The sequence below is a fragment of the Ruditapes philippinarum genome, unplaced genomic scaffold (assembly GCF_026571515.1).
Source record: "Ruditapes philippinarum isolate M1 unplaced genomic scaffold, ASM2657151v2 ctg1041_1_1_1_1, whole genome shotgun sequence".
Taxonomy (NCBI): domain Eukaryota; kingdom Metazoa; phylum Mollusca; class Bivalvia; order Venerida; family Veneridae; genus Ruditapes; species Ruditapes philippinarum.
In genome coordinates this window covers 190,032-311,927 of record NW_026859119.1, presented here as the reverse complement: position 1 = coordinate 311,927, position 121,896 = coordinate 190,032, and the positions used below count along the sequence as shown (strand labels likewise).

The 121,896-nt window shown below is 33.9% G+C and overlaps 4 protein-coding genes across 5 annotated transcripts; 3 read left to right on the top strand and 1 right to left on the bottom strand.

Moving 5' to 3' along the window:
* Nucleotides 1–1,992: 1,992 nt before the first annotated feature.
* Nucleotides 1,993–4,449, bottom strand: LOC132755303 (uncharacterized). Its single transcript, XM_060746157.1, has 3 exons — nt 4,328–4,449; nt 3,485–3,635; nt 1,993–2,411 (listed from the first exon to the last, which is right to left on the bottom strand). Exons 2-3 carry the CDS (start codon nt 3,618–3,620, stop codon nt 2,056–2,058), a joined length of 492 nt encoding a protein of 163 aa, XP_060602140.1. The 5' UTR covers nt 3,621–3,635; nt 4,328–4,449; the 3' UTR covers nt 1,993–2,055.
* Nucleotides 4,450–10,037: 5,588 nt separating this feature from the next.
* LOC132755290 (uncharacterized) lies at nt 10,038–21,287 on the top strand. Of its 2 annotated transcripts, none has more exons than XM_060746134.1 (6): nt 10,038–10,223; nt 13,539–13,691; nt 16,919–17,045; nt 17,820–17,977; nt 18,900–19,005; nt 20,448–21,287. In XM_060746134.1, the coding sequence occupies exons 1-6, from the start codon at nt 10,181–10,183 to the stop codon at nt 20,650–20,652; spliced, it is 792 nt and encodes a 263-aa protein (XP_060602117.1). In that variant the 5' UTR covers nt 10,038–10,180; the 3' UTR covers nt 20,653–21,287. The 2 variants fall into 2 exon arrangements, with proteins under 2 accessions (XP_060602117.1, XP_060602116.1); XM_060746133.1 differs by lacking the exons at nt 10,038–10,223; nt 13,539–13,691 and adding exons at nt 14,743–14,799; nt 15,314–15,465.
* A 5,275-nt stretch (nt 21,288–26,562) lies between these two features.
* LOC132755285 (uncharacterized) lies at nt 26,563–44,921 on the top strand. The gene is made up of 4 exons (XM_060746128.1): nt 26,563–26,957; nt 42,801–43,855; nt 44,033–44,208; nt 44,621–44,921. The coding sequence occupies exons 1-4, from the start codon at nt 26,563–26,565 to the stop codon at nt 44,771–44,773; spliced, it is 1,779 nt and encodes a 592-aa protein (XP_060602111.1). The 3' UTR covers nt 44,774–44,921.
* On the top strand, nt 44,922–57,323 carry LOC132755300 (uncharacterized). Its single transcript, XM_060746153.1, has 6 exons — nt 44,922–44,927; nt 45,215–45,357; nt 45,597–45,774; nt 45,970–46,115; nt 46,798–46,837; nt 56,765–57,323. Exons 1-6 carry the CDS (start codon nt 44,922–44,924, stop codon nt 57,044–57,046), a joined length of 795 nt encoding a protein of 264 aa, XP_060602136.1. The 3' UTR covers nt 57,047–57,323.
* The last annotated feature ends 64,573 nt before the right edge of the window (nt 57,324–121,896 follow it).

Below are 121,896 nucleotides of genomic sequence, written 5' to 3'. Positions count from 1 at the left end.
GAAACATCGTGTGCAATTATTAGATAATGGGAAAATGAATCACTATCTTTTTAACTGTTACCCAAGATTGCCATTGTACAGTTGTGCTCACCTATACCGAATTCTGATATATCGCACACTCCTTCTTTATCTTATGTCAAATTAGGGGATTCTAATAAGGTTGTTGACCGGAAATATTTTTCTGACATTTATATTCTATGATATAATTTAATGAAAGTGTAGGTGTAATATTTCAGACACTTCACTCAACCACACTTTGCCGGAATAATAAGTTTAAATTATTTGTGGCTGGTTGAAAGATACAAGTTTTTTATTGGCTAATAAACCTCGGGTATAACGTACTATTATCATGGTCCTGGGGAGTTCACCATAATCGGGTCTATCTGTATAACATTACTTTTGGTATTATCTAATCTTATTTGTTTGTTTTCATGTCTGTCTTTCTGTTCAACCTTGAACCATGTTCATCAGTACGTTTCATACGATGTTCTAATAATAGATTTTTATAACAGTACTTTCAAATGCGTGGTGATGAAATGACTTCCATTTTTTTATATTCATTTAATACAACAAAGATACACTGTATATAGTTGCCTGATTAAATGTACAGATAATTACGTCTGGAGGTCATTTACAATGAAAAACAGTACAGTCGCGTCAAACTTGATGAGTTAAAGGCACTGTATAAATTTTGAATCTTAAATAACACATTGATTGTTTTAAGGAATAACGCTAACGCTGAAATGTTTTCATTAGAAGACAAAACTTATAAACTGTTAATGAAACCCATTTATGAGAAAAAGTAGTTAATTACTTCATTTCAATTTTTATTCTGGAGAAGCCGACATCTAGATTTTTTTTGCTCAGAATATTAAAAAATTCTCAATTGACCATAATTAATGATTTGGGATCAACTATAACCTTTGAAGCCAGACTGTGTATAAGATTACTTCTATTAAGTTTATCCATAGGATAAACACAGGATTCATACCGACAGCGTCATAAAAACAGATGATAGAATTAATGTCTACGTGCCAATTAGATGAACATAATTATAAAGGCCATGAAAACAAAACAAAAAAAATAACAATAAGAACAGAAAAAAATCCTCGTCAATTTTATTTACTATCTACATTAAATGTACATGACTTGTCGGGTTTGAAATAACTTTGGTCATTGGTTGTAGATTGCTGTTGCAACATTTGTCCATCATTGAGATGTTTTGTCGCATTGGTATGAAGGTTAAAGTAATTTAGTACACATGATAAAGGACACTCCTACCGCAGTTATGATAACAATTTCATGCTACTGGTAATTAACAACAGATAATCAAAGCGTAGGGCGAGGAATGTTACTTAATAACAGAAAAATAAGCCATCAGTGTGCAAACTGTATCCGGTATAAACTGGCGGGCAAATGATCCGATGCTTATATTCAATGTAAAAATAAATTGTAACATAGTTTGGGGACCTTTCTGTTGAAAATGTGTCAAGAGTTAACTCATATAACATGCACAGTGCGTTAACTGGAGTGCAGGTATTAGTTACCCGCACTTCAGAGCATGCCCATTGAAAAGTTCATTTTGTCTGGGTTTTACATATTGTGACGACAGAGAGATAGAAATATCATATGCTCGTTCATTGGTTACATTTTTCTGGGGTTTCATATTGTGACATCAGGGAACGTGTTTTTTTTAATTTGACTATGATACAAAAGAGAAACAACACCAAAACACTCGGCAATCTGATTAATATTCGGGGGCTACGGCCCCTGAGGCTTGTACAAATCAGATAACCTCGTGTTTCGATGCTCTTTCCATTACATGTTCTTTACTCATTAAAAGTGTTGATAAATATGTGTGCACTATGTTTAGCTAGAATAGAAAAAGTTATATTTTAAGTAGAGGGATAATGTTTATGCACATAGTTTGAATTAATTAAATGGCACATTGGAAGCAATAATTAAAATAAAACACAAAAATACAAGTGAAGTAATTCTTGGTCTTTTATTTCTACTTTATACAATGAAGTAAAGAAGAAAAAACATGTAATGCCCTTATGTTTCTTGCCAAGGACATGTCCACTTTAATGAGGCGGAGCATACTCCAAAACTTCGTTCTTCATCGCTTTGTGGAATCTGTCTATTTATTCCAATTGTAATTTCATTCGGAGACATCCCGCCACTGCCCGGATCAAACTGTCCGTTCAAATGAAACAGATCGTTCATGCAAAAATTTTCATCCAGACGATTGTCATTGGTCATGCGCATAAATTGGTTTCCGATGTAAACAGTCATCTTATTAGTACGCGAGTTCGTCACGCCCATAATCATCACGTGACTTGATGAGTTTCCGGCAGAGTTATGAGGATAAATTTTAACATGTGGAAATACAGCATGCACGATTGCGCCATCTGAAACTTAGTAAATAATTTTGTTTGAGATTTATAATTTTGACACAAAGACATTACGATTGTCAAACAATAACTTTTGTCTTATTCTAACACGACCTGCACTCACATTAACCGAAATGTTGGAGCAATGTACCTTGACACATTAAAATCGAAATAATATATCCCCAACAGTGATTTAACGCTAAATAAAAATCACTGTTCGGAGTTCGGATGCGAGGAATTATATGCACGATTGCGCCATCTGAAACATCGTAAATAATTTTGTTTGAGGTTCATAATTTTGACACAAAGCCATTACGAATGTCATACAATAACTTTTGTCTTATTCTAACACGACCTGCACTCAGAAATGCTGGAGCAATGTTCCTTGACACGTTAGAATCGCAATAATATATCCCCAACAGTGATTTAACGCTAACTATAATCACTGTTCGGAGTTCGGATGCGAGGAATTGTATCATGAGGGCGTGATAAATTATTAATTAAACACAAACTTTAAGATTATTAGACAAATTTTCTTTGTGGCACTGATATAATTTCTGGCTAAAACTGTTGCAGAACTCGTGTATATATGATTATATTTAGGCCTGCAATTTTCAATTAATTAAATCATTAACGAAATGTGAAATATGTCTTCGATGACCTAAAATCACTAAATGAATGTGAAATATTTATAAACACAATGAAATATTGCCATAAAATGAAAATGGAATGAGGTTCAAGGTCCGTAATTTCCTTTCAATATAATTCATTACAAAATTATTATTAAATAATTTGCAATATATTTTATAATTTATTATTTTTATGTCGAAATATAACACGATATGCATAATAAACTAAAACTGTTCTTGATTCTTTAATTACACAAGGCGCCTCAATACATTGACAACTGTCAATTTTTAATACGAGAAATATCCTTAAATATGCACCGTCTAACTTGAGAAAAAATAGTCCGTATCCGGTTTGGATATAAATGTCATATCTGATTTACAGATATTTCGAATCTTATGTGATATAAACCAAATGGATTGTTATTAATTCTGTTTAAATATAGTGTTAAAATTAATACATACCATCTTTAGAATGCGAGTCCGTGATGTACAACAGTGTATCACGACGCCTGTTTCTAGACAGGTCAAGATCAAGTTGTAGCAGACGACGGCCACAGAAAGGTCCTTTAGTACACCCAAAACAACCTTCGTTCCCCATTGGATCAAATGTTACCTGAATTTGTCAATTAAACCACGCTTTGAAAACAATGTTCTTTATTTGAAAAAAAGTTTGCAATTTGAATTGATTTGAGTAAAGCCATATGACGTCATGAGAGCTTTTATTTTGCAAAAGTACACCAAAGACAATTTAGGCTTACTGTGAAAATATATGAACATTACATTCCTGTATTTTCCTTGCATATTGTTATTGCATGTAAATGAAGGTATACGTCCTTAAAGAGGCATTCTGTCACTTAAAGCGTAAATGGTGAATGGAAAGCTAAAAAGGCCATAATAAAAGGCAATATTTTATTTTATTAATGTTCACGTCTATCAAATGACTCCCGAAAAATGCTTTAGATATCCCTCAGAATGTAGCAGTAACGTTTATATGATAAAAAGATAGGGCAGTCTTTTTAACTTTAGGCAGTTCTTATCATTTTCCATTAGCAGTTATAGATCAGGGACCATTTACATAGTAAATCTTTTGAATATGTAGGTAAAGCGCCTGAACTTGACGGTGGTAAAAAAAAATTAGTATAATGTCACTTAAATGGTGAACCAGGACAAAATGTATTCATATTGCATTACCACTAGACAAAAGACCATATACACAACATTTTAATTTAAAAAATTCCTATATCTTTAAGTAAGAGTTGTCTTGATGAACTTACAATAAGCAGATAAGACATAGTTATATATAACCTTAATTACAGCGGAATTGCTACATCGTTTGTATGCTCTCTGTGGCTTTGTAGATACTGTTGCACTAACACCATCCAACTCGCCATTTACCCGTGCTTTATAATTAATTGTACCTAAATACACACACAAAAGATCATGTGACAGAATTGTTCAAAACATTGCACAAATAGATCTTTGATGAATTACTATAAAGAGATTATGGTGTAGATAATAATCAAAGGGTAAAGTGATGAAGACAATACTTAGCTTAGAAAGAATACCAAATCAGAAAATAGACGTCTAGTAAAATTTGATATACATCAAAATCTGTCTATAAAGCCGTAAATTGCATGGTTTGTAACAGAAATTTAAGCCTTGAGGATGTTTTTGTCTGTTTATTTGTCTCTTTCCTTGTTAATTTACAATCCAGTTGAATAATTGAATGGCCATTTGAGTTTAAAAATCAGCTGCATTTATGGTCGAGTTCGCGTAAAGCACTTAAATATCAAAAGAAAATCTTTATTCTTTTTACATAATACTCGTTAAGAAAAAACAATTGTACAATACAATAGATATTTTGATGCATTTACACATAAGCATAACTGACATGAGGGTTAAGAAAATTAAGTAGGGATATTGAAACGTCATCAGTTAAAATGGCGGTGGAAATTACCGATCGCGTTGAGAAAAAAACGACTTTCTAAATCATGTTTTTTTCATCATCAAAGAACATCGTAAAACACATTTTTATTGTATTTATCGAAATCTATTTAAAACTGAAAATCATGCCTATTCCTCACCACAGACCTTCAAACATTTATTTATGTAAATTTACGTTTGTGTGAACTACTTAACAAAAAAAAGAAACATTGCATAGAAGAAAAGCCAACATGACACTCACCAAGATTTATATCAACCTGACCGGGAACACAACAAGGAGGCGTTCTTTCAATGCACTTTTTACGACCAGTAAATGGCTGTTTTATTATTATTCCCGGTGCAGTATTTAATATGTCAACAGTTTCCTCTTTCTTATCTTGTCTTGCATTTATAACTCCTGTCGATGATATGCTTGGTTTGTTTGTTGTTGCTGTGGATAACATATTTGATAAAGAGGTCTGGTATTTTGTAGGACTTACGGTTGTGCTAAAAACGCTGTTTTCTGAGTACAAAACGTTATTATCATAATCAACATTATCATTTGGCGTTAAGACAATGGGTTCTGATATTTTAATATTATTGGTTTGGCTTCGGTCGTCTTTTGAATGCTTTCTCCTGATGCTCCACTGCTGTCTTCTGTCAATGTATGTTTCTGTTCCGAACTCCTGTCACCTTGATAGTTAAGATCCCCATTGGAATGTTTTGACATACTAATACTGCTCTTTTCATTGTATTCGTTTTCACTCCCGGTCTTATCTCTGCTATTTTCATTGTATTTGTTTTCACTCCCCGTCTTTTCTCTACTATTTCCATTGTATTCGTTTTCACTCCCGGTCTTTTCTCTACTATTTTCATTGTATTCGTTTTCACTCCCGGTCTTTTCTCTACTATTTTCATTGTATTCGTTTTCACTCCCGGTCTTTTCTCTACCATTTTCATTGTATTCGTTTTCACTCCCGGTCTTACCTCTACTATTTTCATTGTATTCGTTTTCACTCCCGGTCTTATCTCTGCTATTTTCATTGTATTCGTTTTCTCTCCCGGTCTTACCTCTACTATTTTCATAGTATTCGTTTTCACTCCCGGTCTTACCCATACTCCTTTCAGTTTTGTCTACATCGTTTTCATGATAGCTTGATTTTGAATCAGACGGCTCCGTTCTATCTTTTCCCTGTTTTTCTTGCTGCTCGCTTACTTTCAATTCATTAGTCTCTCGTTCTTTGTTTCTTGACGTTGCTTCACTTTCTTGGCTGGTGAAATCTTCCTCAGTTAGTGTTCTTCTGCTCTCAGTGCCAATATCATTTTTATTTTCTGGATTTGACGAATAAGATTTTCTTTCAAAGGTTTTGTAATCTTCTTCGTCTTCCAAATACTTTGGTTTGAATTGATTTCTTCTGACGCTCGAATCTTCTCTTAAAGTCGTTTCAGCGCTTTTGTCATTATCAGTATCTTTATCTTGAAGATAATTACTATTGGTATTTTCAGAACTTGAATCTGTTTCTTTGATGTTCCTTTGCTCTGATATTGTCGAATATATGCTTTCTGAACTTTCTTTTTTAGGCTTCGGATGCTTTTCGTTCACTCGTTCTTGGTTATTTTCATCTGACCAAAGTTGATCGCCATTTTTGTTGTTAGAAAATGAACTGCTATCTTCCTCTGAGAATTTTTTCTCAGCTTTTGAATGACGCTTACATTCCAAATCAGCTATTAGGATGCAGCATATTAAACTGATCAGTAACACCCAAGAGAAAATTGTGCGGTTCGAAATCATTTTCTGAAAAAAAAAATAAATTAATTATTGAAGTAAAATTATATGACATTTGATTGATTTAGATCATTAATCTTTATCGCACTTATTATTAAAAGAAACGGTTGTGACTTGTAATATATAATGCAAGTGATCCAAAAGGAATCATTTCATCATTAATTGCTGTTTCGGGTCAGTTCAACAGTACTTTTATTATATACCAATACGGAAGTACGTAACGGGTGTTCATTTCTTGGATTTTATATATTAAATAACTGGCAACCTATTCTAAGGATTCATTAATGAAAAAACTCTAAATCATCTCAGCGAAAACACTTGCCGAGGTAAAGTTTGTGTCCGTGATACCTTTACGATAAATGTTTAATTATACATGTAATTAGAAACTACTATTCCAAATTTTAAATATATTTTCATAAGTACTCTTATGTGTATAGAAACAATGATTATTTGCATACATTTCGTCAATATCCTTTTATTGAATTAATTAAAATAAAAAAAAATGTAAGTGTATATAGTGTATATATAATAAGTGCGACTTACCTTTGAAACCATGCTAAAAGGATTATGACAAAAAAAATCTCTTTTTTCTTCTTCTTTAGGAAATCGTTAATGATAAGGCTATAGTTTTATATAGTAAAGTTTCTTGTCCGTTGATTTTCGACATATATATCTTTTATAAAGTGTTTACTTAGGATTTGCATTATGATTAAGAAACCAACAGAAAAAAGGTGAAAAAATCCGCATGAAATTAAGTCAGTGGAAATCATCAACACGTAGCGTTGGCTTAAAGCGTTGGTACCACAAAGTGAGACGGTCGCAAATTCGATTTGCCGCCGAGTTAAATATACAAATGTAAAAACGTAACAATAATATTTGCAGTAGGCTTTTTGTTGGTGATCGTTTTGTGTGTTGTCAGCACATGATTAACCTTTTTTTCTGCTATAGGCTATTTGTCTATATCTTGACGACCGGTAAATCTACGTGCTATCCGCCATTCTATCTGTCCGGTATTTGCCAGACTCCAAGTACCAAGCCTGACAGCAATGAGATTCGATTCTGAACATAACGAAGCCAATAATTGAGAGAATTTGAAATAGAATTTCTGTGATATTTCCTTTCCATAATGTAATGATCATTCATGATATTTCAGCATGAGTAGGAAACACCGACCTCACCCAGGAGCAATTAAACCTGTAAATCTTGATGAAGATACTTCTTGATTGCCCTATTATATTCTCACTTATTCATTATTTTACCTTTTCCTTATTTTGAAAGGGACTGATAAACCGAGTGATTATTATGTATGTCTCTGTTTCATGAATTTTCAACAACTAGGGTATGTTGTGCCACGTACCCGGAGCACGCGTATGTATTACATGCTCTAAGTATATGATTTATTTCATACACAATGAACCTGAATGCATCTTTCTATTGTATAAAAATAGAATAAAACAAAAAACAACATAAAAAAATCATAAAAATGTATGTCTTTCCTTTTTTTATCAATTTTAGTACCAAGATGTTTTAGCAGTTAATATTGTCTGTAAAGGGCTATAATATTTTATTGTTCTGTGTTTTATTTCATATGAACTCGTGTATATGATTCATCAGTTATTATTCTTTTTCGATAATCTGATGTAATCGTCCCTGTGTGGGTCAGATATCTTTGCTATTCTTTTCAATATTTATGTATCGTTTTGTACATTTTTTACGTCATAAAGACTAACTGCATTTATATTTTATTTGTAAATAATGGTATAGCTAATATTTTATTTCTGTAGACATTTATGATTCATGTATCTTTCATAAAAATATGTTTATATATAACTAAACAAAACTCATTGTGTGCCTTTTATATTATTGCTAATTGTGCTATGCAATTCTTTCTTTCAATAATTCGCACATATGTCATTGGATGTTAACTAAAATCTCATTCAATCCTAGTTGAAACTTATCTTAGAGTAAATAATTAAATAGTTAATTATTTACATGAATTTGTAACAGAAGTAAGTAAATAAAAATATGAATATATGCATGACATGCTCGAATTCACTGAATAAACTTACATAGCTTGCATTAAATACAAGTTTTCTCATTAGAAGTGAAACAATTCATATTCTCGTTATTAATTCAATTTTAAAGCTAAATTCAAACTTATTGTGGCCGTGTAAATATACTATATCTAATTTGACATCATTTGCATTTCATGAAAAACTAAAAAAATAAGAACAAAAAACACGTGTTCCTGGGCTGAATTAAATATATCTAAGCACTTATTTATTATTTCAAAAAGTTATTAATGGTTTGTAAGGTTGTTATTGAATAAGATTTTCTTAACATTAAGATTTCAATATCACTAAAAAAGAACCTCTATTTAAGCATCAATAATTTCTTGATTTGAACAGTCCAGTTTCATACAATAATCTGCCGTATATATCTTCTTAGCTAACTTTATACTCATTTTGTGTTAAAACTATCATTTTATATATTAAAAGCCTATATCCTTCTCTTCTTTAGATATAGCGACCAAAGAAGTTAAGATTGCGAGTTTAAATTCCATATAATAGTATATAAAGTGTTTGACATTGTTTTTTTGTCCAATAGAACTGCAGTATTTCAAATGAATCGTAACACATTTACTTAAGTAAATCGGCTATATTTAATCAATCTTGTATATCGACAGTTTTATCAAAAATAATTTCAAATACTAAATTGGTCAGTGTTTTTAGTATGTATTTACTACATTAAATTGGTCAAAAGTGTGCTTCGTACTTGACAAATTTAATTTTGTAAATTACGAGATGATATATACTCTCAATTGTTTTACATGTATTGTCATCGAGAAATAAAAATAAATTGAGATAATGCAAACTTACACAGTCAGTTTAGTGATATTATATGTTGTTTTATTATTATTATTTATTTCATTTTATTTTATTATGATTTTTAATAGATCAAGATTGAGATGACAAAGCGCTTGCAAGTAATCAGCTGATTATGTATAGGTTTATAAAAAATGATGCACATGTTTAAGGAAAGTATGCACATGATACTGTATAGACGCGTGACCATTTCCTGGTTCGCAAATAATTTGTTTTTATATAAAGATTTATGGTTATGTTTTTGTATAGGTATGCACAACAAGTAGATATATGAGGTAAAATCACACATGTTTTATTTTTCATTTTAGTTAACAAACTATATATTAAGTAAATTATGTTTACAGTACATTGTATAAGTGCATCAATAACTATTTGCAGCCATCATTTGACGCATTAATTAAAGCACCTGTCAGAGTTAACATATCATTTAGGCATGTCACGGGACCGAGACGTTCGTTTATGGTAAAGTAAGTAAAATAAATCAGTCTGGATTGGTGTTATACAAGGAGATATACTGTGTCCTGTACTGTTTATGTAATTTGACTGTGTTTAAAACAAAAAATCATGGATACCAGAAACATTATTGCAGCTTTAATATGGGCAATAGGTAAGAATTTATCTTTTTTAATTTTCGTACATTTACATATTCGTATGTAAATGTTAAGTTTTTCATATAAATGGAAAAAAAAATTGATGATAGTACTCTCTTAACTACCAATCAGTCAAGATAAACATAGCTGAATGGTTGTAAAGCAACTATATAGGAAAAAATACTAGTCTAAGAGATTAAAATCTAAAAAAGTGTTACATAAAAGTAAAAAATAAAATTAAACAAGAGCCATGTCAACATGGCCATCCCCCGCCGAATGTGTTTGCTCATTGGAAGAATGTATATGTAGTAGAGCAGAATAATTCCATTTTATGAGGTCTTTTGGTAATGAAAACTGATGGCTATAGTGATTACAGATTTGAAACCTATGTGAATACTGATGGCTGAAAATAACAAAGGGCAATAACTGAAAAATAATGCAGGGTAGGTTATCATCCTTGTGTGCTGCATCCCTCCTCAGTAAAATCTATCCACCTATGAAGTTTCAAGTTGATACCTCAAATACTTTTTGAGAAAAAAATGAATTGAAAAATTAAGTATGAAAAATAACAAAGGGCAATAACTCAAAAATTATAAAAGGTACAGTTATCATTCTTGTGCAGTGCACACCTCCTGAGTGAGATCTATGCACCTGTGAAGTTTCATTTTGATATCTCAAAGGCTTTTTGAGTTATGCTCTGGACAAAAATTAATTTTGAAAAATAACAAAGGGCAATAACTCAAAAATAATGCAGGGCAGAGTTATCATTCTTTAGCACTGCATTCCTCCTCAATGAGATCCATCCACCTATGAAGTTTCAAGATGATACCTCAAATACTTTTTCAGATAAGCTCTGGACAAAATAGCATGAAAAAAACAACAAAGGGCAATAACTCAAAAATTGTATAGGGAAGAGTTATCATTCTTGCGCACAACATTTCTCCTCAATAAGATCTATCCTTCTATGACATTTCATGTTGATATCTCAAACACTTTTTGAGTTATGCTCCACTCAGGTGAAAAATTAGGTATGAAAAATAACAAAGGGCAATAACTCAAAAATTATGAAAGGAAGAGTTATCATTCTTGTGCACTGCACACCTCCTGAGTGAGATCTATGCACCTATGAAGTTTCATGTTAATATCTCATAGGCTTTTGGAGTTATGCTCTGGACAAAAATCAATATTGAAAAATAACAAAGGGCAATAACTCAAAAATCATGCAAGGTAGAGTTATCATTCTTGTGCACTGCACTCCTCCTCAATGAGGTCTATCCACCTATGAAGTTTCAAGTTGATAACTCAAATACTTTTAGAGATATGCTCCGGACAAAAATTTCGGACGGAAGGACGGACGGACGGAAGGACGGAAGGTCGGACGGACGGACGGACGGACGGACGGACGGAGACTATTACTATATCCTCCGCCGAAAATTTTCGGCGGGGGATAATCAAAGAATTCTAAGAACGAATGACAAAGGTTTTATCTAATGATATATTGGTAGATTTCCAAACAAGCATAAATAATAAAAATAGGATACATTTACTTTTTTATATGATTCGTAAAAAAATATCAATCATTATTTACCATGCATTGACAACTTGAACTGTAACACCTGTAAACACTGGTTACTAATTTTGACAATTTGTAAACATACACCATATAAAGTACATAGACATAAATGCGATCGTTATGACAGGTTGTCAATGAAACATGAGTTAATAAATGATCATACTAATATACTTATGTACTATTTTTATCATTACACCAATATTATAAATACAAAATGTATGCGAAAAAGAATGTGTCTGGGCCGAATTTCAACTTTTCGTAACATAATTAAAAGCACGTGATGAAACCAAGTAAAGTAAGAATAAATATGAATATGAATAAGAATAATAATGCTAAAATATATAGCGCGTAGTTGTAAATGTAAAATTAATTCAAAATAAGGTTAAATGCAGCTATATATTCGTGTAAATACTCTTAACAAGTCACGATGTATTACTGATACATCTGTTATCGCACGACAGACATTCTAAGGCACGTGCTATGTATAAAAGAAATGCTATTTTGCATTACGCAAAGTAAATATCAATTACAATATACTTGATCGAACTTAAAACATACCTATGGTTAATATTTTTATAATCTGTGATATTTATTCATTAAGTGAATATTATTTATTCATAATGCTTTAAGTTACAATCAAATACCCCTAAAGCTGCATGCCTCCAGATGAGTCAAAATAATTTAATAAAATCAAACTTGAGAAATATGTACTAAGATTTTAGGAAAAGTAAAAATGATTCAAGATTCAAGTATTATTTTACATGTTATGTGCGGTTTATGACTGAGTTTTTGGTATTTACAAGTATATTTCTACTGCGTTACTAACGCAGTAAGGGCTATTTATGCATATTTTGACAACTTTTTGGTAATTAACGTGGGTTGTATAAGTGCGCCATTAATAATGTGTAAATTGCTTCCTTTTTGGTTATTTCACAATATTATTCATTCAAATACATTTTCAAAATTTTCATGAAAATAAGCATGAAATCTGGAGGCGTGCTGCTTTAATGCGAAAAAGGTTTTTTTTTCTTATGCTAATAAATCTATCCATTCTCACGCTGTGCATATGTTTAGGGGCAAAATGATTTTTTTATTACCGTTGACATTCATTTTAAGAGGCCACACACTTAGTGAAACATTGTCAACATACGACACATAAATTAAGTCTTCCAATGGTTACACGACTGTAACTGTTCAGCCAAATCCATATCCCTTTATAAGTGTTAACATAATACAAGTACATTTGATATTTCTACAAAGATTTACGTCTAAATCTCCTTAATTAAATACGGAAATAAGCAAATAGGCATAACATAATGATTAGGTACAGTCAACGTTTCTCGTTCGTCGAAATTCCAAAGAAACACATGCTAATGTATTTAAGCATATTGTTCACATTACAATTACTGAAAATAAACCCTATTTATGCCGAAATAGATCTTTTTACAGATATAACTTTAAGTTCAAACGTGCGCATCTTGACACTCAGTCGGTGTTTCTGTAAATAAACATTCATGTCACATATGTAATTTTTGTAATGTATCAGTTATTACTTCATACATAACCCACATTCTTCGGACTCTATAACCGCCCGAAATAACAAATTTTCCAGTCTTAATTAAATGAAATTCTATTTAAAAAGAAGACCTCCTTTATTCGAACAATTGATATTTTCATTCGTGGCTCTAAGTAAAAAATCACACCATTTCAGGGATAAAAAGGAAAGCTATGTTAATCAATTTAAATAACTATCTTACAGTATGTGCTGGATCTAGCTACGGTCACATTACCGATTTCGAGCACACTCACTCGCAGTTTGAAGTTGGTCAGGCAGATGCAAACATGTCCACGTCAACAACAACTGAGCCAAAGACAGCGAAACCATTGTCCACAGATAATGTTCCTGATCCAGGTATGTCCAATAACACAGAAAGGAAAATTTTGCTGTAGTTAGCTTGATACTGCTTGAATGCAATTATGATTGATTTGTTAATATTTTTTTAGAGTTGAAAGCACCACAGAGCTACTTGCACTAGTTTGCTTTGCACTGATGAATTGACTTCACAGCATCATTTCAATGGGACAAAAACAAATCAAAGCCAGTTAAACCGCCTTGTTGCAACCGTAGAATTATCGAAAAAGCACCTTTTTAAGACAGTATGCATTCAAATTTAATGTATAAAATGTTAAAAAATATTACAACGCCATGGCTGTATTGATGTATATACATAATAATTATGATGTACGTAAAACTGAGTTCAGTTAAAGCTATACATGTAAAGTTTTTTTCGATACAAATATAAACAGATACATTAAAAGCACAAGTAGTATTTAGCATTTGAAGTCTTTAGTCCCAATACTATCTTACTTGTGTGTGTATAATGCGAATATTAATTAAAAGCTTTAGGTCTTTTGATCAAATCCCTTTCATACATGTAAAAAACAGTCGTAACTTCATCCATACTGTTTACCAGTACATTTGAAATGTGAATTCAGTACATAATACTAAATAAAAGTCGTGCCTATGTTCTTTCCAAATAACATAATTGAGCCAAAAGTAGTAACACGTGACAGTATTATGTGATTTTATTTTTCATTTTTCATTCCTAGAAATGTAGTGTATGTACAATTAAATAAATGTTTAAAAAAGATGTTAATCTAAACGTGGACATTTTAGATATAAAATTATCATAAACTTTATATCACTTAGTTTGAAATATATGCAAATATTCGTGTTAATTATGCAGATTATCCGATATGAATCATAGTTTGAATATTTTCAAATATAAATCTTCAAACACAACAATTCAAATAAGGGATATTTGATGATTTTCTTCACACAGAAACAACTTTCAAACAAAAACTGTCACTGTTTGCGGCTACGACGAAAAAAGCCAACAAATTGTATGGTCCCACGAAAAGACAATTTTTTGTAGGCCTGTTTTGAGGGACTGGGCAAGAATGCAATGGATTATGTCCTTGATCAAAAATCTAACCGGTTTTATTGATGATATTTGTGAGTAAGTGTTTGAAATTAGGCCACTTTTGAAAATAAGTTTAGTGTTCCAAATTAGGTCACTACTGAAAATAAAGTAAGTGTTCGAATTTAGGTCACTATTGAATATTAGTGAGTAGGCGTCCGTATTTAGGTCACTATATGATATCTGTGAGTACTAGTTCGAATTAAGATCTCTACTGAACATTAAAAATTGTGGTGAATGGAATGATTTATTTTTTGTTTTCATGAAATGAGTATATTTAATCAGACATAAAGCTTTCCTTGATTTTTGTTGTGGTATTAGAATGCCAATAAAAAACATATTAAGTAAAATGAGAAGGATTAGGGTATGATAGGTTTCAAATTGTTATCATCATTTTCTGGCATAATATTTTATCATTTTTTACTGCGCAATGTCGTGATGTCACAAGCCTTGTACTGGTATATTGTGAAACATGTTACATTCATCAGTGTCTATTGTTCTAAAAAGGTTCCCTTAGCTTTTTTCGTAGCTTTCTTTGTTCGTGTACTTGCAGTGTTAACCGATCAAAACCTTTGATTGAATGTATTCATCGGCATTTTATGGAATGTCCAGCGTTTCTGAACAGAGTAGAAGTTGAGGTGTTGGAATTTGGACCGTATCATATCAAAGACATTCAATACTTTAGCAGTATCGATCAAATGTGTTGTAAGTTGTCTAAATTAATTTCAACATTTTTATCACCTTAACTTAAAAATGCTTCCTTTTTATGATTAATTATCTTCTAACAACTAAGTTATATTTTTTCGAAATAGGGAATCGCAAAATCTTGCAAGACAGGCATATGGGGTGTGGTGTCTTGCAGGCTAAGCAGAAGATATACCTGACATTAAAAATATATCCACATATTTCGAAACCATGGCGGTGATAACTCTCCCAATAACAACATTCTGTTTTATAGCTATATAAGTAAGCCTTTTATCGTTATAATGTGAATGGGTAGCGACTTTTGTGGTCTGCAACCCAACACATTTTTCATTCACACATGACCAGTGAAAAGGCACAATATAGGCTGCTAAACAGGCACTGTGAAAAGAAAGAAGAAAGGAGAAGAAAAAGGAACGCAAAATGTGATCAGAATAGTGGGGGAATTAAACAAATAATACCTAGAGTTGTAATTCACAAATCCTTACTTGAAATAGAAAAGTAATTAGGATATTTCATGTTAAACCGTTATATTGGGAGATGACGATGTTGGAATTAATAGTATATATAAGGAACATGAGTTGCAACGATGATCAACGGCTAGATATTAGCAGCAAATGGCAAAACATAAGTTACTTTAGATATCATATTTCACCATGTGCAAATTAAACATCAATATTGTCAACTTCAGACGTCTTATAATATATGCGCCGCGTCACGACAAAACCAACATAGTGCGTTTGCGACCAGAATGGATCCAGACCAGCCTGCGCATCCACACAGTCTGATCAGGAACCATGCTGTTTGCTATCTGTTTCTCTACTTGTAATAGGGTTTGTAAGCGAACATCATGGATCCTGATCAGACTGCGCGGATGTGCAGGCTGGTCTGGATCCATGCTGGTCGCAAACGCATTACTTCGGTTTTGCCATGACGCGGCTCATATTTGATGCTATACCGTTTTGTTATCAGACCTTATTTAGTAAAACCTATTTATTAATCGTGATATTTGTACTTAATATGTTCACACATTTTTAATAACTAAATAACAGTTATCTGTTCCGACTGCTCAATTATTCAGTATTGCCTTATGTGCACAAGGGAGGTTATCACTGAATGAATTTGCAAAAAGAACGGACCTACATGTATTGTCTGTCCTTACATGACATCAAAAATAACAGGGTGATCACATAATCTGACAAGTCACTTTTACGAAGTCACGTGTCAAAAGTTTCATCCCTCGGGCAAATAGGTTTTTTTGACTGTTGACAGACACAAAATAACGTTTTATTTTACCTTTGTTTTATTTAAGTTCATTAAGCAAGGTACGAAATAAAACCAACAACTTTTTTATAGCTACCATCATAAAATCAATATATCAACAAAAGCGTCATTTATAAATGTTACACTTTTCAATTCGACTTTCAAATTAACTTTTTTAACATTTATTTTTCAGCGTGTGCAACAGGTTTAATTTGTATTCAAGAACTTTTGAAGGTGAAAAGAACTCAAAGACTTACAATCCAAGATTCGAATTCACCATGGTTAAACCTACCAAATTACAAAGTCATCTGTGATAAAGAGTAAGTCTGGCTCAAATTTTATTTTATTTTACAGACTTTTATCATTTTTTTATTCATACGAACAAGGTTCGAAGTATATAAACATTATATATAATGTATGTATAAACTTCCTGATTTTAAACAATAGGCCATGAAAAATGGACTATGAATAAGTGTTTGACATATAATACAAGATCGATGGCGAGTTTTATCAATAAAGTTTAATTTAGCTCCTAAAACTCGCTTTTTAAAGATGAAAATAACCATTTTTGACAATTGTTTTGTAGTATTTCCCTCGTGACATTAATCACAAGATCTCCTGACAGGTTATCATAATAGCTTCATCCTTCGTGTAACAGTTCCGTCGTCGTGACTTTACAATCTTAAAAAAAAGCTATAAAAATTGTTTGTTTATTTTTTTTGAAACCTTCTCTAAATACATTTTTTTATAAATACATTTTTTTTATCAATATCATTATATATTAATATTTTTATTAATATTTTTATTATTAACAGAACATGAAAAATGATTAAATACCTCGATGCATTTGCGCCTCTATAAACCCGAATGTGGATATATAGATGCACATGCAATTAAAAATAAATTTACATGAGTCATGTTATTAACATTCATTTATCTTGAAAATATTCCGTTTGAATAGAGAAGCATGACAATTTACAAATAAACCCATAAATTGTCACGGGAAGCCAGTTGGTATTACTTTCTGTCGTTACTTGTAACTTTTTATTTTTAGATTAAATGTTAAATATATACACGTAACTTTTTTGTTATAGTAACTTCCGGTATATCGGATGCGTGCGCAGCAATTTACGTCAATGCCAGTCCCCTTTGACGAAACGCTACGGTGACGACTTTACAAATGAAGATGCTGAAGATATAAAAGGATTGTATGATTTTTCAAAAGAACATTGCAATACAATTAACAACGAAGGTATGTCTATCCAAATTATGAAATATAAAAAAAATCGACAATTAAACGTCTACGACTTTTTAATTTAAAAAAAATTAACATTTTAATTAAAACATGCATGAAATGAAGTTGAGATTGTAATAATGTGAAACAATAATGTCATATTTGAGACTGATGGCTTTTTTACAGTTAAGCACTGCTAATTCTAAACAATTTACTCTATAATTTCAATCAATAAATGCAAAAATAATCAGTCGTTTAATAAGATAGTATTTTTTACGACTTTATGCTCAAGAATGTACTAAAACAGAAAAAAGAAAGATTTTAAAAAGGATAGCTTTAACATGTATTAGTATGCATTCACAAAATTAAATTGGTCAAGAACAGCCGACCAATTCAATATAGTAAATGCACACTAATAAACACTAACCAATTCTGTGTTTGAAATTATTTTAATAAATTAAAAACTGTCGATTTACCAGACTGATAAAATTTAGCCCATTTACTAAAGTAAATGTGTCATAACTCATTTGAAATAATGAAAATATATTGTACAAAAAATAATTTCAAACACTAAAGTATTGAAACAATTATATGTATGTGCTGTTAATTTGCAAATTTATCACGATTTGGGCCTCCGTGGTCGAGGTGTTAGAGTCGATGACTTCTAATCCAGTTACCTCTCTGGCGTTGGTTCGATCCCCGGGAGATGCTTTGGTAGTTTAGCACGGAGGAAGGTAGTCTAGTACTGGTGTAACTCTCCAGAAACGATGGTTAGGAAACTACCCGCCTATATGACTGAAAAACTGTTGGGAAAGGGCGTAAAATGAAACAAACAAACAAACAAACAAAAAGTATAAATAAATAAACTTTACATTTAAAGTTATTTTAATTGTCATTTAACTAATGGGTCATTATATTGTATAATTGACAAATATTTTAGATTTCACTGCCAAGTATAGGTGCATAGAAGAGAAATCCACCTCAAATCAGTTTAGACAATGTGTCAGAGAGGCAGATAACTTACCTAGTTCCAAACAGATTTGTCGGTAAGTTGCTAAATGCCATGGTATGCGGACGACATATTTTTTTCCGATGCCAGACAGCAGGTGGAATATTAAGTTTAAAGAAAGCTCCAGTCAAATTAAATAGATTTAAGTTCTTTTATCGTCACTACATGTAACATCCGAAAATATGGCAAATGACAAGTTAACTCTATTTCAATGATATAGTAAATAATTTCCAATTTCATTAAAGTTTAATGTTATTGTCTTTAATTTCTGACATTTTAGTTAGTTACTATTCTCTTATACAAATTAGCAGGCATTCAATAAACTAATTGAAACATTTTATTTGAAACTTATTAAAGACTGATTTCTATTTATTACTTGAGAAAATTTGATCATAGCAAATGCCCTAAAAATGGAAATAATGCACAGTTGAAAAAAGGAAAGTGACTCTTACAAGAGTTGTATTTAAGCATTTTACGAGTTATCTTGATTTGTCCAATATTTGAAAGACCTCTATCTACTTGTTGTATTATTTTATATTACGTTTTAACAACGACTTTAAATAATGCTACGTGTATCTAAAAAGACATTTTGACATGTTTAGTACATTAAAATACATAAGTATGTATAATAAATAATCATGTTATGTTCTGTATGATTATATAGGAGAATGACTTGTAAGGATATATATTTACTGACTTCTATATAAATCTTATATGTTTCTGGGGGTGGGATGGGGCGGTGGTAGGGCTTTCCTGGCCGTGTAGTTAAGGTCCTTGACTTAAAACCACTTGCTCCTTGCCGCTGTAGGTCCGAATCCCATTAGAAACTTTGGATTTTTTTTTCACACGAGGAAGCTTTCCAGATGTAGAAGGTCGGTGGTTCTACTCATGTGCCTGTTTGTGTCCTAAAATAATGCACAGAGGGCACAATATATTTTTCCACTACCATTAAAAGTTGGAAAGTCACCATATGACTTATACTGTATTGGTGCAACGTGAAACCCGACCAAGAAACAAATGTTTCGCTGGTGGTGAGTAATTAAGTTCGCTTACTTCGAACCACTTGCCCTTCTGTACTTCTTTGTTGTGGATTCATATTATGCTAGAAAGAGGGTAATTACTAGTGTGGGAGCTATCCAGGTTTGCAGTAATCTTCCAACAGCACAGCTTTAAGTCGTCCTATGACCTTCACGGTGTCAGTATGAATCACTAAAAAGACGGCTTAACATGGACTTATGGTGACCTATCTTACAATGCTCAATGAAAGCACTGAACGAAAGCCAAACATTTCAATAAAAATATTCCTAATGATGTGTTTAATGAAATAATGAAAAGCAATAATAAACAGTAAAAATTATTACATATGTACATTATCAAAACATTTTTGACAAACGTTTATGAATTAACGGCACTGCCATTTTTCGATATGTGATATAAATGAATAATTATTTTCATACCATTATTTTTTATTCTTTTCAGGATACGAGACTGTGTAGCCGACAATATAGAGGACAAATGTAACACCGACAGCTCCCTTCTATCGCTGTACATCGATGCTGTCAACATTTACCGCCGGGACTCGGTCCGGCTACTGAACAAACAATGTTCAAGTTCGTCTGCTACAGACATTGGGTTATCAATAGCTGCTATCATAATTTCTATTTTTATAGTGGTTGTAGTATGAAATTTCATCCGGGACATGATATTGGCACGTGCTCATCTCACATGAAAATGTCCTGTTGAATGAGATGAATAATTCCAAAGAATTTCAGACATTTTTTTTCAGTAAACACGCCTACTTTATTTCATTCACGTGTCCAAACTGACATATTTGTGATTCTTGTACTGAAACAATGTTACACTAGTAGTTTAGTTGGGAGACATGAGTCTCACGCAATCCTTTCATTCCATATAACAATATTTGTTAAAATATATTTTAAGATTATCCCTTGAAACCACTTGTATTTCAACAGATAGGCACTTCGTGAATATGACAAACCCCCATTTTACACATCAAACACGGTAAAAGACAATGCAACATGTAAACTGAATTTTTGTACTTTCATATAAGTTCAACAGTAGACGTGGGGCTGCATTGCTTTTAGCTTGAAATATCAACCGTACTAAATAAGGGACGCTAAGTTATTGCTTTTATTGTCAACCAAATTTGAGAATTAATTCCATTTGCTTTGTTTTTAGACGCAAAGAATGATTTGTCTTTTAGTGGATAAGGTTTATATAGCTAGTTTTATCATGTATTTGTTAATGACATGTTTTTTGTGTTTTGGAAAAAGGAATATTGAAAACCAAACCAACTTGTGTTCTTGCTTGTTTTATTTCGAACGCCGAAAATACTGTATATATGCTTTGTTTGCACTCTTTAATGATCGAAAACTACTTTGTAATATATCTAAAATTGCACTCTTTTCAAAATGTGGGTTTTCAGGATTTTGGTTCAACATAGTTCTATAGTCAGATATAAGGATACAAAAGTTCTTGCCTACGTCATAGATATAAACTTAAACGATAATCAAGTTATGAGGTTCGTGTCGGCACGATATATCTCATTTAGAAAGTTAATACCATCAGGGAAACAACAATCCTAACTTTGTCCATGCATTAGGCCATATTATTTGTTTTAAAGTGGCTTTAAACTCTTTGTTTTCGCTGTCGAGTTGCGTTAGCAATATATTTCGAAAGATTGACTAAAATGATGAAGATTAATCAATACTTGATAATGACAAAAATAAGGATAAGATATGAAAAAATACCTTATTTATAAAAAACGGTCCGAGTGCATTTTGTTTTTGAAAAAAAATTGACATAAGCGATACATTCCGAATGAGCTTTATAAAAATTTCCGTGGGTCAAGTGGATTAATAATATTTGTGCCTAGTAAAATTTCAAATTTAACACAATGACAAAATGAAGTTATTTTGACTTTTACTCGTGCACTATTTTGAATCGCCATAATGTCACTTTAAAATACAATTATGATTATTTGTGCTTAATCACCAATTTTTCCGTTAAAGTCCTACTGTAGGTCTATATATCATATTTATGATGAACTGATGTCATGTATTAACAATTTGCAAATGTTTGCCGATTCCAATCGGGAGACACACGCAAAATTTTCCTTTCTTCGTTATCAAGTTTTCATTCATTATTCTGTAAATGTCCTCAAAATGAACAAAGGAACAAAACTTTTCCCCTTAAAAAGAATGAAATGGTGGTTTCCTAACATGGGTCAAGTTAAACAATAGTTGTCACAGTTAACTCTGAGAACGTTAAGAACGTGTCAAATGAATGACTAGGACTACTTGTTTCAATCATACAATATCCACAATATCTATTATTGTAACTTCCTGGGTTTGTTTAAGTAAAAATCCTTGTTTTAAAACTACTCCGTGATACTGTCCGCTTCAAAATTTCATTCAATATACATAAATATTACTTCATATATTTCATATTCATATATTTACCTCAAACCCAAAATATACAGCATTTATACATAAATTCATGCTGGAACTTTTAAAAATGTCATTTTAGCGTGATTTGAGTACATAAGATCATTTAAATATTTTTGTCATTTTTTTGCCTGAGTATCCCTTTAACACTTTTATCTTTAAGAGTTAATTTCTTTAAAAGAATTCATCCGGCTTATGAATTAAATGTTACCCGTCTAGCACGCGAGGTTGATCTTTTGCTACTACAATCAAAATCACTTACTAGCTGAGACTATGGAAATCGAAGTCTTGAGTAAATTGTGAGTTTCGTCGTGCACGAAAAATAAAAATCCGTTGAACCAAGTTCCAAGAGTTATTATATAACATTCAATCTACTGGAATAAGACATGAATATGGTTTTCTGGAGGCGACTATAAATAAACGTTTATTCCATGCACACGTATACACGCATGCACGTACACAGAATTACAATCATATCAAGATGTGACACTTTAAGCACGAAAAATGGATAAATGTTAAAATATGCGTTTCATTTTTATTATATCTTTATTTACACCAATCGTATTTTTGTTCTCCTGATAAATTCACCAATATAAATCTTTTTGACACGACTTCCGTTTAAATATATTATACAGTCAAACATGGTAACTACTTTTAACTGTTGATGTATTTTCAAGGAAATAAATAAGGACATTAACATTTACACGATATTTGTTAATTTTTCTTATATTTTAGAGGAGCGGATTAAACTTATAAATGCAAAACGTTCAATCATCACGGCAATAATCGTCATGTGTGTCTTTATGCTTTTAAGTGCTATTCCAGGGAAATGGCAACATACCCATTATTTAACTCCGACCTAGCGAGAGACGATGACCTTTTGAGAATGACATACCATATAATTTACCACAACTCGTTTCTCCGAAATAAATTGATCGTCTAGCATAATTGTTGAAAGTCTTGCGAGAAGTTTAATTGCCAGAAAGCCAGAATATTTTCATTACATATATTTTCTTATATACAGATAAATGATTTCTCGACAAAAAAGATATATAAAGAAAAAGGAAAAAGAAAAAACAACAACAACAAAACAAAACAACAACAACTAACAAACAAAATTATTGATGTCATATTCTTCCATTTAATGACATTCTTAACGATTTTGTATAAATAGAGATAAACGGACTTTCTTATGAATGCTGAACACACCAAGTATATAGAAAAAGGCCTGGTTTGATTGAGTCTGCTCGCGGACAGTACTAAACAAGCTTCCATTCACGCAGGAGTAGAATTCAACATTTTAACTAAAATTTGAATTAAGAAAAATCCACAGTTGTGTTCATAATGCAGTTATCATAGAACTTTCAATGTGACATTTCTCGTGTCATTCCATTAAAAGCGTCATACTGCTACTCTGCGTCACGGTATTTTCGGATGTGACATTATTATGTTGATAGAACAGAATGAATGCCAAACGGTGCAACAACAATGACCACAATTCTAGAAGTGATGAAAGCAAAATCATTTAACAGTTTTATAAAGCTCTTTGAGTCCCATTTCGGGAAAAGTGCAATTGCTCAACTTATACAAAGGTTGGTTTGACGTTTTTCCAATTATTTTAACATCAGAAAATCTTCACCTGACTGTTATAATTTATTTGACAAGTATAAGAAGTATCTGATCACTTTCGGAGGAACAAATCTTACTATTCATTTATATGAAGCAAATATACTGTACGCACATACCAAATTGAAGTTGATATTAAGTGAACTTAATCTCAAAGTTGGTATGATGCCAGGGTGCATCAATAAATTCGTAAACTAATTCAATAGCGTCAAACTACTGGTCCGTTTAAAATGAAATTTGAATGCTGTTAAAACAGATTATTTCAAATTGATCCTACTATGTATACAACTTTGACGTCACCACTTATGACGTCATAAACTGTAAATGACATTTATTTATATTATTATAAAATTTTACACAAAACTCGGAAAGTCTTTTTCTGATATTCGTGAAGATTTGCAAAAAGTTTACGGAGAGGCAGCTCTGTCAAAACGTACCATTTCAAAGTGGATGAAGCGGTTTAAAGACGGCAGTCAGGCAACTGAAGACGACAGTCGTGCAGGAAGACCAGTGACTGTAACAGATGAAGAACTATTCAGGAGTACATACTCTGAGATACACGAATAAGTGTGGAGCACGTAGCAGATAAGTTCGCTATTTAATATGGTGCAGCTCAGGGCATTATGATAGATTAGGAATGCGCCGAGTTTCAGCAAGATGGGTGCCTCGTTTGATCGGAGCAGATTGGGATAAAGGTGAACATGTGTCAGCAGTACGATAGGAGATGTCGTGAAAAAGAAGATTACTTTCTAAATCGAGAGATAACATGTGATGAAACGTGGGCTCACTTTTTTTAACCGAAAAACAAACATCATTTTCTGTCTGGAAGTATCCTTCCTCCCTATCCCCTACAAAAGCGATAATTTCCAAGACAGCCGGGACGTTTATGGCCATTATATTCTGTTATACATACTGTGTAGTGTTAAACCACTTTGTTCCCCCGAAAACGACAGTCACTAAGAACTTTTATGCAAAATTACTTAGAACGGAACTCATTGCGGCCACATCTACTTACGTCTGGATTCATATTACATAACGACAACCCGCCGAGTCATTAAAGCCACGTTGTCATGGATACACTAAAAAAAACTCGACGTTGATCTGTCACCGCACTCGCCCTACAGCCCGGACCTAGCAATTTGACTTCTGTCTATTTCCAACTTTAAAAAACAGTTTTCGTGGTACGAAATTTGAGTCAAGAGAGAAACCGAGGTGTACCGTTGACAGACAGCTGCGGGAGATGTCATGTGACGGGCTACAACACGTGTTCGAGTCATGGGTTGAAAGATTTGACAAGTGCAAATCGTGCATGGGACGTTAACTTGTGAAGGAGTTATCATTTTAGGTACCTGAATTAAATCGTGTCGTCGCTATTGTATTACTTTACTAATACTACTTACTTTATTAATATACAAATATCAATTAATTAATTAAAAAATCTCTAAAATGAGTTAAATATAATCATAAAGCTGAAATAAAAAGCTTGTATAAATAAGCAGGTTGTGAGATAAATTATTATTGCCATTGTCTGTTCCAATGTTGTTTCAATTAGAATGACGTCGTGCAATCTATTTCTTTTCTCATTAATGACTTTAATGGGGCTCTCACTAAGTTCAAGGAACTTTTAACATGCGTTTTCTTTGAATAACACCAAGTTATTTTTTAGCACACAATTATGTAATATTTTTGTTAAAGGTTATTTAGATAAAAACAATTAATGTCAAATAAGTTATTTGCAATAAATAGGCTCTAATTACGACTTTTATGAAGATAAGTGGTTGGAATGTTATATAAAACATGATTTAAACAATTATTTTAAATAACCATTGCATAACATACTAATCAGAACACCTACAAACTTGTTTTGTCGCTATTTCTATCGATGGGGTATCTCATTTAGTAATAATTGCCCTAGGAGGCCCTTTAATTTATTTGTTTTGTTTCTACAAATTCAATTTACACCAAAACATAAATATTTTCGAATGAAATCAAATAATTGTAATATTCAAACTTGTGGAAATGTTATGACTAGATTGTGAACATACGGCTAGTGATTTTGCAAACTTTAGATGGAGGCCATTATTTTCGTTAACGACACCAAAGTACCATACTAATAAATCTAAATTTTAATACAATTAGTAATATCATGTAGGGAAGAGTGGTTTTTAAGTTATTGACATACGAAAGATTTTATTAACACTTATTTTATACGCAATTTTTATAACAGTTTATAAACTAGTCAACTTTCTGCAAGGCTCCCAACCGAAAGTAGCAGGTGCTTGTAATAGCAGAGATGGTACATATTGAATTGCACAGCAATGTATACAATTGACTTGTATATACATTTCCTGTTATCCGTATAAACAAGATGGCGCCATCCAAAGAGCAGTTAAGGAAGTTGTTAAACTTTATTATGAAAGTAAATCACCTATCACTGTAATAAGAGCAATAAAAAAAAGAAATACCGGTACCCTGATCTAAGGGATCTTAATAAGAAAAACATGCAGAGAATTATACAAAGATTTGATGAGGCTTCAGGTTTGATTGAAGACAGAAGGCATGCTAACCCTGGACGTCCTAGAACTGTAACAATTCCTGAAAATATTGGGCAAGTGCAATCAGTGATAAATGAAACACCACAAAGGTATGTAAGACAAGTACTGGGCGATATTACTAACTCTGCCAGTCATTCTAGTGTATATAGAATGCTTCTGTATGATTTGAAGCTCACTCCTTATACAATATCCATCATGCAGCATTTGAAACCAACCGACATTGAGCGCAGAGTGACCTTTGCAAGATGGATGATCGACAACAGTGGTATTGCTGACAAGATATGGTTCTCAGATGAGGCACATTTCTATCTTAATTCGCAGGTGAACAAGAAAAACTGCAGGTACTGCGGTTCTGAAAAGCCAGAATTTATTTAGAAAAAAAAAAAAAAAAAAAAAAAAAAACAACACCGCATTCAGAAAAGGTTATGGTGTGGGCCGCGTTAAGTGCAAATGAAATTATTGGTTCATTTTTCTACGAGGACAGGAAACAGTAAATGAAGATCGCTACTTGAATATTATTAAAAGAAAGTTTATGCAAGCATTGAGAAAGAAAGTTGTAAATGTAGGCGATATATGGTTTCAGCAGGATGGAGCTGACCCACATACAGCCACAGGTGTACTGGTATGGTTGGAAGAGACGTTCGGCCAAAACTTCATTTCGTTGAAGAATGCCATTGAATGGCCTCCCCACTCTCCTGATTTGAGTCCTCTGGACTTTTTTCTTTGGGGGTATCTTAAAGACCGTGTGTACATGTAAAAACCTTCGCGTAAAACCACTGATGACCTAAAAGCAGCCATAACAAGAGAAATCAGAAATATAAGTAGTGAGACTTGTGCCTCAGTGATTCGCATTTTTTTACACAGAGTAGACGCCGTTATTGAGCAAAAAGTACGTCATTTAGAGTATATCCTGTCAAAGTTCAAAGCATGAATATTTACATCAAAGGTAAGAAATCCTTATGAATTATACATTATGTAAAACTTTGTTCCATGTGTAAAACATTCTTAAAAACTGAATGTGTATCTAAATGAATTATATAAATGTTATAAGCATTTGAAATGGGGACACATATTATGAAACACCCGGTAGCCTCGCAAGGCATAATGCACAATGAATTGTCTAGACTTGCAAGACATTGTACACATACAATTGTAAAGGCTCGCAATACATTGTACGCAGATAATTGTATATGTTCACAATACACTGTACACATATAGTATATGATCACAAGATATGGTTACTATTTTGTTTATCCGTTGTTTTGATTATAGTAGTAGTAGCTGTAATGCGAGATGATAGTTGTCTGCCATTTTCTGATTATGGCTTTATAGTTAAACTCTTCTTAATTTCTTAACTGCCAAGTTACAATTTCATGTATTTTAAAGTAATTTGCAAAACAATTCAATTCTTTTATTCATTAAAAACACATGAATATAAAAAGCTAACAAAAACAATAACTTCACCAACCATAGGTTATAAACAATTACAAGTACAATAACAAGATTGACACAATTACAACATTAATAATGAATAATGCTATATGCAATTGTTGTTTTACCATTGCAAAAATAGAGAAAAACAAAAATAATTGAATGACAAGTTACAAAAAAAAAAAAAAAAAAAAAAAAAAAAAAAAAAAAAAAAAAAAAAAAAAAAATAAAATAAAATAAAAAAGAAACATGGCAATGCCACGAAACCAGGTTTTCAATTATCTCCATTGTAGATAAATATGTTGTATTTGAAATACAAATACAAGCAATAAACAATGTAACTATGTGCAATGTAAAACATGAATAATGTAGGAGGAATTGCCACAGAAGTGTTCACTATATATTCTGTATAAGGAAAAAATATATTCTGTATAAGGAAAAAAAAAACAAAGGGCCGTAATTAGGTCAAAAATTATCCAATCACAAAACCTCTACAATATGCGCCAGGGCACTTGATGATATGGCTTCTGTGAAAGTTTGAACAAAATCTGTTGAGAAATGTAGGACTAGTTCAGCACAGAAGAATTTGATCATTATATATTGAGGAAAAAAAAACAAAGGGGCATAATTAGGTCAAATATTATCAAATCACAAAACCCCGACAATATGCGCCAGGGCACTTGATAACAAAGCTTCTGTGAAAGTTTGGTCAAAATCTGTTGAGAAATGTAGGAGAAGTTGCGCACTGTAGAAATTGTTCACTATATATTCTATATAAGGAAAAAAAACATAGGGCCATAATTAGGTCAAATATTATCCAATCGCAAAACCCGAACAATATGCGCCAGGGCACTTGATAACAAAGCTTCTGTGAAAGTTTGGTCAAAATCTGTTGAGAAATGTAGGAGAAGTTGCGCACTGTAGAAATTGTTCACTATATATTCTATATAAGGAAAAAAAACAAAGGGTCATAATTACGTCAAATATTATCCAATCACAAAACCCCGATAATATGTGCCAGGGCACTTGATAACAAAGCTTCTGAGAAAGTTTGGTCAAAATCCGTTGAAAAATGTAAGAGGAGTCGCGCACAGAAGAAATTGTTCACTATATATTCTATATAAGGAAAAAAAAACAAAGGGCCATAATTAGGTCAAATATTATCCAATCGCAAAACCCGGACAATATGTGCCAGAGCACTTGATGACAAAGCTTCTGTGAAAGTTTGGTCAAAATCCGTTGAGAAATGTAGGAAGAGTTGCGCACAGAAGAAATTGTTCACTATATATTCTATATAAAAAAAAACATAGGGCCATAATTAGGTCAAATATTATCCAATCGCAAAACCCCGACAATATGTGCCAGGGCACTTGATGACAAAGCTTCTGTAAAAGTTTGGTCAAAATCTGTTGATAAATGTAGGAGGAGTTGCGCACAGAAGAAATTGTTCACTATATATTCTATATAAGAAAAAAACAACAAAGGGCCATAATTAGGTCAAATATTATCCAATGGCAAAACCCCGAAAACATGCGCCAGGGCACTTGATGACAAAGCTTCTGTGAAAGTTTGGTCAAAATCCGTTGAGAAATGTAGGAGGAGTTGCGCACAGAAGAAATTGTTTACGCCCGCCCGCACACCCGTCCGCCCATCCGCCCGCCGACATACCTCAATCTAATAACCAGTTTTTTCCTTCGGAAAACCTGGTTAAAAAAAGATAAATAAAACAAAAATCTCTTTTAACAACTAATAGGATTTTCTTACAAAGTAAAGCTAATTTTACATGATCTTTACTGGTCATTCAATTTATAGACATTTGAATGACAATAATAATATTTCCTCAACATTTTTGTTCTAATTTTTATAAAAGTATCACATTCAAGCAAATAATGAAATTCGTCTACTTTTATGTTTTTATTACAATGAGTACAGTTTCTAAAAAAAATTCAATGCCAAGATGGAGACCCTTTTCTTTAGGGAGATGGTGTTTTGTAGTTCTAAATTTGCTAAAATATTTCATAAAATCAACAGGTAGTTCGTCTAAATATATTTCAAACTTGCATTCCTTTTTAAACATACGATAAACTAAACATTTCGGAGATGTATCCACAGTGTTGTACCATTCAATCAAAAACAAATCATTTTATTTGGTTTAAACAACATTTTTGAAGTTAAATAAATTACTAACATTGAATTTATAAAATACTCAGAAAGTCCAAAATCATCAAGAGTGTCCTTGACAAAGTTTATCCACGGAAACTTAATATTGTTAGAATGTAATGCTAGAGCAGTATTGAATACTATTTTACATATTTTGTCACTTCTAAATGACAACTGTTTTGACCAGTAGCAAAGCACTCTTGAGTGAATTTGTATAGAAATAGGCTTTACCCCTAATTCAATAACTTGCTCGGGTAAAAATCTCCAAACAATTGTTGAAACAGTTCCCTAAATACAACAATCGATCTTTAGCTTTATGAGCCCAAGCAAAAGATACATAACATAATATGGGCAACCAAAGGAAGGTCAAAGACCTTGCATAACAAAACGCAGAAGGAGCGTCAAAAAGGTCATGTATGTTATTTTTTAGCAGTCAAGATCCTGCTATTCAAATTGCAGTACCAAAGGATAAATCTATGAATGCCAAGTCTTACAAAGGCAAGGTTCTAGTCTTCGTGGTGTAAGATCGTTACAAGACAATGCTACATCACACAAAGCGGTCATTATACGAGAATATCTAAAACAGGAAAGGGTTGTCGTGCATTTTCACCCTCCTTATCCTTCAGATGTTGCTTCTTGTGACTTTTTGCCTATTTCCGAGGCTCAAAAAACACATCGCTCGAAGAAATATCAAACGCGAAAAAATCTCGTTTCGGCTATTTTCCAGTGTCTGAACAGTATTACTTGTACATATCATGAAGTCGCATGAAAAACTTGGATTAAAAGACTTAGACATTGTATAATTTTGAAGGATTGAGATAATAATTTTGACACTGTTTGTTAAGCACTACTGAAAATAGATCCATTTGCATTCATATTAGCACACCCTTCGTATATTGGCAACATGCCAATTGAAAATAATATTTTCTATATCCTTATTGAGAACATTTCATTTAAATGATCAAATGTAGAACACAGTTTTCACGCTAGACATCTAATTCTAAAATGTAATTTCTTCTTTAATGGTTAAAAAATAGGTTAATGTCTTGTTACAGTGCTGTTTTCTGAATTTATTGCATTTGTTCTCGGAACATTATTGTCTCTAAAAGGTTTTCTATTTTCTGAAATAAATCAAGTAAACACCATCAAATGATAATGTTACTTCGCTCACGTAACTCAATCTGAAATCAAATTATTTTCACAGATTGAATTACATTAACAATCGTGCTGTCAGACCGATATGATAGTCACAAAGCTTTATAGTTTCGCCATGACCATTAAGTTTTCCTGCATAATATAATTCTTTTTTATCCATGTTAACAAGTTAATTTTTAAGAACAAATTGAAAGCGATTGTTATATGAAAGTAATGACAATACCAGAATAACTGTAAATTGCTATGGAGGGAATGGAATTGTTGGTGATAAAATAATGATAATTTTAATGTTTAAACCTTTGGTAAATGTTAAAAAGAATACATAAGAATGCCGTATTTACCGTCATTAAAGTAAATTATAATCTATGGAATCAATTTAGTTAGGAAGAGAGAGACTGGTTTAAAGGCACATTTAACATAAGAATTTTTTTATTCTGTAGAAAGGAACAACATTTATTTTATAATGTTAAAGTAAAATAGTAATGGCATCTGAGATACTTATCATCTGCAGAAAATAGTGCTAAATGTGAAATAATTTAGAATAAAAGTAGCGAGATGTAAACAAAGTGGTATTTTGACTTCCATTCAAAATACTTAATCGCTGTACACGTATTTATAACCGAAACGAAAAAGGAAGCCGGCTTAACTATAAGATCAATCATTGAGATTCATGCATTTTATGCTTAATTGGCCGTCAAGTATTAAGTATATTTAGTTTTTCCTTTGTGTTTAACGACAAATTGACACATTACTGGCAATACCGCATCAAACATTAGAATTGTTAACATAAAATTATTAAACGTAAAAAGAGATATTAAATAGTTATAAAACGAGTAAGTTAAATCTTAAATTATAGGGTGGGTTATTCCTTTGAAGTTGTCGCTCAATGTTCTGAGTCAAAACGTTCTGGAAGTGAATTCACTCGGTAATTTCATTTTAGAACCTGTACAAGATCAGGCACTCAAGGAGGACATGTTTGACTGTGAAAGAGCACCATCGTTCGTTAGAAGATGAAATGGTGTAACACTAGTGTGTCCAATTCGACGTTTAGAAGAATCATCTGATCATGACGGTTTACAAGACATAAGATAGCTACGGTTTATATCACGATATTTTCATTCTGCTGAGATTCGATTGCTTATGGAATGTATAAAATCACTGTTTGGAACAAATAACCTTAATGATTGAGTAGTTTAAGATTATCTAGCCAAAGAATCTTCTTGTATTGATTCATACATTGCCTGGGATCCAACATGATTTCACTGACTTGGTTTTAGGATACCATGAAACAAAAGTTTTGTTATCATTTTATTTACTGATTTTTGTTTTTAATTAGAAATTAAAGAGTGAATCTGAAAAAAAAATATTATCATTATGCTGTACAATTTATGGCAAGGTTAAAACAATATATTTTGCTTTAGCAGAAAATATCTGTATCAAAAAGTCTAATTCTAGATATAAACTGATTTTCAAAGGTGGCTGCACATTCTTTGCAACCTACTTTTGAAAAGAAAATTTAAATATGGATAACATTAAGTAGTTATATATAGTAAGATAGTTATTGTTTAAAGTGTTTTATATAATAAGTGAAGTATTTATTGGTGTGCGTTCAATATAGTTGTTAAGGTAGATATTGGTTTAAGATGTACGTATAGTTAGTAAGGTAAATATTGGTTTGCGTATTCCGTAGGGAAAATAAGAGAGATATTGGTTAACGTGTTCCGTATAGTTAGAATGATAAATATTGATTAAAGTGTTCCGTAGGGGAAGTAAGAGATATTGGTTTACGTGTTCCGTATAGTTAATAACATAGATATCGATTTAAGCGTTCCGTATTATAAGTTAAGTAAATATTTGTATATTTATAATCTAATGTTTTGTACATAGGAAGATATATATTGGCTTGTATCATTGGTGAGATAACTACAGTAACTTAGGTAAACAAAACATTTATACCATTTGTTCTGCACGGTATGTATATGTATTGTTGAAAATGCCAGATGATATTAACGATACAACACACAAATAAATGAAACGAGATCTGATTTTACTTACCCAGAAACAGTAAAGCATTAGGCTTAAATTATCTGAACGTTATATCTTCTGAAATGACGAAATAACTCATCCAATGGTAAAAACTCGGTATGATTTCATGTTCATCATTGTACTTGCGACATTTCATCAGCGTAGTTATATAGAAGTCTATGACAAAAGTGTTTGATAATTCTGTTTTCCTACTTCCTATCACGACAAAAGAGAAGTGTGAATATAAATTTCTTGTAGATCCGTTTTTATTATTATTCTTTTTTTTTACTTTCACGATATCTTAACCTTTTTGGAATGAAGATGTTCTTTACACGTTTAACAAATTATATAAAAGACATTTTAATGTAGAATTCTTAAATTTTCAAAAACTATGAAAACAAGATATGTTTGTAAAACATGTATGCCCCCTATCAGTAGCCAATTTGTCATGTGATCAGGTTATTATGCATGACTTCTGACCCAGTAAAAAGAAGCAATTAATAAGGGTTATCTAGTATCTACTGGTCATGACTAGTCACAAGGTAATAATGATTGTGACCCCATAGGTTGTGTGCAGCAATTAAAGTTATAAAAAATCTTACCAAATAATATATACATTAATGACAGCCAAGTGGTTATATTACATAAGACCTTCAAATGTGTATACCAAAAGCACATAAAAATATCAACCAAGGCAACTTGAGTTGTTGAGTTATTGGTCAGAAACGGTCATTAAGTACAAGGTCACTATGACATTGTCCCTTGACCCCAAAATCAATAGGGGTCATCTACTGGTCATGACCAATCATCATACCAAATTTGAAATTCCTAGGCCTGCGGGTTCTTTAGTTATTGATCGGAAACCGTTTTTACCTACAAGGTCAATGTGACCTTGACCTTTGACCCCTTGACCCCAAAATCAATAGGGGTCATCTGCTGGTCATGACCAATCATCATACCAGGTTTGAAGTACCTAGGCCTAAGCCTTTTTGTATTTTCTGATCGTAAGATCAGTAAATACATAGCTAACATCCACGGTCTAACACAAAATTTCCTGACAGTCCTAACAACGCAAAGTAGTTCTCACTCAAAACTGTTTAAAAACCAGCAATTAAAAGAAAGAATAATTTTAAATGTAGACATTTAACGAATTACAGTGCATTAAAAGTTTAGATTTGTCAAGTCAATAGAAATATGAGGTTACAATCACAAATTACGCGGATGAATATCTTTTTTTCCCAATGAAAAATGTTCGGCTATTTCCGTAAAGCTTCGGATTATCATGAATATCATTTTAATCAATGAAAATGCTATTTTTAGCTATGCCGATTACCGAATACCCCATAGCGTAGTACACAAATAAATCTGACTGTCGAGTAGTGGAATATATACATGTCGGACTGTTTTGGCGAGAAGATTTTCGATAAATTATTTTCATCAGTGTTAAACAACACGTTTATCGTGAACAAAATACCTCGAAATTTATAAGGATTACAAACACGAAATGGAAATTCTCAATTTAGAATTACATAATGTATTCGTTTTTATTCAAGGCTCATATGTATAGTGCAGAGGTAAGCGGTCTCGTTGAGGGCGTGACAGGCCTATGGTTCAAATCCTAGTCGAGGCAATTTTATTTTTTTTCATGCAAAATTCCATATGTAAATCTCAAACTGTTATAGAAGAAAATCAAAACGCTGTCGCTGCGAAAGATGAAATATATAGTATATAAAATTAAACTTATACAGGAAAGTACATACAGACAGTCAGTATGATTTAGATTGCAAAGATCAGAAAATAACATAGAGCTGCAGCCCTTTGATTTAGATATAGATCGGAAACCGTTTTTACCTAAAACGTCAATGTGACCTGGACCTTTGACCCCAAAATCAATAGGGGTCATATGCTGGTCATGACCAATCATCATACCAAGTTTGAAATTCCTAGGCCTAACCGTTCTTTAGTTATTGATCAGAAACCGTTTTTACCTACCAGGTCAATGTGACCTTGACCTTTGACCCCTAAATCAATAGGGGTCATCTGCTGGTCATGACCAATCATCATACCAAGTTTGAAGTTCCTAGGCCTAAGGGTTCTTTAGTTATTGATCGGATACCGTTTTTACCTACAATGTCAATGTGACTTTGACCTTGACCCCTTGACCCCAAAATCAATAGGGGTCATCTGCTGGTCATGACCAATCACCATACCAAGTTTGAAGTTCCTAGGCCTGCGGGTTCTTTAGTTATTGATCTGAAACCGTTTTTACCTACAAGGTCAATGTGACCTTGACCTTTGACCCCTTGACCCCAAAATAAATAGGAGTCATCTGCTGGTCATGACCAATTACCATACCAAGTTTGAAGTTCCTAGGCCTGCGGGTTATTTAGTTATTGATCGGAAACCGTTTTTACCTACAAGGTCAATGTGACCTTGACCTTTGACCCCAAAATCAATAGGGGTCATCTGCTGGTCATGACCAATCACCATATCAAGTTTGAAGATCCTAGGCCTAAGCGTTTTTTAGTTATTTATCGGAAACCGTTTTAACATACAAGGTCAATGTGACCTTCACCTTTAACCCCTTGACCCCAAAATCAATAGGGGTCATCTGCTGGTCATGACCAATCACCACATCAAGTTTGAAGATCCTTGGCCTAAGCGTTCTTTAGTTATTGATCGGAAACCGTTTTAACATACAAGGTCAATGTGACCTTGACCTTTGACCCCTTGATCCCAAAATCAATAGGGGTCATCTACTGGTCATGACCAATCACCATACCAAGTTTGAAGTTCCTAGGCCTAAGGGTTCTTTAGTTATCACTCGGAAACCATTTGGTCTACGGACCGACGGACCGGACGGACCGACAAGTGCAAAGCAATATACCCCCTCTTCTTCGAAGTGGGGGCATAATAAATCACTTTAAACTTGGAGTACTTGTTCATCTTGATAAATATCATGTCCAAATTGCACTTTTACGGGGCAGACAATCCTTAAAGTTTTTTTGCTAAAGTATTTCCTCTTTTCTTTCAAAGAATATTTGCCTTTTCAGAAAAAAAAACAACAAAAAAACATCAGAGGTATTCACATTAAACCTGAAATATTTGTTCACTTTCATTGACAGGCAGGTGTGCCGAGGACTATATACTATCAGGCACTGAGAAAAGAGGAGTGTGCTGCAGGGGGACAATCAATATTAGTATTTTAAATCAAGATATATATTATGCTCAAATTTGATATTTGAATACTGAAAATTTCTACACAGTTCCTGTTAAATGTTTAATCTGGAAAAAATGTAATTTTTGTCCCAGGTTAAATAAACATCTTCTGAGTACACACACATAAGATATGTTAATATATCTTTTACCACTACATACTATAGGTAAACATCATATGAAAACACAGTGTCATTAAAAAACACTGTTTATAAGATTTTTGTTTGTTTGTTAGTTTCATTTTACGCCTTTTCCCAACAGTATTTCAGTCATATAGGCGGATAGTTTCCTAACCATCGTTCCTGGACAGTTACACCACCACAAGACTACCTTCATCCGCGCTAAACTACCAAAGCATCTCCCGGGGATGGGACCCACGCCAGAGAGGTAACTGGATTAGAAGTCATCGACACTAACCCCTCGACCACGGAAGCGGTCTGTTTATAAGACTAGACCAAATTAAAGGAAATGTAGCTTTCCAAACATAGTTAGTGCATTCCCATATTCAAATTAGATATATTCAGTAAGAAATACATTTCTGTAATGAAAGCATTTTACATAAAAATAAAGACAGTATATCTTCAACAATATCTAAGTACATTTGTAGTAAAATCTCAACGTTCATAGACATGATACGCACTTTTCTATAGCTTAAAGCATTTCAAATTTTACTTTTGTCATGGCTTGATAATTAAAAAGTAGGCTATTCCAAATACAAAAATCATGAAGTATGTTGTTTCGTCATTCCTGGGAATAGTTTAGCGAAACTTTATTCTCTCGACGTAGTCAGAGACAAGCCCTTGTAATAGTGAACGTATGTAATTTACTACAATTTGTCTCGAAATAAGCCATTCCCGACATAGCGTTTTCACCATCGTGCCACCACGTTTTCACCATAGTACCATCGCGATCTCATCATGCCGGCTCGCTGTATTACGTTCGGATTTTACTGAGAAACAACCTAAAACTCCGAATCCATCCAAAAATTTAATCGAAGCTTAGCTTCCAGCTTACTACAAAATTTATCTATCAGGGCTAGGATCCAAAATTATTTAGCCAATCAAATTTGATATTATATAGCGTCAAAAAACCTTCAATTTTCACGCCATATTTAAATAGCAGCAAGTATTGTTTTGAGCGCAAAGATATAATGATGATTAAAATGTTTGTTTTCATGGATTCTTTTCAGTAAATCATATTTACACTGACTTTTGATTTAGCGATTTCACCAGTCCTGTTTACTCTGTAGTAAGTTTTCGTTTGGTTAATTAACATAAACGACATCTGGTTCTGTGCATTTTTTTCTTTTTCTTTTTTCCGGTCATTTTATCCTTTCCGGTATTAAGTGCATGTATTTACTGGCCGGGATCCGGGACGCCCGGGATCCGGGATCGTATAAGATAATAGAGGAAAAAACTAATAAACTATATTTGTGTTGATCAAACCAGACTTGCTGACAGATCTATTTCTGTTATGGGACCTAAATGGTGGAACGCCCTACCAAAAGAATTAAAGTGCATTGCATCGGAAATTGCATTCAGAAAAAGACTGAAAGCACACCTCTTTGAACAATTTTATGGATAAAAAGTTTCGTCAAATGTGTATATAGTTTTAAACTGTGGAAATGACTTTGACATTATAGGATCTTGTGAAGCGCAACAGAATATAACTGTATAAAGTGTCGCGCTATAAAAATACCTATGATTGATTGATTGATTGATTGATTGATTGATTATTGTCGTAATGAAAGGCCATTGAACGTTAAGTTTTTTTTATTGTATGTAATGAAAGTTAAATTGATTTAACTTAAGATACAGATATATTTAGAGCTATTTATTAACAAAATCACAATACTTATAATTACATGCCTAATTAATTGGAAAAATCAAAGACTATATTCTTGAATTGGTCAAATCCCGGGATCCCCATATGTTTTAATACGATCCCAGCTTTTCTGAAAACAATATTTTTGAACTGTCCAATTCCTGGGATCTCTTTATTTTGTAATATGATCCCGGCTTTTCTAAAAACTATATTCTTGAACTGGTCAATTTCCGGGATCCTATTTTTTAATAGGAGCCCGGCTTTTCTGGCTGAATTGATTGACAACTTGTGTTTACTTTAGGACTTGTATCTGCAATTTATTCCAATACTAAATAACATACTACAACTTAACTTCGTATAAAGAGACATTTTTATGAATTCTACTTATCTATTTTTTTTCTGGTCAAGGTCAACAGGCCATATGGTAAATGTGCATAGACATAGGGACTTCACTCTATCTGTTTACATGCATCTTCATATATACTCATATTCCTCTTTGTTAAAGTGAGAGAGCTGGCTTCCTTAACTTTATATGTAACTTTTATTTTGATGTTCGCTGAAGTCTTTTCAGCTAACAGAACTGTCATTTTTACATAAAAACACGCCCCTGGAAAGAAATTACGAAGCGAGTCGCTACTAGCTTTTTTAAAAGCTAACCTTGTCATTGTTTTATCAACAATGTATGCCTTTTCATTATTTAAAACCGCACCCTTTCTATTTTCGTATTTGTGAGATCACGAAAAATAACAAAACGCAATCGCTAAAAAATGTATAAAAATAAAGATGTCATCCTTGCGCACACAATTTTCAAGTTTTAAATACAGCAAAAGAAAAACGCAACATTATATCCAGCATATTTAAGCAGGTATGGCGAAAAACAATCCTATGAAGTTTCACTGGAATCCCCAAGCGGTTTTTGGTGGCGAAGCACGGACAAACTTACTTTACTCTAAAATTGACAATTCGGGACCATAACAGTACAATAAAAAATCAATTGCAAAATCTAGAGAGTATGCACAATTAGGCTTTGTGACAAACAATCCTTTGAACTTTTAAATTCTTTCATACAAACAATTTTCAGCAACAATAAATCATATTGAATGAAATGATGACTTTTATTCTTGTTAATTCATTGGTAATGACCTTGACATGATCCTTTATTGTTAAACCAAAGCTATCACTATCCCAAAGTTTTTATTTGTAAACATTCTTTAATATTTTTTTAAAATTAGGATGACTGATACAATGATTTTCCGTTTGCTTATTTTTTTCACGGCCTTTTAAGTTTATATTGTTTATCTTGTATAACGTTACAGATTAGTATAACAAACAACACAACCTGTGTACTTATATTTTCATTTGCTTTGTTTATCAACCTAAAAGTAATTGGCAATATGTCGTCAGTTCTATTAACAATGTCTGATGTCAAAAATTCCTTCTTTACTAATATACGCATTTCTTATGTCCTGTCTGCACGAGAATTTTCAATTAATAGTAAAGTTAATGACACGGAAGTTTGTGTCTACACGAAACCTTTTTATGCCAATTGAAACGGAAAACGCTGTTCTCTACAATTATGTCTCTTGAGCGTTTGTACGTTAATGTCATCTGGGTAGCTTGTCCTGACCCCGTTGTTCTACCGATATGTACTATCAAATATCAATTACCATAATTGCCAATTTCGATCATTTTGTAACATTGACTTATTTCCCTTATTGTTTAAGTGATCCATTTATCATGCTGTGTACATAAAGACATCTATGCAGAAACTATAAAAAAGGTGAAGAAAAAAAAAAGAGAAAACAAGAGCGATCAGTGATCACATGTGTCGCCTAAGGATGGCAAATTTCATGTTGAGACAAGTTTTGTGACAGACGGACAGACAGTGCACAACTAGACTTGGTACTGATCATTCCTGTAAAGTTTGGATAAAATTGCACAAGTAGTTTATGAGGAGTTGTCCGGACAAGCTTTTGTGTTCCTGGCAACACAGAAAAAAACACCTTATTATCAAACTCGTCTATAACTCGGCCAAAAATCATTCAACCGGAAAAACCGTGCAATATGCGTAAAGACTCGAGCTACAGATTAATCCTGTAAAGTTTCATTGAAATTGCATTAATGGTACAAGAGAAGTACTTGTAAGATACTGTAAAATGACGATCTAAGTGCTTGTATCTGTAAGTTTAGAAAAGAAACAAAATACAATACTATATATTTGCCAATTTACTTTTTGGAAATATTTTCAGAAAATGTTTGGCTATTATTACTTTTTATTGACTACAATAAATGAGGCATCAATCTTGCAAGGATCTATATTTCAAGATATTCTTTTTAGATTAAAGAGTACACTCGATCGTGAAATACCAACAATGTGTGCAATATCGTGAAGTGAATATCTAGCACCTCTTCTAACAATATCTTTAACTTATAATAAATTTCGGCACAAGATGCACACTGTCGACTTCCTAATGTTGGTGCATTTTCAATTTCTCAGACTTGTGTTTCATCTGCAAACTGTGTTAGCTGTGTCACATTCAAGGTTGTGTAAATATCAGAAAGGTCTGCAAATATCAAATATTGACAAAGCTTTGTACAAAAAATTATGTAGGTCCGCATTTCTTCTTTTAAGTCAACACTTTTACCAACCATTGTTACTACAGTACTCAACGATTGTGTACATTAGAACAACAAAATGCCTATTGTTCACTATCAGGGCACTCGTTTTTCCATTTTTGGGGCCGAATATCGGCCCCATTCCCCTCTCAAGATCATATGTTTTTTTCCCCTATTTCAGAAAAAAATTCCCCTCAAAAAAAACAAAACAAAAAACGAAAATGTTAGTAATTACTTTGGTTACAAACAATTTTGAGTACGAAGCCATATTATATTTCTTCACTAGTTACCTCCCCTTATTTTCTCATGTCCAATGAAATTAATCGTAACTGATCAGGTAGGAATACATTTGGAATTTTCGGCTTTTACCTTTGCGATAGTTATACGTTTGGAGTTTTCGGATATTACCGTGGCGAAGTAAAATGTCGCACAATCAAAACCACTACTAAATAAAGTTTCGTTTTAAAAGGAAAGGCTTGCACAGTTGTGCCTTCATAAAGTGTTTGTTTAGTTTTTTTGTTTTTTTTGTAAAAACGAATATTTTTTGTCAAAACAATTTGAAATCTATTCTCTATTGTATAAAACTTGTAAAGAAAATAAAAATACTAACTATTCTATCATACTGAAAAGGAAACAAGTGTGAACATTTCATTTCCAGAGAAATCATTCGTTTTGGCAGTTGCTAATTTCATTTATATAGCATCTTTATGGACAAGTAAATGCACTAAAATACTTCGTTACGTGGTACCAATTAATAAGCATGTATCAACTATGTTACACAACCACAGATACGGTAAGGTTATTGATATGCATGGGCTATTTTTAGATTGTATCATAGTTTGGGGACCTTTCTGTTGAAAAAGTCTCAGAGTTAAATCGTATACATATACATGCACAGTGCGGTAACTGGAGTGCGGGTATCAGTTACCCGCACTCCAGATAATGCCCGTTGATTGGTTCCTTTTTGCTGGGGTTTACTTATTGTGACGTCAGAGAAAGGGAAATGGGCAGAAATATCATTATTCAAATGCTCGTTAATTGGTTCATTTTTTCTGGGGTTTCATATTATGACAACAGGGAACGTGCTGTCATGTTTGACTATGATACAAAAGAGAAAGAACACCAAAACACTCGGCAATCTGATTTATACTCCGGGGCTACGCCCCCTCGTACAAATCAGATAGCCTCGTGTTTCGGTGCTCTTTCTATTACTTACCTCACTGCGTTCATTAGATCTAAATATAACTCGATCATGCACTAATATTCTCTGTGATTTGGTAAGCAAGACCACCCTTTGGAGACGTAACCATCCTCTATTGTATAAGGTATTTATGTTAATTAATATACAAAACTAATACAGACAAAAACAATTATAAAAGAAACTAACTTTTGCGTCTTGAAAAAGAATTGAAACGTAACAATTTCGTTTATAATTTATTACGGTTTAAACCGATAAATCAAGTAAAAATAGAAATCCTATTTATATAAACAAACTGGGATTACCGAAGTAACTAAAATAGCTTAGATTTCCGTAATATTACTTCGTCTGATTCCGCAGTATGACGGAATCGCCCGAATTGTCACGATTGCAATCGGAACTACATCGGCTATAATCATTAAACCGAAGAGTGACGGAAAGGGCCAAAAAGTTGCGATTGGCACGATTGCAGTTGGTTTCTCGTTCAATCATGCACTAACAAATGTAAGCAGGAAACCACCTAACCGGAACAAGTTTTCCAAAACAAATGGGCTTGCAGCCGTGGCTGCAAGCCAAAAAGAATAACGTCAAAAACATCAGAAAAGTGTAAGAAAATTGACAATTTATTTAAGCAGCATGCATTATCTTTGTCTGAAATCACAACATCAACTACAGTCTCTAAAAAAGAATCACCAAAACGTAAAGCAGTATTAGTTGACTCCCATTCTCATGATTCTACTTCTAGTGCTGATGATTCAGACAATGGGTCCGATATATGTACAAGTAAAAAAGCATGTGTAATGGTGCCTGACAATCGACTGTTTGATACCAATAAATATGAAAAGACTTTCAAATGGCTTTACTACAGCGCATCCAAAGAAGGTTATTGCTGCAAGTACTGTGAATTCATGTATAGTAGTTCATTGGCTGATGAGACAACTGCTTATATTTCACGTGGAGTTAAGTTAGGCACTCATCCAGCAAGACGTCTAAAAACTCATGACCAGTCTGAGAAGCACTTAAAGGCTTCAGAAAGCTACCTTTCCAAATCAATTAAAGGTACACAGAAGATTTTTCCATTATTGGCAAAACAAGTTGAAAGTAAAAAGGCATTGAACAAAACATATTTGGAGACCTTGTTCCGTACTTCACATTTCATGCTTAGGAAAAGATGGGCACTCACTGACAACCTTGAGGATTTTATCAAGAACTTCTTGGCTTCTGATATAAAAAATGAAATGGTAAAACAGTATGTGAATGAAAATCCTAAGTTGACTTACACTTCTCCATCTTCTATCCAGGACATTGTCAAATCAATTGCATTTGCATTTGAAGATGAGATCCTTAAACAAATCCGTGATGCCAAATGCTATGCTCTAATGGCTGACGAATCAACCGATGAGTCTAATCGAGAACAATTTGCAGTAATAATCAAACTTCTAAAGGGAAAGCAAGTGGCAGATGTTTTTGTTGGGATCATTCAAGTGGTGTCTACTGATGCAGCAAGTTTGATGGAAGCCATTGAACGGTTTCTTCAAGGCAAGGGAATCGATATCAAAAAAGCCATTTTTGTAGGCTTTGATGGCTGTAATGTTATGAGTGGGGTCAACAAAGGTAAGAGGACATCATTAAACTATCAGATTTTTTATCATAACACTATTTTATTTTAATAAAAATATAAAGGCATTAATGTAAATACATTCATTATTACAGTAATGAAAGTAATTAAATAAATAAAGACATTGGTATTTATACTGTATTTTAGAATATTATTTTATAATTTATCCACAGGATTACAGCGCAGATTCAGACATGTGGTCCCATTTCAACTCTACATTAACTGCAGAAATCATAGACTTGCCTTGTGTGTAAGTCATCTTGTCAAGCAATACCCAGTTCTTTCAGACCTAGATGCCGTGCTGATTGCCATCTGGAAATTGTTCAAATTTTCGGCCCAAAGATTTGCTGTAAGTAGACTTAGTAGTGTCCTACCAACAATCAGGCTCACCCATTAATTAAATTTGAATGTTAAATCTACTGTTTGCTTGTGTAATAACCGAAAAAAATAAATTGTAAAATCAGATGCAATTATAATTTAAGGTGACTGGTCACTAAATGACATGTTTTGAATACAAGATGAAATTATAATAATAAATTGTCGGATATTTCAAACAAAAAAAAACTTTTTCAGGCAAAATATGTTATATATTGTACTTGAAATATGAAAAAAAAGGAAGTTAATGTCATTATGATGACATTGATTAAATTCTAAAAAATTCAAGCTGCCAATTGTATTCATGTGAAATCATTTAGATCTATTAACTAAATCAATACCTGCATGATCCATCAGTGAATTTTTACAAAAAATAAAATTTTCAGGTCTTTATGGAAGTCCAGGAGGCCTACAACATGACAAAGCTGACGTTTTTGAGAGCTGCAGCTACAAGGTGGTTATCCCATGGAAGGGCTTGCAGCCGCCTCCTTGATAGATATGAACCCATAATTGATGCGATAGATTCCATATTGACTTAATCAAGAAGCCCTGAAGTAGTCGGATTAAGGGAGATGCTACTTAACAAACATACAATAGCAGCAGCAGCAGCTTCCCTATGTGATATGCTGAAGCCCATTGTCATATTCAGTGACTACTTACAAGGTGATGTTCACTTTTCACGTGAAAATGAGAGTAAGTATTTCAACAAAAATATGCCTGTCTTTGTTAAGCACTACTGTCAAATCTTCACACAAATTTAATTATCATTCTGACTTGGCTATTGATGTACATATATACATATCACATAACTAAATGCCAACAAAGAAATGTACAGTTACAAATTACGATTGAATCAAGTTATGTTTGACAATTACTCCATTAAAACATTTTTTTTAATTGAATAGATATAAATGGATATGCATTCTCTTATAGACTTTACATTTTCAGTTACATTATCAACCTTAAGTTTATAACTTCAGAACCTCATAGATGAACTTGAAAATCTGAGTAATAGATTAACTCAAGTTGGTGATTGTGTGCATGATGAAGAACTTTATTTCTCCAAACTGCCAATGATATGGGATCTGATAGATGAGAGGAGAGAACTTGCAAGAAGGCTAAGGTAAAAAAGTTCATTATATAACATAATTTCTTTAGAGACTTAAGGTTTATAACTGTACCAAAAAATTAAAAACTTATAGTTATTATTTCAGACAGTCTTGTTAGACATGATTTTATTTATTACAATTGAAGTGACTGTCAGAATTAAAACTAAGTAATTTGTAATTTAATGAAACTAAACTGTTTATGAACAAGTTATATTTGTCTTTTCATCATAAGCATGATCTTTGGATTTTTCAGGGATGAAGGGCCAATCACTATTCAACAGTTCGCAGAAGAAGTTGCCAGGCCGATGGTGTACAGTTTGATACAGGAGCTCGAAGATGCATTTCATTGTAGTCCAGCTTTAGGTGCTTTCTCTGTGTTTGATATGAGACATGTACCTTCAAATCCCCTTGAATTGGGCGACTATGGACAGGTATAAATAAATAGATAACATGTTTTACTTAATTGTAAAGTTGTTGTTTTCCAAATAATATATATTTTAATATAATCAAGAATATTCAGTTTTCATACTAATAGTAATTTTTTCAACTTTTATTTATAGAGTTTAGAACCCATTTATTCAATCACAAAGCAATACAATTATTTCACATAATTTCATTTGATATAGACCTCTATTAGCCACATTGCTGATCACTATGGTGAGGCGAAACAGGACACTTTCATGGGACATCATGTTGTTGCTCAGCCAGAATTTCCAGCAGAGATCATCAGAAGAGAGTTCAGTGCTTTTAAGCATCAGATGTTTATAATGAAGTAAGTGGTCTGGTCAGTTTCATTTGAAGCAATATCAAAGTTTAAATAGTTATTTTGTGTTATTTATTGTTAGCCAGTTAATTTTCTACAGTGTTCTTTTATATACTTTTCACTCTGAATAAACATACAGAAGCAAAGGATTTTCACATTTTCTTGTTTGGTAAGTTTTTATTTTCTATTGAAATGTTGCATTTTTGTTTATTCTTTTTTTGTTATTTCAGAAGTTTATGTTGATCAGTTCTTATGTTAGAACTTTTTGCTAGTCATAGGAACTTAGGTGAAATGGCCACTGGCCCTTATCAAGGTGAGTGTTACTGAGTGTATTTGTATTCATATCATGCATAATAATTGTATGGCCATTGGTTTCCTGGCTCATAGATGATGAGCAGTGTAAATATCCTTTTTATGATTAGAGAACAAGTCTTTGCATATATAGTATGTTAATATAGATCTTAAGCTTCTAGTGATAATATTATAAAATTAATTATTATGTTTAAATACAATGATGAATCCAGAAATTTTTGCATTAACATTTTAGTTTTATAACATTTCTAGTATAATTTTTATATAATATGGGGGTATATTTTGTATGTTATCATTAATATTGATAGAATTTCAAGTTAAAAAAAAGCTATTCTGCAACTTTCTCTCTGACCAACTGTTTTAATCTATATCTTTTTAGGCAGAGGGCATCTGAAACAGATTTATCAGACCCACAGTTCACTAACAAAGTTTGCACTCTTACCCTATGCTACGACCGGATGTAAACAATACGTTCGCACAGGGCATGCGCGGTGGTTAAATCCCACCCATTTTACTCGATTAAATTTTAGAACAACCGCTACTTTCGGTTTCAATTTTGCTGACAAGCAACGTAAGTGTTAATTTTAAGATATTATTAATTTGTATGTAGAAATATGCACACCATTTGCAGGGGTAATATTTCGGGACCTAAGAACGTGTATATCTTCTATCAAGATTGATTTCCTTTTAGTCTTAATTATATGAAAGATACGTAGTTAAGCGATAAAGAAATTGTTACTTTCCGTATACGAGTATATCCTTCTGGGAAGTTGCATAACAGACTATATATGCGCAATAAACAGGATTATAAATTTGGAGATCATTTCAGCAGTAGTTGAAATTATATGTTTGTTTAATAGTCTAAGCCCAATTAATCTAGATGTAGTACAAAAATTCCCTGTAACTTTGGTGATTATACATGGAGTACTGGTTAAAACCACATAACTTGGGTCAACATACCCCGGAAAGTGCATGAAATATTTTTAACATGTGTTTGATCGCAAAAATAGCCATGTGTTCTAAAGAAAGACATAACAATATCGATAATTAAACGTTGCCTCCTATCTTTTTTCGAGGTTGATTCTATGTGGAACGAGTCTTAACAGCGATTAATAAAAGTTGTACGAATCATTTCGAAATTGAGAATAAATAAATTTGTATGAATTAAGGAACTTGTGTCACAATAAATAATCTAATAAATGTAAACTTTTTACAATTTTAGAGAAACATGGCATTTGCAGATTCCGATTGGAGGTTTGTTTGTTTGTTTGGATTATACGGCACGTCAACACATAACTGGCCATATCGTGCCGAATGCTATAATAGGCTTAGAATATTATGTAAAACATTGTAAATGACAATAAAAATGAGCCCATTAGATCCTAGAATACAAGTTTATCTCTTTTAAATAATCAATTATGTTTTTTGATGGAATTGTATTAAAAAGTTCTTTGAGTGAATTTACAGAATAATATCTATTACGGGCCTGTGAAAAATCATGACATTCAAGAAGAAAATGCTTGACAGTAAAATTTTCATTACAACCTACACAGAAAGGGGCATTTTCATTTGTGAGAAGATAAGAGTGGGTAATTTTAGTGTGTCCAATTCGGCATCGAAGAAGAACTGTTTGATCACGGCGGTTTGACAGAGATAGAGATGGTGACATATCAAGAGATGGGTTTATATCGTGAAGTTTATTAAAAACGGCACTGTCCCAATTTGCTTTCCATTCAGATGATACGAGTTTATTTATAGCCGGTCTAAAATCACAAGCAGGTAACAATAAGTCAGTTTTTTGAAAATTTAATGATTGTTTAACTAAAGCATCTACTTTTTCATTTCCTCGTATTCCTACATGGCTTGGAATCCAATATAATTTAACATATTTTGTTTTTAGTATATCATGAAATCGCAAAAGAAGTTTCTTTACCATGATATTGTCAGATTTTTTATTTTTAATGGATATTAAAACAGAAAGCGAGTCAGAAAATATCACAAATTTATCGTGGGTATGCTGTGCTATGTATGACAATGCTAAATCGATAGCTTTTGCTTCAGCAGTAAAAATTGATGCATTATCTGGTAACCTCATACTAGATGTAAAGTTATTTTCAAACACAGCCGCACCTACTTTGCAACCTTCTTTTGAACCGTCCGTATAAATATGTATAAAATCTTCATGTTCTTCCTTAATTGCTAGAAACTTCTCTTTGAAATATTCAGGTGAATTTGATGCCTTTTTTATATTTGAAAGGTTAATAATTATTTCCGGGGAATTAGATTCTCCCATTTAAATCAAAATCTTCTACAAAAGGTAAAGCAATTAGAAAGAGAATCGAACTAAATTTACAAAATAATGACTACTTTCCCCCTGAAGGACACTGTTGCATAAAACTAAAGTCTAATGACAGTGAATCCACTTTCCTATATTTTGGTGGTGCTCGTAAAGTTCAGGAAACCGAATGGAAATTTGGACACGATTTATTTCATATGACATTCAACCATGACCCTGATGATGCGTATATCAGCAGTATACAGCGATTCGATAACATAATGGGGGCCCATTTTCCAAGCTTACAGTCTGTTAGTGCATGGTATGACACACGCACCGTTTTTGTATGGGTGGATTAAATACAGACACATTTGAAACCAGCAATGAACTTATCAAGTTGGATTTTATTAGGAACAAATATCAGTGTACAATTTGTCAACCTGCCGGAAAAACTTCATTAAGTAAATTAGTACAGAATGGAGATATACCAGTTGGCAGAACTGGACATACCGTTACACAGTTGAGTGAAAATGTTATAGTGATGCATGGCGGATTATCTCTTCCCAACCGACATAAACCTGGTCTTGCCAGTCCGTTTTCTCAAGTTTGCAACGACGGTTCATTCTATGAGTTTGATTCAAGAACACTCCGCTGGACAAAAATCAGAGATATTCCGGATGTAATGCCTAGAGCCTACCATACTGCCAACATTGCTACAATTTCAGGGACACGATGTGTGATCATAACAGGAGGTGTGTCATTCAAAGGGGTAGAGTCTTCACCGTCGGAAAGACTAAGACTTCCATTAAGTGAACTTGTCATATTGAAACTTCATGGTGTAGCTGAGCGTAGATACAGTCTAGATAAGATATCTGCTTCAATTCCAGAAGACATATTTATTTCGTATCAAAGTGTCGTTTCATTTAATAACATACTCTATATCACAGGTGGGTTTGTTCAAAAGGAAGCAGAGATTACGGATCCCCCAACAGCCAGCAACAAATTATATGCTATTGACTTACAGTCGTTGAGTATTGAGAGTACAGAGTTAGATATTATGTACTGTACTGCTGGGAATTCAAGTTTTACTTTGTCAGATGACTGCATTATGGTTGTTGGAGGAGTTCTGGAGACAATATTTGCATATACAACCAAACCATTGAGACCTAGCCCATGTGACTTAAATGATGAATGTTGTATATCTGACTCTCCAGAAATTTCACCTATAGCATGGGTTCAGTGTGAAAGCAAATGTAAACGATGGTTACACCAGTTTTGTGTTGGTCTCCTGGAAAAAGGTGTCCCTAAAGGGAAATATGTATGCTCTACTTGCAAAAGTCAAGGTAGAAAAAGGAAAACATTGAAATAGGACAACAAAGAAATGAAATGAACCATAACAATTTATTTAATATATACAGTGATTATACGGTAGCACATGCATATAAGTAATTACTGGTATATAGAAGTAGCATGCATGATGCAATATTATTTTTTTTGCACATGTTACAGCATTATGTGCACATAAATTGAGTGCGCACACAACATTTACTTCTTTTTTAATACTTGTATACTATCTGCACCACCGTTATGCTATTGTTAGGTTGAAAACATTTACTTTGATAAACGAAGCTGAACTACTTAGTATGGTATATTTATGATAAACCAGTAAATGAATGAACCAAATATTTTGCTTATTTTTAACATCTGAATTTATCAGCAATTTCGCAGAAAAGGCGACACAAAAAGTAGTTTTTACAATTTGTTTCAGCTTATTTCAACAGAATAACAGATATCAACCTAGACCACGCGTATCATCTCGTAAGAAATTAGCCAACTGAACAAGGGTACATACATGTTTTATAGTGATTACACAAAATATTTAGCGAATACATATTACTGAAACAAGACATGCATTATATGATATTGATGATATAGTGGAATAATTATAAGAAAAACGAGATAAAGAAAAACGTCTGCTTATTCCTCCTGGGATATAAGCATATTAGCTAGCTTTCATGCAAGCCACACCAAACCACCACAAGTGTTAATATTAAGGTTACTATGGCTACATAGTTAAATAAAATGAGTACTAGACATGTTTTACTTACTTTTTCAATATCCCCTATATTTAAACTAAGTACACAGTTTCCAGTTATTGGTAATGTCATTTTTAATGAAAATATGCTTAAAATTTTACACATTACTTTCGATACCTCTTTTAATATTTTTGACAACTAATAGCAGTTCACAAATAGCCACTCAAATTTGAACAGTAACATCAGGAAAGACTGTGTTCATCGCGCAAGTACGTCTGTTATGACCAACCTCCAAACACAAACTACATCTAGACTGTTTCAATGTTACTAAAGCAAGACTTGTAAGTTCTGGACTACTGTAAAGCCAGTGACACCACAACACGTCCCTTAGACCACCTTGAGTGTTTCCCTTTCTTGCCATGTTTTTCCGCATATGTCTGAAAATCTTGTTCCCACACTCATTCCCTTCGCTGCTTATACCACCTACTGTACCTGGACCATCTGTGCTTTCAATTATTTCTTGAACATGTTCGATTACTTTGTGTAGGTAATTAGGCCAAGAAGCATATTCAAAATGTGCCAGAAGTAGTCTGCCCATTTCTATAGCTGTAACTTTGTATGAGGATACATCCCCAGGACATTCCTTCTTTGGGTCTTTAGCCCGGTACACTTTCCTCATGAGTCTAAATTTCTGCAGCACGCTTGACAAATGTTTCCTTCTTTCTCCATCTGTGATATAAGCAAGTATTTTTGATTCATTTTTTTCATCAAACAATACCCTGGCATAATTACCTGGCATCATTAACTCTGGGTTTATGCCAATAGTATTTTTTTAAATGCATATCAAATTTAACCTCACTGTCTTTAATTATTGGCTTTACGTCCGCAGTAGCTTCCCACTGGGTGATGCATGCAACTTCCCTTACCAAAACCTTTTTGAAAAAGACCCTAGGTTTATGTCAGCATGAGTTGCATCTAAACACTTTTCAATCGCTTCAGCTTTTAAAAGAGGGGCCCTTTTTTACTCCTTGGAAATCTTGTCAATTGCCGCGTGCGAAAGGTTATCAGGATTTACCCTCATATATTCCGCGATTTCTTTAGTTTCATCGTACGTTCTTGTAATTTTGAAAGTGCCAAGGTCCTTAACCGCGCTTAATGTGGTGGCTTCACAAAGTGTGCAAAGGTATCTTGAACAACTTTCTGCTAAACCGCTCTCTTTCCTGTCCAACTTTTCGTCAATCATACTATTGAAAAATTTTAGACAATGTCTTCGCCATCCATTAGTATGTTGTACTCTCATTATTTTATCTTTCATGAAGGACCTTTCATTTTCAATCGGCAAAAGACACGCCAAGCTTGAAGCTCTATTGCTTTCGTCGCATATTGCTTCTAACAGAGGCCGATTAGTTCTAAACAGAATTTGGCTTTTCCTCTAGGAAAATTTCAACTGGTTCATTGTCGCCAACCGCAGCCTCAATTTTAAAAATACAGAAAGAAAATCTAAATGCTTTGTCAGGCAAGAACCGGTCGGATAATTCCTTATGAATTGACACGTCACCGAGACCATCACCACCATCTTTAATGTTTGTTATCAATAAAATTTTAGGATCGTTTGGGTCAATATTATTTTTCTTCAGACCAGATACAATTTTCGGTTCAAGCTCTTTCAAAGTACCAGCTATCGCATCAGGGTAGCACCATCGAACACCTTTTATGTTAGGCGATGCAAATTCTGGCAGTAATCGATCAAAGTCTTGCAAAACATCAAGTGGCTCAAATGAAGTATATTTACATGCGTAGTCTGTTTTATATACTGCCTTTGCTGGTGTGTGATAGTAGTTGTCCGTGAAATCGAACCCTTCGATGCTATAACGCGTTGAACTTGGTGTGTATAACAGTTCTACATCGTCGATAACACTTGGAGGTTGTAAAGGATTGCGAACATTTTTCTTCAAGAAATTGTATTGGGCTTTATATTGAGTTTTACTTTGAAGCGTATCGACTCTCAAAGCAAGGCACTGGCTTGGGGTCAGTTTCGAATCAGTTGATTTACATATATCATTTATGTCATTAAATCGGACGTCATTACTGTCTTTCAAATGCTGTTGTAACATGAAAAACAGTGCGTCGCCTTTATCCTCTTTATTTGTTTGACAAAATGTTGTTACCAAATCATTTAAACCTTTAAGGCGTCTCTGTTTTAAATACTTATTAGAACAGTCATTGACTTCAAACCACTTGCCCTTCACCGCTGTGGGTTCGAATCCCGACAGGGACTTTGGATTCTTTCATGTGAGGAAGCTATCCAGCTAGCTTACGGAACGTCGGTGGTTCTACTCAGGTGCCCGTTCGTGCCTGAAATAATGCACGGAAGGGCACCTGAGGTCTTCCTCCACCAGTTAAAACCCAAAACAAACAAACAAAAAAAAGAACAGTCATAAATGGGTATTTTCGGAACAGCAGTCGCACTTTTAGAAGAGCTGGGGAAAAGAGCTGGGTATTTACCAAAACCTACACACTTCTTCGTGGTTTTTGAAATGTGTTTATGTTTGAAATACAGGAACAGCCGGTATATTTACATGTCACTGTCATGGTTTCATATAGTAATAGCAGTTGACCTGTCAAAGGTACAACATCCTCCGCTGTTATGTAACACCCTACATACTGGACAGACATTAGCAGTTGTCAAACCATTGCAAGAATGCACGAACCTGCAAAAAATATCTTGGGAGCAACGTGATAAAAGTTTGCTTTTAGATTTACTTTTACAGAAAGTACATTTTTTCACTGTGCATACAAAAAATTATACACTGTTGGAAAGGTGGAAGAAAAATTCTCTCTTTTTTTGCACCATTTGCCTAAATTTGTAAAATCTAATTCTACAGCTCGAACAGAGTGACTTTGGATGAATCTCATCTTTATCTTCACGTACATTCATTGTGTAGAACTTTGTGTATCACTTTGCAAATTTAGTATAAATGTTAGTTCTTCCACCTTTTCTTTCAATTTTAAGTTTTCTTCTCTACCAAATCTGCATTGCATTTTTTCTCCAATTTTTTTTATTTCGGTTTTAAGATTTACATTTTCTGTTTTAAGTTTCTCATTTTCGCGGCGAAGATCTTCATTGCAAATTTCTAACTGTTTACACTTTTCAACTAGTTCGTTATCTTGAACGACTGTGTTAGTTGACGAGTGAACTGGAGATTCTATGTAATTAAAATCTCCCTTATTGGGATCTATATAGTTTTGCCACATAGGATCAGAGGGTTCAGGCAAAGGCTCTTCTAAACTTGATTCAAAAAAGTCTTGGGAAGAATGAAGAGGCTCAGACTCTGGTGGGCTACTGGCAAATAAATCTTGAGATGAACGAAGACACTCTTGCTCGGGGGAGTCTTGTTAAACAGCCAGCTATGAAAAATAAATTTTTGGATAACCTCTAGAACTAGCAAAGCACTAAATAGTTCAAATGACCTGATCAGTTTAAGTCTAGAAAACATTACATGTGTCTCTACACATTTCGGCTTAGAAAATAAAACAAAGCAACTTACAACAAATATCGGCTTGTTATATAATAGCCATTAATCTTTTCTTCAATTGCCCAGATAGACTTAGCCTTTCAAATCATTTGAACTATGACACTAGACATTCATAATGCAAGATTACATTAGAGAAGCATAGATAATATGAATCCTTTCACCTGCAGCACAATTTTTATAAGTTGAGACACTATGATTACAAAGGAGCACACTGTGTTAAGTGTATTAAAATGGAAGCAAGAATATATTATATACAGCGTGCCAATTATGGGGCCTTGTTTTTACTACCAAATGCACCTTTGTTATATCACCAATGTAAATACGGGATATCACCAATTCAAAATGGGTGAAATAATACATATGTCTCTATAAATGATATTTTCGAGTAGATGACTTCAACATTTGTAAAAGCTAAGCTCATGTAATCGTACTGGGTATATTATCTATACAGATATGTGGTTCCATTTGAATAAATGATCACGCTAATTCTTATGTGTGATATCATCAATATGATTAGGTATTATAAGCCATTCAAAGGGATACAATTTATCACCTGTTCGAATGGGATATATCTAGATTCGTATTGGTGATGTCACATTTAGAAATAAGTTATAACATCAGTTCGAATAAGTGATATCTGAACAGTGCATTTAATAGTAAAATGATGTACCGGAGTCCGTCACCTTGTATTAAAAGTTAATGTTAATTTACTAGTTACACAAAAGCAAGTATAGTAAATGTGATTATAGTAACACTCTCAGTGCCTTTGGACTTGGTCGTCTTTACAAACATCATAGATTTTAATCATTCGAAGGTTTTTTCACCGTGAGATCAAAAAATATACTGTTTGGCATTCTTATCAAAATTTCTGAGTTCGTCCCTCCCCAAACCCGAAAGTGAATCAGCTACAACATCTTTAATAAGTGGATTAATTTACTACCGAGGCACTGAAAGTAGTAGTTAGGCGATTATATAATACAGTACTACAATTCCGAATACAAGTGTGTACAAGCAGCAAGATATAAGCTGTACAGTTGAGGTTTCCTGACTGGGCTTTATTAACAAAAGTGTAGCAAATAAAAGGTAAAGCACTCCCTTTAACCAATTTAAAAACCCAGCAAGCAAATTCTTGGAAATGAAAGGACCCTGGAGTGTGTGTCTGTCTGTCTGAGAGAAAATAAACTTAAAATTCAACATCCCAATGGGGCCTCATCTTCAAATTATTTGTTTTCCTTCAATGTATATTTATAAAGAACTTAGTTGTGTACATTGAGTTGAGACAATAACAATTCTGAACTTTCTTTAAAATATAATAATGTAAGAAAATAACTATGTCCCGTGAAGTACCTCATTTTTGTAAAATTCCAGTTTCTAAATTTTTAGTTGTTAGAGAATTTACAAAGTTGATTATTTGTGCCAACATAATCAAATTCTTATAAACCTTCTAAGAGATCGAATAGCATTTTTTTACATTTCAACACCCCATTAGAGCCTCATCTTTGAGGGTTATTTTTTTTTATTTTTTTTTTTTTTTTGGGGGGGGGGGGGTGCGTAAGGGGCATCTTGTCATACAGAACTTACTTGTAAAGTTGATTTTAAAATCAGTACTATAAGACACTCCAGGACCAGCTTGCAGTATTAAATTGCCTCATTGATTTGAGTAAATCATAATTATTCACTGCATTTTCAAGTACATCGCTTAATATCCGTTACAATGAAAGTAAAAAAATAAAACTTTCTAGAACGATACCATTCTGAAACTTAAAAACTATTTCTGACATAAAATTATGAAAAAAATTAGACTTTTACCCCTTCCTGCTTCTTTCTCTTGAAAACAGGGGAATCACTCATATTTGTTTTTCACTCATATTTGTTTTCTTCTGAAATAATAAAATAACATATGTCACAAGCTCTACTGTGCTAAATTGAAATGTCCAAAACTTTGCACTACACGGTGTAATTTTCATTACATATCCGGTATTATCACCGTCATGGTAGTTTTTATTCCAGTCGGTCAAAATGACGGTACACATTTACATGTAAACAAACAGATTTAACTTCTCAGACAATTTAAATAAGGAATGGACACACGGTAAACTCGGTTGCAACGTAAAGTATATTCATAAACCTGTTTGAGAATAATTGTATCCGTGTTCAAATAAATTCAAAAACGGGGAAAAAAAGGAGTCTTTTTACCGATACCCCTGCAACAGAACCTTATTGTTCTGACGAATTAAATTGACTTTATAACGCTCGTATACAATTATTTATTGATCGATTTTCATTATATTTATTTTGTAATACCTATCATTCAATATGCAATCAAACAAAACCAAGTTTTCCTACATTCAAGGAAACTGTAAGTTAGGACGAGCTTTCAAAACGAACAGGTATCGATTTCCAACACGCTTACCGAAATTCTAACATGGCGGCTCAACCTGGCTCATTTGCATAATTTATTCATAAACGCAGGAGCATAGAACTTTGTTAGTGCAGTTTCTGCTGAAGAAGTTGACTGATGAGCCTATATTACAGCAAACCTTCCCTGTAATGTCTTACTTTGTGCTACTGTCCAGTTTGATTCCAACATCAACAGCCTGTGTTGAGAGGGTGTTTTCTTTGATGAACAGTATTTGCACTCCTCTCAGATCATCAATGAGCCAGGAAACACTTGATAACATTATGAGAATTGTTCATGAAGGAGCAACTTCACTGAGTGACAATCAACTTGAGAGGGCCATTAATCATTTCACTTCCAAGTCTAGAAAAATTTATGTCTGAGTCAGTTGTCCTGAGTGTAATAAGAAATTCAAAACAATGAAGAATAAAGATACTTTAAGAACAACTTCATGTTATATCTTTTATTTGGTTAGGTCTATAGTAAAAGATATACTAGCTATTGAAAGTAGGCCTAATGGTAGGAAATAGTGCTTAAAAGTAAGTGTAATACCCTAGATCTAAATAACTTATATACGACTCAAAATTCCCCTTTTTGTGTTAAAATGATGCAAAATTCCCCTTTCTGAGGGTATGGGTACCTGTCCCCAAAAGTTGTCTAGTGTCCTGACTACATATATTATACATTATTGTGTGTGTATTAGACAGTCATATACTGGTATGCATTGATTGTTATGCCTTTTCCACGAGTATTCTGTACACCGAATTAATAAGAAATTCTTTTCATACCCTACGTTGATCTTTTTGAAGAGTATCAACAGGTGCATTTTCGTAGTTGTTGCATTATTAAAAGGACAGACACAAGATATAGGGTTTCGATACAACGGTAATCAGGTTTTCTGTTTGTCTAAGGATAAACTATTGTCCCTCCGTTTACTGTATTTATGTCAGTCTTTCGTTTACCGGCTGTCTCTTTGTTTGCCTACATGGTTGTATATCTTTTCTCTCCCTGCATTTCATTGCAAACATGATATTGCATTTTGAGTTTTTTTATTCAGAAACAATCTTAGCTTTATGACAAAATTTGTCAATTTGTGTTTTATTGTCCGATTGTCTGTTGTAAAAGGACGACTAATTGTTATCAACTCCCATGTAAACTTATCGAAATCATGCTCTTTAACGAGCAGATACCGGTAATTACATGTACTACTTTTCGGATAAATGATGCAAATCAGTATTCCAGAAGTAATATCATTATTATTATTATCATCACCTTCATTATTATAATCTGAGAAAATCCTCGAAAAGAAGTTTAACATACGACGCGTCGATTTTAGATCCGTATATTAAGAAAAAGCGACGTATTTTAAACTTCTGTTGCAAGAGTTGCTCCCCTTTTCTTCTAGGAAAGAAAATATCTCACAACAATAAATCTTACCGGAAAAAGAAATTAAACTGTCTACAGCGAAATGTTGCAAAAAATTGATATCCTGTTTAAAGTATGAGGCCAGGTTTGATTGGCTCTATTACAGTATATGTAAAGGAGGTTATTGCTGCAAGATATGCGAGTTTTTTTGCCCCCTACCTACTTCATAACAATTCCATAAATCCTGTGGGCCTGTTTTTGTTTATATTGTTTCGCATTGCGTGAACCGCTCATTTCGCCCTCGTGTCCACTTGGGTGTGTCCTGGGGCGGCGTCCTGTGAACGTTGCCTTTGCCAAGTTGATCTTTATTCTTGTTTTTTTTTTCTCTCTCTCTTTTTTTTTAATTGAGCCTGTGCATGGACGGTACTGTCAAGTGCAAATTACCGTCCACGCCCCCTATCACCGGCTTATGAATTCAACATTTAAACAGGACATGATATGACATACCGCCGTATGAACACATCTGCGGATGTTTCTAAATTCAAAATTTTGCTATTTCATGTTTCAATGTTGAATTCTGCTTAAGCCGGTGCTAGGGGGCGTGGACGGTAACTTGCACTTTCCAGTACCGTTCATGAACAGGCTCAATCAAACCGAGCCTGCAACATTTTCAATTTTGCCGTGTTGGGCTTCTTTAGGGATTCTGTATTCATCAATTCAATTAGTTTGCAGTGACAGTTAATTTATACAAGGACCCTGCTCAAGGTCGAAATTCTGGAAACAAAGTTATCCCTCGGAAGCATTTATCACAACAAAATAACATAAGAATTGCAGACTCGGTTTGATTGAGTCTGTACATGAGGGATAATGAATACGTGCAACATCCCTCACGGCCCCTAGCACCGGCTAGCGGCTTGAGCGGTACTCAATTCTCAACACTTTAAAGTGTTGGCTACAATGATCCCGAAGGACCAGACAATAAAGTGTTGGCATCAATGATCCCGAAGGACCAGAAAATATAACAACACTGAAGTGAAGTTCGGGGCAACTTTTTACGGCTGCCACATGGCACTTGACGCCTGCAGTTGTGAAATATAATATGATAAACAAGATCGACAAGGAAAGGCGGCATTCAATGAACGCAGCCCCCATCCGACCCAGCAACAAGCGCCAGTTCAAAATTCTGGAAAGAAAGTGATCCATCGGAAGCATTAATCACAACAAAATAACAAGAGAATTGCAGACTCGGTTTGATTGAGTATGTACATGAGGGTTAATGAATACGTGCAACATCCCTCACGCCCCCTAGCACCGGGTTGAGCGGTACTCAATTCTCAACACTTTAAAGTTGAAGCTGGGGTAAAGCCGGGGGAGGCGTCCTGTGAACGTTGCCTTTGCCTTGTTGATCTTTATTCTTGTTATTTTTTGGAATCAATGATCCCGAAGGACTAAACATAGCAATTGTCACTGCAAAATGATTTATTCCGAGGGATCATTTTGTTTCCAGAATTTTGTACTTTAGTGGGGGTTGCGTTCATTGAACGCCGCCTTTCCTTGTTGATCTTGCTTATCATATTTCACAACAACAAGTGTCAAGTGCCGTGTGGCAGCCGTTAAAAGTTGCCCGGTACTTCACTTCAGTGTTGTTATATTTTTCTGGTCCTTCGGGATCATTGATGCCAGCACTATTAAGTGTTGAGAATTAAGTACCGCTCAAGCCGGTGCTAGGGGACGTGAGGGAGTTGCACATATTCATTATCCCCTCATGTACAGACTCAATCAAACCGAGTCTGCAATTCTCTTGAAATCTTGTTGTGATAAATGCTTCCGAGGGATCACTTTGTTTCCAGATTTTTTTTTTTCAAAAAATGTTGAATCCAAAATATGATAAACAAGATCAACAAGGAAAGGTAGTGTTCAATGAATGCAACCCCCATATGACCCAGCAACAAGAACCAATGGTAAGGAGCCCAGGCGGACCCCAAACAAAAACAGGACAGGGCAAAGACAGAGCACGGACAGGTTAATCATTAAATGATAAATAATTCGTAACTGATTAAGAAAATAATAATAGGCCCACAAAGGGGAACACAACATTATTGAAAATGTTGCAGGCTCGGTTTGATTGACGGTACTGTAGGGTACTACCGTTTGCACTCCTTTCAACAAAATTCTGGAAACAAAGTGATCCCTCGGAAGCATCAATCACAACAAAATAACACAAGAATTGCAGACACGGTTTTTGCAGACACGGTTGCAGCAAAAAATTGCCCTGTCCTTTTTATATTTGGGGTCCGCCTGGGCTCCTTGCCATTGGTTCTTGTTGCTGGGTCATATGGGGGTTGCGTTCATTGAACGCCGCCTTTCCTTGTTGATCTTGTTTTTCATATTTGATTGAGTCTGTACATGAGGAATAATGAATAAGTGCAAAATTCTGGAAACAAAGTGATCCCTCGGAAGCATTAATCACAACAAAATAACATAAGAATTGCAGCCTCGGTTTGATTGAGTCTGTACATGAGGGATAATGTATAAATGCAACATCGCTAACGCCCCCTAGCACCGGCTTGAGCGGTAATCAATTCTTAATCCAGTAATTTACAGTAACTATAGATAAATTAATTTGAAAAATAAATCTACGAGAAATAATCAATCTTAAAGATGTACCATTGTGTTTCATAAATTGCTAGTTGTATGATCCACTTTGTTTTCGCTCCAGCATTGTAATTTTAAAAAAATATGATAAACAAGATCATCAAGGAAAGGCGGCGTTCAATGAACGCAGCCCCCACCCGACCCAGGAACAAGAGAATTTTCTCTTCAAATGTAGTTGCCTTTTAAGTGGTACTTAACAAGTTGAAGATAATTTCATCTTCATTTTGCTGGTTTCAACCGTTATCAAATGACAATTTTAATTATCCACCTTGGTACACTTCTTAGCTTAATAAATTAACTATTTTTTATAAGAACTCGTAATCTAACACAGGACTGGAGAGTAAGTCTAGATTGTGCTTTTTCTTTACTCTATTGTAAATGTACCTCATTTCGGTAATCGCATACAGCCTGAACATTGAGAGCATGAAACCCTTTCCTGCAATCTTATGCTGCCACATCTTGTGATGGACCCTGAATAGGGATGAGGGTTCCATCGTCTGCTCCCACAAATAGAAGCTGATGTGATATTTCTGTGTGAGGATTGTATACACAGGATCGCCACTTCTGCCGAAGAAATAATATTTTCGTGATTGTGATTAAACTTAATACAATATACATACAAGCATATCCAAAAGCATAATTATTATATTTTATATGCTGCATGGTTTAAAAACGTATATGTATGTATTAAACCAATGTTCAATGATTACAGAACAATGATCAATTTCGTTTGAGATTCTTTTTTTTTTCATTAAATTTTCTCTTCAAATGTAGTTGCCTTTTAAGTGGTACTTAATTATCGGCGTTACATCAGAAGTGTATATACTGATATAAGAAGTGCTATATGGGACACCATGATATTGAAACACAGTCGGGGTCTGCTTCCCAAACACGTATCAATATTCAGGACGTGAGTTCTATTCGAACGCCCGTGGAGTATTAAAAATTGAACCTACAAGGGAAAAAACAGAACACAAAAACCTGAAATAAAAGTACACAAATAATTTATTTAGATTTCATATCAAATACAGTTAAATTCGTATATATTCTGGAAAATCCTCGCCAATGGGCCACGTCTGGAAGGGTTTGTGATAATCCTCGTCTATAGGCTGTGAACTAAACCAAAGAATAGCTATATCAAGGTAGAGTAGCTAAGTATGACATCCAAGTTATATGTGGATCTATATGGTTTATAATGAACTGTCTATATTTATATTGGTTCATATAAATACATCTACTTTAAAAAGGGTGATTATACTAGTAGTTCCATGATAGCTGGAACTTCAGGATGGAATCTATGATAAACTACAATAGAAGCTGGTATTTATAGGTATTTCTCTATCAATACAATTGGAGTAAAATAAACTGTCAGGAAAATATAATATTTTCTGATGCTAATAATTCAGGCACAATAAAACTGTCATAAATAATTATATTACCATGGAATAAGGAGTTGCTGGTATTTTCTAGGTTGTAATGGGCTTGATTACTCTTCAAAGTTATATCCATGCACTGACAGCCAGATTGCATGTGCCAGAGTTTTTATAGTATCAGGGGTCAGGCATGTACGTCATAGCCGATGACGTCAGTGCCAGAATTTAGCCCAAGCCAGCTCTGTTTTAGACTGGTCCCCTGCGCACTTCTAAAAAGCAATACTATCAAATAATGTCACTATAATTGTCCTCTGTACACATGACTGTTCGGGATTCCTACATTGCATCATAAGTGCATATATAAATGCAATTCTTGGTATGCGTTTACTGAAAGCATAAGAGACAAGTAATATAATAAAAAAAATCATGAAAGCTGTTTTAATATGTTACTCTCGTGATATTTATGCAATATATAACCCATAATAAGAATAATAATAAAACTGTTATAAAAAGAATACAGAATGTTATATATTCAAATTATTATTCTCATGTCATAAATCATTCTTGACTTTCACAAAAAGCAATTTATACAAGAAAATGAACATTGAAACCTATGTAGTTCATTTGAACTAGTTGGTTTCAAGAGAGTCAAAATCTAATAAAAGAAACAACAACAACAAAAAAACCCAATAAAAACAAACACCTTAAAAACAACAATAAGATGCAAGGCAACATTCCGATAATATTAATGGGAAATATTTACAGATTATTATCTCAGACATAAATTGAATTTGTATTGTAGAAACTTATACACTTATCATTTTGAAGGAGAATAAATTGTGGTTGATCTATTTAGTTGGTAATCATTTAATTGACTACATGTTAAAAATGAACATTAAGTTGTAGCAATGCTATCTAGGCATATATCAATATCTCATCCTGGTATTGATAAAAAGTCATAATTTAAATTATAATATTCCCAATTAATTGTCACCAATGCCAAACAAAAACAATCCTTTATGTTTTGCCATCAGCAAAACACCTGTAAGAGTCTGTAACTGAAATCTCAATAAAACAATATAAATTTAAAACTTAAAATTTAACTAATAAACATAAACAGACTAGCTTTCACAAACAAGGTCAAACCGTATCATTTCTTCTGTTGCTGACTTTGGAATCATTAATGATATCAAAGTATGAGATAGACCTGGAAAATTCTTAAAGAATTCCATAAATCTGGTCTCCCAGTCCAAATGTCTCATTGCAGCATAATCTTTGGTCATAAGAGAGGATTTTGGGCTTTTTTCTCTGGTCTAATATGATGCATGATTCCTTCAATAGTAAACCAAGCCTATGGTATATGGCACTTTTAGTGTCATTGTTCAAATATTCAAAAATGTCATCAGATGTTGTAGCCTGTTTTAAAATTTTTTGTTCTTTTTCTGATAATTGCGTACAAGGTACACCCTTGTTCAGATGTTCAGATCAAACACTGCCCTTACTGTAACAAAATCGAAAAACCTTGGTTTAACGATGAATGTAAAAAAGCCGTTCGTATACGTAAAGCTTCATTCAAAAAGTTTGAACATAGCCCTACAACAGAAAACCGTGAAAATTATAGAATATTTAGAGCCAAAGCTAGAAGATCAGTGCGTCAATCTAAACGCCAATCATGGCAATCTTGTGTTTCAAATATTAATTCAAATCCTCCTATTAGGAAAGTATTGGATTTAGTACGAAAAATAAGTGGTAAGTATAAAAAGAGTCCAATTGTTCACTTAAAAACTGGTGATGGCCAATATGCCAAAACAAAAACGGATATTGCAGAAACTTTGGCTAAAACGTTTGAAAAGAACTCTTCTTTAAACAATTATTCAAATAAATTTCAACAACATAAAAGTAAAGCTGAGAAAGGGCATATTAATTTTACTTCAACAAACGCCGAAGACCATAATTCCCTTTTCTCTATTGATGACTTAATTTATTCAATCAAAACTGCAAAAGATAGTGCTGCAGGCCCGGACGAAATTTACTACCAGTTTCTTAAACATTTACCACCCCAATCCCTAGACTTGCTTCTTGAAATTTTTAACAAAATTTGGGTATCTGGTGAATTTCCCAAGACTTGGAAAAATGCGTTGGTTATTCTTATCCCTAAACCTGGAAAAGATTCAACTGACCCTTCAAATTATCGTCCAATTTCACTTACAAGTTGCCTCTGCAAAACATTCGAGAGAATGATAAATAATCGGTTAGTCTGGTATCTAGAAAATAATGGAATTATCACTAATTTTCAGTCAGGTTCTCGCAAACAGCGTAGTACAAACGATCATCTTGTACGACTTGAGACTTTTATTAGAAAAGCCTTTGTAAATAAACAGCACCTGGTATCAATTTTCTTTGATCTTGAGAAGGCTTACGACACTACTTGGAAATATGGTATCCTAAAAGATCTAAAGGATGCTGGACTTAATGGCAGACTTCCTAAGACTTGGTTCAACTTTTTCTCAGGACCACCAACAAGAACAAGGTGTTCCTCTAGGAAACTTACTTTCTGTTACACTTTTTGGCTTAAAATAAACAATATTGCTAGCGCTCTTACACCAGGCATAGATTGTTTCTCTATATGTAGACGATTTTCTTATCTGCTATCGATCGAAAAGTATGAGAACAATTGAACGGCAACTTCAACAAAATTTAAATAAAATTCAAAAGTGGGCAATAAAAAATGGTTTTAAATTTTCAAAGTCAAAACCTCAATGTGTTCATTTCTGTCGATTGCGGAAACAACATATTTTGAATGACTCTGAACGTTACATATCTGGTTCTCAAATGCCAGTAGTTGATGAAGCTAAGTTTTTAGGAATTATTTTTGAAAAAAATATTTCTTTTATACCACATATTAAACATTTGAAAACTAAATGCCTTAAAGCTTTAAATTTGCTTAAGGTTTTATCAAGTACAAATTGGGGATCAAATTCTTCCACATTACTGAAATTATACAGAAGAATTATCCGATCAAAATGCTAGATACCATACATCACCAGGGTTTACGTTTAGCTTTAGGTGCTTTTCGCACTTCACCTATAGAAAGTCTATATGCGGAAGCTGGGGAACCATCGCTTCATCTTCGTCGAAAAAAAGCTATCACTTCAATACGCAACTAGAATTTCATCTAATAGCAAAAATCCAGCTAAAAATATTATTTTCATACAAAGTTATACTGAAAAAATTGTTAACAAACCAAAGGAAATTAAACCATTAGGCCTTCGTTTAAAAGATGATTTAGATAAACTTAAAATTGATCTATACAGTATCCTTCAAAATGACGATGAGGATGTTCCACCTTGGACTTATAATACCCCGAAAATAAATATTAACCTTTCAAATATAAAAAAGTCATCAAATTCACCTGAATACTTCAAAGAGAAGTTTCTATCAATTAAGGAAGAATATGAAGATTTTACACATATTTATACGGACGGTTCAAAAGAATGTTGCAAAGTAGGTGCGGCTGTGTTTGAAAATAATTTTACATCTAGTATGAGGTTACCAGATAATGCATCAATTTTTACTGCTGAAGCAAAAGCTATCGATTTAGCATTGTCATACATAGCACAGCATACCCACGATAAATTTGTGATATTTTCTGACTCGATTTCCGTTTTAATATCCATTAAAATAAAAAATCTGACAAAATCATGGTAAAGAAACTTCTTTTACGATTTCATGATATACTAAAAACAAAATATGTTAAATTATATTGGATTCCAAGTCATGTAGGAATACGAGGAAATGAAAAAGTAGATGCTTTAGCTAAACAATCATTAACTTTTCAAACAACTGACTTATTGTTACCGGCTTGTTATTTAAAACCGGCTATAAATAAACTCGTATCATCTGAATGGAGAGCAAATTGGGACAATGCCGTTTTTAATAAACTTCACGATATAAACCCATCTCTTGATGTGTCACCATCTCTATCTCTGTCAAACCGCCGTGATCAAACAGTTCTTCTTCGATGCCGAATTGGATACACTAAAGTTACCCATTCTTATCTCCTTACAAATGACAATGCCTTTTTATGTGTAGCTTGTTATGAAATTTGACTGTTAAGCATTTTCTTCTTGAATGTCATGATTTTTCACAGGCCCGTTATATATTTTATTGTGTAAATTCACTCAAAGAACCCTTTATTTCAATTCCATCAAAAAACATCATTGATTATTTGAAAGAGATAAACTTGTATTGAATGTATTCTAGGAACTAATTTGCTCATTTTTATTGTCATTTACAAAGTTTTCCATAACATTTTAAGCCTATTATAGCATTCGGCACGATATGGCAAGTTATGTGTTGACATGCCGTAAAAATCCAAACAAACAAACAAAATCAACTTTTTTTTAAAGTCATTGAAATTGAACAATGCATGAAGAAGTTATGGTCCTTTGAAATTTTGAAAAATCCAAAATGATCTGCCCTTTTTGTCGATATTTTATTATACCCCCCAGAACAAAGTTGTAAGGGGGTATACTGGAATCAGAATGTCCGTCCGGCCGTCCGGCTCTCTGGCCGTCGGGCGTCCGTCGGTTTTTTCTTAACTGCCCACTAACTTAAGATTCCTTTGACCCACAGTCTTCATATTTGGCATGGAGGTAAGTCATGATGAGTAGATGACCGCTCGCCATGTCAAAAGTCCAGATCACAGGGGCCTTGACTTCTAAAAAGTTTGTCCGCCCAATAACTTCAGATTCCTTTGATCCATAGTCTTCATATTTGGCATGGAGGTTAGTCATGATGAGTAGATAAACCCTATTGATTTTAAGGTCACCTGGTCAAAGGTCAAGGTCACATGGACTTCAAAAAGCTTGTCCGCCCAATAACTTAAGATTCCCTTGACACACAGTCTTCATGTTTGGCATGGAGGTTAGTCATGATGAGTAGATGACCCTTAGCGATTTTGAGGTCACCAGGTCAAAGGTCAAGGTCACAGAGGCATTGACTTTAAAAAACTTGTCCGCCCAATAACGTAAGATTCCTTTGACCCACAGTCTTAATATTTGGCATGGAGGTTAGTCATGATGAGTAAATAACCCCTATTGATTTTGAGGTCACAGGTCAAGGTCAGAGGGGCCTTGACTTCAAAAAGCTTGTCTGCCAAATAACTTTACATTTCTTTGACCCACAGTCTTCATATTTGGCAAGGATGTTAGTCATGATGAATAGATGACCCGTTCTGATTTTGAGGTCACTGGATCAAAGGTCAAGGTCACAGCGACTTTGAATTCAAAAAATTGACCTACAGTCTTAATATTTGGCATGGAGGTTAGTCATGATGAGTAAGTGACCCCTATTGTTTTTGAGGCCACTGGGTCAAAGGTCAAGGTCATAGGGACCTTGCCTAAAAAGTTAGTCCGCTCAATAACTTAAGATTCCTTTGACCCACAGTCTCCATGTTTGGCATGGAGATAGTCATGATGAATAGATGACCCGTTCTGATTTTGAGGTCACTGGGTCAAAGGTCAAGGTCACAGCGACTTTGAATTCAAAAAGTTTGTCCGCCCAATAATTTAAGATTCCTTTGACCCACAGTCTTCGTATTTGGCATGGCGGTTTATCATGACCATAAAGTGACACCTATTGATTTTGAGGTCAAAGGTTAAGGTCACAGGGACCTTGATTAAAAAAAGCTTTTCCCGTTAATGGCTTAAGAATGTCTGTCCGCCATGTATTTATTTTGACATTTTCACATTTGAAGCATGTAGAATACATAATTTAGCAATGTGCTGGCTAAGTAACCTCAGATTTGGCAGGGAGTTTGTCCTTGAGCTTTTAATTGCCACTGTTGACTCTGACAAAGTGGTATGCGGGAGTATTCACGCCATGACAGTGGCAGGTTCTTTCAACTTTTTAACACAAAATAATATAAATTGTTATAAATTGTTAAAACTTGAAAAGGTCAAAATGTGAGAAAAAAGAAACAGAATTATCATTTTTATATATTATCTTTAAATCTGACTTAATGCAAAAGCGTATTGCCCTTTGAACTTATTTCAAATACAAAAAAAAAATCATTTTTCTGACATAGATCAAATGCAACTTCAATTGTTACTTGCGTACATGATTGTTATTTTGAAAAGAAATGTATGAGATAAACATAAAAATGTTATTTTCTTTTAGATTCAATATTTCAATATTCCATATACCCTGCTACTGCCCAAATTAAATGAACCTCAGTTGTAACTTTTCTTAACACGAACAACAAAAGTCTGCCAGTGACGTCAAAATCTTAATCCTACCTTAACAAATTACTTTTAAGCAAGATATATATTGCCCGATACTTAACCCGAAACCTGAAACAAAATTCTTTAATTCTTGTAATAAGAAAGTATATCAGAGCTTATTGCTCATGTTTAGGAAGAGGCCATCTTTTAATGTGGATAGAAATACTGTATTTTTTTAAAAGGGGAAAACAATCTTTTTTGTGAAGCTGCTATTAAATTGTCCCTGCCATAGACGGGGAAAAACCCTGAAAAATTGAAAAACAATGCTAGAATTTCATGTGAATTAAACTTAAAAACTTATTACTAACCGTTTAACTTGAATCATCAAGTTCCTCACATCACAACTTTATCTTAAAAGTTATTGTTGTTGAAGAATGATAATCTCTTGTTCTCGCATTAACTCTGCTGCTAATTTAGCAAAATATAAATTGTTGGATCTGCATCAAACTTAATGTTGAACCACTGAGGGAAGCCGGGAACCTCACTATAGAAATAAAGGTATTGTGGTTAGTATGTACATGTATATAAGGGAGTACATGTTAAACACATTTACAAACTGAATAAAATAATTCTTTTACATGTGACTTTACCTGGTGACCAAAATGCATTACCCAAGAAAAGAATTGCCTAACTCTTTTTCCTACTAATATTGAAAGTATAACATTTCGTCTTCTTGTATGAATTTCACATGCATCTGGTACTAATTTTAAAACATAATTTTCATTTCATCAACCGTTAAATTTACTCTTTGACCATTAGCAACCTTACTAAAGTTATACACAGCATTATTTTCAGGTTTTTGTTGACAGACATTTTTACCAAATCTCAACTGGGCTTTAAGAGCTTCTTTAACTCTTATTCCACTTGTTCCGCATTCTTCCAAAGGCCATAAAACTGTATTTCTAAAGTGTCTGTTTCTTTATGTTCTTGTTATTCTTTCTTTTCAAATTGTAATTGTTAATTTTATAATATTTTCTTCCTTCCCATTCCATAAATCTTTGTTTTCTTTCGTTACCTCCTTTCTACATCACCATTGCATTAACTTCCTTTTTTTATTCTTATCTTTGAGCCATTATTCAAAGAAAATGTTATTGAGACAAATGCTAGAGTTGATATGTTTGGTTTATTCAAAGATGATCTACATACGAGAATATGCGCTCATGAAACTTATTGTGTTTCTCAACACAAGTGGCCTTGTCATCTACATACTCTATATAGTCTCGTGATGGCAAATAGTCCTTAAACTCCTTTCAACAGATTTTGCCAGAGTAGAAAAAAATTAATGACATGATGGTATTTTAAATCATTTGGCTCTATTATTTTGTCATACATTTTGTCTTTTTAACATTGACATCAACAAACAAATGTGCATCACCTGATACAATGTCTTCAATATTTTGTAATGGATTCTGTAGAAAAATATTTAAATCAAGATCTCTTTTGGCCATATATTTTTTTGAAATATTTTTATTTTCAAGAATATTTCAAGGTGGGGTTGTATCTTGGAAATGAGGCAAAAGGCTTTTAAGCCAGCAATAAAAAAATATGCTTGAAAATATTTGAGTGCAGATTTATGAAGGTTATTTGGTGATAGAACAATTCGTAAAAAAAATTATACTGTTATATTTTAAAAAATATATATTTGTCCAGCATCTACCATTACAATGTTATAACAATTTCCTCTGAATGGTTGGATGGGTAGGGATAATAGGTTGTTTTCTTAAATAAACGTCTTAATGTATGTTGAAAACGTACCATGACAACCATTTGTCACCTCTTCTCTCAAAGGCCTAACATGCTGTATATAAACGTCTGGCAGTGCCTTCATGGTCAGATCTGTTGAAGGCTTAATTTTCAACAGGAACTTTGCAACCAATGTGATGATTTTCTATAGTATAATAACATTTTTGAGCTTCCTCTGAGCTGCAAAAATGTTCATATGACTGATAGCTTACTGAGATTCTTTATTCGATTGTCCATGGTTTTTAATCACTTGTGGAAGAATTTCTTTTCGATATTCACTTAAAATTCCATTGCTGCTTTATCACTCATTGTAATTTTTATGTTGAACGTTAATTTGGACGTTTTTGATTGCCCTGTTTCTGTCGTCATCAAACTGTTAACAAGTTTGGTCCAATCTTAATGAAATTTGGTCAGAATGCTACCCTCAATAAAATATTATGTCAAATTGTAAAATGAGAAGACAGGTTGTTAATACTCCATAGGTTACGTTTATGACTTTATATTCATAAAACTTCAGAATATTTGTATTGCTGACTCCTATATTTAATTCAACTTCGGGTAATGTGCGGTCAAAAACAAAGTCAATTCGTTAAATAACAGGAATAGCTGGTTTACGCTCGAGATGGCACATTTATGTTAAGAGGTCAAATCACAGGAAAAGCTGTCTAAAACTCTAGAGGTCACAGTTATAATTGTATCATTATTAAACTTTTTCAGAATATTTCTTACAACAGTCTCTTAGTCAATTTTTGATCTGGGTCATATGCGGCAGAAATCAATGTCACCAGATCAAATGCAACAAAAAGTTCTAGAGGTCACATTTATAATTTATCTTCACGAAACTTGATCGGGAATTTTATTATATTTATGACCTATAGGTCAAAGTTAAATCTGGGCCATATTAGGTAAGAAATAGGTCATGAAGAAAAGTTTAACACTATTGGTTACATGTATGAGAATATCTCCATAAAACTTTGGTCAGAAGTATATATGTAATGTGATGCTCAGGCTATATGATCAATGCTCTATAACATTTATTCATTTTCCGACTTTGATTACGAATATTTCTGAGTACGAACCATCGCATTGTTTTGATGATTACTATATATTTAACTGCTTTTATATTATATTATTATGATTTTCAGATGCTATTTGTATATATAAATGTTTATTTTCTATTCTTAAATGCTGACATACATTTATTTTCATGTAATCTTGCTAAATATTTGGACACATTTCTGATTTTGCCACTGTCGGCCATTTTGAATATTAATGTGATGACGTCACAGGGTACTATAAATACTGCGCGTTAACATATTGTTGTCATCTCATATCAGGTCGTCTGATAGATAAGTACTATTCCTTTGAGTTGACAAATGAACACGAGTAAGTGATCAAAAATGGATATGATACAGGTGAATTACGCTTGTTGCTATTGTTAAACAGTTATATTTACTTTGCAAGTGTAGAGAACTGTTGTTCCATATTTGGTATTATACACAATCTGGTAACTAGCAGATCTGGTATCTCATTATATTGTACCAAACCTGGTACTTGTTTACTGAATCTGGACAGCTTTATTTATAATAGTTATATACTTTTGGCATCCCTGATTTAATGTATATTTAAATAAATATATTTATATTTCATTTTAATTTAAAGAGTTTGAAGTTAAAAAATGTCTTAATAATATGTGATTACTTTATAATTTGTACTTGGGCCGTGTAAAACGAACTCCGAGTTAATGTGTGGCTGCAGACTGTCCTGGAAACATATAGCAGTGGTCTGGGCACCACATCTGGTGTCAGAAGAGGGATTTACAATGTCTAACAAGATTATGGTTAACACAAATGTTTCTAGATAAATTGAATATGATAATATAGATAAGAACAAGGATAATTTTTTTTTAATTTAGTAAGTATAACACATAAGTACAAACAAGTTTTGAACCGAAAAGTTTAAGACTCCTGACAATTGGCCAGACATTTTAAAGAAAAGTTAAATATTTGCGATAAGAATTGTCTGAAGACTGCTACAATGTATGTTGTTTATGTTGACAGTTCTCTGTTCTGTTTTCTCTATTCTAGAAGGTTATCTGTTGATGTTCTGTTGACAACCTGGAAAGATAATGATATTATAATAAATTGACACATGTGAGAAGTTACAGTGACAAATATAATTTTTATATTGGTACATAAGTACAAAATTATTAACTTATCTTTTATGATTAGGAACAAAATAAAAATATAGTATAAATAAATATGTCCAGGTTTTGAATTAAAATGTTTCCTTGATAAAAAATATATAATTTACTTAGTTACAAAATGGCTGAATCAGATATTGATCATAGCTATTCTGTTGTGGATCCGAAAAACACCGAATCATTGGATAACAGTGATTATAGTGAAGGCGAACAAAGCTCTTCTGAAAATGTAATTAATGAAAAGCAATATGATTCTAGTTCTAGAATTGATAGTCTAGGGAATTTCAAATCTAGTGAAAGAAATAGGCACTTTAAGCCTTACTTTAGAACAATGTTACTAGTTAAATACAAATTAAATTAGGTACTGTAGAAAAGATGTTTTATCTATTAGATAACGGTTGTCTGAATTAGAACATCCTGATAATGAGGTCAGTTTCAATCATTACAGAAACAATGTACATTTTGAGCATAATGTTAATCCTCAAATTTCTGTTCATATAACACTATCAAGACCAAGTAATATTAGTAATAATCATATAGGTCAAAATTACAATGTAAGCTCTGCTGATAATGTGATATCTCAAGACAAGAGACATGGTTTGAACATGAAACCACAGAATTTTAGTGGAGAAGAAGATCTACATGATTTTCTAACTCATTTTGAAAACTTCTGATATTAATGGGTGGACAAATGTCGAAAAATCCTTATATTTGGCTAGTACATAAACAGGTACTGCCAAATATCTGCTAACAGAATTGTCTGAAACTGAAAGAAGAGATTCATCAAGTTTAATTTTAAAACAAAAGAGCAGATTTGGTTCTGAAAATAAGGCCGAGGTATTCCGTTCTCAACTAAAAACTAGAATAAGGTTAAAGGAAGAGTCAATTCAAGAATTGACCCAATCAATACGTAAATTGACAAGAAAAGCATATCCGACCGCAAACTCAGACGTTGTAGATGCTTTAGCTATAGATAGTTTTAAAGATGCCCTGAATGAGTCTGATATAAGACTAAGATTAAGAGAAGTTAGCCCAAAAAGCATATCTGAGGCCGAACAAATAGCTATCCGGATGGAAGCTCGTAGGCTTGCTGACAGACAGAGAAGTAGACTGATAGGCAGTGTACAGGAAAGTACTGAAAAACCTACAAATTCTATATCCTCACAAAATAGTTCTCATAGCAACCCTTACAGACCTAAACCCAACATGTCTAAACCTACATTTAACAGACCATATCAAGCTCAGGAATTTAGACCTGAAAATAATAGACAGCAAACAAGACAAAATTTCAATCAATTTAGAAATTATCATGAAAATAGAAACACCAGGTATAATGCTAGATCTAATGAAAACCAACCAAGTTCAAGGTATGATAATAGAAGAAATCAAAATTTTAATCAGGGAAACGAACAAATGCCAAGTTGGAGGGGCCACAACTTGACAAGAAATGCAGGTCCCAGATTGCACTAAATAATCTAGGATCAGATCATGGTTACTTTTTGTCAGCATATTTATATGGTAACCATGTGTCAATGTTAGTAGATAGTGGAGCTAATGTAAGCATTTTAAATAAAGAGACAATAGAAAGGCTTCCATATTCAGAAAGACCTGTAATATATCCTGTTCAAACTTCACTTATATCGGTAACAGGGGAGTCAACTCCATTTTTAGGAAAAACAGAAATTGCTATAAAAATAGGTAGACATAGTATTGTACATACATTTTTAATTGCTGAAATACAGCAAGGTGGTATACTTGGTGTAGATTTTTTGGTTACAAAATCAGTGTGACATAATATTCAGTAAAAAGTATATAACCTTAAAAGGGGATAAGATACCATGTTATATGTACCAAAAGAATAATGAAAACACATATTGTAGAATAGTTGTGGCTTAGAAAATAGAAATACCTCCAGGAACTGAAATAATTTTAGAGGATAAGCCTTTTGATGCAGTAGACAAGAATAGTTCAGCTATAATAGAGGCCAATACAAATTTTGTAGAAAAATCTGGTTTACTTGTAGCCAAAACTTTTTTAGATCCTAATACAGATAATTTTCCTATTAGATTTGCTAATTTTAGTTCAGAACCTTGCAGAATTTATAAAAATACAGATGTGGGTAGTTTAGATTGTGTAACAGCAGTGAATGAGAACAATTCACCTAATAAATTCAGTGTATGCAGTTTCAAAGAGAAGTTTGCAAGTCCAAACAATACTGAAATACCAGCACATTTAAATGATCTTTTTGAAAGGTCTTCAATTAATTAAAAAAGTGAGGAAAAAACTAAACTTTGGCAAATTTTAGTAACCTTTCAAGAGGTATTCTCTAAAAATGATAGAGATATATGTCACACAAAGTAAGTGGAACACCATATAGATACTGGTAACAATATCCCTATCAAAACCTATCCTAATAGAATACCTCTGACAAAAAGAGAGGTGGCTGAAATTGAAATAAAGAAAATGGTTGAAGACGGGATAATCAAACCAGCTTGCTTACCCTGGTTATCACCAATTATTATGGTTACAAAAGCTGACAAATCTGATCGTTTCTGCTGTGATTTTCGCAAATTAAATGTAGTTACAATAAAAGAGTACCAAACGTTGCCTAGATTTGAAGATAATCTTGCCACTTTATCAAATGTTTTTTAAGGGTCTTATCTGGAAAACTTAAGTTTTGTATCTAGATGATATAATTTTACTTGCGCAGACTTTTGATGATACTTTAAAACACCTTGAAGAAGCTTTACAGAGATTAAAACAAGCAAACTTAAAATTAATTCCTAGAAAATGTCATTTCTTTCAAAAGCAGGTCACATTTTTGGGTCATGTTGTCAGTGAAGAAAGGACCTCCACATGTCCAAAAAAATATAAAAGTGTTAAAGAATGGCCCACATCAAGAAATGTAAGTGATGTAAGAGTTTCCTGGGACTTGTTTCATTTAACCGAAAGTACATTTGTCAATTTTCGAACATAGCAAAACCCTTACATACTTTTGAAGAAAAAGATAAGAAATTTGAGTGGACAGTTGAATGTGAAAATGCAGTTAAAGCTTTAAAAACAGCTGAGGTAACAAATCCTATACTATTTTTCCCTATCCAAAATGATTATTTCATTGATGCGGACGCGAGTAATTCAAGTATGGGAGCGGTTCTTCACCAAATACAAATCGGAGAAGAAAAAGTAATCGCGTATTTTTCTCAGTGCTTTTCAAGAACCGAGTGTAACTAATGGGTGACACGCAGAGAATTACTGGCTGTCGATACTGCGATAAAACATTTCCATCATTATTTATACGGAAGAGAATTCACAATTCGTAAAGATCATGCAAGTCTAAGATGGCTAACCAATTTTGAACAATTAGAGTGTGAGCATTTTAGAAAATTATTTTTTTTTATTTCTCTTTATTGTACAATGCAAACAATAGAAGTCATGAAATAATACAATAATACAATACCATGAAATTTGAAGTAATAACAATGTTCTGAAAAAATACACACAAATTCATACATTTGCAAAGTACTATATGTATTTTCTTATTATATTTTTTTTTAAAAGGCAAATGTTACTCTGCACAAACGTTCAATTATTAAAGAGTTAAGTTACAACAACAATAAGTGTCACAATTTTTTTTTTACAACTAATAATGTTAGGTACTTTCATTTTCATTAATTAAGTTTATGTATTCTTTCCATACATCCTGCATTGTTTCAAACCTAAGCATTTTTTTGGCATTAATTATTTCTGTTTTAACCAAAAATAGTAATTGATTTTTAAAAGCCTCTAAGCATGGCAATACGGACTTCATTTTACATTTGTAAATATAATGTTTTAATAATAATAATATATTATTCTCTGGAACTGTGAATCGGGAACAGCCGAAAATGACAGATTGTTCTGAAAAATGAAAAGAAGAATTTGGAATTTTGTTTGTTAACCAACCCTGCACGTCCCTTATAAACCTGTTGACTATGTCACATTCCCAAAATAAATGTTTTATGGTTTCTGGATTGACATTACAAAATGTACAGTTGTCGTTGTCCCTAACATTAATCTTTTTCAGTAATACATTAGTACCTAAAATACGATGCGTTATTCTATATTGAAGCCATAAAAGTTTTGGATCCTTAGTCACTTTAAAGGGTAGAGAGTAGATACTTTTCCAGTTAAGATAAATATTAGAAAAATAATTTTGCCATTTTATTTCTGATTTTGTCTGACGATTTTTATTGACCAGCACGTCGTATATTGCGCGACATCCTTTGCGACTTTTGTTAAGTATTTGGATGGCAATTGGCAATATCGGGTTTTTTACTTTGATATCATTTTGATTTACATGAAAATCCGTCAAAGTTTTTCTGAAGGAACGTATTATACCTTCATATTCAAGAAAGTTTGATCTAACATCAAATAATCTTTGAAATTCTTGAAAACTGTAAAACAACCCATTTTCATTAACAAAATCGTTGACAAACAAAACACCTTTTCTTAAGTAGTGTTTAAATTCAAACGATTTTCCTGCAATTTTGAAATTAGGATTTAACCATACCGGATTGGACAAGAAATCTGCCCAATTACCTGAACGAATCTTACATTGAAATAGATAAAATGAATTCAAAACATCCTTCCAAAACAAATTGTTTACTCTACTTTTATGTTGTAACAAATAGTCACTACCATATTTGGTCGACTGGTAAAGAGCTGGACACAATTCTTGTACAAGAAAAGCATATTTAGTGTTTGAAGATAAAAGTCTTCTTATCCAAGTGATTTTCAAAGCACTGATGAAATGTATTAAGTCAACCGCTCTAAGCCCACCATTACATGTATCTTGAGTGAGTTTTATTCTACTTATCTTATCCGGTCCATCATTCCAAATAAATTTGAAAAATACATTTTGTAGGTCTTTAATTACATCAGATTTAGGGTTTGGTAAAGTTAAAAACAGGTTAGTTAATTTAGACAAAGCAAGCGTCTTAATCACTGTGATCTTTCCTATAAGAGAAAGTAATCTTCTGGACCATACTTTTAAAAGAGTCTTAACTTCATTTATCTTGGAAGGATAGTTAAGATCACTTATAGATGTAATATTTGTTGATAAAGTTACTCCCAATAATTTAAATGGACCTTTGTCCCATTTAACACCGATTTCCGGACATAACTCTAAATCGCTATTTCTCATTGCACCTATCCATAACGCCCTAGTTTTGTCAACATTTATTTTTAAACCAGAGATATCTGCATAAAATTTTAAAACTTTCATAGTATGAACGAGGGATTTTTCAGAACCGTCTAATATCAAAGAGGTGTCATCTGCGTATTGTGACATCAAATACTCTATACCCTTAATTTTGATACCTTTGATATTACTATTTTTTTTTATAAGTAAAGCAAGAATCTCCGCGCACAGGACAAAAATATACGGTGACAGGGGGTCCCCTTGTCCTCGAAATAAGGGGAACCAGTCGGAGAGGTGGCCATTAACAACAACAGATGATTGTATATTTGTATAAAATAGTTTTACCCATGAAACAATAGAGTCACCAAAGTTAAAAAATTTCAGAACCGAAATCATAAAGTCCCAAGACACGGAATCAAATGCCGCAGCGAAGTCGACTAGTAATATCATTCCGGGAATATTATTTTGTTCAGTATAAAACATTAAGTCATAAATTAAACGAATATTATCTCCTATAAATCTCTCCGGGATAAATCCACTTTGGTCTTCACTTATCAATTTGTCTAATACAGATTTAATTCTATTGGCAATACACGCGGATGCAATTTTATATGTAATATTAAGTAGGGAAATCGGACGCCAATTTTTTAAGAAACGTTTATCTTTGTCACCTTTCGGTATACATGTGATAACACCTAATTTATCGGATTGCGAGAGTTCTCCTGTGGTATATGAGTAATTAATTGAACGCAAAACAAAATCTCCTATATCAATCCATAAGAATTTAAAAAACGCCGAAGTAAAACCATTTATCCCAGGCGAAGTATCATTTGCCATTCGTTTTAAACTTGCCAAAGCCTCTTCTCGAGAAATGAAACCCTCTTAACTATTTTTTGTCGTCTCGGAAAGTTTTGTTACATTTATATCAAGAAACAGGTTATCTAAATTAACTGTGTTAGTAATCTTTGCAGAGTATAAGGACTTATAATGGCTCATGGTTTCCATTAAAATAGCCTTTTGATTATTTATAATTTCACCCGTCTTGTTAAAAAGGGTTGCCATATTTTTTGAAACGAAATGCCTATTTTCTAGGTTACAAAAGTATCTGGTCGGTTTTTCTCCCTCTAATACCCATTTTGCTCGCGATCTTATTAAGGAGCCCTCTAACCTTTTTTTCCTTATATCTTGCAGTTCTTGTTGCTTATTTAACAAGACATTTTCATTTTCTGTATTAGTGCATTGTTGTAAAATTTCAATGTCTTTAATAAGTGTTTTCTCATTGATATTGTCCTGTCGTTTTTTAAAAGTGGCATAAGAGATTGTGTGACCGCGAATTTGCATTAACAATGTCTCTAAAAATAACTTATCATCAATAGATAGCGAAATATTTTGATTAGTAACAGAGTCGTTTTCTGATTGATTTTGATCATCCGAGGCATACTGTTGAATAATACGCTGTACTAATTGTTTAATTTGTTTAACATACTCGACATCTTTCAATAGCGAATTATTAAATTTCCAATAGGATTTACCTGCCTTAAATTCACCCAGTTTTAATGTTAATATAACAATTGAATGGTCCGAGCGATAACCCGGCAAAATACAAGTGTCCGCAATATCTAAAAATAAGTCGCTCGAGATCAAAAACATGTCTAAACGCGCTTTTTTTACTGGATTACGTTTAAACCATGTATATTGTCTAGATTCTAGATTCTGTTCACGCCAACAGTCTATTCAATTGTGTTCCAAAATAAGACTTAATACTGTGTCTCTCGCCTTCGGATTATTTATGTTAACATAATTAAAACAGTCAATATCAGGGTTAAGTACTAAGTTGAAATCACCCGCAATTATACATTTATTATTCAGACGACGGAGTATCTCATTTAAACTATTATAAAAATCCGGATCGTCTCTATTTGGGCCATAAACACATATTAAAGACATATCTATACTTGCTATAGCGCAATGTACAACTAAAAGATTCCCGCGTTGTCTTTTTCAACGGAGTGTAATTTAAACTCAAAGTTGTTGTTGATTAAAATGGCAACACCTCTCGACTGACTACTATAGTTGCTAAAGTAAGCTTCATAACCCCATTGACTTCTAATAATTTTAGATTCTTTGTTTTTAAAGTGTGTGTCCTGCAAAAAATAAATATTAAATTTCTTATCACGAATATAACCAAATACATCTTTTCTTTTCCGACTGTCCCCGATCCCCTGTACATTTAAACTAGCTATTGTTATACCATTTGACATTCTAAGTCAGAATCAGATAACCTTTGTATTGCCATGAATACTCGACATTGGTTTGAAAGAAGTAAATTACCATATAACACAAGTACCAAATGTAAATCAACTATAATCAATTTTTGAAGACACGTACATATTGAACCAAAAAAAGTGAATGATTGACTCATACTTTAAACAATGAAAAACCCGTTAAGTGGATTTTTTATAATGATGCTTAACTTAGCATTATATATATATATAAAAAAAAAATTCAGAGGTAACAAAAAATACCTCATGTATATACATGTATATATATATATATTTTTAAAAGTTTTAAGTTTAACTGAATAAATCCATTTTCATAAAGAGTTTCTAGAGCACAGTACTCCACACATCACGGGTAGTGTTCTTACTCCATGTTAGTGCACAAATTCGATGGAAAAACTTCCTCAGTTATTTTAAAAAAACGTTTTTTTAACCCTCCGCTAACACAAACGTTTACCTGTTTACAGTGACCTTGACCTTTTTCCATTTTAGAAAATTATGACAATGAAATTAAGGAGGGACCAGGTAAAATACATGGTAATGCTGACGCATGAAGTCTTATATCAAAAATTGTTCATATTGTGAACGTGTTGAAGATAAACATGATCAAAATAATAAGAATTAGCTGAAAATGTTTCTGTTTGTCCTGTCTTTGAAAACAAACCGAGCGAAAGTGTAAGCTCATTAATACTAAATTTAATCAAGGAAGGAGATAAGAGTGGGTAATTTTAGTGTGTCCAATTCGGCATCGAAGAAGAACTGTTTGATCACGGCGGTTTGACAGAGATAAAGATGGTGACATATCAAGAGATGGGTTTATATCGTGAAGTTTATTAAAAACAGCATTGTCCCAATTTGCTTTCCATTCAGATGATACGAGTTTATTTATAGCTGGTCTAAAATCACAAGCAGGTAACAATAAGTCAGTTTTTCGAAAATTTAATGATTGTTTAGCTAGTAAAGCATCTACTTTTTCATTTCCTCGTATTCCTACATGGCTTGGAATCCAATATAATTTAACAAATTTTGTTTTTAGTATATCATGAAATCGTAAAAGAAGTTTCTTTACCATGATATTGTCATATTTTTTATTTTTAATGGATATTAAAACAGAAAGCGAGTCAGAAAATATCACAAATTTATCGTGGGTATGCTGTGCTATGTATGACAATGCTAAATCGATAGCTTTTGCTTCAGCAGTAAAAATTGATGCATTATCTGGTAACCTCATACTAGATGTAAAATTATTTCCAAACACAGCCGCACCTACTTTGCAACCTTCTTTTGAACCGTCCGTATAAATATGTATAAAATCTTCATGTTCTTCCTTAATTGCTAGAAACTTCTCTTTGAAATATTCAGGTGAATTTTAATGCCTTTTTTTATATTTGAAAGGTTAATATTTATTTCCGGGGAAATATAAGTCCAAGGTCGAACATCCTCATAGAATATGGAAAACCTTCGCTGACTGAAAAGGAAATTAATAGTGCAGGATGCAAAGAACCTGTCAAGTCTCAAGGTCAAATTAGTGAAATGTTAACTGTAGGGGTCAGGTCTGCCAAGTCTGACAGTAACACTTCACATGAAAGTCTACCAAGCCCGTCCAATAAAGATAGTAATGTCTTCTTGATTAAAAGTAAGGATAGCTCGCACACAAACCTTGATAAACCATCAACAAGCACCAAACAATCAGATAATGAAATCAAACAAACACAAAATACGGGAGACAACAGTGACATTGATATTAATGAATTAAATTTAGAGCTCTTAGACAAGTTGCAAAGAGAAGATTTAGTAATTGGTCAAGTGGCCGAATGGGTGTTGTCTGGAAACAATCCAAATTGGAATACTGTATCTAAATATAATTCAGAATATAAGTATTATTGGTATAGGTGGGAATCATTGATAATTAAAGAAGATATACTTTACAGAAAATGGGTTAGTGTCATAGATAACTCAGTAGAATATCAGATTATCAGATTATTCTTCCTATAGTCCTTATTAAACAGATATTAACACAAATGCATAATTCAACAACATCAGCTCATTTAGGTGTGAAGAAAACAATATTTAGGGTTAGACAAAGGTTTTTCTGGTATAGCTTACGAAAAGATATTGAAGACTGGATACGAATTGGGGTAGACTTTGTAGGTCCTTCAGGAAAAACAGAAAGAAATAATTAAAATCTAATGGTAGTCACTGATTATTTCTCTAAATGGACTGAGGCAATATAGAAACTCAAGTAGTAGCAGATGCACTCATATCAAATATTTTTCAAAGATTTGGAATACCTTTAAGTATACATACAGACCAAGGACAAAGTTTGAGTCTAATATTTTTTAAAGAACTCTGTCAACTGTTTGACTTTAAAAAGACAAGAAATACACCTTTTAGACCTCAAGGGGCTGGTTTCGTAGAAAGAACAATTTGTTTCTGAAAATGGTGACGATTTGGACAAATATGTACCTTTCTGCATGATGGCACATCACACTGCTGTTCATCAATCTACTGGTGTCACACTATTCTCATGATGTTTGGAACTCAGATGAGGTTGTCAATTAACCTATTGATAGGAAATCCTCTTGTAGACAATCTTGAAAAAGTAAAACAGGTATGCCAGTGATTATGTACGAAAACTAGAGAAAAGGTTATATCAAATTCATTCTTTTGCTACGAAGAAATTCAGAATTTCAAGTGATGCTATGAAAAGAAATTATGATTTAAATGCTAATCAAACTTCTTATGTAGTAGGTGATTCTGTTTGGTATTATAACCAACAGAGAAAAGTTGGTAGAAGCGGAAAATTAACAAGACCATGGAAAGGTCCATATCAAATAATTGAAAAAGTTAGCAACATTTTATAACGAAAAAAGGGTAGTCAAAGAGAACGACCTAGAGTTGTTCATGATAAGCTAAAAGCATACATTAATTAAACAAATATGTGCAAATAGCACACATTTAATTCACAACAGTATAGACTGTTTGTTATTGCATTAGTTTTATTGTTACTGTTCTGTTGTTGTTGCTAATTTTTTACTACATTGTATATACATCATGATCAGTTGATAATGTCTGTTGCTGGGTCATGTGGGGGTTGCGTTCATTGAACGCCGCCTTTCGATGTTGATCTTGTTTGTCATATTTTATTCAAAATGAGAAGATAATTTTATATGATTCTTTACCAATTGATTATTCCAAATAAAAAGATAATATATAATGATATTATAATAGATATGACATGATAAATAATACTTGATATGAAATTACTTTCATAAGTTGTTGAGAAGTAATTATTGTACATTCACCAAATTACAAGTATTAATGTATAAATATAGAGATAATGAAGTTTATACTTAGGAAACTTATTTTGTTTATCTTCAGAAACCGTTTGAATGTAAGATTTTTGGTGATATCTCCTTCACCACAAGGAGCAGATGCTCTGGTCATATCGTTGAGCAGCACTCTGGTGTGACACGGAAATGTAGATTTTGCTGTAAAGTGTACCATAGGAATACACCTCAACCAAGTACCTGTCATAATAAAAAAGAACACATATAAGGTTTGTGTAGGCTACAGGTGAGAGAGGGGAAGAAGCCGATAACATCATGGACAAATTTAAAATGGTTATAAAAGGAATATTTAGAAAATAATTATTGAAAGATGAAAAAAAATTTTAGATAAAAGAAATACATATGACAAGAGGAATTTACCGATAAACATAATATCAGCCTGATGAACAAACTAAATCAGTTGAGTTTCAAAGATAAATTTAATTTTATACAAATAAAATTCACATTCAATGTTTCAAACTAATTTTAGTGTTCAAAAATATTTCAAAGTAAACATTTTGCCATAATTTTTTAAGCAGACTTTAATCAATTCCATGACAATTAATTATCTTCACTTTAATATATTTTGTGATTTGTGTCATGCACAGTTCAGTGTGCCTGAAATACTTTCAGAAATAATACGGAGCATTATTTGTTGTGTAAATTTTGTTTGTTTGTTTGGATTTTTACGGCACTTCAACACATAACTAGCCATATCGTACCGAATGATATTAAAGGCTTAAAATGTTAAGTAAAACTTTGTTAATGACAATAGAAATGAACCAATTAGATCCTAGAATACAAGTTTATCTTTTTCAAATAATAAATTATGTTTTTTGATGGAATTGTATTAAAAGGTTCTTTGAGTAAATAAACAGAATAAAATCTATTACGGGCCTGTGAAAAATCATGACATTTAAGAAGAAAATGCTTGACTGTAAAATTTTCATTACAACCTACACAGAAAGGGGCATTGTCATATGTAAGGAGATAAGAGTGGGTAATTTTAGTGTGTCCAATTCGGCATCGAAGAAGAACTGTTTGATCACGGCGGTTCGACAGAGATAGAGATGGTGACACATCAAGAGATGGGTTTATATCTTGAAGTATATTAAAAAAGGCATTGTCCCAGTTTGCTTTCCATTCAGATGATACGAGTTTATTTATAGCCGGTCTAACATCACAAGCAGGTAACAATAAGTCAGTATTTGAAAATTTAATGATTGTTTAGCTAAAGCATCTACTTTTTCATTTCCTCGTATTCCTACATGACTTGGAATCCAATATAATTTAACATATTTTGTTTTTAGTATATCATGAAATCGTAAAAGAAGTTTCTTTACCATGATATTGTCAGATTTTTTTATTTTTAATGGATATTAGAACAGAAAGCGAGTCAGAAAATATCACAAATTTATCGTTGGTGTGCTGTGCTATGTATGATAATGCTAAATCGATAGCTTTTGCTTCAGCAGTAAAAATTGATGCATTATCTGGTAACCTCATACTAGATGTAAAATATTTTAATTTGACGCAATGGAAGAATACATGTATGTTAAATATACATGTATAGTGTTATTAATATAACATAATGTCATTTTACTTTGTTATGCATTGTTCCTAAATAATAAAATTTATGAACACTTAGTGCATTATAAGTGACATAATTGCTTACTATGACAGATCAAACTTACAAAGTACTTATATTAAGAATATGTGAAGACATTTTAATTATTATCTTTGTGGAATATACATGTACTATTACGAAACAATGTTATAAGGTTTTAGACATGTTAAATTATTATTGTTAATAGTTTTTAATATGTTATGGAAGTCAATACGCATGTTAAGTAAAAGTTGATATTGTTAAATCATTGACACGAAAGGCTGTATACTTACATATTTTATAGACATTTGCACTGGTTCTACAGTCTTAATTGCTTTTGAAGATGTAACCTAAAAGAGACTTCCAATTGATAATTGTTAACTTGATTGCTATTTTGAATTGTTAAATTGTTATCAAAAGATTATATCTACAAGTGTACAACATAACTCCTATTTAATTGGTGATGTTAATTATTTACATGTATTTCAGTAATAAATTAAGTCAATTAAGCATAATGATGATAATTATTTAATAGTTGTACCTTTAAATAACTATTCAAAAATCTGTAAAAAATAACTTGCCACGCTTCTTTATCGTGGACCGATTCCTGAGAGGTGAGAGTAATGTAATGTGATGCTCAGGCAAAATGATCAATGCTTTAAAACATTTATTCATTTTCCAACTTTGAGTACGAATATTTCAGAGTTCGAACCATCGCATTGATTGTTTAGATGATTACTATCTTTTTAACTACTTTTATCTTATATTATTTATATAATTATGATTTTCAGATGTCATTTGTATATATAAAAGTTTATTATCTATTCTTAAATGCTGACATACATTTATTTTCATGTAATCTTGCTTAATATTTGGTCACATTTCTGAATTTGCCACTGGTCGGCCATTCTGAATATTAATGTGATGACGTCACAGGGTACGCGTTAGCATATCGGTGTTATCTCATATCAGGTCGTCTGATAGATAAGTACTCTTCATTTGAGTTGACAAATGTACACGAGTAAGTGATCAAAAATGGATATGATACGGGTGAATTTCACTTGTTGCTATTGTTAAACAGTTATATTTACATTGCCAGTGTAGAGAACTGTTGTTCCATATTTGGTTCATACCCAATCTGGTATAGTACCCAATCTGGTATAGTACCCAATCTGGTAACTACCAGATCTGGTATCTCATTATATTGTTCCAAACCTAGTACTTGTTTACTGAATCTGGACAGCTTTATTTATAATAGATATATACTTTAGGCATCCATGACTTTATGTATATTTAAATAAATAGATCTATATTATATTTTAATGTAAAGAGTTTTAAGTTACAAAAATATCTTTTGTGTTCATTTTATAATTGGTACTTGGGCCGTTTATGCCGTTTGTATTTCATTTAAGGACCTACAGCTGAAGGTTTCGGCGAAATCCATTTGTACCATTATTTCATCTTCTGGAAGACTTGCCTTTAATAAACGTACTTGCTAGTACTGTTCTCTTACTCGTCACACATGTTGTTTGAACATGTTTACCTGTTTTATCAGATCATTCCTGATCTTTGGAAGCTCCTCTTCTCTATCAAGGAGTTTCATTTTTGTTTTCCCATTTCCAATCTCAACCTTTTCATACACGATACGTGATTTTCTGTGGCAGGTTGTTCAAAAGCTGTTCCATATCATCTTGTGTACAATAAGGTTTTCTGGGTTATCACTTATGCGTACGCCTGCTTTGCGTAATGACTGTACCTTTAACGCCATATTCTGGTGGTGTATACACTGACACGCGTTCCTTGATATAAAGGAATCTAACAGACTAACAGAACGTTTGTAGGTCTCAGACGCGCAAATGTTGAAAGAGATATTTTATTCGTTGAATTTTCTGCCTTGTATTTGTCATACAGATTTTTAAGAAGTCAGTCAGTACCTTTTGTCTGTTGTTTATCTTTATGATTTTCAACTTTTTTAGCATCTGATTTTCCTGGCCGAGTCCGGCAGTTATCTTCCCTACTAAGAAATTCAACCACTGATTTTTTAACAACTTTTGATAACGACTGACGACGTGCCTTTCTTTTTATAACAATTTTGTAAAAAGTGCGTGCCAACGAACTTCTACTTACTTTTGTGCCATGACTTATACTTTTCAAACAGCATGTTAGCAATTTTCGTTTAGCAATTTGCTTTCTTTTCGGTTCCAAATCAGCCAATGTTTTTTGTTAAGTGTCAGGTTATTGCTTGTCAGACCGTGGTATCTTAGCTTTCTTGGATATTTGCTCAATTTTCTTATTTTTTGTTTTAATTTTGCGTTTCAGCTTATCAACTTCAGCTTTCAATGTACTTTTGTTCTGTTTGCCCTTGACAATGCACGAGCGTTTACTTTCCTAACACCTGCTCTAATATTTGGCATCTTGATGATTAGCTTTGGACGACTTGCTACACTTGGTTATTATTCTGTTCACTGTCACACCATAATGACCCTGAACTTTACATATCTGGTTCTAAAGTTCCAGTAGTTGATGAAGCTAAGTTTTTAGGAAATATATTTGACAAAAAAACTTTCTTTTATACCACATATTAAACATTTGAAAACTAAATGCCTTAAAGCTTTAAATTTACCTAAGGTTTTATCAAGTACAAATTGGGGATCAAATTCTTCCACATTACTAAATTATACAGAAGTCTTATCCGATCAAAATTAGATTATGGTTCTGTTGTATATGGGTCTGCAAGAAAATTATATCTTCAAATGCTAGATACCATACATCAACAGGGTTTACGCTTAGCTTTAGGTGCTTTTCGCACCTCACCTGTAGAAAGTCTATATGCGGAAGCTAGGGAACCATCGCAACTTCGTCGAAAAAAGCTATCACTTCAATATGCAACTAGAATTTCATCAAATAGCAAAAATCCAGCCAAAAATATTATTTTCAAACCAAATTATATTGAAAAATTTGTTAACAAACCAAAGGAAATTAAACCATTAGGCCTTCGTTTAAAAGATTATTTAGATAAAATTAATCCTGTCAATATCCTTCAAAATGACGATGAGGATGTTCCATCTTGGACTTATAATTCCCCTGAAATAAATATTAACCTTTCAAATAAAAAAAGACATCAAATTCACATGAACATTTCAAAGAGAAGTTTCTAGCAATTAAGGAAGAACATGAAAATTTTATACATGTTTATACGGACGGTTCAAAGGAAGGTTGCAAAGTAGGTGCGGCTGTGTATGAAAATGATTTAACATCTAGTATGAGGTTACCAGATAATGCATCAATTTTTACTGCTGAAGCAAAAGCTATAGATTTAGCATTGTCATACATAGAACAGCATACCCATGATAAATTTGTGATATTTTCTGACTCGCTCTCTGTTTTAATATCCATTAAAAATAAAAAATCTGACAATATCATGACAAAGAAACTTCTTTTGCGATTTCACGATATACTTAAAATAAAATCTGTTAAATTATATTGGATTCCAAACGAGGAAATGAAAAAGTAGATGCTTTAGCTAAACAATCATTCAATTTTCAAAAAACTGACTTATTGTTACCTGCTTGTGATTTTAGACCGGCTATAAATAAACTCGTATCATCTGAATGGAAAGCAAATTGGGACAATGCCGTTTTTAATAAACTTCATGATATAAACCCATCTGTTGTTGTGTCACCATCTCTATCTCTGTCAAACCGCCGTGATCAAACAGTTCTTCTTCGATGCCGAATTGGACACACTAAAATTACCCACTCTTATCTCCTTACAAATGACAATGCCCCTTTCTGTGTAGGTTGTGATGAAAATTTTACTGTCAAGCATTTTCTTCTTGAATGTCATGATTTTTCACAGGCCCGTAATAGATTTTATTCTGTAAATTCACTCAAAGAACTTTTTAATACAATTCCATCAAAAAACATATTAATTGATTATTTGAAAGAGATAAACTTGTTTTCTAGGATCTAATTGGTTCATTTCTATTGTCATTTACAAAGTTTAACATAACATTTTAAGCCTATTATAGCATTCGGCACGATATGGCCAGTTATGTGTTGACGTGCCGTAAAAATCCAAACAAACAAACATAATACTGGCGTTTTCTTGCTCTTTTCCTTTTCCGCACCTTTTGCTTTCTGCCTTTCTCTGTATGCTTTTTGAATTTCACTTCCAGATTTTGCCATTCTGAAATCAGAAACGTTCGTCACGCAAGTATTGATACATACGTTACTATACTGCATTTTATGTGACTTAACTTTATAACACAAATACTATTTTAATTTTGTTCTAGTCTTATAAAAGCGTAACCGTTATATATTAGTAATATCATTATACATATCAACGGAAGAATTAGGTTTTAAGGAGTTAAGTAAAAAAGATATACAAGTTCAAAAATTAATTGCAGTGATCATCATTCATGAAAAAGACACACGTTTCAAAATAAACCGTTTATTGTTTACTTCTGTACTTTTATAAATACATTTAACATGGCAAATGAAAATTCGAAATACTTTTGAAATCTTATTACAGTGGTCCCTTTTCAAACCAATTTAAAACAAGAAGCGCCGCAATGCGACGGAAACCAGGTTTTCAACGACCAAGTTTTGATGTGACAGCAATCAACAGGTCTAAGTGCACTGAAGTTATTAAGTAGAAGCTGAAAATTCTATTTTAAGCAATTTACCTTGACCTTGCTCCAAGATATCTAAGTGGCAATCCAAAGCTGCCACTCAGCAAGTTTGGTGTCAAAAGGTCAAAGCAAACACAAGTTATAACATGAAAACTAAATATATTAACCTTGATCACAGACACCAGTGTAGCAATCCAAAGCTGCCTCTTGATATAAGCTACCCATTCAACAAGTTTGGTGTCGATAGGCCAAAGCAAACTCAAGTTATTGAGCCCAAACTGAAATTCTATTTTTAGTAACAGTGACCTTGATCACAGACACCTAGGTAGCAATCCCAAGCTGCCTCTTGATATAAGCTATCCATACACGAAGTTTAGTGTGAATAGGCCAAAGCAAACTCAAGTTATTGAGCAGAAACTGAATTTCTATTTTTAGTAACAGTGACCTTGACCTTAATCACAGACACCTGGGTAGCAATCCAAAAGCTGCCTATTAATATAAGCTACCTACACACCAATTTTAGTGTCAATAGGCCAAAGTAAACTAAAGTTATTGAGTGGAAACCAAAAGTTTACGCCCGCCCGCCCGCCGACTTCGGCATAACAATAACCAGGTTTTCGCTAAAAAACCTGGTTAAAAATTTGTTTGTTTGTTTGTTTGGATTTTACGGCACGTCAACACATAACTGGCCATATCGTGCCGAATGCTATAATAGGCTTAAAATATTATGTAAAACATTGTAAATGACAATAAAAATGAGCCAATTAGATCCTAGAATACAAGTTTATCTCTTTTAAATAATCAATTATGTTTTTTGATGGAATTGTATTAAAAAGTTCTTTGAGTGAATTAACAGAATAAAATCTATTACGGGCCTGTGAAAAATCATGACATTAAAGAAGAAAATGCTTGACAGTAAAATTTTCAACCTACACAGAAAGGGGCATTGTCATTTGTGAGGAGATAAGAGTGGGTATTTTTAGTGTGTCCAATTCGGCATCGAAGAAGAACTGTTTGATCACGGCGGTTTGACAGAGATAGAGATGGTGACATATCAAGAGATGGGTTTATATCGTGAAGTTTATTAAAAACGGCATTGTCCCAATTTGCTTTCCATTCAGATGATACGAGTTTATTTATAGCCGGTCTAAAATCACAAGCAGGTAACAATAAGTCAGTTTTTTGAAAATTTAATGATTGTTTAGCTAAAGCATCTACTTTTTCATTTCCTCGTATTCCTACATGGCTTTGAATCCAATATAATTTAACATATTTTGTTTTTAGTATATCATGAAATCGCAAAAGAAGTTTCTTTACCATATTGTCAGATCTTTTATTTTAATGAATATTAAAACAGAAAGCGAGTCAGAAAATATAAAAATACATACATTACTGTAGGTAACGTAAGTATCATGCTTATTATTCTGATATATCAACGTCAATGTTCATATTGTTGCAAATAAACTGTTTTCGTGGAACTCTTCTAATCATGTTTAATATTCAAAACTATTTCACAAAAATCGCAAATTTTACTTACCTTACAATCCACATAAAAATCTGCAAATTTATTTCTTTTGAAAACTCCTTTTTATTACGGAAACTTTTAAAATGACCGCGTAAATAACTTTTCTCCAAGTATTGCTTGAGTCAATGATGACGTATACTGCTGGGGCACTTTGTTTGATTATGTCAGTATCGTATGTATCGATCAGTAAGTATCTTTTTATTCTTTGGAAATCAGTTAGAATTCGCTTTCGCATAATGTTCGCCATATCATGTAATTAATTATCAACTTTGGTTTACTTTATAACTTGGAGGGGATTACAGAACTATACAAGAAAAGCATTGATGCAAAGCATCAAAAGGCGTCCAAGCAAGAAATGCAGTGACCAGATATTCTTATATAAGAGGTATTTATGTATATTTTTACTATCTTTTTTGTGTTTTAACGTGCAGGTTGCAATGTGTAAATTACATTCTTTGATCACTTCACAATAATTTACGTTTCAATACATTTTCAAATTTTTCATGAAAATTAGCATAAATCTTGAGGTATGTTGCTAAAATAAAAACTGCCAGTTTTTTTTCATTGACACAATATATTCATACTGTGTTTACCTTTAGTTTACAGAGAATTATAAACATTGCACGTATTCATTATCCCTCATGTACAGACTCAATTAAACCGAGTCTGCAATTCTTCTGTTATTCTGTTGTGATAAATGCTTTCGAGGGATCACTTTGTTTCCAGATTTTTTTTTACATATCATCTCTGTATGTACTCACAAGATGTATATTTTTACTTTGAAATAGAGACTGTATAGTAATTGGCAGTATTTTTCAAATATCAAATTTGAGGATAATATATCTTTAAGGAAACATTATTGGCACTGTAACCGCCTCCGTCTTCGATGGGTTAGAGTCGATGACTTCTAATTCAGGTACCTCTCTGGCGTGGGTTCGATCTCCGGGAGATGCTTTGGTAGTTTAGCGCGGAGAAAAGTGGTCTAGTACTGGTGTAACTCTCCAGAAACGATGGTTAGGAAACTACCCGCCTATATAACTGAAATACTGTTGAATTAAAAACAAACAAACAAACAAAAGTCTCATAATTATTGTGATTCTGCTTTAATTAGTGTCAAAAGATACATTTGCAATAGCTCTATCTGTTTTTAGTGATTTGTTGTGAAAAGAAAAAAAAATTAAAACAAATAACTTCCTGCAGAGATTTCTCATTAATGCATGCAATAGATGCCTCAACGCTGTAACATTACAAAAATATTGAATTTCAAACACAATATCGTTTGTTTGTTTGTTTGGATATTTATATCGTGCCGAATGCTATAATAGGCTTAAAATGTTATGTAAAACTTTGTGAATGACAATAGAAATGAGCCAATTAGATCCTAGAATACAAGTTTATCTCGTTCAAATAATCAATTATGTTTTTTGATGGAATTGTATTAAAAAGTTCTTTGAGTGAATTTACAGAATAAAATCTATTACGGGCCTGTGAAAAATCATGACATTCAAGAAGAAAATGCTTTTCATTACAACCTACACAGAAAGGGGCATTGTCATTTGTAAGGAGATAAGAGTTGGTAATTTTAGTGTGTCCAAATATCACATTATGCTGATTTTACAGGAATATTGTCCAAAACAAGTACAAACATTTCCCAAAATGCTAGGAATCGCCGTTTAGTCGTTTCTTTCGTAAAAAAATAATTTCTGAACAATAAATCTAATGTTTTTTCTTTTAAGAGAATTATTCCGAATACTGTTTAAATACCGAGCAGGAATCTCAGTTACCTCGTTTAATGATAAATAGCTTATTGTGTAAAATGTAATTAAGGTCTTTTCGTTTTCGTTTGTAATCAATAAATTAAAGTGATGTAACAAACAAACAGTCTATCTTATTGATAAATGTTGAATATGCTAACAGTCTTTTAGCTGAACGCGATATTTCTAAATATTTGTAGTTGTAACTTATTTTGAAACAGCTACTGTTCATGACATTTTTTATTTGTTTTGTCATCTTTGATAAAAAGTGTTTCATTATTTTCAGAAATAGAATCTTTATATCAAGCAACTAACCAGAAAAAGACAATTAATCTTTCGTCATAGCTTAACCAGGTAAGCCATAATATAGAATAGTTGTATTTTATCTTATATTAAAGACATTTGTCATTTAAATACATCTGTACAATGTAATCATGTCGTCTGGACATCTTTATACTTACAAGGTGTTTAAATTCGGCAATGAAAAGTCATCTTAGCAAGAATTACTCTTTCCAAGTAAGCAAACAGTTAACAATTTTTTAAGCACTAGAAATATTCCTATTTACAGACATAATGAGGAAGTGAAATTTTGAAGACAAAGTTTTGAAATAGAAATTGAGAAAAAGGAAAGTCCAAAAATAGGGCCATGACGGCCCTAAAAATCGCTCACCTTAATATAAAAGCTCTTACTACATGACAAGGAACCAAGACTGTAAACTATTAACAAAAGCAGATCTAGAATCTAAATCTTAAACTGATATCACAAAATTCATATTTGTATCTGAAATAGTGCATGTGTAAAAACAATATTAGCTATTGATAAGGGAAAACAACAGTTTCAAAAGATGTGAACATAAATGAAAAATCAATGACCACCAGGGGCTGGGCAAATTTTGACCCCAGGGTTTTCATTTAAACAAACTTGGTAGACACTCACAAGAAGATGGTTTATGCTAAATATCTAAGTGCTACCTCTTTGGGATTTTTTTTGGGCTGTTTAAACTAGAACTGCCACTATCATGGCGTGAATACCCCCGCATACCACTTTGTCAGAATCAACAGTGGCCATTTAGAGCTCAAGGACAACCTCCCTGCTATATCTGAGGTTACTTAGCCAGTGCATTGCTAATTTATGTATTCTACATGCTTCAAATGTGAAAATGTCGAAATCAATACATTGCGGACAGGACATACTTTAGCAATTGAGAAGAAAAACTTTTTTTTGTCAAGGTCCCTGTGACCTTGACCTTTGACCCAGTGACCTCAAAATCAATAGGGGTCACCTTAAAGTCATGACCAACATCCATGCCAAATATGAAGACTGTGGGTCAAAGGAATCTTAAGTTATTGGGCAGACGAACTTTTTGAAGTCAAAGTCCCTGTGACCTTGACCTTTGACCTGGTGACCTCAAAATAAATAGGGGTCATCTTCTAATCATGACTAACCTCCATGCCAAATATGAAGAATGTATGTCAAAGGAATCTTAAGTAATTGGGCGGACAAGCTTTTTGAAGTCAAGGCCCCTGTGACCTTGACCTTTGACATGGTGACCTCAAAATCAATTGGGATCATCTACTAATCATGACTAACCTCCATGCTAAATATTAAGACTGTGGGTCAAAGAAATCTGAAATTGTTGGGCGGACAAGCTTTTTGAAGTCAAGGCCCCTGTGACCTTGACCTTTAACCTGGTGATCTCAAAATCAATAGGGGTCATATACTACTCATGACTTACTTCTATGCCAAATATGAAGACTGTAGGTCAAAGGAATCTTAAAAAGTTATTGGGCGGACAAGCTTTCTGAAGTCAAGGCCCCTGTGACCTTGACCTTTGACCTCAAAATCAAAAGGGGTCATCTACTAATCATGACTAACCTCCATGCCAAATATGAAGACTAAGGGTCAAAGGAATCTTAAGTTATTAGGTGGACAAGCTTTTTGAAGTCAAGGCCCCTTTGACCTTGACCTAGTGACCTCAAAATCAATAGGGGTCATCTACTTATCATGACTAACCTCAATGCCAAATATGAAGATTAAGGGTCAAAGGAATCTTAAGTTATTGGGCGGTCAAGAGAAAACCGACGGACAGCCGGACAAGCTGATTCCAGTATACCCCCTTTACAACTTTGTTGTGCGGGGGTAAAATGAGGATTTTAATGTTTTATTATATGCATGTAAGGAAAATCAATGACAACCCGGAATGGGGACAATTTTGACCCCATCGCTTTTATTTGAACAAACTTGGTAGTCACTCACAATATGTTTCATGCTAAATATCTAAGATCTAGCTCTTTGTTTTTTTAAAGATGTTACTTTATACATATAATGAAAATCATTGACCCCCTGGGCGGGGCCAATTTGACCCCAGGGCCCGTCTTATCAACGATCGTACGATTTTGATATACGATTGTCGTACTTTGTTTGTTTGTTTGGATTTTTACGGCACGTCAACACATAACTGGCCATATCGTGCCGAATGCTATAATTGGCTTAGAATATTATGTAAAAAAATGTAAATGACAATAGAAATGAGCCAATTAGATCCTAGAATACAAGTTTATCTCTTTTAAATAATCAATTATGTTTTTTGATGGAATTGTATTAAAAAGTTCTTTGAGTGAATTTACAGAATAAAATCTATTACGGGCCTGTGAAAAATCATAACATTCAAGAAGAAAATGCTTGACAGTAAAATTTTCATTACAACCTACACAGAAAGGGGCATTGTCATTTGTGAGGAGATAAGAGTGGGTAATTTTAGTGTGTCCAATTCGGCATCGAAGAAGAACTGTTTGATCACGGCGGTTTGACAGAGATAGAGATGGTGACATATCAAGAGATGGGTTTATATCGTGAAGTTTATTAAAAACGGCATTGTCCCAATTTGCTTTCCATTCAGATGATACGAGTTTATTTATAGCTGGTCTAAAATCACAAGCAGGTAACAATAAGTCAGTTTTTCGAAAATTTAATGATTGTTTAGCTAAAGCATCTACTTTTTCATTTCCTCGTATTCCTACATGGCTTGGAATCCAATATAATTTAACATATTTTGTTTTTAGTATATCATGAAGTCGTAAAAGAAGTTTCTTTACCATGATATTGTCAGATTTTTTATTTTTAATGGATATTAAAACAGAAAGCGAGTCAGAAAATATCACAAATTTATCGTGGGTATGCTGTGCTATGTATGACAATGCTAAATCGATAGCTTTTGCTTCAGCAGTAAAAATTGATGCATTATCTGGTAACTTCATACTAGATGTAACATTATTTTCAAACACAGCCGCACCTACTTTGCAACCTTCTTTTGAACCGTCCGTATAAATATGTATAAAATCTTCATGTTCTTCCTTAATTGCTAGAAACTTCTCTTTGAAATATTGTCGTACGCTCGACCGTAAAACTGTCTTATCAACGCGGTCGTACGTTCAACCTTAACTCTTACAATTTTCATAAATGTACGATTCTTACGCCTGCGCACTAACACGTACTCTTCAAAAAAGGAGGTAACGCGCATTTTAATGTCAAACTTGAAAGACGACGTCTGATTTAATTCACAGATGTCAGAGAACATGGAGAAAGGAAAAAAAGTTAACTGGTCCGTTGGTGAGCGAGATATGCTCATCAGCAAGTGTGATGATGCATTTGTGGTGACAGGAAAGTTTTCCTCGTCACTCACAGCCGCCGATAAGGTTCGATTTTGGGTCGATGTGACTGTGAAAAGTGTGATTTTTACGACTTTGACATTTATTTTCGATCCTTCTCAGGGGAAACAGACTTTATTCAGCAAAGGAGAAAATCAGGTTATTGTACATTCAATTAATAAAGATGAAATACACAAAGGGTTGGGACAACAGCACAGTATTGTTTGTAAAAGTCAATGAAAAAACGTTATTTGTAATTTGATGTGTTTTTCTTGAGTGGGGGCTGGGGGGAGGTGAAGGTGGCTGTATGTTCAGCATAGTAGGAGGACACTGTTTATTTTTTAAATCGGTATATTATAAAAAATTTTCTGTTAACATCAAAATTTGATTTCCAGAAACTGCTTCAAAACATATTATCAAAGATCTGGAAATAAAGTTCAGTTTTTAAATTTTAGTGGTGCATAGAAATACTGAAACAAGGAACATCGCAATGCGATGCAACCAGGTTTTCAGCAAAATATTTCACAGAAGCTTAGTCATGAAGGGGCATTTGTTTTTAATTGATTTTTTAGGAGGAATTATGGCTTTTTTAATATTCCTCAAACAAAAATGATTGAGAAATTTTATGTTGTCTATTGGCCTTTTTTCCCAAATGTTTTAGAAAGGTAAACAGTACTTTATTTTTGCTTATTTTTTGCATTTTTGCGTCTCTTGTCATTTTCTTTTGTCAACAATATTGGCGTGTGGTGTTTTGTGCGATATCAAGAAAAGTATGTTCACAATTTTAAAAAAAATACTTGAATCATGTCTTGGAAAAAACATGGGAATTTAGTGAGCGCCAGGGCACTTGATGACAAAGCTTCTGTGCAAGTTTGGTCAAAATCCATTGAGAAATGTAGGAGAAGTTGCGCACTGTAGAAATTGTTCACTATATATTCTGTATAAGGAAAACATATACAAAGGGCCATAATTCGGTCAAATATTATCCAATCACAAAACCCCGACAATATGTGCCAGGCACTTGAAAACCAAGCTTCAAAGAAAGTTTGGTCAAAATCCGTTGAGAAATGTAGGAGGAGTTGAGCACAGAAGAAATTGTTCTCTATATATTCTGTATAAGGAAAAAATATATAAAGGGCCATAATTCGGTCAAATATTATCCAATCACAAAACCCCGACAATATGTGCCAGGCACTTGATAACAAAGCTTCTAAGAAAGTTTGGTCAAAATCCGTTGAGAAATGTAGGAGTTGCGCACAGAAGAAATTGTTCACTATATATTCTAAGGAAAAAAAAAAAAAACAAAGGGCCATAATTAGGTCAAATATATACCAATTGCAAAACCCTGGCAATATGTGTCAGGGCACTTGATGACAAAGCTTCTCAGAAAGTTTGGTCAAAATCCGTTGAGAAATGTAGGAGGAGTTGCGCACAGAAGAAATTGTTCACTATATATTTTATATAAGGAAAAAAAACAAAGGGCCATAATTAGGTCAAATATTATCTAATCGCAAAACCCCAACAATATGCGCCAGGGCACTTGATGACAAAGCTTCTGTGAAAGTTTGGTCAAAATCCGTTGAGAAATGTAGGAGGAGTTGCGCACAGAAGAAATTGTTTACGCCCGCCCGCCCGCCGACATACCTCAATCTAATAACCAGTTTTTTCCTTCGGAAAACCTGGTTAAAAAATACAGATGTGAATGGTGATTTAATATGCCAATGTATTTCAGTAATTGTTAAGTTACTTTAAAACTAAAAAAAAAGGAATGAGCTTATCAGCAACTAATTTGGGTAGTCTATCTCAAGTGCCATTTGAAATATAAATTAAAGAAATAAATGTTTATATCTGGTGACCATCATGGCATGTTGGTTTCAATTTTGCCGCGTTGGGCTTTCTTTAGGGATTCTGTATTTATCTATTTTATGATCACATCCGTGTTATTTGTGCCGTGTGGCGGCTGTAAAAAGTCTCCCCGTACATTTAATCAATGATGTTATATTTTCGATCCTTGAAGATCGTTCAGCACGACATTATTGTTGTGCTAGTGGTAATTTTAGTTTCAACTTTTCGGCATTTTCTAGTTGGGTGTTTCCAATATTCCTACTTGAATAATGTTGAATCACCCTTAGGATATGTTGCCTGCTTTTTAAATTTGTCTTTTGACGTCTTATCTGTGATACGCAGGCTTCATAACCTCTGATCCCCTTTCAAAATTCCATTTTATTTAGTTCCGCCCATTGTTTTCTCGTTTAGGGCACACGCTTTTTATTACTTGGGGACCATACGCCGCTTTTCATGGAATGGCACGGAAGTGTCACATTGAAGGTTCCATGATAACCGCCGTATGAACACATCTGCGGATGTTTCTAAATTCAAAATTTTACTATTTCATGTTTAAATGTTGAATTCTGCTTAAGCCGGTGCTAGGGGGCGTGGACGGTAGTTTGCACTTGACAGTACCGTTCATGAACAGGCTCAATCAAACCGAGCCTGCAACATTTTCAATTTTGCCGCGTTGGGCTTTCTTTAGGGATTCTGTATTTATCTATTTTATGATCACATCCGTGTTATTTGTGCCGTGTGGCGGCTGTAAAAAGTCTCCCCGTACATTTAATCAATGATGTTATATTTTCGATCCTTGAAGATCGTTCAGCACGACATTACTGTTGTGCTAGTGGTAATTTTAGTTTCAACTTTTCGGCATTTTCTAGTTGGGTGTTTCCAATATTCCTATTTGAATAATGTTGAATCACCCTTAGGATATGTTGCCTGCTTTTTAAATTTGTCTTTTGACGTCTTATCTGTGATACGCAGGCTTCATAACCTCTGATCCCCTTTCAAAATTCCATTTTATTTAGTTCCGCCCATTGTTTTTTTTTCGTTTAGGGCACACGCTTTTTATTACTTGGGGACCATACGCCGCTTTTCATGGAATGGCACGGAAGTGTCACATTGAAGATTCCATGATAACCGCCGTATGAACACATCTGCGGATGTTTCTAAATTTTACTATTTCATGTTTAAATGTTGAATTCTGCTTAAGCCGGTGCTAGGGGGCGTGGACGGTAGTTTGCCCTTGACAGTACCGTTCATGAACAGGCTCAATCAAACCGAGCCTGCAACATTTTCAATTTTGCCGCGTTGGGCTTTCTTTAGGGATTCTGTATTTATCTATTTTATACTTTCATCAAAAGGGTCAGAAAATAAAATCTATTTCTTGGCTATTTCGGTTGGAAATGAACATGGATAGTACTAGTAGTGTTGCCATTCTGACAAGAAGTTTATGTTTTAGATTAATATATAGAAATCGAATAAGCCCCAAAAATATAAGTGTTTTAGCTTTTCACAGCTATGCTTAACATACCAACTACATGAATTAACACAACATAATTTCCAAGTTCAATTTCTTTTTTTATTTGCTACAAATTTGCTACACAATCGAATCCTCAACGGAATCGGTCGGATGGTGTCGAAGCAGAGGCTGTTGGCGCACCGGTTTTACGATCTTTAACGCAATTAATTCGGTATTAATTAAGACGCGTCAACGAACGAAAAACGGGCCGCGCGCGCCGAGTTCGCTCGGGCGATGTACTTTGACTAACATTTCTGTGCATTGCTTATGCATTATTATGCTGCTGACCGTTCCAAGGCGGCGCCCCACTGTGTTCCTCAGATGTTTGTCTATGTTGTTTTTCATACTGTTTTGGTGACACCTGCTTGTGTCCCTCGTTGTTTTCTCGTCTACGGTAAGTATCTTCCCCATTGCCTCTTGTTTTTATTTCTTTGATTAACCCCCCCCCCTTCCCCGGTCTTCTGTCCCCTTCCCCTTTGTGGGCCTATTATTATTTTCTTTGAATTCCTAATCAGTTACAAATTATTTATAATTTAATGATTAACGTGTCGTTGCCCTGTCCTTTTTATGTTTGGGGTCCGCCTGGGCTCCTTGCCGTTGGTTCTTGTTGCTGGGTCATATGGGGGTTGCGTTCATTGAACGCCGCCTTTCCTTGTTGATCTTGTTTTTCATATTTTTTGCTTCACCCTTGTACACAATGCACGGGACAGACTGTCGATTCATCTACAATCGTTATCGATTACACTAAGCATTCTATGATTACTAATAAAATATGATAAACAAGATCAGCAAGGAAAGGCGGCGTTCAATGAACGCAACACCCATACGACCCAGCAACAAGAACCAAGGAGCCCAGGCAGATCCTAAACAAAAACAGGACAGGCCAATCATAAATTGATAAAGACTATTTTTGAGAGCGAACTTTGTTAGACACTTTGCAGAATTAAAATGGATCATAAACTCACAAACGCCTTTCCCACTTGGCCTAAATGACAAATTTTTCAACAAGGTAACATCTCTAAAGATCCAAACATTGATATATATTCTATTCTAAATATTCGTAAACGTAAATCCCGATCTCACGGAGTACGTGGAAATGGCAACATCAAACGTAAATCTAAAATTACCCTGTCTGTCACCGACTTAAATATTATCTTAAAAAACTCTGGTAAACATGCAATGTTATCACGTCTTACTTCTCTTTCATTATCATCTCTGAAAATCTTAGACGCGGATTAGGGATTCTGTATTTATCTATTTTTTGATATACTTGCAGACAAAAGAATTCGTAACTTATTCTTGAAAGGACCTAAATACAGAATTCCTTCCGAGATTGATTTAAATGCTTGTCGTGGTCAGATTGCTGAATCTATAGAGGATTTTTCGGTCAAATTTTGTAGCCGTGAAAATGCGGATAGTAATGCTCTAGTTACATGGAAACGTAACATCTTTAAAATTATTAATTCACGTATTAATTTCTATAGTGGAAATGAACATCTTTTGCCACATAAACCAAAAAATATGATAAACAAGATCAACAAGGAAAGGCGGCGTTCAATGAACGCAACCCCCACATGACCCAGCAACAAGAACCAATGGCAAGGAGCCCAGGGGGACCCCAAACAAAAACAGGACAGGGCAAAGACAGAGCACGGACCAAGACTTAAACCAAGTCTTTTCGGCATTTTCTAGTTGGGTGGTTCCAATGTTCCTACTTGAATAATGTTATATCACCCTTAGGATATGTTGCCTGCTTTTTAAATTTGTCTTTTGACGTCTTATCTGTGATATGCAGGCTTCATAACCTCTGATCCCCTTTCTAAATTCCATTTTAATTAGTTCCGCCCATCGTTTTCTCGTTTAGGGCACACGCTTTTTATTACTTTGGGACCATACAATATGAAAAACAAGATCAACAAGGAAAGACGGCGTTCAATGAACGCAACCCCCACATGACCCAGCAACAAGAACCAATGGCAAGGAGCCCAGGGGGACCCCAAACAAAAACAGGACAGGGCAAAGACAGACCACGGACAGGTTAATCATTAAATGATAATTAATTTGTAACTGATTAGGAATTCAAAGAAAAATAAAAATTGGGTTTACTTTTATATGTTTCTACATGATCATTTTAGTGTTTTACTTATTTAACCTTTTGTAACCATGACAACTGTTAGAATTTCACTTGGCGGGGATTCATTTTATTTACACTGTCTCGTTTATAGGAACATGGTGGGGCTAAGAGCGAGGTTTGGTGCACCATTAACCGGTTTAACCTCCCCAGCAGTCATTATTATGCTGCTGACCGTTCCAAGGCGGCGCCCCACTGTGTTCCTCAGATGTATGTCTATGTTGTTTCATACTGTTTTGGTGACACTTTTGCTTGTGTCCCTTGTTGTTTTCTCGTCTACGGTAAGTATCTTCCCCATTGCCTCTAGTTTTTATTTCTTTGATTAACCCCCCCCCCTTCCCCCGGTCTCCTGTCCCCTTCCCCTTTGTGGGCCTGTTGTTGTTTTCTTTGAATTCCTGGTCAGTTGCAAATTATTTATCATTTGATGATTAACGTGTCGTTGCCCTGTCCTTTTTATGTTTGGGGTCCGCCTGGGCTCCTTGCTATTGGTTCTTGTTGCTGGGTCATATGGGGGTTGCGTTCATTGAACGCCGCCTTTCCTTGTTGATCTGGTTTTTCATATTTCATGGAATGGCACTGAAGTGTCACATTGAAGGTTCCATGATAACCGCCGTATGAACACATCTGCGGATGTTTCTAAATTCAAAATTTTACTATATCATGTTTAAATGTTGAATTCTGCTTAAGCCGGTGCTAGGGGGCGTGAACGATAACTTGCACTTTCCAGTACCGTCCATGAACAGGCTCAATCAAACCGAGCCTGCAACATTTTCAATTTTGTCGTGTTGGGCTTTCTTTAGGGATTCTCTATTATCTATTTTGTAAAACCCCTGCCTCCGAAAAAGACTTTCAAAAGACACTATAAAGTGTTGAGAATTGAGTACCGCTCAAGCCGGTGCTAGGGGGCGTGAGGGATGTTGCACGTATTCATTTTCCCTCATGTACAGACTCAATCAAACAGAGTCTGCAATTCTTATGTTATTTTGTTGTGATTAATGCTTCCGAGGGATCACTTTGTTTCCAGAATTTTGTACTTCACAACAGCAGGTGTCAAGTGCTGTGTGGCAGCCGTAAAAAGTTGCCCCGTACTTCACTTCAGTGTTGTTATATTTTCTGGTCCTTCGGGATCATGGATGCCAACACTATAAAGTGTTGAGAATTGAGTACCGCTCAAGCCGGTGCTAGGGGGCGTGAGGGATGTTGCACTTATCCATTATCCCTCATGTACAGCCTCAATCAAACCGAGTCTGCAATTCTTATGTTATTTTGTTGTGATTAATGCTTCCGAGGGATCACTTTGTTTCCAGAATTTTGTACTTTTAATCAATGATGTTATATTTTCGATCCTTGAAGATCGTTCAGCACGACATAATTGTTGTGCTTGTAGTATGTTTAGTTTCAACTTTTCGGCATTTTCTAGTTGGGTGGTTCCAATATTCCTACTTGAATAATGTTGAATCACCCTTAGGATATGTTGCCTGCTTTTTAAATTTGTCTTTTGACGTCTTATCTGTGATACGCAGGCTTCATAACCTCTGATCCCCTTTCAAAATTCCATTTTATTTAGTTCCGCCCATTGTTTTCTCGTTTAGGGCACACGCTTTTTATTACTTGGGGACCATACGCCGCTTTTCATGGAATGGCACGGAAGTGTCACATTGAAGGTTCCATGATAACCGCCGTATGAACACATCTGCGGATGTTTCTAAATTCAAAATTTTACTATTTCATGTTTAAATGTTGAATTCTGCTTAAGCCGGTGCTAGGGGGCGTGGACGGTAACTTGCACTTTCCAGTACCGTCCATGAACAGGCTCAATCAAACCGAGCCTGCAACATTTTCAATTTTGCCGTGTTGGACTTTCTTTAGGGATTCTGTATTTATCTATTTCACAACAGCAGGTGTCAAGTGCTGTGTGGCAGCCGTAAAAAGTTGCCCCGTACTTCACTTCAGTGTTGTTATATTTTCTGGTCCTTCGGGATCATTGATGCCAACACTATAAAGTGTTTAGAATTGAGTACAGCTCAAGCCGGTGCTAGGGGGCGTGAGGGGTGTTGCACTTATCCATTATCCCTCATGTACAGATTCAATCAAACCGAGTCTGCAATTCTTATGTTATTTTGTTGTGATTAATGCTTCCGAGGGATCACTTTGTTTCCAGAATTTTGTTATATTTTCTGGTCCTTCGGGATCATTGATGCCAAAAAATATGATAAACAAGATCGACAAGGAAAGGCGGCATTCAATGAACGCAGCCCCCACCCGACCCAGCAACAAGCGCCAGCGGCAAGGAGCCCAGGAGGACCCCAAAGAAAAACAGGACAGGGCACAAGGCAGAGTACGGGCAGGCAAACCACTACATCAGAATACACAATAAGTAACTTATAAGGAAATAACTATAAAGTGTTGAGAATTGAGTACCGCTCAAGCCGGTGCTAGGGGGCGTGAGGGATGTGGCACGTATTCATTTTCCCTCATGTACAGACTCAATCAAACCGAGTCTGCAATTCTTATGTTATTTTGATGTGATTAATGCTTCCGAGGGATCACTTTGTTTCCAGAATTTTGTTATATTTTCTGGTCCTTCGGGATCATTGATGCCAACACTATAAAGTGTTGAGAATTGAGTACCGCTCAAGCCGGTGCTAGGGGGCGTGAGGGATGTTGCACGTATTCATTTTCCCTCATGTACAGACTCAATCAAACCGAGTCTGCAATTCTTATGTTATTTTGTTGTGATTAATGCTTCCGAGGGATCACTTTGTTTCCAGAATTTTGTAAACAATCATATTACTAATATTTCCAATTAATGAAAAAGAACTCAAACTCAATCAAACCGAGTCTGCAAATCTTTTGCACGGGAAAAAGTTACCTTTCTAGCATGTAATTCTAACAAAGCTTTTTTTACTAACGGTATTGTTAAACATTATACTATGTGGACTTGTGACGAAGTTTGTAGAGCACTCTCTTTTCTTTTAGACAACATTTATGTCAGGTTTGGTTTGTTTGTTTCCAGAATTTGGTAATACCTTATTTAAACAGATCATAGGAATTCCTATGGGTACTAATTGTGCACCCCTGGTCGCTGATTTGTTTTTGTACTGCTATGAAAGAGACTTTATGTTGAGCCTCTCTGAAGAGAAAGAACAATAAACATGACAAACAAGATCAACAAGGAAAGGCGGCGTTCAATGAACGCAAGATGTTATAGTCGCATTTAATAATACTTCCAGATACCTTGATGATATTTTTAATTTAGATAATCCTTATTTTGATCAAATGGTGTCTGACATTTATCCACATGAACTACAACTTTTTACAACGAACTCTTGAAATTTTAGTACATCATTTTTGGATCTTCATATTACTATCAACAACAATTCTAATCACACGAAAATTTATGATAAAAGAGATGACTTTGACTTTTGTATAGTTAATTATCCACATTTGGATGGAGACGTACCCCATGCAACATCCTACGGGGTTTATGTTTCTCAGTTAATTAGATTCGCTAGAGCTTGTAACAACGTAAAGGATTTCAACGAGCGGAATATTTTTATTACCAGCAAGCTTCTAAAACAGGGCTACCGCTATCATAAATTACGGAAATATTTTACTAAATTTTACAATCGTAACTTTGATTTAATTTCTAAATTCAATAGTGATTTAAAAACTCTTCTGCGACAAGGGATTAGCCAGCCTGGTTTTTATGGCGATGTGGTTGCGTTCATTGAACGCCGCCTTTCCTTGTTGATCTTGTTTTTCATATTTCATATTTTACAAACTTCGTAAGATTTTGGGTCATGGTAATTTTTCTGCTTTTTTACTAAAATCATTAAACGTTTCATTAAAAGAGGTTATGACCCTACTATTTTAAGACATACTGCATGTTTAGTGTTCAACCCTTTTACAGTTGGACACTACACTTTCCTCTTTTGATTGCATCTGACGGACCAAGTGGGAGACTCTATGATGGATAGTTCGTAAAGCCCTTTGGGACTGAATTGTCTTAATGTTCGTCTTCTGCCTTGCTTCGTCGGGCCCTTGTAGGTGATTTTCTTGTTGCTCTGTCTTCCTTTAGGACATTGAGTACTTTTGTTATGGTCATTGGGTTTACTTTTATATGTTTCTACATGATCATTTTAGTGTTTTACTTATTTAACCTTTTGTAACCATGACAACTGTTAGAATTTCACTTGGCGGGGATACATTTTATTTACACTGTCTCGTTTATAGGAACATGGTGGGCTAAGAGCGAGGTTTGGTGCACCATTAACCGGTTTAAACTCCCCAGCAGTCATTATGCTGCTGACCGTTCCAAGGCGGCGCCCCACTGTGTTCCTCAGATGTATGTCTATGTTGTTTCATACTGTTTTGGTGACACTTTTGCTTGTGTCCCTTGTTGTTTTCTCGTCTACGGTAAGTATCTTCCCCATTGCCTCTAGTTTTTATTTCTTTGATTACCCCCCCCCCCTTCCCCCGGTCTTCTGTCCCCTTCCCCTTTGTGGGCCTATTATTATTTTCTTTGAATTCCTAATCAGTTACAAATTATTTATCATTTAATGATTAACGTGTTGTTGCCCTGTCCTTTTTATGTTTGGGTCCGCCTGGGCTCCTTGCCGTTGGTTCTTGTTGCTGGGTCATATGGGGGTTGCGTTCATTGAACGCCGCCTTTCCTTGTTGATCTTGTTTATCATATTTTATGTTATTTTGTTGTGATTAATGCTTCCGAGGGATCACTTTGTTTCCATAATTTTTTCCTATTATGTATTGGATTCCTAAATGACATAAAAAACCTTACAAAGCCAGATGAATTGCTAATTCTACATCTTAGGTAGATCATTGTTGCAACCGGTTTAAACTCCCCAGCAATCATTATTATGCTGCTGACCGTTCCAAGGCGGCGCCCCACTGTGTTCCTCAGATGTATGTTTATGTTGTTTCATACTGTTTTGGTGACACGTTTGCTTGTGTCCCTTGTTGTTTTTTCGTCTACGGTAAGTATTTTCCCCTTTGCCTCTAGTTTTTATTTCTTTGATTATTCCCCCCTTCCCTCGGTCTCCTTCCCCTTCGTGGGCCTATTATTTTTTTCTTTGAATTCCTTAGTTGGGTGGTTCCAATATTCCTACTTGAATAATGTTGAATCACCCTTAGGATATGTTGCCTGCTTTTTAAATTTGTCTTTTGACGTCTTATCTGTGATACGCAGGTTTCATAACCTCTGATCCCCTTTCAAAATTACATTTTATTTCGTTCCGCCCATTTTTTTCTCGTTTAGGGCACACACTTTTTATTACTTGGGGACCATACGCCGCTTTTCATGGAATGGCACGGAAGTGTCACATTGAAGGTTTCATGATAACCGCCGTATGAACACATCTGCGGATGTTTCTAAATTCAAAATTTTACTATTTCATGTTTAAATGTTGAATTCTGCTTAAGCTGGTGCTAGGGGGCGTGGACGGTAACTTGCACTTTCCAGTACCGTCCATGAATAGGCTCAACCAAACCGAGCCTGCAACATTTTCAATTTTGCCGTGTTGGGCTTTCTTTAGGGATTCTGTATTTATCTATTTCCTAATCAGTTACAAATTATTTTTCTTTGAATTCTTAATTAGTTACAAATTATTTATCATTTCATGATTAACCTGTCCGTGCTCTGTCTTTGCCCTGTCCTGTTTTTGTTTGGGGTCTGTCTGGGCTCCTTGCCTTTGGTTCTTGTTGCTGGGGCATATGGGGGTTGCGTTCATTGAACGCCGCCTTTTCTTGTTGATCTTGTTTTATCATATTTTTCAATTTTGCCGTGTTGGGCTTTCTTAAGGGATTCTATTTTTATCTATTTTAAGATAGATAAATACAGAATCCCTAAAGAAAGCCCAACATTTTAAGATCACATCCGTGTTATTTGTGCCGTGTTGCGGCTGTAAAAAGTCTCCCCGTACATTTAATCAATGATGTTATATTTTCGATCCTTGAAGATCGTTCAGCACGACATAGTTGTTGTGCTTGTGGTATTTTTAGTTTCAATTTTCGGCATTTTCTAGTTGGGTGGTTCCAATATTCCTACTTGAATAATGTTGAATCACCCTTAGGATATGTTGCCTGCTTTTTAAATTTGTCTTTTGACGTCTTATCCTTGATACGCAGGCTTCATTCCGACGGCGCCCCACTGTGTTCCTCAGATGTATGTCTATGTTGTTTCATACTGTTTTGGTGACGATATAACATCATTGATTAAATGTACGGGGAGACTTCCCACAGCCGTTGTTGTTACCACAAGCACAACAACAACTATAGTTGTTGTGCTTGTGGTAACAACAACGGCTGTGGGAAGTCTCCCCGTACATTTAATCAATGATGTTATAGTTGTTGTGCTTGTGGTAACAACAACGGCTGTGGGAAGTCTCCCCGTACATTTAATCAATGATGTTATATCGGAAATATAACATCATTGATTAAATGTACGGGGAGACTTCCCACAGCCGTTGTTGTTACCACAAGCACAACAACTATGTCACCAAAACAGTATGAAACAACATAGACATACATCTGAGGAACACAGTGGGGCGTCGTCGGAATGTTGCCTGCTTTTTAAATTTGTCTTTTGACGTCTTATCTGTGATACGCAGGCTTCATAACCTCTGATCCCCTTTCAAAATTCCATTTTATTTAGTTCCGCCCATTGTTTTCTCGTTTAGGGCACACGCTTCTTATTACTTGGGGACCATACGCCGCTTTTCATGGAATGGCACGGAAGTGTCACATTGAAGGTTCCATGATAACCGCCGTATGAACACATCTGCGGATGTTTCTAAATTCAAAATTTTACTACTTCATGTTTAAATGTTGAATTCTGCTTAAGCCGGTGCTAGGGGGCGTGGACGGTAACTTGCACTTTCCAGTACCGTTCATGAACAGGCTCAATCAAACCGAGCCTGCAACATTTTCAATTTTGCCGTGTTGGGCTTTCTTTAGGGATTCTGTATTTATTTATTTTATGATCACATCCGTGTTGTTTGTGCCGTGTGGCGGCTGTGGGAAGTCTCCCCGTACATTTAATCAATGATGTTATATTTCCGATCCTTGAAGATCGTTCGGCACGACATTATTGTTGTGCTTGTGGTATTTTTAGTTTCAACTTTTCGGCATTTTCTAGTTGGGTGGTTCCAATATTCCTACTTGAATAATGTTGAATCACCCTTAGGATATGTTGCCTGCTTTTTAAATTTGTCTTTTGACGTCTTATCTGTGATACGCAGGCTTCATAACCTCTGATCCCCTTTCAAAATTCCATTTTATTTAGTTCCGCCCATTGTTTTCTCGTTTAGGGCACACGCTTCTTATTACTTGGGGACCATACGCCGCTTTTCATGGAATGGCACGGAAGTGTCACATTGAAGGTTCCATGATAACCGCCGTATGAACACATCTGCGGATGTTTCTAAATTCAAAATTTTACTACTTCATGTTTAAATGTTGAATTCTGCTTAAGCCGGTGCTAGGGGGCGTGGACGGTAACTTGCACTTTCCAGTACCGTTCATGAACAGGCTCAATCAAACCGAGCCTGCAACATTTTCAATTTTGCCGTGTTGGGCTTTCTTTAGGGATTCTGTATTTATTTCTTTTATGATCACATCCGTGTTGTTTGTTCCGTGTGGCGGCTGTGGGAAGTCTCCCGTACATTTAATCAATGATGTTATATTTCCGATCCTTGAAGATCGTTCGGCACGACATTATTGTTGTGCTTGTGGTATTTTAGTTTCAACTTTTCGGCATTTTCTAGTTGGGTGGTTCCAATATTCCTAACTTGAATAATGTTGAATCACCCTTAGGATATGTTGCCTGCTTTTTAAATTTGTCTTTTGACGTCTTATCTGTGATACGCAGGCTTCATAACCTCTGATCCCCTTTCAAAATTCCATTTTATTTAGTTCCGCCCATTGTTTTCTCGTTTAGGGCACACGCTTCTTATTACTTGGGGACCATACGCCGCTTTTCATGGAATGGCACGGAAGTGTCACATTGAAGGTTCCATGATAACCGCCGTATGAACACATCTCCGGATGTTTCTAAATTCAAAATTTTACTACTTCATGTTTAAATGTTGAATTCTGCTTAAGCCGGTGCTAGGGGGCGTGGACGGTAACTTGCACTTTCCAGTACCGTTCATGAACAGGCTCAATCAAACCGAGCCTGCAACATTTTCAATTTTGCCGTGTTGGGCTTTCTTTAGGGATTCTGTATTTATCTATTTCATTCCGAGTCTGCAATTCTTATGTTATTTTGTTGTGATTAATGCTTCCGAAGGATCACTTTGTTTCCAGAATTTTGTACTTCACAACAGCAGGTGTCAAGTGCCGTGTGGCAGCCGTAAAAAGTTGCCCCGTACTTCACTTCAGTGTTGTTATATTTTCTGGTCCTTCGGGATCATTGATACCAACACTATAAAGTGTTGAGAATTGAGTACCGCTCAAGCCGGTGCTAGGGGGCGTGAGGGATGTTGCACTTGTTCATTATCCCTCATGTACAGACTCAATCAAACCGAGTCTGCAATTCTTATGTTATAGTGTTGTGATTAATGCTTCCGAGGGATCACTTTGTTTCCAGAATTTTCCAGTACAATTCACAACAAAATAACATAAAATAGATAAAAACTGAAGTTTGGTTCTTGTTGCTGGGTCATAAGGGGGGTTGCGTTCATTGAACGCCGCCTTTCCTTGTTGATCTTGTTTTTCATATTTCATAACCTCTGATCCCCTTTCAAAATTCCGGAAACAATGTGATCCCTCGGAAGCATTAATCACAACAAAATAACATAAGAATTGCAGACTCGGTTTGATTGAGTCTGTACATGAGGGATAATGAATAAGTGCAACATTCCTCACGCCCCCTAGCACCGGCTTGAGCGGTACTCAATACTCAACACTTTATAGTGTTGGTATCAATGATCCCGAAGGACCAGAAAATATAACAACACTGAAGTGAAGTACGGGGCAACTTTTTATTCCATTTTATTTAGTTCCGCCCATTGTTTTCTCGTTTAGGGCACACGTATTTTTTTATTGGGGACCATACGCCGCTTTTCATGGAATGGCACGGAAGTGTCACATTGAAGGTTCCATGATAACCGCCGTATGAACACATCTGCGGATGTTGCTAAATTCAAAATTTTACTATTTCATATTTAAATGTTGAATTCTGCTTAAGCCGGTGCTGGGGAGCGTGGACGGTAACTTGCACTTTCTAGTACCGTCCGTAAACAGGCTCAATTAAACCGAGCCTGCAACATTTTCAATTTTGCCGTGTTGGGCTTTCTTTAGGGATTCTGTTTTTATCTATTTTATGTTATTTTGTTGTGATTTATGCCTCCGAGGGATCACGTTGATTCCAGAATTTTGCACTTCAAAATAGCTAAATACAGAATCCCTAAAGAAAGCCCAACACGGCAAAATTGAAAATGTTGCAGGCTCGGTTTGATTGAGCCTGTTCATGGACGGTACTGGAAAGTGCAAGTTACCGTCCACGCCCCCTCAACTTTCTTATGTTTCTGATTAACAGATCTTTTAGTGCACACGTATTTTTTAGCTCGACTTTTTTTTTTTTTGAAAAAAAAAAGTAGAGGTATTGTTATAAGTCAGGTCGGCGTTGCCGTTGCCGTTGCCGTCTCCGTTGCCGTCCGAAAACTTGTACCTGGATCATAACTTTTTTATTTCTTGGTGTATTGTCTTCATACTTGGCCACAACAACCCTTGGGACAAGACCTTTCAGTAGACCACACTAACCTTGACCTTCATCTATAAATGACCTTGACCTTCAAGGTTAAAAGTCCAATTTTTGCTTGTTCATGCTGTTATTGGCTGTTTCTTTGTTATTTTTGAATGGATTGTCTTCAAACTTGAACATAATAATCTTCAAGGATATCCCTTAAAAATAACCAGTCAGACCTTGACATTCACTCATCAATGACCTTGACTTTGAAGGTCAAATTATTGAAATTTTCATTTTTTTGGCTATTATTGGCTGTAACTTTGTTATTTTTGAATGGATTGTCTTCAAACTTGAACATAATAATCTTCAAAGATAACTGTTAAAAATATACCGAAAGACCTTGACCTTCACTCATTAATGACATTGCCTTTGAAGGTCAAATTATTGAAATTTTCATTGTTTTGGCAGTAACTGACTGTAACTTTGCTATTTTTGAAGGGATAAACTTCATATTATAACAGAACATTCTTAAGGACCAGACCTTGTTGTTTATCAAACCCAAATTTGCTTGGGCTCTTTAATGACCTTGACCTTGAAGGTTATATTACTGAATTTTCTCAGATTGTGCATTTATCGGTGTGTGTGTGTATGTATAGTATATGTATTATATATAAATATATATATAAATGTGTGTGTGTATATATATACATATATATGCATGTATATAATATATATATCAAATATATATATATGTATATAATTGCGTCATGTTTTTCTATTTTTAGAAATTGCGTCATTTTTTTCATTTTTAGAAATTGCGTCATTGTTGCTATTTTTAGAATTTGCGTCATTTTTTCCTATTTTTAGAAATTGCGTCATTTTTTCTATTTTTAGAAATTGCGTCATTGTTGCTATTTTTAGAAATTGCGTCATTGTTGCTATTTTTAGAAATTGCGTACTGTTGCTATTTTTAGAAATATGCTTAATGTTTCTATTCATATATATACAAAATATATAAACAAAACTAATGTGACAAGACAGACCAACTAAATTTATAAAAAGGAAACATCAATATATGTTCAAACCTTTCTATGTTTGCGTTTAGAAAAAGTAAAAAGTCGAGCGTTGCCCCTGCCCGGCGGTGGCTCTTGTTTTTATTTGGGACCATACGCCGCTTTTCATGGAATGGCACGGAAGTGTCACATTGAAGGTCCTCAGATCCTTTTCTTTCTTGTGTTATTTTGTTGTGATTGATGCTTCCGAGGGATTATTGTTGTGCTTGTGGTATTGTTAGTTTTAACTTTTCGGCATTTTCTAGTTGGGTGGTTCCAATATTCCTACTTGAATATTGTTGAATCACTCTTAAGATATGTTGCCTGCTTTTTAAATTTGTCTTTTGACTTCTTATCTGTGATATGCAGGCCTCATGTACAGACTCAATCAAACCGAGTCTGCAATTCTAATGTTATTTTGTTGTGATTAATGCTTCCGAGGGATCACTTTGTTTCCAGAATTTTGTACTTCACAACAGCAGGTGTCAAGTGCCGTGTGGCAGCCGTAAAAAGTTGCCCCGTACTTCACTTCAGTGTTGTTATATTTTCTGGTCCTTCGGGATCATTGATGCCAACACTATAAAGTGTTGAGACTTGAGTACCGCTCAAGCCGGTGCTAGGGGGCGTGAGGGATGTTGCACTTATTCATTATCCCTCATGTACCGACTCAATCAAACCGAGTCTGCAATTCTAATGTTATTTTGTTGTGATTAATGCAACATTTTCAATTCAGGTTCGCTTTGATTGACCTGTTAATGGCGAAAACACATGTAATTAATTATTATGATCAATTCTGGAAACAAAGTGATCCCTCGGAAGCATTAATCACAACGAAATAACATAAGAATTGCAGACTCGGTTTGATTGAGTCTGTACATGAGGGATAATGAATAATGAAGTGATAAGATAATGATAAAGTCTATGAAAACACAGGCAAACATCTCTTTTGGTTAAACATTAAACTATGTGGACCTGTGACGAAGTTTGTAGAGCATTCTCTTTTCTTTTAGACAAAATTCATGTCATTTTCGGTAATACCCTATTGAAATAGATCATAGGAATTCCTATGGGTACTATTTGTGCACCCCTGGTCGCCGATTTGTTTTTGTACTGCTATAAAAGAGACTTTCCTTGTTGATCTTGTTTATCATATTTTATGTTGAGTCTCTCTGAAGATAAACAACAAGGTGTTATAGCCGCATTTAATTATGCTTCCAGATACCTTGATGATATTTTTAATTTAGATAATCCTTATTTTATCAAGCGGTGTCTGACATTTATCCGCATGAACTACAACTTACCTTCTGGGTGTCCTGCTTGAGTGTGTCCGGGTGCGGCATCCTGTGAACGTTGCTTTTGCCTTTGCCTTGTTGATCTTTATTCTTGTTATTTGATTGAGTCTGTACACGAGAAATAATGAATAAGTGCAACATCCCTCACGCCCCCCTAGCACCGGCTTGAGCGGTACTCAATTCTCAAGACTTAATAGTGCTGGCATCAATGATCCCGAAGGACCAGAGAATATAACAACACTGAAGTGAAGTACGGGGCAACTTTTTGGAGCTGCCACACAGCACTTGACACCGGCTGTTGTGAAGTACAAAATTCTGGAAACGAAGTGATAGTTAATGTTTGCTATATAAAAAGTAACTGGTTGCTTCCAAAATCCAAGTTTGCTATGATAAAATAGATAAATATAGAATCCCTAAAGAAAGCCCAACACGGCAAAATTGAAAATGTTGCAGACTCTGTTTGATTGAGCCTGTTCATGGACGGTACTGGAAAGTGCAAGTTACCGTCCACGCCCCCTAGCACCGGCTTAAGCAGAATTCAACATTTAAACATGAAATAGTAAAATATTTAATTGAGAAACATCCGCTGATGTGTTAAATAAAGTCAATGGTTGCTATGGACTTGTTACCATGGGTACTGAGTTTAAGCTCTTGTAGAGTTAGAGAAGATGTTTTTTAGTGTCCATTATTAACAATAAAGGGAAATCTATGTTCCCTGGGACAGGGCCGTATTCATTGCAAAAAACTCCATTTAAACTGCTACAAAACTTCGAAAAATGCTTAAATACTGATGAAACGTGGCACGAATGTTGACTGAACCATAGCCTCTGTAACAGCATGCTCAATTGAAAATTTTCTGGTACCATGGCAACAGGGGGCGTCCCAAGTTTGCGAAAAATCACTATTTTGCATTGTTTTCTTTCATCAAATCTGATTTCAAAGTGCTTAGAGTTTTTTGCACGTATTCATTATCCCTCATGTACAGACTCAATCAAACCGAGTCTGCAATTCTCTTGTGATTTTGTTGTGATTAATGCTTCCGAGGGATCACTTTGTTTCCAGATTTTTATACTTCACAACAGCAGGTGTCAAGTGCTGTGTGGCAGCTGTAAAAAGTTGCCCCGTACTTCACTTCAGTGTTGTTATATTTTTCTGGTCCTTCGGGATCATTGATGCCAGCACTATTAAGTGTTGAGAATTGAGTACCGCTCAAGCCGGTGCTAGGGGCGTGAGGGATGTTGCACGTATTCATTATCCCTCATGTACAGACTCAATCAAACCGAGTCTGCAATTCTCTTGTAATTTTGTTGTGATTAATGCTTCCGAGGGATCACTTTGTTTCCAGATTTTTATACTTCACAACAGCAGGTGTCAAGTGCTGTGTGGCAGCTGTAAAAAGTTGCCCCGTACTTCACTTCAGTGTTGTTATATTTTTCTGGTCCTTCGGGATCATTGATGCCAGCACTATTAAGTGTTGAGAATTGAGTACCGCTCAAGCCGGTGCTAGGGGCGTGAGGGATGTTGCACGTATTCATTATCCCTCATGTACAGACTCAATCAAACCGAGTCTGCAATTCTCTTGTAATTTTGTTGTGATTAATGCTTCCGAGGGATCACTTTGTTTCCAGATTTTTTTTTTCAGCGCCACAGATCGACCTGAGGCCATCTTTAGTCTGTCACATGTCCATAATTTTCTTGGCGATGAGGTGGAATACCGCCCCCCTTTCAAACCCCCTGATGTACCATTTTGATTGAAAAGTGGTCATTTTTAGCAACATTTCTCAAAAGGAAAACAGTGTTTGGGACCTAAATAGGGCATTTTTGACTGTTTGAGGCTTTGAAAAAAGGGGGAAGGGAGCCGTCAAATAATATAATAGAATAGAATAAAATAGATTAACACAGAATCCCTAAAGATAGCCCAACACGGCAAAATTGAAAATGTTGCAGGCTCGGTTTGATTGAGCCTGTTCATGGACGGTACTGGAAAGTGCAAGTTACCGTCCACGCCCCCTAGCACCGGCTTAAGCAGAATTCAACATTTAAATATGAAATAGTAAAATTTGGAATTTAAAAACATCCGCAGATGTGTTCATACGGCGGTTATCATGGAACCTTCAATGTGACACGCAAGTGCCATTCCATAAAAAGCGGCGTATGGTCCCCAAGTAATAAAAAGCGTGTGCCCTAAACGAGAAAACAATGGGCGGAACTAAATAAAATGAAATTTTGAAAGGGGATCAGAGGTTATGAAGCCTGCGTATCACAGATAAGACGTCAAAAGACAAATTTAAAAAGCAGGCAACATATCCTAAGGGTGATTCAACATTATTCAAGTAGGAATATTGGAACCACCCATATAGAAAATGCCGAAAAGTTGAAACTAAAAATACCACAAGCACAACAATAATGTTGTGCTGAACGATCTACAAGGATCGAAAATAAAACATCATTGATTAAATGTACGGGGAGACTTTTTACAGCCGCCACACGGCACAAATAACACGGATGTGATCATAAAATAGATTAAGACAGAATCCCTAAAGCTAGCCCAACACGGCAAAATTGAAAATGTTGCAGGCTCGGTTTGATTGAGCTGAGCCTGTTCATGGACGGTACTGGAAAGTGCAAGTTAAGAAAATTATGGACATGTGACAGACTAAAACACGTTTATTTGAGATAAATGGTTAAGAGTTTGAGGCCATTTTTTGAAAGACGCATGATGGACACAGAGTGATCACAAAAGCTCAGTTGAGTTCAAAAAAGGCTATAGTTTTGTCTGTAAGAGCTGGTTTAAAAATCAAAATTAAATGTATCTAACATACTGACAGAAAAGGGATCTTCTGCCAGTCTTGACAAAATAAGTTCCAAAATTGATTTTTTCAATTTTCTTTTTCAATTTCAATGTTTCTTTTTCAATTTTCTTTGTGTCCTTTTCTAATTAATTAGTTTCCTTAATTATTCTCTCTGTGTCCAGTTTTGTTCTTTTATTGTCAAGCATCAAGTTTTCTTTTTCTAAATCCTTTTCTGAACTTTTACGTCCTCTTTCCGTAGTGCTGACTTAAGAATGTCCTGAAAAGAAAAACACTTTAACAAAACTAAATTGTTCGTGACTAAGAGTTTCAACCACATACCTCAACGGATAGATGGACTGAAAGGTTATGCTATTTCAATATCACTACTCATTCTATATGTGGGAGATAATATTTCATTTGTATCTACTTGCACTTCTTCCATTGATCAGTAATGAGCTCAGTTACAATAACACACTTTTGAACAGTGCTGTAATGAAATACACTGCTTTCAATAATAATCTAATAACTTTACATTTTTTAACAAAGGAACCATCTTAACCATAGTTTGAAACTCTAGGCACGGAAACATCCATTTTTGCCTTTCAATCTGAAAATTGATATAAATTGATCATAAAAACAAGTATAAAGTCATGCATTGGTGAGTCATGCAAAGAAAAATTTTGATCAGTTTGATTCCTTTTCTGTACTTATGATTTTGAAATTACATACAGACAATAATCCAAATAACCAGAACAGCTAACAGAAATGGTATTTTGTATATGGTCAATTTGTAAACTCACTCAACGAACTCTTTAATACAATTCCATCAAGAAACATCATCGATTATTTGAAAGAGATGAACTTGTATTCAAAGATCTGATTGGCTTTTTTTTATTCTTATTTACAACGTTTTACATAATAGTTTAAGCCCATTTTAGCATTCGGCACGATATGGCCATTTATGTGTTGACGTGCCGTAAAATCCAAACAAACAAACAAAATATGGTCAACTTAAATAAAAAACACACACATAAATTGAAACATGTGGTGGAAGCAAAGTATTTTCTAATTATTCTATCAGTACACTATTGATTTATATTGCTTCATCAGTGAGAATTATAAATGAATGTCCTGATTAATTTCCAATTACCTAGATCATGCTCATCTGATAGTGGTGCACGTATTCATCATCCCATGTACGTACTCTATCAAACCGAGTCTGCAATTCTCTTGTAATTTTGTTGTAATTAATGCTTCCAAGGGATCACTTTGTTTCCAGATTGTTAAATGCTTTATAGGTCAGTAATAATAGAAATTAAGGTAAAACTATTTCCTTCACAAATGTTTTCACGATCAAATAAAAGATAAACATTATCTACATTTTGAGAAAAAAGTCCTCAAAATATCTCCTTGCAGAATCCCGAAAAATCGATCATAAAGATTTAGTAAAAATCGATATTAAAATGTGTCTCATAAATTACACCATACTTTAATTTTATACACGTTCGGTGACGTCACGTTTATTATATTTTTGTTGAAAGATCTGCAGTTACTTCATTTCCAGCATTCCTAGTGCAAAGGTGAGTAATTTTAGTCACTTTTATATTCTTCTTTATAAATTAGGGTAAAATATGTCGGTAGATAGATTTAATTGAACACCAATCAATCGATTATGCAGATGACAAAATGTGTCATATAATTTCGCGATTTTAAACACAATTTTGAATGAAGTAATCATTAAAAGATTGTTTATCTTTTAGTCACTGTCCTACATTGTTTCCTTTTGTACAATTATCTAAAATGACACAGAATTAACCAGACACCTTACTGAGTATTTAAAAAAATGTGTATTCACTAGTTACGTAAATTTTTCTTTCTACGGAAGCGCGTTGTGACCAAAATCACGAAAATCTAGGGATATTTTTAAAATGTTAAATTTGACTTATTTCAAAGAGTTGGCATGTTTGTTGAATTGTGGAAATCCTAATTAAATTAAAACAAATAACATGTTGACTTGATGTAAACAAACGTATTTTGTAATACATAATGCATTTCTGAGCGAATTGGAAATATTTTTATGAAACTTGATATATATACCATATATCAAGTTTCATAAAAATAGGTTTACCCTCCGTCCGTCAGTCCGTCCGTCCACAAAACTGGATCCCGCGATAACTTGAAAAGTACTGAAAATATTTTTATGAAACTTGATATATGGATAGATGACAGTATGGAAATTATGCACGTCTTTTTCTTTTCTTCCTATGTTGAAAATTCTGGTTGCTATGGCAACAAATAGGCTGAAAATATGGCAAATTTTACACACAAACTGGATCCAGTGATAACGCAAAAACTACTGGAAATATTTTTATGAAACTTGATATATGGATAGATGGCAGTATGGAGATTATGCACGTCTTTTTCTTTTCTTCCTTTTGTTGAAAATTCTGGTTGCTATGGCAACAAATAGACTGAAAATATGGCAATTTTTACACATAAACTGGATCCAGTGTTAACGCAAAAAGTAATGGAAATATTTTTATGAAACTTGTAATATGTGTAGATGGCAGTCTGGAGATTATACACGTCTTTTTCTTTTCTTCCTATGTTGAAAATTCTGGTTGCTATGGCAACACATAAACTGAAAATATGGCAAATTTTACACATAAACTGAATCCAGTGATAACTAAGTACTGGAAATATTTTTATGAAACTTGACATATGGGTAGATGGCAGTCTTGAGATTATGCATGTCTTATCTGTTCTTCCTATTTTGAAAAAATATTGGTTGCCTTGGCAACAAATAGGCTTAAAACATGGCAAATATAACAATATTTGTGATTAGTCAAAAAGAGCTGAAACTTTTTATGAAATTGCATCTTTAATTCCAGAGTTATCTCCTCTTTAAGAATTTTGCTTTTTAAAATGCTATATTTTGGTAACAGGGATGTTTCAAATATTAACATTAGAGTGTCCTTCAGTCCGTCTGTTCTTAAAAACTTTTTCCTGTGATCACTTTTAAAGAACATTTCCAACAAATTTTCTTAAAATAGAGAAAAATGTACACATTAGTGAATGGCCAATGGTCCTTCAGAATTCTGATGGGGTTCTATCCGGTAGGGGACTTATGGATTGCTTGCAATACTATGATAATTGCTTGTTTGAAAATAATATTGTAGATTTATTGATAATCATATACAAATATGGCATTCATCTGTAGAAAATAATTCTGTTTTACAACTTTGTGTAGCTTGATAATCTACCCTCGTGATACCAGTGCCAGTTGTATGTATATTTTAAGTAATGTTTTCCATGTTGTTGTCAGCATTCATAGAACAGTTGTTGTATTGTTGTATAATTAGTTAGAAGATGGACAGACACGTGACATCTACACAAGGGGTAATGGGATGTAAGAGAAAAATGGCTTTTTACGTAGATATATCTCATTGAATGAATGAAAACAAAACAATTGGGTGTCTTTCAGGTTTGTTAATACAACAGAAATTGATATATCAACACAAATTTACATCATTGTTTTACAGCATGATTATAATAAATGCACATACAAAAGACTTTTCTCATACCAACATTTTCTCAGGCTTTTCCCTATTATATCATTTCAATACTATTTCTTTTTAATATCTTTTTGATAATTTGTTATGGACTTTATATATCTTATTTTCAGAGGGATGTAACAAGAATTTTCCATATTTCCAAGTTAGGAGAGGCTAAATGGGTTCTGTTTGAAAAGATCTAGCATATTTGAAAAGCAATTAACAGGTAAATCAAAGAAAAAACCTCTATATTTTTAATACACAGTTGGTGTACCAGATTCAATTTTGTGTGCTACTGCATATATAACTTTTCTAAAGGGAATTCAGTTTTCTTACATTTTCGGAATTACTAAGATCAGAGATTTGTTTGTTTTTATGTCACATCAATACTTTACAGGTCATATAATAACTTTCAAGCTTTACTGGTGAAGGAAAAAGTGTGACTTAGGTTTTATTTTTAGCGCGTAGAACCACCAATATTCTATAAGTTAGTTTGGGATAGCTATGTCAGATAATAGACTCCGAAACCCAGGCAGGACTCGAACCTACACCCTTCATCGTTAACACCGTAAGAAGCAAGTGTTTTGAAGTCAGTGACCTTAAACGCTCGACCAAAACTTCCAATTTAGTTATCTGTATGAAAGAATATGTGCTGTTTTGTTCATTAATTCCTACTTATATGGCACATTATGATGTTTCAGTCAGCGCTTCTTTCAGCCGATAGGCAATTTACACGCTTTAAATTTGTTATAACAATATAACATGAAACATATTTTCTAAAGTTCGAATTTTTATTTATCATATTAGTTTGTCACAATTTTACAGATGCGAGACAATGTGTCTCTGTGAAAAGGGTATAGGCTAAAGGTTTCAACAGCACCGGCCGAAAAAGTGGAGATATAATTTCAGCATTGAACAAGGGCATGGCAATATGTATATATACATGTGTAGCGTTGTCAGACTATATGGATAGTCGGGCCTCGGTGACTAAAAAGATGAAATAACATTCTGTTTTTTCAGTGTCTTAACATTCAGAACATTCATTTTATTTTAAAATGTCTTTTTACAATAATTTAATATTTTTTTTTTTACAAAACTTCCATGGGAAAGTAAGTGCAATTTAGCATTGGTAAGATATTCACTTGAAGGATTGATTTTCAGAACAGAAATGCAAATGTATATAAATAAAAATTATTCGTGTAAAATGTATTGCAATTTTGAATTATAATATGAATTTAGATAAATTCATACAACTTTATTCTTGGAAGAGCTAACTTGTAAGAATATTTAATGGAATCTGACTTAAAGTAAAAAAAAAAAAATTATCATTAGTGGGTGGGGTAATGTTTTATACCAGTCAAAATGATGATGTATAGATTATGTCGTGTTGCGACTTTTTGAATGTAATCAACATTTGTTGAAGCGTTTTGGATTAAATAAAGTATGTATGTGTATTAATGTGTTACTTTGTTAATGATCATATTTGCGTAGAATATCTGGGTTATTTAATTTCACAGATTTTTCTAATTGAAAACACATGATTTCAAAACATAACATTTTTAGAATTTTATACTTCGAATTTTTTTGAGGACTTTTTTCTGTAGCAACACATAAATAGTAGATAACAAATATGCAAATATGTTTTCTTAAGGAATTTGTTTGAGGTTGGGTCTTTTTTTTGGCTAAAATGCCTAGCCTATTAATAATTTCCTTATATGAAGTAGGGAAATACTTAGCATAAAATCCCTCTCATAGCATTACAATATGATAAA

Coding starts and splice junctions, on each gene's coding strand:
- LOC132755303 (XM_060746157.1), bottom strand. CDS start 3,620: ATGGGGAACGAAGGTTGTTTTGGGTGTACTAAAGGACCTTTCTGTGGC. Junction 2,412..3,484: donor GGACTCGCATTCTAAAGATG/GTATGTATTAAT, acceptor ACTAAGTTTCAG/ATGGCGCAATCGTGCATGCT.
- LOC132755290 (XM_060746133.1), top strand. CDS start 14,753: ATGTCCTTGATCAAAAATCTAACCGGTTTTATTGATGATATTTGTGA. Junction 14,800..15,313: donor TTTATTGATGATATTTGTGA/GTAAGTGTTTGA, acceptor GTGTACTTGCAG/TGTTAACCGATCAAAACCTT. Junction 17,046..17,819: donor AAAGTCATCTGTGATAAAGA/GTAAGTCTGGCT, acceptor TTTTTGTTATAG/TAACTTCCGGTATATCGGAT.
- LOC132755300 (XM_060746153.1), top strand. Junction 45,358..45,596: donor GAACTTGCAAGAAGGCTAAG/GTAAAAAAGTTC, acceptor TGGATTTTTCAG/GGATGAAGGGCCAATCACTA. Junction 46,838..56,764: donor ATTTATCAGACCCACAGTTC/ACTAACAAAGTT, acceptor TTAGTGCAGTTT/CTGCTGAAGAAGTTGACTGA.
- LOC132755285 (XM_060746128.1), top strand. CDS start 26,563: ATGCAGAGAATTATACAAAGATTTGATGAGGCTTCAGGTTTGATTGAA. Junction 43,856..44,032: donor TATGAGTGGGGTCAACAAAG/GTAAGAGGACAT, acceptor ATTTATCCACAG/GATTACAGCGCAGATTCAGA. Junction 44,209..44,620: donor TTTCGGCCCAAAGATTTGCT/GTAAGTAGACTT, acceptor TAAAATTTTCAG/GTCTTTATGGAAGTCCAGGA.